The sequence below is a fragment of the Leptosomus discolor genome, chromosome 1 (assembly GCF_034619465.1).
Source record: "Leptosomus discolor isolate bLepDis1 chromosome 1, bLepDis1.hap2, whole genome shotgun sequence".
Classification (NCBI taxonomy): domain Eukaryota; kingdom Metazoa; phylum Chordata; class Aves; order Leptosomiformes; family Leptosomidae; genus Leptosomus; species Leptosomus discolor.
The window spans coordinates 129,353,755-129,486,002 of NC_141391.1; the positions used below are offsets into that span (position 1 = coordinate 129,353,755).

The window sequence follows — 132,248 nt, forward strand, 5'->3', positions numbered from 1 at the left end:
GCTGGAATATTCCACCCAAACCTCATAAAGTTGCACCCAAGAGGAACCTGGTGTCGAGCACTAAAAAAGCCCTTCAAGAAAAAAGGCCAAATTAATCTTCTTTTGTGGTGAGAAATTACTTCTGTTAAAAGAACTGAAGAGGGGAAAACTGTTTAAAAGTGTAGAAAATTAAATGACGCAAAATGTTACAAATGTTTTTGCAAGAAAAAAAGAACCTCCACTAAAACTGTCAGAAATTGATCTGAGGGAGAATGAAGGATGGTCTTAAATTCCTTCCATTTGTAAATAGTGAAGGATATTGATAATCCAAAATTAAAAGACACATGAGTTATGAGGAATGCTGTGTTAAACTGATAGGAGCACTTCTATGGCTGCACTTTTATAAAAGTCCCTCTGTGTGTTTTCCTCCACAAGTGTTCTTGTCTGGCAAATTTTACAGTTGTCAAACTTTCTTTAATCAGGTTTCTTTCCTCTGGACTAAATGTTATGCTTGTTCCAAAAAATACAACCCTCTGGGGGATCTCGTGCAAACGGAGAAGAGTCTTGAGCCTGGGTTCTCCCTCAGTGATCTATCTTTAATCTTTTATTAAGCAAAACATTGTATTTTTTTTTTCCCTACCTCAAAAATTCAGCTTGGCCTAGATAAGATCTTCAGCTGTTGATTTTAGTCTCGCTTACAGGATATGACAAGAACTGAACTTAAACTACCCAGAATCTCAGCACCTCATTACTGGGCCCCACACCACATGCAAATGTGGTACACGCTTTTTTTTTTCCCCAAGTATACCTGTGACTCAAGGTTGTCAAAGTGTAAAATGATATTTTTGAAATCTTTGAAGAAGACCATAGATCATTAGTTGTGGAAATAATGCCACCCAATAAATAATTGTCTGTGAACTTAGTAGTAGGTGTTTCAGTGGAATGCTACATCCCGAGTTTGGAGAAGGACACACAGTATATGGCATGTGGAGTAACACTATTATGTTGAGGCGATGAACGGACTTTTTTTTTTTCCTGTCTGGGAAGAGGCAATGGTTTCAGATGGAAAACCTGATACCTCATCAGTTTCCTTAGCACAGCATGAACGGTTTCCCTCAGAAATCAAACCCATACCAGCAGGTTATTAGTGCTACTAAAAAATTACCAATGAAGCGATCCTGGATGTAGTTTATCTCAATACAGCATCACAGAACTAACAGAATTTCTGAGCAAGCAGAATCAGAATGTGGGTCCTTTGGGTTTGTTAGTGTTGCTGTTTGCTGAGTAGGAGTAGATTTTAAAGCCCTTCAGCTCAGTTTCCTGTTCACACAGACATCAGTGATCTGAAGTAAAATTGTTCCATAACAGATAGATGTGCGGAAGCACTGTTTTATTCAACGCAGGTACGAAGTCCACATCAGACACTCTTCCTTGCAGCAAGCGTGAAAGCAGCCTTTCTTTTCGTCTCTTCAATCTCACAGTTTAAACACAGGCCTTTTACCCAATAAATCTTTTGGTTGAAAGCTGTTTGCCTGATGCAATGTGGCCTCAAGAGGCAAACAACAGCAGTGGCCCTTTCCTGCATGCAGATTGGTGCAGGGAACCTGTGGAAGGGAGCTTTTGCTCCCCAGGCAGTGTTTCGCACACAGAATCCAACTGGCACTTGTGTGGGCACAAGAGGAAGCTCCACCTCAAGTGTTTTGACTTCGGTGACTCGCGATCCCCGTGGCACTACTATTACCTGTAAGAGCGTTAACATAGCTGTGTAAATCCAGAGTTCTGTGCTCCTGTTTTTACTGTGTCTTATTCAGCTACACCGTTGTCCTGGTTTGGCTGGGGCAGAATCACAGCCCAGCCACCAGGCGGGCCGTCGGCAGGCTCAGGTCAGCCAGGGCAGCTGACCCGAGTTAGCTGCAGGTGTAGCCCCTACCATAGTGTCATGGTCATTATAAAGGGGGAGGGTTTGCAGCTCCTGTGGGGTTTCTTCAGCTCCTCTGGCTTCTCTCTGCTCCTGAGGGCTGCGTGTTTGTTTGGCTGAGTATGATCTTCTGTTCCTTTGTTTGTATTAGTGCTGTTTTGTTAAATCTGTTCTCCCTTCCACCCATGGGTCCACTCTCCTTTTCCTGATTCCCCTCCCTGACTGGTGAGGGGTCATCAGGTGATAGAGTGACTGTTACAGTTTAGCCCTGGGTATGGGCTGAATGTAGAGAACCCTATTTTAAACCTTGGAGCCCAGTCCCCGCACACACTAGGTGAACAGTTGGCAGCACAATATGACTTCCACGGGAATATGCCCTGGCGGTGGTGGCTTACTGTCACAGTTGGACAAGTTGGCAAAGTAAAGCTCAGTTTAATGTGGGCTGGATGCTGCTAAAAGTGTGGTGTCAGTAGCAAGGAGTTTGGAGTGGGCTTCACAAGTCGTCCTGGCAGCTGGTGGATGTTCAAGCAATTGGTCTGTGCATACACAAAAGGGAAATGATGTCTTTGCTTTGCTAAGGTAAGGCTTTGATTCTCTAATTATCCCAGGGTAAATTTACAGACTGCTCAGGGTCACACCTGTTTATGTCCCACAGATTGTGGGGCAATAGCCCTGGAGTAAAAGGATAAAGGGGATATTTGATAAAACAGAAAAGGAAGGAGTGAAATCCCTTTCTAGTCTTACTGATTTGAAACAGGAGGGAGAGTGAGTGACTAAGAAAAAGATTTTAGGTCTTCTAAGGGACAGCGGAAAACAGACAAGAAGCATGGCAGAAGTGAGAACCAGATGAAAAGTGCATTAACCTGAAATACCAGAAAGGAAATGAGAGCTAGAAGAAAACAGGAACAGGGGTAAAGATGAGCAAAATCAAGTGTCCCGTTACCTTTTGCTGGCATACTGTCTGGTGGGGAAAGTGGTGGTACGGTGACTCAGTAGGAGTGCTTCATCACAGTCACTGTAACGGTTCAACATTTAATCAGAGAGGAAGGGTCTTTTTGAATGTGGGCCTCTGTACTTTCCTGCGTTTCTCATGGCTGTAATCCAGTGTTTCACATGATAAAGCCACACACAAGGATCAGTTATAACACTGGGGTGGGGTCACAAAGTGTAACAAGGGTGGTCTCATCTTTCACATTCTGCCTGAATTGCTCCTTGTTCCTTTACTAGTTTCCTTAGCTCAGCCTGGGTTACAGTTTCCTTGCAAATAGGAGAAGAGCAAGGACACAAACGTTCACACATCTCTGATTAATTCAGAGATTCTGTGATGAATTCAGAATTATCAGTGATAAAAATACAACACACCGTGGACTGGCCACAAGGACCCTGGCAGATAAATGCAAGGTATTTCTGAAATAGCGTTATCAAGAATAGATAGGAATAACTTGTCACTCTCCGATTGTCCTGGGCTCATACTGTTTCCATGTGAGAATAAGGGAAAAAATGAGGCACTCAAGTCTCCATACCATTTCATTGAATTCTCTCCATACCATTTCATTGAATTCTCTAAGCATAACCATTAACAAGTAGCATGCTAGGAAGGAGGGTGTATACACTTTAAAACATCCAGAGTTGTTGTCGGGTCATTAGCCTAACTTTTGCAAACAACACAAAGTTACTTCTTTGGGTCAAAACACACAACAGCTGTAAGCCTCCTGCATGTATCCAGACTTATCCTGGTGGTCAGATTTGCAGCTGAGAAGGCATTTCCCCTGTGGAATTAGCACAGACCTCTATCTCCTACCTTGCTGTGCCATGTTGCAGAGCTCCATCTGCCAAGATCTCCTGGACATAAAGAAAGAGCGGCTTTCTCTTGGACCAGGGGGCCTTAGGGAGACCTGGACTGAGATTAAGAACAATTTATTTTTTCAAAGATTTCACATTTTAGCTTGTTTTTGTTTGGGGTTTTTTTTGTGTGTGGTTTTTTTCCCAGCTGATCCAGAACAATAGAACATGTTGGCAGATTTCCTAGTACAAAGTGTGTATTACAGAGGTGCGAACACAGGCCTACGGCCACAGTCTGCTGGTACAGCTGGAATGTCACTGGTCATTTCTGTGGCTGGAGGGAGAAGGATGAGCAAAGCTGAGGTGTGAGGGCGGTGAGGCAGGCACGTGCGGTCTGTTCAGAGGGTGGCAGCTGTGGTCCAGTTTATAGATATGAAAATTGTCTGAAGATGCTGCTGAGGCTGAAGGAAGGAAAGCAAATGCATGAGGCACAGACCCTGATCTGCTGGCAGGAAAATGGGAAGGAGAATTTTGTATCGGAAACAGCCCAACCACACTGATAGACAAAGAAACTTTGCCAGAGCCCCTTCCAGATCATCGTTTTGAAAGAAGAACGGCAGAGAATGTTGGTCAGGCCAGCTCTATCCCATTTTTCATAGACTTGCCCAGCCTGAGTTACTAGGTTCCCAGGGTAAAACTTTTAAATAGTGCATCCCCACCCGGAATTGTCTGTTGCTTACACGCAAGATTATTTCTTTCCTCTAGTATTTCCTCTCGCTCCCTGGGGGAGCTTTCTTGTGATTGTGAAAGCTAATCATCCAAAGAGATTCCTTCTCACCAGTACAGCTCCCCAGCTTTGGGCTGGCACCTACGAGCTGGCTCAGAAGCCACTTGCTGTAAAGCTCCTCAAGCCTTGGGTCGGTTTCGCGTCCACCACTCGCCGACCTTTGATTATCTGCTGCCGCTTGGTGGCTACTGCAGAGGCTGCCGGCGTCCCTGCTCCGCCGCTCGCTCTTCACCGGGTCTTTCGGTGCCCGGGGGCTGCCCCGAGTACCTGCGCGTACCTCCTCACGCATTCAGGCGGCCGAGACAACGCGCCGGTGATGCGCGGGGTTAAAAAAAACGGCGAAAAGGGCAAACTGGTGGCAGCGCCGAGGCCGTCGCCGTCAGCAACGCAACCGGGCGGCCCTGCTGCCACCACCAAGATGGCGGCGCGGCGCGGCCGCCCCGCCCCCGCGGCGCCCTTCCCTCCCTGGGCCGGCCGCGGCCGGCGGCCGCCGCGGTGGCTGCTGCTGCTGCCGCCGCCGCCGCCGCCGCCTGTCGCCCTGTGATGAGAGCATCAGCCCTCACTGCCACGTCTCCCGGGCAGCTGCGGCGGCGGCGGCGGCGCGGGCAGCCGGCGGTGTGCAGGGCCGTGCCGAGGCCGGGCCCGCCCGCCTCCTCTTCCCTTCATTCCCCTTCCCCGCAGGGCGGTCGCGGCTGCCCGTCCCTGCTCCTGCTCCTGTCCCGCCGCGGAGCGCCGGGCGCCGGCGGGTAGCGGCGAGGTGGGTCTGCCCGGCGGGAGGAGGGGCGGTCCACGGGGCACCCGCCGCCGCAGCCTCGTCCCCCGCCGGCGGTCCGGGGGGGCTGCGGGGGTCGGGGCTCGCTGCCGAGCCGCTGCCGCCGGAAGGGGACCCCGCTGCCGGCTGATGTCCGAGCCGCGCCGCCGCCCGCTCTTGGATGTGTGAGTACCGGACCCGCCGCTCCCTCGGGGCAGCTCCGCTCCGGCAAAGCCCGAGCGACCGAAGCGGGCGACGGGCTTCGTCGGGCCGAGCGGGACCCTGTCCCGGCGGTGCGGGACAGGGCGGCCGAGCCGCCTCCCGCCGGAGCCCCCGGGGGTGCGGTGCCGCCTCCCGGCTGCCTGAAACTTCGTGCGTGTGCGTGTGGTGGGGAGGTTCCGCGGGCTTTGTGCCGTCCTGCCGGTGCGTTAGGGCGCTTGGCGCCGGGCTCCTCGCGTTGGCCATTTCCTGATGGGTCGGGGTTAAAGCGAGGGGCCCGAGCGCGTCGCTGAGGCGGGTGCTCTGGGGGGGGGGGGGGGGGGATGGTGTGGAGGATTTAACGCAAGGAAGTTGCTCCGGGGTCAAGGATAGGTTTGCTTTGGGCTTTTAAACCGCTGCCGCTACATAATCGGTCTTACAGAAGAGGCAGGAGAGGGCACCGTCCGGTGGAAGGTGAAGAACTGAGACAATCCTCTGGAAGCCTAGGCAAATCTAACCAGCCATAAGGTACCGTTTTCAGAATGGACGTGGGTGCCTATCTCTGTGGCTGTTCTTTTTTGTACAGCTAAGAAAACAGTGTGTCAATCATCCTCTGTTATGTAGGACAGCAGTTAGGCCGATGATTTTCATTATTACATGAGGTAGCTCCGTCACTGCTCCAGCATCATTTTAATTTGTGGATGTGTAGCACAAACAGAGGCAGCTTTGCTGGCAATTTATGATCACTCTCGTGCATGCTTTTTCACTGTGAAAAATGGACCCCTCGTATCACTGGCGTCTGTTAACGACTGTAAGTGTGGGAATGAGATGTCTATAACAAAGCAGTGAGTTGTAAAGTTTTGGGAGATGAGGCATCCATTCTGTAACCGACTCGGGTCTGTTACTTGCTGTAATCGGAAGAGGTTTTCTGGGAGTGGGATACAGTAGTACGGGGATGGGACTGGAATAGCTGAGATCCATTTTCACAGGGTGCTGAGAGCAGAGCAGGACTCCACAGCCCTTTAACCTGCAGTCTGCTCCTTTGCTCACCTCCTGGCACTCCTGTTGTCAGAGTGGCTTTGTTTCTGATCCTTGTTTTCTTCTTCCAGCCGCTCCTCTGGAATGTCGGCACCTTCAGCTGAGGCGCTTGGTATTGGTTATATATTGGTATACAACGAGTGATGCTCTACTGGCAAAACCAGGGCCCACTGGAGCCAAAGTGGTAGCCAGGCAATGCTGACCTCTCTAGGAGTTGTGCTGAAACTTCAGGCGCTCCTTGTCCCTTGTCAGGCTGAAAGTTCTTCAGGTGTAGATGCAACTACTCCTTGTTTGTGTTCTTGAGCATCCTTGACTGAGGTTTTGCAGTGCAAACCAGCACGTAGGGTGGGAATGCTGTCCAGGTCTGATTTATTTGGAACAAGAGAGGAGCTCGAGTAATATTGCTGACACAGGTCACTGTGTCCAGCGTGATGTGTACTGCTAAGCTCAAGACCATGGAACATCTGTGTGCCTCCTGTACAGCTTGTTCCTGACTGTCTCTTTGCAGACCTAGTGACTTGCAGGCACTTGAGACCTGATTTTCAGAAGGTCTGGGTGTCCCCACTCCTACTGATAGTGGTGTCTATATTGCCTCAACTTGAGCATTCAAAATCGTTGATAATTTAGAAAAGGCAGGTGTCTTATTTTTATTTTTTACTTTGCTTTTTTTTTTTTTTTACAGTCTTTCTGACTGTAGAATGGGGATAAAACATTTTGCTTCCTACTTTTGTGGAGTATGTTTCTATTCTGCCTGTAAGAAGATAAATTCTTTTAAAAACTTCTTGTGATGTACAGGTTAGCGCTTTGCTGAATTACACCTTTTACAGAGACATTAATGACATCCTGCGGTAGCTAAGGAAATACACCTATTCTTGTTTAAGTGGCCTGCCTATATTATTAGCAATATTTGTGCTGATGTAACGTTGCCAATATAGTTACACTGTTACGTGTTACTTGAAAGCAGACAGGCCTAACCACTTTTTTGTCTATGTTTTCTAAAGACACTGCTTTTGGTCTGAAATTCTAGAGAGATAATTGAGTTAGGTATGTAGTATTTGAGGCAAAAAAACCCACACTTTTCTGCTTTTTTTGGAATTGAGCAGCACTGAACACAAATCCTTCTCAGAAAGTGTCTATATTGCAAATTGACTTGGGCAACTCAAGTCTGGATATCATATAACTAACTTTTTTTTTTTTCTTCTGCAGGCATCAAATCTGGATGTTTGAGAATGCAGCAAGAACATGTATGGTAGAAATGTTTGTTAAGGTGGCTTCCAATTTCCATGAGCATTCAGTTCAGAAGCCAGTCGGTCCACTCAGTACAACTCTGTGGAGTTACAGCTCCTAAAGATGGATATGGTGCAAAGCAATAAGATAGTACTGATTCTGAGGCTGTCCTAGTTCTCGGTCTCAGTGCTTTCGCTTTGCTTCAGTATCTTGAAATCCTGGAAAAAAGTTTTCTTCTGGCAGTTGTAAGCATGTGGTTCAGTTTTAGTTTATGGATGTGAAACCCTTGAGTTGGAGGGGTTGGATTCGTGCTCTGGATTTGAAGAAGAGATATTTTGTCAGTACAAAGATGTATGTGCTTTTTAGCACTGGTGAAAATCAGAGATTTGGCCTACATTTGGTTTTAAAAATATTACTGATTCCGACCATTTTTTTTTGTTGTTTGTCCATTGTGAAATTTAATGTCCTGGCGTGTTTATGGGAGAAATACAGAGCAGGATTGAATTTGACGTGCTTAAATGCTTGGGATCTTTAGACTTCACTAGTACTTGATCTGTAATACTTAATTGTGCAGTACAATATTCTGTTATACATATTTTCCTCTCTGAGGCCCGATTTTTGTTGTTCTTGCACTGCAATTGCATTGGGGAACTGATACAGTTTGACAATACTACAGTACAAAATTATGACAGTCGGCCTTCCTCTTCTTTTGGTGATCCCTTCCCCCTGCCATCTCCTTAATTGGCTCCCTGGCTGCAGAGTTTGGCCTGTCACAGTAACAGCTGGTGCCATTGTTTCTAACCATACTCCAGTCAGATAAGTGGTGCAGCTTTTAGCAGGTGGATTTTTAAAATCAGACATAAATCTCTAGTAGCTGTGTGACTTGGGCAAATAGTTCATGAGCTATCACAAACTTGCCTGAAAGATTTCCTGCCATTCTTCATGGGGTGTAGTCATTGGAGAGTCATTTCCAACCTTTTTTTGACTTTTTTGGGCTGAACGTGTTGCAAGCAGAAAATGAGACTTCTAGTGCGTATTGTGCAAACTGGTCAGAAAAGCTGTGCTAGCTAACATGGTGCAGTGGAATCCTTGTATGCTGGGGCATTTGAAGTGGTTGGTTTAGAGCAAAATTATCAGTAGACGTCTGTGGCCCAGAAATACTTACAAGGGAGTCTGTATGCAGATTCAGACAGCTAAATTATCAGTGGTATAATTAATTATACCAAGACTTAATGTATTCTATTGCATTTTCATATCTGCTACATGACGTGCTCTGTAAATGGTTGTACAAGGTTCTGAGCGCTGCCAACTAGAGTAACGCAAGTTGAAGAGCTTTACTATTTTGGGGGGAATTTGTACAGCTGTTATTTAAGAGGCAAGCAGAGGGGAGTACTGTACTCCCTCTATGTAATCTCATATGTATTTTATGTTTTAATGCAAATTTATGATTTATGCAAATTACGATTTATTTAGCATTCCCTGCAATAATTTTGCTTTTCCATGGTGACAGGGCCATGCAAATCCTTTTTGCACCGATACTTTCTGATACGAATCCCAATGCGATGACTTGGGGTAAGGCTCAAGGAAGTGTTTCTTCCTTGTGTTTTACTCCATGCCTTCAAACTCGTTGCCAGAGATGACAGATGCCTGCCTTATTTTTAGCTATGCGAGGACAAAATAGAAAAATCCTAGTGACTCCCCATGATTTGTCATCATGGCTGATCTCCATTAAATTAAACATAGGATTGGCAGAGGAGCGAAAACAGCAGGAAAGCTGCTTGTGTTTGTTTTTAAAAAAGCTTGTCTAAAGCACTAAAATAATACTGTAAAAAATACTCGCTACTATGTGCAGAGACCCCTGGGAGGAGAAATACTTGCTGAACAGTTTATCCTGTTTAGAATAAGGAAATTAACGTCTAAATCAGTAAAACAACTTCCCTGGAAGTCAGTTGAAGAGAAGAGATGAAAAGCAAAGAGTTCTTGGCTTGCAGTCCTGTACTCAGTCATTAGACCATGTGCATGTATTCAGGGTTTGGAGGAGAATGCATATTTTGGTGGCTTGCTTGGCTGAAAATTATAAGATGGACTGTTAAGGCAAGAGTATATTTCCTCCCCCATACCGCCCGCCCCCCCCCCCCCCCCGGCCATAGTGATCTGTTTTGGTGTACATTTGCCTTGGAAAAGAAAATTTCAGTGGCTACAGCCAAAACTTTTCTCCTTTCCCAGTCACTGTGCACTGCACAGTGTAATAGCAGGCGATGGGTGGCTGTGTTTTAGCAGTGCTGTGCCTGTGCTCAGTGTTTAGCGAAGAGCGCTGGTGCAAGATGTACTTAGCAGTGCGTGTTGATAAATTGTCTTAATGGCCAGCCTTGATAGCTTTGCCTGTGTTGCGTCTGCTAATACATTGTCCTTGTGATTTAGCATGGCTTCCCAACCAGTGTCCCTTTCTAAAGTGAACTTTTGTTTCTATCTGTAACAGGCAGGTGGAGTTGGAGCTTAAAACTTTTGTGTTGTTACATCTCCAAATCCTGTTTTGGATCTGAAGCTGAAACTCTCCCAAGCTTTCAGACGACAGCACAGGTTGTCTTTGAGAACCGTATGTCTAGCTCAGTAAATCCCACCAGCTCTTTAGTTTGAGCCTCTTGGTCTGGATGAGGCTGGACTTGCTGTCCCCTTCCCCACACAGTTGAGAACCAGGGAACTGTAGGACCAGACCATGACTCAGCTGGTCAGGCCTGCGTTTCCCTCTGCTGCTGGAAAAGCTCAACTTTGCAATTCTGTCTTGCTCTAGCACAAGAACAAGCCAATGCTTTCTTTATTCCCAGATCCAGTATTTGGGTGTGAGTGGTGCTGTGTACATCAGAAGCCAAAGAAAGTCTTAAAATGCCTTTCTAACTGTGTGATGCTGTTGTCTTGGTGAGGAATGTGTTATTGGCCGCTTGTAGCTGCTGAGCCCTGAGGATCTTGTGTTGTGGCGTGGCGTTTTTTTTTCCCCACTTTTTTTGGAACATAATTTCACTTGTCTTCATTCATAAATTATAGTCATTCATTAAAGGCTTACTAAGCTGTTTGCTTTGACCTCCTGCAGCAGTTAGTTGCACAAGGTAATTATAGGGTTATGAGGTATTTTATTACTCCAGGAATCGCAGCTTTGTTCTTGTACTTGCCAGAGGTTCGTTAAGAGTGCTTGGCGTGTGTGTCTTCTTTTCCTCCAGTTTGCAAAGACTTGAACTCATCTGTATTCCAAAGAGGACCGTATTGCCTGCATACCTCTGGAAATCTCTTCCTCGCACCCCCTAAAGTAAGGTCTTTGAGGGGATTTTTAAGGAATGTGTAGGATCTGCATTGGAAATCCCCCTCTGTTTTTAAAAATTGCCTTTTCAATCTCTTGGATAATTTTCTTGGTCCCATCCTTAAAGAGCACAACTGCAAAATGAGCTGAGCTGAGCTTACTGCACTTTAACCTGGAGAGGCTTTTCCTGGAAAACTTTTCTTTCCTGCTCCCATTTTTGTCTGTGAGTATTTGAAGTACTGTGGCAGCTACAAACAGAAGCACTGCCTTCACTTTTTCTTTAGCTAGAACTTTTATTTTTCTCAGTTATCTGTCTTCTTAGCTCTAGCCTTCCTCGCTGAAGATGCCCGAGTCATACAGTATATATGCCATTTGTGAATTCTTGCCTTTTACTTGCTACTTTCATCCTTTGTTTTTGGCGTGTGTGTAGGGACTGGTGGATGGAGCCTCTTCAGCCAGAATTGTGCTATATCTCATAGGACAGAAAAGCCTATGCTGACTTGGTCTTGCTGGGTTGGTTTTGTTATTACAGAGGAGGTTCTTGGTTCTTAGTCACTGAGCAAAATTAGTCTTGCTGGTGCATCACCTGATGGTGGTGATTAACCCCCTGCTTCTTGTCCTTTTCACTCGACCCTGGGCTGCACTTCAAGGGGGTTTCTGTCTCTCTCTGTGCCGAATCTCCTTCTTAATCTGCTGCTCTGTATGGCATGAGGACGTGGAAAATGTGCTGACTTGGGAGACCTCCCTCCTAACCAGTTTTGCCTCCCAGCCCAGGGCTGGGGCTGAGCTCTGGGCCAGGTGGCGGGTGTGTGCCTTTGGAGCCAGCCTGAGTTGAAAGGTTGTGTTGACTTAGCGCTGGGGGAGCTCTGTGCAAGCCAAATATTTAGCTTTCCATCTGATAACCTGTGGGTTGTTTTCTCCCTTGCAACAACCAAATGCTTTTTTATTCCCAAACCAAGTTAGGGCTTCCACAGAAGTTTTGCAGCTTCTTGGCTTTTGGTGTGGCAGATGTGAGGGCGGTGACAAGGTGGTCTTGTGGCCGAGGCGTGGGTGCAGCCATTGCTGTTCCTAGGCTCTATTCTCAGTTCTTTTTTTTTTTTTTTTGACATTGTGTTGGGTGAATCAGTTACCAGCTTTGTGTCTCAGTTTTTCCATCTGTCAAAATGTTTTTAAATAAATAAATAAAAGGCTCACCCTGAAAAAATAAGCCATTGTAACTAGGACTCACAGCATTTCAAAAGAAAACTTGACTATAAGGTGAATTCGCTGATAATTTGCAAAGACGTTATGATTGCTGGACAAATGCAAGTTTGGGATTAGGTTGACCAGCTACAGCAACTTGAAGTGAGGGTGTTAGTAACCAAGAGACCTTTCTACATTGCTTGTTTCAATTTCAGAGGCTGATGGGGGCAGGAGGGAGGAAGAGGAGAAAGAGCTGTTTGACAGCTGAAAGTCACAACTGTTGCGGTATATATTTAAACCCAAAGGTTAGAGAATCCTACCCTATTTTCCTCGTCCCATCCTTCCAGAAATGATTTCACCAGGGGCTACTAACTGTCCTTTGCAGCCTTGCAAACAAAGTTTTGTAAATAAGCCACTATCTGGGACACAGTGAGTTGTTGTCACCTGTGGGGTGACAACAGCATCTGTACAGGTGCTGGCTGTGCTGTTCAGTGGCAGCCCTGGGGACAGAGCCTTTCACTCAGGCCAGGGTGAACTGTCCTGGTCTTAAATGGTCCCTTGCCTTTGTGGTCTGGGAGCTTGTGCCTCGGAGCTTATCCAGACAGTCCAGTTCCAGGATCTGTGTTCCTTTCTGTAAGGAAATTGTCCTAGAAACCAGTGCTCCTGACAGCAGGGGGACAGGTGGCTGCTGCAGCGTGGGGAGGAATTGCCAGATACCTGGATGCAGGAGTGCTCTGGAGGTGGGCGGCGCAGCTTGCCACGGCCCTGAATGGCTGCTTCTAGCACTGCCACTTCCACACTCCCTGGCTTGTGCTTTCACTTCTCCCTTCCCAGTTCCTTTATCCTTTTGTCCAGCACTTGGTGCTCACTGTGGTTCAGGGTACTAACCACTAGCACCCAGAAGGGCTGGAAATGTCAATGGTGTTTTGTCAGTGCTGGTAGTTCCCCGTGCTTCGTGTCAGTGCTCTGCAGCTGTGTCACCAGGGGTGTGTTTCCATGCCTGCGTGGCCATAAAGCACAGGCACCCTGAATGGAAAGTCCTGCTAGCAACCCAGACAACACTGGGAGCTTCCGTGTTGCTGAGGAGGCGGCAGGCAGAGCTTCCTTGCTAATGGCCACAGAGACAACGTCTTGCTTCACCCCAAGACATCGCATGCTGGCTCGGCAGGAAGCAGGCTGCTTCAATCAAGATGGAGAGTTGCAATGAGAGGCCTGTGGTCTTCTCAGGCCGTGTTGCTGCAAGTGAGGATAACCACATTTCCCTGTCTGCTCTTGAGAGTATCTGGTTGTAGGACTTGTGGAGCCAAAGAGAGCCTCTTGAATGTTTTCCAAGCTCTGAGAGTTCTCACGCCTCGGTGCAGTGAGCTTCCCAAGAGGACTGGAGGCTCGGAGTTTTCTCCAATTAAAAACCGTTTACGCCATCAAAATAACTGGCTGAGCACTGTAGCGTTTCCAGCAAAGAGATGGGGAACCAGGCAGACTTTTCATTCTGATGAGTCACTGACTTTCTCCTGATTTGCCTCTTGTAAGAGCTGTTTGGGCAGCTGCTGATGCAGGAACATGACTCTGAATGATGGTCCCTGGGGAGCAGGACGTGGCTGCCTGCTTCTTCTCCTCTGCACTGGAAGATAGTTCATCTGCCTAGCTCTTCATCAGTAAAGCCTTGCTCACAGCTCTGTTTCTTGCCTGCCTTGATCCTGCCTCATCAGGATAGCTGGGGAGCTGATGGGGAGAAGGGGTGTTGGTGCAGAGAAACAAAATGCCCAAGTGCTTACGGTAGTCCTAAAAGCATGAATTGGGAATCAGAGGGTCTGATACCTTACGTTCCTGGATCTTCTTATAACTGGGTCACAGCTGCAGGTCTTGTCTCTGTCCCGCAGAAAGAGTGTGTCCGTACCCATAACCGTTCCCTGTGCGCAGACAGGACCACTGTCCGCTCTTCTGTAGCTGGACCCCGGATCCTTCTTGTGTGTGTTTTATGATTCCCACATCTGCCTGAGAGAGGAGATCCTGGAAGCTAGGCGGTTTCTGTGCTGGGGGTGTTGACAACGAAGGGACTACAAGTATGTGACTTATTTTTGAGGGTAATTGTAGGTGAACCGGGAAGAACAGTGTGAAATCACATTAATGGACTTAAAGAATCTTGTCAGGAAAAGCTTTTACCTTCCATTACTCGCTTTTTGTGTCTGTGACTCTATATAAAATAAGATCACTGATGGGGTGGGGACTCTGCAAACAGAGAAGGGAGCCTGGTAGACTCCCAGCTAGCTCTGCGGGCTCTTTATTAATACTTAATATGACTTGGATGCGCACAGGAATTTTATCTGTTGAAGTAAAGGGTCGTGGACGCTTTTTTTTTTTTTTCTTGTTGGCATATTTTTCACAGCAGAAGCATGCCTTTGTTTATTAATTCAAAACTATAAAAAGGCTTTTTCCCATGTCTCTCCTCTCAAAAAGGAGGGCTGTTGATTGGTTCAAGGCCAAAAAAAGCAGACTTAGAGTCAAACTGATCTGTAATCTCACTGCTTTGTTTAACTTTATCTGGGGAGCTTCAGTTTTGTGTGGCTAGTTTTACAAAGCAAGAGCAAACAAAAAAAGGAATGGTTCTTAGGCAGTTTTTGCTCTAACAGACACCTACCTAATTTGATCAGATGCCAGTGAAGTAAAGTTATTTAAAGCTTGGCTTGAGAAACTGCCCAGTCTATATGTTCGTGGATCACTGTGAAAGGGCTTATTCAGGTGCATTTAAAATATGGTGCACTGACGTTAAGGAGGGCTCCTCTCCACAGACATTTTTTTCGCTGGTAGCAATCTGGATTTTACTGGTTTGCAAAACCAGAGGGTAGAAATGTGATTACTCGGTGTCCAAGTGTCTATATTGGTGAGCATGTGAAGCATACTAATGGGATAATATTAACGAGAGCTGTTAAATTATTTACATGAATTACGGAATGTGGCATAAAATACCTTCCACTGTTAATACCACTAATTAGACCACCAACATATTGCATCCATTACCATAAATATCCTGTAGGTTGGATCAGACCAATTGTTTTAGCTTCCACAGTCCCTGTAATAGTTTAATTTGGCTTAAAATGGCTTTCAAAGTTGCTCCTTTTAGAGGTTTTTGTTTTGTTTTGTTTTGTTTTTCCCCCTCCACCTTTGCTGCTTATGTAAAGTGTCTGGATGCCCTAAGTGAATTTTGCATTGTCTGTTGCTGCCCCTGCTCATCTTGTGCATGCAGGAGAATTTTCTTCTGTTTATATTTAATTCCTGAAATACAAATATTCCCAAATAAAACTCCAAAACATCCTAGAGAAAGTTCTCTGAAAGCTTTAGAGTCTTGACTAGAAAGGTGAGGAAGTCTTCAATTCTCTGTTGTGTTGTCATTGGAATTATAATGAGGGTTTTGAAGTCTGCCAAAACACGTTATTTTCCTCCAAACCCAAATTGTCCAATGTTTGCTCTCTCCTTTCATGCAATTTCACAACTCCTTCTTTTATTTCCCCCCTCCCCTCCAGGATCTCTGGTTTACTTTTTTTAAATTTATTTTGTAAGTGACCTTCATGTGGGTATGTGGAAAGCATTCATGTTTTGAAACATGTTGATTTTTGCTGAAATTTTGAGAATTGTTTATTGGGGTAGAGATGAGGGATGGAAAATTTTAATACAAAGGATGATTCTTTGAGGAATTTTCTAGAATAATTCTCCTGCACACTGTGTTCACGGTGACAGTGGTGTGACTCATTGAGCAAACTTCCTGGCATTTCTGCCAGCTGTGATTTCTCAGGATTTTAAAGGAGGTGATAACTGAATTATAAATAGATGATAGGTTCTATCTGTACATTTTGCATCTAGATCCAGAGTTACCCAGAAGGCAGGGGTGCTTTTTTGGACCCTGGGTTGGTTCTGGCTATGACATTTTGCTGAAAGGGCAGCTGATTAGTCTCCAGACATGCAGACACACCAGAGTCCTTGTAGCAAGATGCTCACTCAATGTCTTGACTCTGTACAGCATGTGTGCTTGGAATGACTTCCAGATTCACGCTCCAGTTCAGCCCCTCACTCTCTTATGTCTGCTAGCCATCAGTGACTTACCTGACTGCTGAAATCCTTGCTGTGTCGTGTGGGAGACCGATGAAATAAAAGCAAAACCATATGGGAAGTGCTGAAGTCTGCTAGAGAATCCAGCTTTGTTACTGATATTCCAAGTTGCCCAGCCTCTCTCGTACTAGTTCATTTTAAGGAACTGATTGATTTAAATATGTCATTTAAAATAAATATCTACAGGCTTACTTTTTTAATATTTTTTTTTTGGAGACCTGGGATATGTGATTGCCTGTATGTGCATTTGAAGCACATACTTGCATGTGTGTTTTGCTGCACTACTCTGGTAACCAGAATCACTTTTAAATGGACTTCCAACCATCATGTCAGCTGGACTTTCTTAGCACAGAAGGGAGCTGAACCATGCAATTAACTTCATGGAGACCAGTCTGTCTGTTCAAAGTTCTGGTGGAGGGGGTCCAAATTACCCAACAGCATCAGAGCCTCTCAAGTGATGTGTTAGGTGGTTGAAAAGACCTGCAAAGCTCTAGTAGCTCCTTGCACCAAAACAGGGAGAGGGCTTTTCCCAGGCTTGCCTTTGAAACAAGGCATGCAGTTGTGCATCTCCAGCCCTGGAGATGCTCGGTGGTGCTTTCCAGCCAACAGGAAGTGCTAGCAGTCGCGATGGCTAATTTAAGCAGCCGCTTTTTAAAGACGCGGTGTCAGTGGCGCCCGTTCTGTGTATGCAAGCAGACACTGATCTGGTGCCTTTGAAACTTCACAGGGTTTTAGGGTGGTGATGGATGTCCCACAGGGCTCTGGGCTTATGAGAGTGGCTTCCTTTTGCATGAACTCGCTTGACTGGGTTGCGAACCAGCTGACCAGCAGTTTGCAGCTTAAGTGATGTTTCTGCCTCCTTTGCAGACCTGGGAAGGCTTCAGGATCGTTGTCTGGGTCTCAGGGCACAGCCTGCCGGAGGCACTGGAAGTGGATTGGTTCCTGGTCATGCCCGGTGGAAGGAGGGGACCCAGCCGGCAGCAGCTAAGCCGTTCAGCTTTGCCTTCTCTCCAGACGCTGGTTGGCGGGAGCTGCGGAAACGGTACTGGTTTGAGAAACAGGTGAGGACAAAGGTAGGGCTTGTTGACACACCTGTGGCTAGGATAGCACTAAAAGCTAGGAGCCTTGGTCCACTCTAAACTCTGGGTGGGAGTGTGGCTTTGTGGTTAAAGCGAGGAACTGGGTGATGGGAACCTCGAGCCCTCTGCTGTGACGTTAGGAGATGGCCCATCCAAGAGGGAACATGTCCTGTGTGGCAAACCTCTTCCAGCTTCTCTTCCCAGTTCTGCTGTGGCACGTGATTCCATCTATGGCACCACCCCCCCTCTTGACTTCATGCATTAAAATCAGCCCCATGGGGGGTTGTGGAAGTGGTCTCAGCCACCTTTCACCGCTCACCGTGGTCACCACGGCTGCAGGTGAAAATTGCACAGTGCTCAGTTTGTCTTTCCCTGCAGCAGCTCCCAGAGCAGTGAGTCCTAGCAGATGATGAGTCCTTGTGTCTCTTGCTCACTTGCCTGCAATGCCACAGGGAGTTAGTGTGACATGTCAGAGCTCAGCTGTGAGTCCCACTCCTATGTGATAGAAAGGCAGGGCAGGAGGATGCCTATATTCTGTTTTAGCCCTGCTGGCTGCCGATGAAACTAATCCTCACAGTTGGCAAAGCTCATCTCCATTTTCTGGGGAAGTTAGGGTCTGAAAAAGGAACACACGGTGACATTTAGATCTCCACATTTGGCATAAAGACTAGAAGGGCCCAATGTTACTTCCTTCCATACAGAAGTTAGCAGACTAGAGAAGCTACTTGCTGCATGTCGCAGCCCTGATCTACTTGGTATAGGTTCATCCTTACAGAGTAGAGAGATCCAAGCCATTTAGCTTTGGCCTTTAAAGACTTTTCTGGCTAGGACAGATGGATGGATGGCACAGTCTTACATTCTTGAGGAGCAAGTGACTGTGGAGACCATGGAGTCAGTGCCCCAGGGTCCTGGGGGAGTATCACTTACCCTGGTTTCGGTCAGACACAGCATAGTTTATGTCTGAACTTCCTCCATCAGTGCAGTCTGCCAGAGCTTTTAGTTGTCCTAGGCTCCTCTTAAGGCTAGGAAAGAAGGAAGTGTGAGAACACTTGAGAAGGTCAGTCTCTAGGAAGTGGCTGAAGTCCTCCATTCAATTTTTAGTTGCTCCTCTTTTTAAGAGAGGAACTGTGAGCAGAAAGACAATGGGCACTTTGCAATACTGGAGAAGGAGGCCGAGTGCTACTGTAATGTCCTAATGATGGGTCGAAAGAGCCAACATTAAGCACTCGGTCTGGCCCAGAGTCCTCAATTTATTTTCCTTGGAGTTGCTTCCTCACTCTGTACTTCTGTTCCTCCGTGTACAAGTTTACTGAAATATTGCTGGGTATGTCACAGTACCCCTGGCAGATCAGTCTGTTGTCTAGGGGAAAAAGCTGGATAAGGGTTTTGTCTGAACGAAGAAGATTATGAAGCTCACCACCAGTCTTGTGCCAGAAATATGAATGCTAAGACTGCTGCCATCCCTCCTCTAGCAACGCCCAGTCCCAAATTCACAGCTGCAAGCACTCCCTGTCCTGGACAATGGTAGAGATTATGTAGAATGTTTACCAAGTGAGTGATATCTGCCTGCTTCAGGAATGGTAGTGCCATCAGCCTCTCTGCGCCTCCGATCACAGCGCTGATTACTCCAGAGCCTGTACGTCACTGCCGGATCCCTGAACTGCCATTGGATGGGAGCCTTCTCTTTGAATTCCTGTTCTTCATCTATCTACTGGTAGCCCTCTTCATTCAGTACATCAACATCTACAAGACTGTCTGGTGGTACCCATACAATCACCCTGCTTCCTGCACCTCACTGGTAAGTTCCCCAGCAAATGCCATCATTCATGTTCTGTCATTACACAGCTTCTTTTCATGCTTCTTCAGTCCAGGAATCGCCAAGCATTTGACATAAGGGGCTGAAGGGGAGTTCACATGCACCCCCATCAGCCAGGCCATGTCATTCCCCATTTTTTTGCAGGGGAGAAAATACATCCCAGGTGAGAGAGAAAGAGACAGAGGTGTCAGCAGGGCCCCTTTGGTGCAAGTTTCTTGCAGATACTTGCGTGGCCTAGCTAGCCCCTAGGGTTTGAAATGGAGTTGAGACTCCAGGAGCCTGCTGTGGTTGCCCCTTCCCAGTAGAAACAATGGATCCTGAGAGAAGGATCTCACAGCAAGTCAGCAGCAGAGGAGTTGGGGAGGGGGTCAGATCCTCAGCTTTATGTAAACGTTCCAGTCTCCTCGATTTCAGTACTCTTCCTGGCCCAATGAGCTGCGCAACGTGGCAGTGACCTGTATCTGAGTCAGCAAACCTCATCTGAGTGAAACTAGCCTCTGAAGTGGTCCTTCAGTTTATATCGTGTCCTTGCTGCTTGGAAGCACGAGGTGGTTCCTTAGTTAACTATACCAACAGGTGGTGCTGGTATTCGGTTATCTAGCTGTTAGTTTCAAGTTCAGGTATGCTATGCTGGACACAGCTTGCTGTGAAGAAAAAGCATTCTGTTTTAGGCTTCCTACCTGAAAGGATTTAGTATGTCATATGTTTGTTCCCATCAGAAGTCAAGCATTCTCTTTTACCCAAAATGTCCTTGAGGTCCCAGACAGCAGTATTCAGAGTCTGCTAACTGTTCTAGCCAAAACACATTTGATGGCTTCACTGAAAAATCATAGTGAGTTCAAGAGGTGTATCTAATTTGATACAGCCAGAGCCAACATTAATTCCTAGTACAGGTATGTGGCCCATGAAGATGACATTTCTGAGATCAGCTTAATTGTCAGGGAGCACTAGTCACTAGGCCGTTTCTGAGACCAAGAGCTGATGTGCTCGCTCTGGACACTCAGCTCCCCTTGCTCTGGTTGTTTAGTAGCTTTTCCAAGGAGAACTTGCAGCCATTCTCCACATTAGGATCCTGGTCCTACATCTTCCTTTGACCCTGGAAATACTTGCCTGAAGGGTGGGTTGTGAGTTTGTCCTGTTTTGGTTTTCTGTTGGGTTTTTTTGTTTGTTTGTTTGTTTTGGGTTTCTTTTTTTTTTTTTTTTTTTTTTTTTTTTTTTGTCAGTGGAAATCTCTCTAGGGGAAGGAACCTCCATGTGGGGAAGACTTTCTGGAGACAGTCCTGTGTTAATCCCTTCTCCCTCATCCCTAATAGAGAGACTTGAGGAATGCTTACACGAGGTTCTAATGCACTGTCAGCACACAGCTTTCCAGTCCCACTCCAGCTGGGTGGTTTCAGAGTCTCTTCCCCTGGTGAAGACCTTTTCTTTTTCCTCCTTCAGAATTTTCACCTCATTGACTACCACCTGGCGGCATTCATCACAGTGATGCTGGCGCGGAGGCTGGTGTGGGCCCTCATCTCTGAGGTAACATTCCCACTGTTCCTTCTCCTGCCTGTAGTGCTGATTGCAGAGCATGACCATCCATGGCCTGAGAAAGTTCTGCAGGTTGGATAGCTGGAGGGTTTCTTGCCCCAGAACAAGTCTTGCCCCAGAACGACTAAGATTTTGGGGTTGCCTTCCTGCCTTGGAGTTTTCTCCTTGAGCCCATTCATGTCCTGCAGTATTGGGTAGCTCTGTTGCCTCTGCAACTAGAAGGAGACAAAATTGTCCCATTTGCTTAGGTATCTTTGCAGGTGCAATACTGTACCTCACTATCTCGTGCCAGAGAAGTGGCTGAGAGAATTGCAAGTCAGGTAGCAGAAAGGCAAATAGGGACATTAGCTGAGACTGGAAGAATGAACAGGAGCTTAGAGGAGAAAGGTCAGGAGGAGGATGTCACAGTACACTAAAGTGAAATAGGAATAGCTGGTAGAACTGCTTTTCCAGTCCTGGTTACTCAATAACTCTGAGACTCTGATCATGTCACCTCAGATTTTGAGACCCTCTCTGTGTGAGAACAGAACCAGGCCAAATACATGTTTGAGGAAGGTCATTTGGAGGAAAATGGAAGTTCTGTCCACTGAAATGGTTAATACAACTCCAGGCTAAGCAATAAGTTTAAAAATAAAATAATAAAGAAAATAAAGGAACAGTTATGTCCTGTTGAATAGGTCAGTGGAGAAGATGGGATCTCTGAAGTTCTCTTTTCACCGCCAATTCCTGCCATTTTCATTTATGTTCACATCCTCTGTAAAACTTCCCATAGACTGAAATTTCTGCATTGAAACCTTCCATGCAAGTTCTTGCACATCCCATCTGTTGGCTCTAACCCCTAAGAATCTGTTCATAGTTCAGTTGCCTTCTCCCCTCTGGAGACTGGAACAAGCTTTCTTGCTGTCCTTTTGAAGGTCGTGCCTCCTCACTAGACTGCGGCCTGTACATCCAGTAGAGATGAGTGGTGGAAATCTAGTTTTGGGATTGCCAGGGTGCACCATCTTCTCTTCCATCAGCTGACAACTGTGGCATTCCAGTTCTTTAGGAAAATGAATGCTGAGACCTGATCCTTTTAAAGGAAAGGGCAAGAGGAAATGTGTTTCAGGCTATCCTGGACTGTCAACAGAGCAATGAGGGACTTGAGCAAAAAATATTTTCTACTTTGCAGCTCTGAATTTTTTTTCACAGGCCCTGTTTTAGTCATGCCCTGTGACTTGTGGTTATTTGGATCTTTTGGATTCTATCAATCATGAATAAAATCAAAGGTGTTCACCTTTGTAAGAGCGTCAGTCTCCTCCTTCTGGGAGGAAGAGGGCAGCCATCCCTCTTACAGTGCCTCCTGGCACCCTTCTCCCTGCTCCTCTTCCACAGGCACCCCCCCATGCTCATGCTCTAGCGCTAGTATTCCTGGGCTGCTGAATGTCTCTTCTCCATTTGCAGGCCTCTCAGGTGGGTGCGACATCAGTGATTCACTACATGGTGCGCCTGGTGCTGCTCACCCTCTGTGGATGGGTGCTCTGCTGGACTTTGGTCAACCTCTTCCGCAGCCATTCTGTTCTCAACCTTCTCTTCCTGGGCTACCCGTGAGTGACACCGCCTTGTACCTTCAGGGCCGGGGGAGCGTAGCTGCTTGGGGGTGGCATGAACCACCATGGGAAGCAGAGCTATTGGCTGTAATCTGTCTCCCCATCTTATGATTAAAGGGGAAATAGGAGTGGTCAGGGGGTGATGCAAGAGGTGGCGCTGAGCCAGTGAAGCAAATTGCTGCAGTATGCTGTTTGCGCGAGGGGCCTTTACTGTGACTGAAGACTGAGCCATCTGGGCCGTTGGTTCCACAAATGTGATTTAAAGAAGCTTCTCTGCACAGTTGTTGAAGCTGCAGCCTCTAGCCTTTTATGGGGGAGAAGAGTTGGCCACTAGCTTCTGGAGAGAGGGTTCCTATGTGGTGTCCCTCTCGTAAGGGCCAAAATCTGTTGAGAAGGTACCCCCTGCTTCATGTTGGGATGGCCATCATTTTAGCCCCCCCCCTTTTTTTTTTACTTTCTTTCCCTGCAGGTTTGGTGTCTACGTTCCTCTGTGCTGCTTCCACCAGGACAGCAGAGCACAGCCCCTAACTGCAGACTGTGGGTACTTGGTACAGGACCAGATGGTGGATGATGGGACTTCAGCTGTCAGCAGCCTGGTCAAACCCAAAGATTTCCTCTCGCTTCTGTGGGAATCCCTGAGAGAACAGTTTAATAATCCTACATCTATCCCCACCCACAGCTGCCCCCTCTCCCCAGATCTCATCCGCAATGAGGTGGAGTGCCTAAAAGCAGACTTCAACCGCAGGATCAAGGAAGTTCTCTTCAACTCTCTCTTCAGTGCCTACTACGTGGCGTTCCTGCCACTATGTTTCGTGAAGGTAGCTCTTGTCTGGCTCTCTCTGTGCCCCTGCCCGCCGTCTCCTTCTGAATGTTGTGTGAATTACTGCCAGGCCAGATTCCTGGTTAATTCCCCTTTTCTCTGTCTCCCCTTTGGCAGCCCGGATAGCGGAGCATGGCTGCATCCGGAGTGCACTAGTACTGCTCCTGGTTGGCGGATAGGTATTGCCATAAATGTGATGCACCTCTAGTCCCATCACCCCACTTACTAACTCCCCTTCTCCCACCCCCTGTCCTAGGCAGATGGATAGCTGTGTTCTTCCTAGAAAAGGGAACCTGTTGTTACCTGTCTCAGATCCAACATACTGGCTTTTGAGTGCTTGGATCAGAGGCTTTGGTAGTCAGCCTGTTAGAAAACAGAGCCAACTAGGATGCTTGGCAAGCTAAATCCAAGAACCTCTTGTCAAAGTGGGGGCTGTATTTTTTAATCTGTCATTTTTCTAACTTGAATGAGCTCCAGTTGGTGTAGTGAAATGGGCAGGGCTCCACAATCCATGTAGCAGTTTTGGTGCAATTGGTGCTCCTGGGGCAGGTCTGTGGCAAGCAAACCCTCTTGTTGTCTGCTGCTGAGGGAGGAGATGCACCAGCTGCAGCATCATCCCCCCTGCCCTTTCTCCTTCAGGTCAGGAGAAGGGAGTCTTGAGTGTTTCCTAAGCTGTAACCCTCTGAAATCACCGGTCCAAAAGCGCATGCCCGTCATGTGTGGTGTGGGTCTGCTGGATGCACACACAGTATGTCCCTTGTCATTCCTTCCTCCATTTTGTGACAGTGGTGCCAAGTTCTTGCCTGGTCTCTTTGCAGAGCACCCAGTACTACGACATGCGCTGGTCCTGTGAGCACCTCATCATGGTGTGGATCAATGCCTTTGTCATGCTCACCACTCAGCTGCTGCCTCCCAAGTACTGTGACCTGCTCCACAGATCAGCTGCCCACCTCGGCAAGTGGCAGAAACTAGAACATGGTTCCTACAGCAATGCTCCACAGCATATGTGAGTATGGGGATGAGGAGGAGTTGGCACGGCCAGCGAGAGGCTGAGAAGACGTTCTAGTAGATAAGCAAGTACCAGCAGCGCTTATCTACTGAGGATATTTCTCCATTCCCCATGCAACTCTGCTGGGTCTTTCTGTTCCCTAGAAGCAACATCTGCTCGAGAGAGCTGTCTGAGCTCCTCTGGTCACTGCTGGTTCCTTCCCAGAGACAAATGCTGAGATTCTTCTTGGCCGCTGGAGAAGTAGCTAGTGCAGGGGCAGGGGGTGGGCCCCCTCCTATGCAGTGGGGTAGGTTCTTGCAGTGGGAGCCACTTGTTCACGTTACTCAATCTGAGTCCCTCTGGTGGGCTTGTGACCACCTCTCTGTGCTTTTCCAGTGGGAGCTAGGACATGTCCTTCTGGCAGAGGCTTTGGTATTTTTCTAGATGCAGTCCATTCCTGTGAACCCATGTTCAGGGAGTTGCGAGCACAGATGCTAACGCTCTGGCATTCTTTCCCCACAGCTGGTCAGAAAACACAATATGGCCCCAAGGAGTTCTGGTGCGACGTAGCCGATGCCTGTATAAAGCAGTTGGGCCTTACAATGTAGCAGTGCCTTCAGATGTGTCCCATGCCCGCTTTTATGCAAGTATCTCTTCTCTTGCTTGACATGTTACCATTGTGGGAGGGAAGAGAGGCTCAAACCTAGCTGCGGCCCAGCAGATTGTGCGGAACAGAGTTCAGGGCTGTGCAACAGCCTGTTGCTACTAAACAAAATACCCATTTGCAGCAGAGGGGCTCTCCTGTTGCAGGATTAGGCTGATGTCTGGGCAAGATGGAAGCCACAGCTGCCTTGTCAGTGCTTTTTTGTCATGGCGACCCAGCTCTCCCACCAGGCAGTGGCATATTCTTAAGAGGGTTCTGGTTAACATCTTCCAGGGAAACGGGAGGGTGCGTCAGCGGGCCAGTAGGTTATTTCACCCATCCTCCCCTTCTCAAGCAAAATGACCCTTCGACATGCCTTATTTCTTACGCCGCTTTCCCTCAGTAGCAGCTAGCGGTGGTTGCAACACAAACATTCCTTCTGCCCAGCACAGTGGTGCCTGACAGCATTATGCACGTACCCCTCCTCGCTTTAACACTGCAACAAATTATGTAAACCTGTCCTTTTTAACTGTTTCCCTGCAGTTCCTTTTTCACCGTCCATTACGGCTGCTCAACTTGCTGATTCTCATCGAAGGCAGTGTAGTCTGCTACCAGCTCTACTCGCTGCTGCGCTCAGAGAAGTGGAACCATACCCTCTCCATGGCCCTCATCCTTTTCTGCAATTACTATGTCTTATTTAAGCTCCTCCGGGACCGGATAGTATTAGGCAGAGCATATTCCTACCCACTTAACAACTATGGACTCAAGGCACACTAGACCGGCCAAACGTGTACCCCTTCTCTTTCCCTTCCTACAGGGCAGGGAGGGAACCTCAGAAAAAAAAAGTATTTTCGTACAGTTCTATTTTTTTCTTGCGGCGTTTATAAATATTTAAAATATTTTATATTTTGTATACTATTGTTTTTGTGGGGTGGGAAGGGAACCAGTGGCAATTAAATGTCGCTTTATAAACAAGGTGTTATTTTATATATATTAAAAAAATCAGTGTGTATATACCGTATATCTATACCTATACATATATCTATGTGAAGCAACAGGATTGTGTGTGTGGTCACTGTGTCTGCTTTGCTCACACAACTGCCTTGCTATTGCATACGGTGGGGGTAGAATCATAGAACGGTTTCGGTTGGAAGAGACCTTCAAGATCATCAAGTCCATCCTGTGTCCTAGCTCTACCAACACCCCTAAACCATGTCCCTAAGTGCAACGTCTACCTGTTTCTTAAACACCTCCAGGGATGGTGACTTCACCACCTCCCTGGGCAGGCTGTTCCAATGCCTGACACCCCTTTCAGTAAAGAAATTCTTCCTAAGATCCAGCCTGAACCTCCCCTGGTGCAGCTTAAGGCCATTTCCCCTTGATCTATCGCTTGTTACTAGGGAGAACAGACCGACCCCCGCGTCGCTACAACTTTCAGGTAGTTGTAGAGACCAATAAAGTCTCCCCTCAGCCTTCTCTTCTCAAGGCTAAACAGCCCCAGATCCCTCAGCCATTCCTCATATGAGACGTGCTCCAAATCCTTTACCGCCTCTGTACCCTCTCCAGCGCCCCAGTGCCCTTCTTGTAGAGAGGAGCCCAAAACTGCACACAGCACTCAAGGTGTGGCCTCACCAGTGCTGAGTACAGGGGCACAATCCCTTCCCTACTCCTGCTGGCGACACCATTTCTGATACGGGCCAGGATGCCGTTGGCCTTGGCCACCTGGGCACGCTGCTGGCTCATGTTCAGCCGGCTGTCGACCAACACCCCCAGGTCCCTCTCTGCCTGGCAGCTCTCCAGCCACTCCTCCCCAAGCCTGTAGCGCTGCTGGGGGTTGTTGTGGCTGAAGTGCAGGACCTGGCACTTGGCTCTAGTGAAACCCATGGAATTGGCCTTGGCCCAGTGATCCAGCCTGTTAATTAGGAACTGGTCTGTTGTGGAACTTGGGTAAACCAACAGCCGGGGGAAGAAAGGAAACACAGGGGCCTTTCGCCAGGATGAGTAAAGTTTATCTTGGTAACCTCAGTACGAGGGCAGTCTTGTGCTGGAAATGTGCACCGATGTGATACCAGTTTAGGAAAAGGGAGGAAGCAGGGTGCAGAAAGACAGACTAAGTGACTGTCAGTCAGTAAAAGCTGTCAGTTCTTGCTGTTAGCAGGATGCAAATACTATTTTTAAAAAGTAAAACAGACTCTTTACCTCCTGTCTGTCCTCCAAGTAACTTGAGCTCCCTCACTCCACCCAGAGTATGAACTAAATACAGAAATTATAATTTCAGGGTAGTGTATCATTTATGAAGATTTTTGAAATAATAAATAGCTTTAGCAGGATGGTAACTGATTATTTTAAACATCCCTCTCTAAGCCCTTGAGTAATAGCATAAAATTGGAGAACATTCAACCATTTCCTTCAAGCAGTAACATTCCTGGCAGAAATTTATTCTTGTCAAACACTTATCAACTCCCTTATTGCTATACAATACATTTCAGCAGTGGTTCACTAAGGTGTGTTGGTAGTGTTTAATAACTTATCATTAATAATAGAGGAAATACTTTGCTCTCAAACTGTTCTTCATAAATCTGAACTATACTAGAATCTAGTGGAAAAAACAGTTCTGGCAGCATCACATAGAGGAATTTAAGATAAAAGACAGTATCAACCATGTAATTAATGTAACTGTGGATGCTGGTGACAGTGGCAGGAGCTGATGCTTTGACTCAAGTTGAGGAGACAGCAATGCACTGTTCTTCCATTCAGATGCCATCTGACAACTTCAGCCATTAGTAAAGTGCAAGCTCTGTTTAAAAAGTGGCTATGTATGGGGAAAAAAACCCCAAACTGTACAGAGTCTGGGAGAAACCGCAACTACTTTTTGTTCCTTCTTTCCTTCCAAGCTAAGTAAGAATACAGCAGTCTTCTCTGCTCCTGTCTATAGGACAACTTCTCCAGCAGCCTGATGAGAAGCCCAGGATACCTGATGAGGTAGGCAACAGGAGATGCCCCTGAGCATTAACCCCAAGCTACTCCAAAACAATCAGAAATGCTTAGCGCTGGTTACTCCTAGGCATTTTCTTATCTTGTGTGGCCCTAGTGCTGCTGGCAGGACGCAGGTACTTGGGAGTTCAGTTTGGGGCCTTTCAATGAACCGCAGTACTGGGGCTTAGAGCCCATTCTTGTAGCAGTATAGTCTTCTCTAGTTTTTCCTCCTGTAATGTCATGCTTTGTGTAGTATAGCCTCTTCTTTAATCCATGTCTTAGTTCTACTTTGATTCCTGCAGGAAGCGCATTTGGGATAAGAGGGAGTTGGCTTCTTATCTAGAGCGGGCTCTTTGCTGCACGTGGCTTTGTGCAACACCTTTCTTGTACCCAGCTTCAACTCTTAGAATCATAGAATGGTTGGGGTTGGGAGGGACATCTAAAGGTCATCTAGTCCAACCCCCCTGCAATGAGCCAGGGACATCTTTAGCTGGATCTGGTTGCTCAGGGACCCATCAACCTGACCTTGAATGCTTCCAGGGATGGGGCTTCTACCACCTCTCTGGGCAGCCTGGGCCAGTGTTTCACCACCCTCATTGTAAAAAAAAAAAAAATTCTTCCTTATGTGTAGTCTAAGTCTACTCTCTTTTAGTTTACAGCCATTATGCCTTGTCCTATCACAACAGGCCTTATTAAGAAGTCTGTCTCCATCTTTCTTAAAACCCCCCTTTAAGTATTGAAAGGCCACAATAAGGTCTCCCTGAGCTCTTGCGGTAGCTCCGTAGTTGTTTCCTACTTTCAGTACCACACAAATTTCACCTGTTTGTCCTAGCTGGCTCAACCCCCCTCAAGCAGTACTTCACAGCATTAGCAGGTCATTTCTTCCATTTGGACACCTAAATGATAGCAGGCTTATCCTTAAGCAACCAGTAGGAGAAAAGAGGCTCTCCAAGGCTTAGCTTGGGAAATAGAGACATGCAACAGAAAGCCAGAACCCTGAACCAGGGCTTTGGGTGACAGAATTGATGAGGGTTTGTGCTTTGCTTTTTTCCTCCCCTTGCGTTCAACCTTACAGATAGCTGAAGGTAGGTAGGACTGCTCGTGCAGTAAGCACACCCCTACTTTGTGCAACAGTTAGACTGACCTTATGCTGTTTGTCACTGTGCTTCTGTCCCTTATGCTGCACTTGCGCAGCTATAGGCTTTCTATTTTGCTCTGAGGGAATAAGTAAGGGGCCACAACACACACTACCTAATTGCAGGTGTGTCAAGATCTTCCTTGTTCCAAAGCAGCTAGGCATTATTTCTTAGGGGAAGCTGCCTCTCTCCCTCCAAGCAGTACCTTTGTTATACCCTGGAGCAGGAGTTCTGTGAGAAGGTTTAAGGTCTAGGGATTGTACCTTTCCATGCACAGCAGTATGAACTGCCCACATGCAGTCCTGTAGATGCAACCATCTTCCATCTTTACACAGGACCCCTACGTGAAAAGAAGTCGCAGAAGATAGTTGCAGCTTCCCTGTTGGCAAAAGCACAGCGGGGAACGAGCTAGCACAGTTGGTCTCCCTTGTATAAACCAGACCATCCAATAGCAAACAGGGAGCAGAAGTGATGTCTGCTCAGCATCAGTGCCTGCTTAGGTCAGTGCTCTTCCCCATTCCTCAAATGGGTCTGCTACCAAGGCTTACTCAGACAAACATTGAACACAAGTCCACTCTAATACTTTGTCAGCTCAGGTTAGGAAAAAAAAAAAAAAAAGACTTGGTCCCCATCTTGGTCACTCCGTCATGCAAGGATGTCATAATAAATGGATGGTTTTTTGGTCTGGTAACGAAACTGCTCTAACTTCAGGCCAATCCTCAGAAGAACAGCTTCATCCCACCATTTTGCCATGACCTGGGAGATGGGAGAGAGAGAAAGAAAAGGGGAAGAAAAGAAAAGTAGCATCATCACGTACAGACACTCTTGAAGGCCCGGCAAAACATAGCTAATTGCCCCCCCCCCAACAGCACAAAAGCATACATGCTTTTCCCTTTTACCCCAATAAGTAAGCATGGCGTCAGTGCAATTAGGACAAAGGCAGCTTTATGACTTAATTAAAAGACGTGGACCTTTCATTTACATGAGACCCATTTCAAGACAGAGAAAAGCAAGGAAGGACTTAAAGACGTTTCAGAACTGAGAAATAAGGAAAAGAGAGGAAAGAGTATTGACAAATAGCGGGTGCTGATACAAGCAGACAGGGAGACAGAGAAATCTATCTCCTAGATACCTGAAGAGTCCCTCTGCCATTCCGGATTGAGTTACTCTGAGGCAAGTCTCTTCACCCACAAGTTTAAACTTTATTACCAGTACCTGCCAGCTCCTCAAGTGTGCTATGTGGAATAGCAGAAACCCTGTTATAGCAGTTCAGGACAAAGCCAGCTGGGGATTTTGTGACCCAGCATTCCCAAAGAGCCAATACTCACCTGGAAGCCGATAGGAAGCCCAGCAGTAGAGTATCCAATGGGGACCACAAGGCCTGGAATCCCAGTGAAGTTACCAAGCTGCATGAACCTGGAGGAAAAGCTGTCATCAGCACTCCTGCCTTAAGACAGCAGCAAAGTCATCCTTTTTTGGGAGAGGCAGCTAGGATTGGTCTCTCCTGCTCTACAGCCTGAGCTCCTTCAGTTAGTGCAGCTAGTCTCCAGCTGTTTCCAAACTTTTTCTTCCACAGTACAAGTAGCACTCTTCTTACCTCATGGACCGGACTGTGAAGGACAAATCGCTGCTCCCAGTCAAGAGGTCAGATTCATAGATTCTTGGGGCAGTGCAAGCAACAGCTGTGGAGGAATCACAGAATGACTAAGACTGAAAGGGACCTCAGGAGGTTATCTTGTCTAACCCTCTGTCTCAAGGACAGTCAGCTAGAGCAGGTTGCTCCAGACCACGTCCTAATAAATGGCTTTTGAATATCCCCAAGGATGGAGAGTCCACAGCCTCTCTGGACAACCTGATCCAGTGCTTAAAGAGGAAAGGAAGTGCCACGCAGTGGGCAATCTTCAAGGAACAGCTCAGTTCATTAAAGCCACATATTTGATACACATTGGTGATGCAAACTCACACCCCTGGAACACCATCAAGTCACTGGGACTTATGAATTAAGCAGTTGGTTTCTATTTAGAGCAAGAACATCTTCATACATAAGTAGATGTTCAGTCCCTCCTGTGTAAATGTGCTGGCTCTGCAGCTCCCTTTTCAAGTACCAAGAAGGAGTTTCTCACTGCCATTGACAGAGGCAGTAAGTCTAGAAACACACAGCAGATCTAGAAATACCAGCACTCTTTCTAACCAGGCTGCATTTTCTTCTAAAGGCTTGAGGCACAGCAAACTCTTTGCAAAAAAGTCGTGCTCTTCAAATTGGGGAGGCAAAGTTAATGGAGTGACTGTTCTTCAAATGCATCACACAGCTGCCAGGGACCAGCTCTTTGGCCAAGGCTGCCAATACCTGGTGTGAGGATGCAGCTCACAGTGGTGAAGATCTCTCGCAAAAATCTCATGCTCCGAGTTCTCTGTCGATTTGCCTGCAAGCAGAGAGACTACTGTCTGACCGGGCCCTCTTGGTTCATGAGGCTCATGTCTGATGATGACAGACTCCACCCATCAGGACCCATGCCTTTGCAAAAGGCGACGCCATTGCTGCAGTTTGGAATCAAGATGCAGGACACCAGTCGAGGTGGCATGTCCTCTGTGGTGCCCCACCATTCAGCATGCTTTCACAGCAGAGGGCAGTACAGCTGGGCGGTACCTTTCCACGTGTACAGGGAGGTTAAGAGAACCCTCTACCCCACCTTTACAATTTCACTACTTGCCTCCCTTCACCACAGTACATTCCTTACCGTAATATAATCCAGAGCTGTGAACTGGGAAGCCAAGGCGAGGTTAGCCCGAGTGTCCAAATTCTGAAAGAGAAAACATCGATCACAGTTCTGCTTTCAAGAAACTGAATTTGACAGCCCAGGAGTTCTCTTCCAGGTCTGCTCCCCTGCCATCAGCAGTCATCCAACAGGTGGTTTGTCACAGAAAGAGCAGGAGAGCCTCAGGTTTGTCACTAACGTGACACTTGTTCTGTATCAGCCCTGACAACTACGGCCGCTGATCCAAGCTGCTGCTACTTACCATTTCCTGGAAATGTTTATTGAAGTCAGGTTGCAGGAAGTCCCTCATCTCGCTGAGAATGCAGATTGCATGTGCTACTCGCACTTCCTCCATCTCTGGAAGAGACACTTCAACCACGCTGGCTCCTAAACTCTGCAGGTGCTTCACAGCTGCGTACAGAACAGGTAAAGCACAGACAGCATCCCTGAGTTCACCGAACTTCGTGGAGGGGCTGCAAATCCCCAGCCCCTTGAGAAGTTAGAGACCCCATAGGCCATTACAAGGCAAGCGCCTTCAGTGCATCATGTGGCACGCAGACTGCTGCAGCTGCTTCCCATAGCTAAAAGGCTTCAGCCTAACTAGATCTCAATATTCCAACAGGGCAGGGGTACAGGCTTGCTGACAGGTTCCTAACTTAACTGCTGCATTTTGGGCAAGTTAATCCCCTCCCTCTAGCCCCACAGTTAATCCAAAGAGTAAAGGTGGACTAACAATGCTTCTCTGAGCACTTGACATGACGGGTATTCTATCAGCATGAAGTGATTATTTAGCATCATGAGATTCCCATTCAAAGCCTCTTCTGAACCGTAATGGTAGAGGAACCCGGGGGATATTCAAGAGACCAGATCAGCAGTACAGGTTCACCAAATCATGATGCACTTTAACAAGGCCGAACACCAAGACTTCGGGAACAGTGGATCTTTTGCAGTCTAAAGAGAATCCCCTTCTTTCTTTGACCCCAACTTCTTCATAAATACCCAAGCTTGCCTATTTTGCTGGCTTATGGTGCATCTCTCCTAAGAGCACTCTACACACGTAGAAGGGTGAGTGTCTATGGAAATAAGGAGGCAGAAGAAAATCCAGGCAAACAAAGCCTGAATAGCGTGACCTCTCTCAGCTCCAATGTGTAGGAGGCCAACTACTACACCAAGCATTGTAGAGTCTTTCTCCCCCACCCCCAAGTACTCACCAGGGTAAATTTTGCTTAGTCTAAGATCTGACAAAGCCACCCTAAAGGCACCATTTGGCTGATTTCAAGGAAATACCAGAGGACCGGATACATCACAAAGACCTAGCCCTGTCTTTCCTACCGAACTTTATATTGTGAAACAAGTCCCTCCCTTAAAAGTCTTTTACCATTAAATCCTGCAGTGTAAGTATTATTGAGCACAGATCTGTCTTTATACAGACAGAGGCTTAGCACACTGGACCGCATTCTTCCATTGTAATCTGACCAGCCTACTACTGTGGAGCTTTTTAACCCTCAGCAGTCAGGAGGGCTTCCCTAATACAAAGCTACTGCTGTTTGTCCAGCCAGAACTCTTTAAGCATCTGCCTTTAAGGGCTTCGGGGGAGATCTTTCTAATGTATACATAAGGGGAGCACCAAGTGATACCATGACATCAGGCAGAATGAGAGACTTAAAGACTTTTCCTCTTTACCTTTCTCACAGACGGACAGGACTTCATCATCACACGCCTAGAGAATAAGAGGAAAGAACTAAGTAGACTTTAGTAGCAGCCCTCCTCCCCTTGGTGAGCACGCTCACCAGGACTTTGATCCCCATGGAGCTTTCCTTGCTCCTGTCCTTAATGGTAGTGAAACACAGCCCTCCAAAGACTGCGTTAGGGCACGTGCTCCAAGAGAACAGCCTGCAAGTCACACTATAGGGAAAAGGAGAGGTCATCTTTTCCAGAGCAGAGAATATTCCTCCTCTGCTCTGCACTGGGGCAGAGTCAGAAAGAGCCCTTTTTTTCCTTCAGGGAAGAAATCCTGACTACGTTTATGGGGTTGCACTACAATCGCCAAGCAGTACTAGCTTGCAAGCCCACATTCAACACTGGAATGATGAAACACCACTCAGCAGCTACAGCACTGTCACCAAATGGATACACTAATTTTCCTCATTTGATTTTAAACTAACTGCCTTTTGCAGTCAGCTCAGAAGCATTGCTTCCAATAGAAACAGCAGCATGAGGAAGCACACTGCCATCAACTGTACAGTCATTACCTTTCCTCATGCCTCCAACAGACTTTTACTCAAAAGGCTGCTGATGTTTTCACCGAGGCTATATTCTCTTCCAATTATAGGACTAAATATGAGAAGCTCTAATGATGACATGCAAGAGAACACCGAATGCACTGAATTCCTTTAAAATCTCATTTTGCAAAGCAGCAGATAGAACAGGCACCTTAAAATATGTCCAGTCCACTCCCAGTTTTAAGCCTTTCAGGTCAGGAGCACACATACCAGATAGGGTTGCTTTGGGCTGTTTTAGTCCTGCAGGGAACAAACAAGAGTTCCTCCTTTTATCCTCTAGCAAGGCAGAGCACCTGGACTTAGGCGGGGAGGGGGCTCACCTACCATATGGGTAGAGCAGATCTGGCTCAGCAAGGATACTGTAAACAATGGCTGCATCTGCCACTGAGGTACAAATAGGGCCTGTAAAAAAGAGATCAGTTATAAAAATTTGACAAGAGTTAAGTAATACCTTCTTCCCAAGGTATTTTGTAGGCACAGATTGCCTCCCCTGTAAGAACACCACACAGCAAGGTCCCTGAAGTGGAGCACAAGTCCTTTTACCTACGCTGACTGTGGAGTAGGAGAGTGGCAAGCTGCCATGACAACTGATGCGCCCAAATGTACCTAGAGGAAAAGAAACCAGCAGTTAGCTAGATATCATCAGTTTCTGGTAAGATCTGACCTAGATGGCTCTAGTGCACCAGTCAGTAAGCAACATACCCCTGACAGTCACTTATGTCAGACGTTTCAGAGCCCTGTCACTCATCTTTCAGTACTCTGTTCTGCTGACCACGATTCTCTCATCAGTGATACAGACACGTTCAACAAATAGTGAAACTGTCTTCCCCCTTATTTAGTTAAAGGGAAATATGTGCAGGGACATTTTGAAATACACACATTTAAATATACAAAAGCAGCATCTATGTTATGGAGGATGGAGAGGCAGGAACAGGATTATCAACAGCAGGAGATACCACCCCCTGCAAGATCTCACCCACTTTACCAGTGAGACTTCACGCCTAACACCAGTTGTCTTCTGCAAGTTCTTGTATCACCTTTCTGCTCAGTTAACATTTTTGTCATCATCATCATTATCTTCCTCAGATGAATCAAGATTAATCAAGTTGATCACATGTGAAGGATGGAAAAACAGAGTAATGGCTAAGTGGCTGGTCTTGGATGAAGCAGCTGAGATCCTTCAGAATGATAAAGCACTCCCAAAAGTCAGCATCTCCTCCATGCCATAGTCACTGCCCCGTGCATTTCTTATGTCTTCTGCACATTCTCCTTGATTACATTAACTGTTACTACAAAAACTGCATTGCTACTTCTTGTAACAGAGGTAAGGGGGAATGGCTACGCCCTGGTTTCATACAAGCCTATTACCAGGTTTAACTTAGGAGATACAAATCTGAGCAGCATCAGCCTCCCCATATAATTGGGGTGACAGCAAACCATTGTGGGTGGAGATGCTTTTCACCAGCTCACTACAGACACCCAACTATGTTGGGAACACCTCCCAGGAAGAAAGATGACTGAAGAGGGATGAGTGGGTAGAAAGAAAAGTAGCACCCATGTTTTAGCATTTGATTCAAGTAAGTCAGCTTTTTCTGAACATCTGTTCAATAGCCAATACTGAGAAAATACTTCCACTCTGCCAGTCCAACCCACATGACTCTCAGGGTGTTATACTCCAAAGTTTCTCCGGTCAAGTTGTGCTTGGCAGGAATTAACGGACTGTGTCTGACTTGTTTGTGGCATTCTACCTGATACAGCAAACAAGATACACACTCCCTCCACGATTAAAGGGCTCTACCTTTCAGACCCACCACACCACAGAACGATGCAGGAATCCTTACAGAGCCACCTCCGTCTGTGCCAATAGCCACCGGGCAGAGACCTACAAAAAACCCACACGTTGGCCTGCGATCAGAGAGACGTTGTGTTGCTCTGTCCATTCTACCAGCAGCTGTGGCCAAAACAGCACACAGAGCTCTCTGTTCAGCTAGGAGTTCCCTCCAGCTTCTAACCCCCGGTCATAAAAACTACATGCTTGAGGTACTTTGGCTCAGGACTTGCCTCCCACCACCCCTGGACTCCATTTAGGACCACCTACCTGCTGCTACAGCTGCTGCTGACCCACTGGAGCTCCCACCTGTGAAGTGGTTAGGCTTGTAGGGATTCCTAGCGATCTTGTGGTACCTGAAGGAGACAAACAGAATCATAGAATCACTAGGTTGGAATAGACCTCTAAGATCATGAAGTCCAACCGTTGACCTAATACCACCACGCCCACTAAACCATGTCTACAAGCACTACACCAACACGCTTTTCGAACACCTCCAGGGATGGTGACTCCACCACTTCCCTGGGCAGCCTGTTCCAATGTTTGACTACTCTTTCAGTAAAGAAATTTTTCCTAATGTCCAACCTAAATCTCCCCTGGCACAACTTGAGGCCATTTCCTCTTGTCCTATCGCTTGTTACTTGGGTGAAGAGACCGACACCCACCTCACTACAACCTCCTTTCAGGTAGCTGTAGTGTTGAAATAGTGTTGAATCTTTTGCTGGGAAGGACCACGTGCACTACAGAAACACAGCTCAGGGATTCTGATCTCTCAGAAGAGAGATGCTCCATTTAATCCCAGATAGCGCCATGTCCCTAGAAAACAAGATGCAAAAAAGACTTCTGCCCCAGAGTCCAACCTCTTGTTACCATAAGCAGCCTATCCAAAAGAGACAGACTCAAAGCAAGAGAAAGGATGATGCTCCAGCGCTTCTGTCTGTGACAGCACTGTGCCATTACTGCATGCCACAGTGCATTATACAATTCCAAAAGGCAGAGCAGTTGGTGGCCAGCAATTCTTACAGAGAAACAAGTCAGCATCCCCAGCTCTGCCCTTTATCCCCGAGCAGCAGCTCCCAAAGCCTCCAGTCTGACCACAGTCCCCAGACACCAGAGACCTGCCAGGTGGCAGGGTATCCAGCTGACCTGGATGCCAGGAAATGCCCTGGCACATTGTTGCAGCTGAGGGGGAGCCCCAGTTCCATCCAGCTGCACATGCGCAAAGCGTGGCTCTACACGTGCCTTATCAAGGCTGCGAGGACAACCGCTCTGGAATAGCGGTTCTCAGCTTGGCTATAGCCGAGAATTCACAACGGTAAAGCAAACTCCAGTGACCCTGTTTTAGCTAGGAAATAAAACCACCACGTTCTCCTGAGATGACTGTACCTTTTCTCACTGTTCTAGGTCTTTAGTCATTACTGTTACTGAGCACTAGATTACTATTTATTTGCTTTCTGTCACTGCTTTTGCCTACCATTCATCCTGTAAACATTCACACCTCCAGGCCTGTAAGGCCTGGCAAACCAAGTTCCTTGCTCAGCAGACACCTCTCCTTCCTTGAATCTTCTCCTTCCTTTGGTTTCAGGAGCCTTCAGGCTTCCACAGCTACTCTGACCCTCAAATCTACAATGCAGGGTTTTAATACCCCCAGGGTTCTTCCTGCTTCCATCGGTTTTATTCTCACATGCTTGCCTTATTTTTGTATCCTTTCCTGTCAGTTCTGGACAGACTTTTAGGTTTTTCTAGACCAGGGGGAAGAGATGGGAAAGGCATTTTTACCTGTTAGGGTTGCATCCAGTTGTTCCAGTCCCTAGTTCGTGCATGTTTGAGACTCCAATAATGATAGCCCCAGCCTCTCGCAGCTTCTTGGCCACAGTAGCATCTTCTTTTTCAGGCTCTGTCCCAAGATACACTGTTCCCACTCGGTGATGGTAAGGCACCTTGGCAAGAAGGCACCTTATTATTCACCCTAAAACACTGGCAAGGTAGACAGGCACATGTACGCTTCTACTCCACAGCAGATCCCAGATAATAGGACCCACAGAGGTAAGCGAGAGCTAGGAAGCTTCACTCTTCAACTTGTTCCGTGTCGGTTTCTGTTAGGAGGGACACTTAACCCTTCAATATTTTGTCCTTCTCCCATGCAGACTTGTCCTTTTAATAACATGATACAGAAGAGCAGAAACATGTAAATTGCTATGCCCAGAGGCTGCAGAACAGTCACCTTGACCCCACAGCACACAGGAGCTCTATTTTCCATTTTTCTATAGACAGAGCTGCAGCATTTCAGATCTGCAGTGCTTTGAAGCAAGGCACCAAGATGAGATGCGTGCCAAAATACCAGATGGACTCATTCTCAGGATATGCTAAGTACTCTTCACTTCAAGGCAGCAATACTTAAACAGGACTCCCACCCCATGGGTAGGTCTCTGCAGAGCCTATGACAGCTTGATGGCACTGCCAAGAGTATTTCATGGTAACTGTCATTAGGCCACAGGCAAAACTCCTTGTGAGTGGGGATTTTCAAAGTAACTTGCATATATTTCTGACACATGTCCTTTAAGGTAAGGACAGAGGGATGCTCTGCCAGTGGAGCAGAGGCTGTGCCTGAGAAATACAGTTACATCCACTGCTACAGATGCTTTTGTACAGTCTCAATTCATCTTAAGAGAGACTGTTTCCCACTGCCACCCTCTACTCCCCAGGGATTAAAGAGATCAGTACAAGATATGGAACACATCTGCTGTACCCAAGATCTGTCTTCACCTGGCAAAACTTGTTAATCCTACTCGTTACAAACCCGCAATACTACCCCTAATTACAAACATATTCTCAGGCTTCTGCCAAGGAGTTGGCCTTAAAACCCTGTTGCAGTGAGTTGTCCAGCTTGGCAACCTGCAGCATGAACTGACAGCTAGACAAGGAAACTCACCACTTTGAACTCTTCTTTCAGACACACTGGGATGCCATCCAGATAAGACAGGGTACATTTATTCCTGTAACGAGCAGTGGAGGCCTCAGCCATCTGCACAGAGAAAAAAAAAAAGTGTATGTTATATATATTTAGATGAGCTGAAGGTCAGCCATACCAAAAATGGTACTCTCGGGCTAGTACTAAGCCAAACTATAAAATTCTCTTTCTTCTTCCACCATATGCTGATGGGAAGCTACCACTTGGAAACACCTATGCTAACAGATGCCACATAAGCATAGAAGTCCCATTTTAAACATAGTTGTCCAGCAGGAAACAGATTGCTTTAATCCTACCTCTCTTTGCAGGAAGGAAAGAAAACTTGTTTGTAGTCCTCTACAGAAGGAAGGAGGAAAACTGTACATATTTTCCTGTGCAATATATCAGTATAAGAGCCTCTGCCTGTTCTAATGGATGCTACTGCTCTTGGGGTGGCAGAGGCCCCTTTCATACCAGAGGCAGACATTACCAGCATTATTTGCTCCTGGTCCCATTGCACTACCGCTCTGAGTGGGGGCGTGGATTTGTCGCAGTCCTCCAGCATGGCAATGATGTTCTTTGCTACCTGAGATGGCGTCAGCTTCCCACTCCTACAGGACAGGAGAAGTTGGGACCTTGTTACAAGACTCCTGCACCACACCCACCCACAGGGTTTGTCTCTCATGTAGCAAGATGGCAGCTGTCACAGCTGCAAGCAAGAACCAGATAAGAATCTGTGTGCAGTGATGACTTCAACACAGTTGACACCATCAGGACAGGAGACTCCCTTCCTTAAGGGGAGAATTTGCCTACACAACATGCCCCTAACCCTTACAGTAGGGGCAGGAGCTAGGAGAGTTACCCAGATATTCCTGAACCACAAGATAAACAAGGAAGGACAGCCAAGAGCTTTATGGGGAGTTCTCAAGCTCCTGAAAGCCTGAGGCTACAAAACTCCCAGTATCACGAACAAAGACCAAGAGGCCAGCCGCCTTCATACAGGCCTCCCATAACAGAGAAGCGGCTCCCAGCAGCACTACCATAACCCACCTTTAACAGACAGGCCTTCCCTCCCTCCTGGCAAAAGGCTACGTTACACCACCGACACACCTGTCTTTGGCTGACACAAAAGCCTCAGTCAAGATGTACCTATAACGTCAGACTGCAGTGGCAGCCTTTTGCTCCAAGGCGACAGCCTGCTGGCAGAGGTGGCCCTTGAGGAACAAGTGCCAGGCACGCAAGAGGATTTATCTGAGCGCTCCACACCTGGCACGTGTCCCAGAGGAAACCAGGAGTTACCGAGCAGCTGACAGCTTGCAGCACCTCAGTCAGGAATGTGCTTCCAGCTCTTTCCGAGCTGGACATGTTTACTGGGTTAAAGAAGGCAAACTGCTCACAGGAGCACAAGCAGCTGGGGAACCAAAGGATTCTTCAGAGACCCACAGCATGTGCAACTCGTATCATCCAGATGAACCTTTCTCTCCCCCTCACTCACATGTCTGGGCAAATAAGGTATGTCAAAATCTCTCCCAGAGAAGACTGACAATAAGCCAAAGAAAACAGCACTTAAATATCCTTGCAGGGCTTGTAAAAGTTGTGCCAGCTCTCCCAGTTGGCTTTACTTCATTATTCTATTACACGAAAAGGACTGCAAAGGGCGATGCTAAATAGTGGTACCTCAAGGACAATCCTAACAAAGAGATGCCTGAGAGCTTGTGGAAAAGTAATAGCCAATAGCAGGGGAATGCACGAGACAGGCTGTTTCCAGACCATAATTTCACCTACCGGTAGCAGTCCAGATAGTCTTTGATCCCTTTGAAGCTAAACCCATTGCTAGCAGAATCAGACCTGCAAAGAAAGGATTAAGAGGGCCACTGTGAACCACCAAAGCCACCTCTGCTTAGACCTGTAGGCTTCAGCATCACAGTCCAATGAGGTCTGGGCATCACTCACTCACAGTAAACCTGCTGGTCACCGTTTGGACCGCTAGCCTGGCTCACACTCAGTCAGGCTCCTTGCACACATGCCAGACACCAGGTACACTAAGGGTGCCCCAGAAATAAGGGGTCATTCTTGCTGACATGTTCTAGTTGCTTCATATTTCTACTCCAACACAGCAGTCACTAAACTGTTCAAAATTTACTCTAGGTTTACATTTGCTACTCACGACTGCAACATTACAGAATAGCTAGTATATACTGGTAAACCTGCTCCCAGGATCTCTGTCATAAGCTCGATCCAGAGATGGCCAGCAGCACAGTGTGTGGTGCAGGAGGGGGAAAAGGCACTATACAGCACACACAAGGGTACATCAGCAGACTGCTTAAAAACTAAGTCGATGGCTCTAGCACGTAAGAAGTAGACCATTTCTCATCACATCAGGATGAATGTAAGATCAGCTGAAGAGCTAGCTACAATTACTACTCCTGTGATGTCTCCATATCATCACCCAAACCAGAAGCCACATCCTGAATAGCACAGCGTACAGCACCATAATGTGCTACAAAGGGAAGAGGTAAAGCTCCAGCAACATGCCCTGTGACACTCAATATATCACTGGCGGAGCTGGGGATGCAATAACCAGAAGGCTGCACTCACTCCGATCAATGCCTGCAGGAAATACACCCCTCCCTCTAAAGTGAAGGAGCTGAAAGTTTTTCCTTGCTCTAGCTTAAGAACTCAAGCAGGCAGCAAGCTTAGTCATGCTAAAAGCTGAGATACATACAGAGAACCCACTCTCTGAGATACCAGTGAAGTGCAGCTCAGACATTTTCAGTGACTACTGGACAGGCCCACAACTAAGAACCAAAACCAGATGGGATGAGCATTCATAGCAGCCCAGCTGCTACCACCTCAGTAGCAGACCTCAGGGAGATACATGAGCCTGTGTAATGTTTCGCCTGGAATCTAGTGGGATTTAATCAAGTACAGGTTGCAATCAAGAAGCTGAACAGGCTTTTATCCAAGCAACCTAACTAACAAAGCCTAATTTCTTGTGGATCGTTTTCTTTATAACATGTGGTCCTTCTTTCCCCCAAGCAACCCCTTTGTTCTCTTTGAGATTCCTTGCAGGCAAGGAGCAGCGCACCTGCAAACTCACTTAAAGGGATGCATGCGCTAGCTAGCCAACCACGAAGCGTATCTGCTCTAATAGTGCAACCAGAGCCCTGACAAGGGCAGAATTTGGTCTCTCCCCAATAAGCAGACTCCCTGAAGCTTGTAGCAACTTCACATCACTTGTTACTGCCAGTGATTTATAAGTTACAAAAGGAAAGATGACTGACAGCACTATTTGTTTTGTAAAGTAGCTGGGTGTGGAAAAAGATTTTCATCCAGATTACTGTCAACAACAGCTTCCCACTAATATAATAGTGCCAACAAGTATGTTCTTCCACTCCACTCTAACGCATCACATACTGACCTTGCATCTATCAGCTGCTCGATAATATCCGAAGTGCTTTTAGCCTCAGACTTGTCTTCTGTAACCTCCGCAGCAACCTCCGGGATAAACGTGGGATCTTCGTGAATGTCAAGCGAACGCATGAGCGAGAAGTTATTCAGCCTGGAGGAGAGAGAGTCACTGCTAGCGTTTGCAAGCTCTACCATGACTGATCTTTCAGACTGTTCAGAGGGAACCTTACCCCAGAACATCTTGTCTTAGCAGTCTGTTCTCAAAGCTGAGAGTTGCAACAGTTATGAGAGAATCTGTCACACCTTTCCTAAAGGCAGCATCAAATCTATTCTGCTTGCTTAACAAAGCCTCCTGACATAAGGCCGGCCAGCCTCTGTAAACCCAAGCTGGGAAAGAAATGCTGGAAGTTTTTGATTCACTTTAATTAGACATATCACCCATAGACCAATAAAGACTGGAACGGAGAGGAAAAGAAAAAGAGAAAATAGTGTAAGCCATACATTCAAGTACTAATCCTGCTAAAACAAGCACCTCTTCAGACTTTTCCATTATCTGCTTCGATACAGTTCATTTGCAACCAAATACAAGAGGGATTGCAGCACAAGTCCAGGGCTTGGAACATATAAAGCAAGGAAATCAAGACCCTGTGGTAGACGTCAAGGAATGATCTCCTACGAAACATCAGTGACTTTTGTATGGGTTTGATTCACTCAAGAATGCCCACACTCCAAGTAAAAATGCAGGGGTACCAGTTGTGTGTAACACATCTCTCAGTGTCCTGGGATCTGCACAAACGACCCATCAAATGTCAGGCAAACTATGCAAGCCAAGCGCAAGCCTGAGGTTCCTGACAGCGCTTACCCGTGTGGCTCTTAGTGCAATGTACATTTGAAAGCACAGTTTCCAGTGTGAGAGAAGGAGAAAAGGCCAACCTAAAATAGCGAGTATCTCTAAAAAGAACATATTAAAACCTCTGAACTTCGTATCCGGCCTCATTTCCCCCCTACGACTATTCTTTTACCACTACTGATTATAAACATAGCAGATGTGCACATCCACAAGCTTTGAAAGAAAGACTGCTCTTTAGCAAAAAACCAGAAAGGCAAAGAGGCAAGCTGGTGAATTCGGTTTCTATACACCTGCCCGAGTGTGGAAAAAAGGTTAATTTCTTCTGACAGAGACACACTCAAACCAGAGTAGTTAAAAAAAAAAAAATCTAGCAAACCAAATCTGTGAAATAATCTTGCTCCCTCTCCAATCAAGTTATGCAGCTTCCCTCTTAGAAAAGCTCATTTCAGATAATGGTGTGCAATGCAAAAAAAAAAACAAACAAACAAACTTGGACAGCGAGAAAACTCCCCACGCTTACCTTATTAAGAATGGCAGTATGCAGATCTGCCCAAAAGCCTAGAAGAAAGTAAGCAGAAACAGTGGTTTGCAAGTAACTTTGACCTGAACACCTTCCTCACTAGACAAGGAATGCTGAATGGGCTCACAATTGCTGCAGTCTCAGAGCACCCTAGAGAGCATACAATGCCATGTGGTAAAAAACCAGCACAAATACTTGTATTTCAGGCCACAAAATTGGTCCAAAATGCTTTCCTCTCATATAATTATAGAAAAGGTACTCTTCTGGCTCTCCTGCCTTTGTCTTTCCCTGACTAGGCCCAGAAAGCTTGCAGTTGCAAGCTGCAACACTGTTAAGTGGCACCTACATAGCTCCCATCTGTTACTTTCTTCATGTTCTGCAGATTATGCAAACATTGGATAAGGTAGAAGTTTATCATGATTTTCTTTATCTCACTTTTAGGATCTTTCCTGTCGCTCAAGCAGCTCCTGCAGTAAACCGAGTCAACATGGAAAAGCAGGAGAAATTGAGACTCCACGGTAGCAGACAGCTGAAAACACTCTTTGAATGCGTTGGTTTCCAGCGTAGCAACACCAGTGGTCCCAAAGAGACCAGCCTTGTTCTAGCCTGTCTTAATAGCTCAACAATGGACTTCAAAAACTTGTTAAGCAATGTACAAATACAGCGCAAGTATGAAGCAAGGCTCACACTCCTAGATCCATGAAGTGATATGTTGCCTCACACATTATGTAAGAATTACAGTCTTTTTTTGAAAACTAATTGCTCCTAACCTACATCTAATCTAAATCTGCACAATCCTGTAGGAGACTGAGAATTCCGTGTGCCCCCCTCCAAGGGGGATGTCAGGAAAGGGAATGAGCCCAGGGCCACGCACCAGAAGGGGCCACAAAGCAAAGGATAAAAAGGTATTCTGGTGGTTATATCCTGGAAGAAAGCCACGCGCAAGGTATTCTCATGAATAATCACACCTTCCACTCCAGGTCCAACCAGCCACCAAGCTCTGCAACAGGTCACGCTGCTGAAACAAGACTTTCGTGCCTAACCTTGACACTAGCTCAAAAGCAAAGGCCAAGCAGCAGCAACAAAATCCACCTGCTTTCGGCAGACGATGCCGTATGGTGCTGGCTGCCGAGGTGATGCAGGCTCTTCTCCCCCCAGCACCCTGCCATACAGCAGTCGTGCCTCCTCCAAAACGACCTCGGGGGGAATCAACCCGCAGGCTCACAGGCACACCAAAGCCCACCCGAGGAAGAGCACTGGGGCCGGGCAGCTGCCTCCAGCGCCTTCCTGAAAACCCCGCTCACAGGGCAGAAGGACCCGAACCCCTTCATGTCTGAGGTGGCGGCTGTATTCTGCGTTTGACCTCAGCTTCGGGCTCTCCCACCCGAACACACTCATGACACCCTCACCCAGAGGCCAGCTCGCTCTCTCCCCCCCGCCCCGCCACGGCATCCCACCTGGGGGAGAGGGGTGAACCCGAAACCATGCACAGTGCCACAACTTTCCTACAATTTCCCTACAAACGCGGGTTTTACCTTCCCACCGGAACCCACTCCTTCCAAAACCCCCGGCAGTCTTGACCTCGTCTGCTTTCCCCCCAGCGACCTCGGGTTTTACTGCCTTGTTTACCCGGCTCCCGCCGCCCCGCCAAGTGCCGGGCCCGGCCGGCCAACCTGCCCCTCGCCCCCACTCACCGTGTTGGCCACATGGACGAAGAGGCGCAGCCCGGAGCCGCACAGCCGCGGGGCCCACTGCGGAGAAGAGGCGAGAGGTGAGCGCCGGGCCCCCGCTCCCCACCGCCGCCGCCCCCCGCCCGCTCCCTCCCCAGCGCTCACGGGGTCCTGCGGAGGGCTGCGGCCCCGCGCCTCCGCCCGGCCCGGCTCCCGGCGGCGCAGCGCGGCCCCGGCGCTGCCCGTGTGCCGCCGCACACAGCACAGGTAGGCGGCGGCCGGCAGCAGCGAGAGGAGCAGCAGCAGAAGCAGCGGCGCCATGACCGTCCTTCCACCGAGCCCGGCGGCGGCTGCGAGCCCTCCCGCTGCTGGGGCGGTGCTCGGGCCTCGCCCCGCCTGCGGGCCGGCCCAGCCCGCCCACCGAGGGCGCCTGCGCCCCGCCGGGAGCTGGGAGGCAGGCGGCGGGAGCAGAGCGGTGACTGTCGGTGCCTAATAGGACAGGCCGAGGGGGTCTCCCGCGCCGCCCGCCATGTCCCGCTTCTTCCAGGCGCTTCGCCGCGCCGCCAGCGCCCGGGCGGGGGGTCCGGGCGTGGAGGAGGCGGACGTTTACCGGTGGGGGCTGACAGGTCAGCGGGCCGCCGCCGGTAGCCGGCCAGGCCCCGGGCTGCCCGGGGGGAAGGGGCGGTGAGGGAGCGGTAACGCGGGTCAGGGCGTCTGTTTGTGTGAGAGGGTGGCGGGAGGCGGCCCTGCGGCTGCCTGGTGCTGTGCAGCTGTAATCGCCCGGGCTCTGTGTTAGCAACCCCCAGGTCTGAAATAAATAAAGGTGTAAATAAAGGAGACTCCCGGGCCTGTAAAAGCGGGCTGCAGCCGCCGCGGAGAGCGGTATGGCTGCAGCGCGAACCTTGCCCCGGCTGCCTCAGCCCCACGCTCCTCCTCGGCTTTGCGGGCGGGTGGAAGGGACAGACAGACAGACAGACAGGGGCTTGGCTCCCCGAGCCCGGCTTTTCCTGCTCCCGCGGCTCAGCACAGCCTCGGGCAGCTCTGTGCTTGGGGAGCAGGTGAACGGGGCAGCGTTCCTCGGCCTCGGAGTGGGTCCGTGTTGAGCGGGAACGCTTTAAAGTGCTTCCCGCTGCCTGGAGCGTAGATGCAGCAGGGGAGCGCCTGGGCTGTCCAGCCTGCTTGTGTGTTTTCCTTAGCTGCGGGGAGCCCATATTTCAATCCCTGTGCTAGTCAGGGTTTCTGTTTCCTGCGGGCTGGTGAGTTACTTCACATGCTCAGCCTGCATGTTTCCACAGGGAGGAGAGAGCAGCAATGGCGCTGTGTTAACACGCAGCGCTTTCGTCCAGCTACAAGGAAGGGTCTTGGGAACTCCAGCTTGGCTTGTTTCTGGGTTGTTTTTTTTTTGATAAATTGTGCCCCATAATAAGGATTGCAATGGTGGGAGTAGCTGCAGTGACCTACGCTTGAGGTCTGTCTTAGCTTAAGTGTAGGAAAGCTGGAAAACGTGTTGTTGAGAAATTATTATTATACAGTAGTAGAGCGTTACAGACGTTTTTGGTAGCCTAAAGTGTATCCCTGGATGTAGTACTTAGATATTTTAAAAGGTGGATGGAGCTGAAAATCAAGCCATCTTTTAGGAATGCAAAGTAGCGGCTTAATTTTCAGATTAGGTTCCTTGTACAGGCCTTTGTAATGACTTGGGGCATTTTCATGTGTACAAGTTCCTGAATATGGTTTAATGTAATGCATTTGCTATAACACTGGTGTCTCTGCTCTTCAGCAGGATAAACCAGCTTCTGCTGAAAACTGGTGTGCTTTTCCTGTAAGGCAGCTATTTGGGAAGGCCTGTTCTGGGCAGGACCTGTTTCTGGTGGCTTCAAGGTGTAACTGTGTATAGAGTGTATTGAATGCCTGTGTAAATGTAAGATTGCTTTTATTCCCAGGCATTAAGCTTCGTCCCTATCAAATAGAAGGTGTAAACTGGCTGGTGCAATGCTACGAAGTCCAGCATGGCTGTATCCTGGGTGATGAGATGGGTCTTGGGAAGACTTGTCAGGTATGTCGTTGTCATCTTCTGGAAAATGATCTTTGCCTAATTTTTTTTATTATCCTCATGTTTCTGCAGAATGAAAAATGACCATAATGATTGATCAGTTAAGCAGTCCTGTCCTGAAGTCCACACTCAAAAGAGAGAGTTTGTTGGGTTTTATTGTTTCTTTCATTCCTTAATCACTTAAAACAAGTGTTAAGTCCTGAGTAACACTTTGAAAAAGGTTTCAGGGTTTTGTAAAACAATGAGTGGTGATTTTATACAGACACCTTAATGCGTAATTCACAGTGTGCAGAGTTGAATCATAGAATCATTAAGGTTGGAAAAGACCTCTAAGATCATTAAGTCCAACCGTCAACCCAACACCACCATGCCCACTAAACCATGTCCTGAAGTGCCACACCAACACGTTTTTTTGAACAGCTCCAGGGATGGTGACTCCACCACTTCCCTGGGCAGGCTGTTCCAGTATTTGATAACCCTTTTGGTGAAGGAATTTTTCCTAATATCCAATCTAAATCTCCCCTGGCACAACTTGAGGTTGTTTCCACTCATCCTATCACTAGTTACTTGGGAAAAGAGACTGACCTCCACCTCACTACAACCTCCTTCCAGGTAATTGTAGAGTGACAAGGTCTCCCCTCAGCCTCCTCTTCTCCTGTTCTCCAGGCCCTTCACCAGCTTCGTTGCCCTTCTCTGGACACCTCAATGCCCTTCTTGTAGTGAGGGGCCCAAAACTGCACACAGCACTCGAGGTGCGGCCTCACCAGTGCTGAGTACAGGGGCACAATCACCTCCCTACTCCTGCTGGCCGCACTATTGCTGATACAGGCCAGGATGCTGTTATCGAAGGCACAATACACAGCCAGTACAAATGATATCGGTTTGATGCACCTGCAGTAAGACAATTTTTGAGTTTGTCAACACATGGATTAAGATTTACAGGTGTAAATTTTTGAGAACTTTTTTTTTTGTGAGTTTTTCAGTGGGTTTCAGTTTTGTTGGAAAATGACTGTGCTTTGGTTCAGCTGGTGGTATTCAATGGGTCTTAAATAACAAACTGGTAGTTTCAGAAAGTGGTCTATGATAGATCTTGTTTTTTGTGAGTGTGGGAGAAAGGTCTTTGGAAAGGGGCTCCAGGTATCAAGGTCACATTTCGGGATCTAAGATTTTTTGTCATTGATGGTGGATCTCATGTCATATTCTATTAGCTCTGCTTTGTGCTAGAGAACCTGTGGGAACTAGCTACAAAGCTCAACAAGGAGACAGTTTATGTAGGTTCAGGATGTTGGGTTGAACCCTTTCCTTGTTATCAAAAAAATTATTTTCCTTGCCTTCTAGACTATTTCTCTACTTCTCTATTTGACCAAAAAAATAACAAACAAAGAGAAATTTCTGATACTTTGTCCTCTGTCCGTTCTGAGCAACTGGAAGGAGGAACTGGAGAGGTAAGTTTCAACAATTGTCTAGCTCATCATATTCTTGCACAGCAAGTTACGAAGATTTTCTTCAGATGTGCTTAGTCCGAAAGTTTTGTTTCTTTCAAAAGGAAAAAAAAAGTAAAAAGGGAAGCTACTAAACCAACAAATCAATGCAAACTGTGTGGTTAATGCATAGGCTTTACAATGCTGTGCTATACATGGAAATTCATCCAACTTACAGTATTGGCTGACTTTCAGACCAAATGCTCCTACTAGCTTCTTGCTTGTTATTGATTTGTAACCCTCCATGCTCAGCATCTCTTAGGCAAAATCTGCTGAAGACAGCCAGGATTCTGTGTGATGAAAGGTAAGACCCAAGTTAAATAGTATCTGTCTTGGCATGCTCACATATGCATGCAAAATACATTACATCTGTGAATGCAGCCCATCTTCGCTGGGGTGCAATGACTGTGCCGATGGCACATTTGCTAGGCCCCGACTATGTACGGTTTTAAGCTGGAGCCCAAAGATTCCTTTTAAGAGGGAAGGCAGAAAGTTGAAGATTAGAACAGAAGTTGATCTATGGGGCTGTCGGGTGATACTGTCTCTCAACATCTGAAATCATCCAGGTTACATTCTGAAGTGAGCTGGCCTGATTTGGATAGGCTTGCAGTTGGAATAGTTGGGGGAAAACGCATCCCTTCGTAGATCGACCATGAACAGCTATCCAGGAGGAACATTTGGCAAATATCAGGGGTGCAGTTAAATGAGGAAGAATTTTATCGTCCAAACTCATCCTCCATGGAACTGGTTTTACCTGCTTTTTGACTAGGAGAATAGATTTTCGAGGACCTGACTTGGACCTGTATGCTGCAGACATTGTTTGCCTTTATTTTAGCATGATTTAGGCCAGTTCTTTGGACCCCCTGGGAAACTGTTCATTCACCTGCTGCTCATGAGCTTTTTTCAGTTCAGAATAGCAGATGGGCCGTGAGGCTGGTTTTCAGTCATCTGCCTTGGATCTGGAGACCTAGGAGAATGCCGTTTATTTGGGGCTTGTCCAAACCAGAACCAGCAGCTGAGGTGCCAGCCTGAGATGCAAGTTAATCAGGAAGGGGTTAGATTGAAAAGCTGAGATCCAGCCACGTCTCACAGGAGGGTGGGGTGTTTGGGTAGGAGGTTCTCATTATCTGTGCAATAGCTATGTTTTGTAATGGGGTCCAGGCTCACAAACACGACAGACTTAGCTCGGCTCGCTGTTTTTGTTCTGTCTTTCTCTTGACAACAGGTTTGCTCCAGGTCTTTCCTTTGTGACATACATAGGCAACAAGGAGGAGCGACCCAAACTGCAGCAGAATCTGAAAGAGCGAGCTCACTTCCATGCGCTCTTGACAACATATGAGGTACGTGATGTCTCTGTCACTGGAAAGGAGGGCTCAAGTTTCTCCTCACTTTTTCCATTCTTCTGTACCAGCCAGCTCATGCCTTGTCCACTGTACTCATCTCTGGCCTTCCTCAGTGATTTTCTACTCTGTAACCCATTTCACCAACTCATCTAAGTTGCTGCAGATTTTGTATCCCTAAGCTAATCTACTTTAATTCCACCTTTACTGTGTAGCTGTATCGTACCTTGAGTAAAGACAACAAGCACATGTCCATCCTTAGATGGTATCTGCATTGTCTTTGTATGGTGCCTTACAGACCTTCAACATTTAATAGAAGCATACATGTGTGTGATGTTTATTAAGATTCTATTAATCAGGCAATGCAGGAACACTTAGAAAGGGTTTGCCTTTTTTGTGCCCTCTTCAACATGCCATCCTTGGACAAAGCTTTCATTCCTGGGCTGTAAAATCGCAGAATCACAAATGGTGAGGTTCCTGTTGCAATTGATAGGACTTTCGGCTGAATCTGATCAGAGCTTTCATGAGAAGGTCCTGTCCTGCTGCAGGTGGAACCAACCAGAAAGAGTTACTTCCTTGGTCACTGCTTTGGACTTTGTATGATCTGGTGCTTTGTTATCTGGAGTGGGAAAAAGCCCTCAGGTGTCAGTTCATGTCAGCACTTTGGTTTTTATTTTAACAGTCTCTTAACAAACACATCAACTTGAAATTAGATGGAAAGCATCTCTCACAGCTCCTTTCCACCACCACCACCCCTCCTTAGATCTCCCTTTTGCTTTCCCTCTCTTCAAGTATTTTACGGTCTTTTCCCGTTGGGAGCTGTGTGACCTGTGCTGACCACTGTGAACCTGAATCTTTTTCCATGTTGCACGAGCAGGAGCGAGTAGCAGTGATAACCCTTTTCCTGAGTGTGATAAATGGAGGTACTCATACTGAAGCAAGTCCAAGAAAGCAACCGACTGTATAGAGATACTCACTTAGCTAGGATTTTTCTTGGTTTCATGATTAAATTCTGTGCTTTTTAAGGATTTCTCTTGAGTGACCTGATTTATCTTCCTCTGAATCTGAAGTTGGGCAAGCAATGCCTATAGTTCAGGATACTATCAGGTCATTGTAATAGCTTGGATTAATCCACTGAAACATATGTTTGGTTAGAGTGGAAAAGATTGTGAAGTTGAAGGCATGTGGTGTTTCTTACTGAGTGAGAAAGATATGAAAAACTTTACAGAGGTGCAGAGCATTTATGACTGTATAAATTTCCATTAGTTCTCTGAGGTTCTACTGCTGGTGTTTTGCCAGACAGGAGTTAAAATGTAGGATCACAGCAGCTTGTGGTTACAATAACTCTCATGTTACTTTCCTCAGGTAGCAAGTGGCTTCATTCCATTCTCCTCCATTCCATCATAGTTTGCAAGTAGACAAAAAGATGTTCTGTTTCTTAACTGATATATTAACTTACATTATAAATTCATTTATTTTTGTTGCAGATTTGTCTGAAAGATGCAGCATTTCTCAAATTGTGAGTCTGATTTTAATTTTTTCAAATTTAATTCTGCATGTCTGTCACCAATTTCTTAAGTATATGTTTGTGTGTGTGTGTGAGATCCCATGCTTGTTTCACAGAAGCCAAGCAACTTCTTTGCTTGTGATTAGAACTTTGCCTTTACCAGCTTTCAGTGAAGAATCTTTAATGTCAGCTAAGATGTACATGAACTTCTCCCAAGGACAGTTTTCAAGCCAGTTACCTCAAAATAATATGATACATAGTGGCTTATAGCAGTACACTAAATATCAGTCCAGAAGATTGATAATCAGAACGGACATCTTTGACGTCTTCAGGTTATAAATGTATTAGATGCAAAATTTGCTGAAATTGCTATGGTGATCACGTGCTAATATCATATCCTGAACTTCATTGCCTCCTGCCACCAGTTAGAACTGTGCAGGGTTTATGGAGCATTATGCTTTCTAGGAAGACTGATTATACAGCTGAAGTTCAGCCTGTAGGAAGTATTGTCATGGCTGTGCAGGATTTTACAGAAGCCTACACTTGAAATGGGGAGGAGTTTTCATATTTTTTAGTAATAGCTCCAATACCCTGCAATAGTGGTAAGTGCTGTGACAACTGCTGGGAGGAGCCAGATAATCATGGATGGCTCAGAATCTTTGTAGGAGCAGAAACCCAGTGGCCCCCACTGACACAATTTTGGATCTCCCAGAACTAGTCAGGCCCACTGTGGGTGCCCTGTTGTCTTTCTGCAAAGCAGCTGCCCTTGGCCGCTGGTTGTGCTGGATGAACACAGGTTGTGGTAGAAGCCAGGCCTTATGAAAGGTAGCCGTGGCCATACTGTCCTTACAGTTTCATATCATGTCCTGCACTGCTGCGTATGATTCTGCTTATTTTGCAGCTTAACGCTGGGATGTAGTACCCAGGGAGAACAAGTAACTAGCCCTAGTATGACAGAAATGTCAGCTCCAGGGCGATTTCCTACTTCTAAGGCTAGCACATAACCTCAAAGCCATGTCATTCAAGGGGTTTTTTGCCCTCTAGTATTCCTTCTTAAAAAAGTGGCTGCTAATCATTTGTACCTTGTCCTGTGTAGGAGCACTTAGAGCACTTCTTAAAAGTGGGTTGGAGTTATCAGCTGTCTCGCCTTACCATCACTCCTTACAAGCAGTGTAACAACACAAATGAGTTGAGCAAGAGCCCTGTTCCAATGTAATGTGGAGAGGTTCAGTTGCTGAGCCTGTAGAATAAGGATAACGACATTTCACTGTCCTGGCAGTGGAGAACCTCTCTTAAATAGCAAAGAGGGAAATCAAGGGACTCAGAGCTGTGGGGAGAATGTGGGTCCCTGTGACTCCAGCCCTTGTATTCCACCGGAGAGAGAAGTGTGTAGGTAAGAAAAGCTGTAGGGTCATGCGTTCCCTCGCCTGCCTGCCCATCAGCCAGACTTGACTGTGTGGACATCACTCTGTGATGTGGGAGTTGAAACCCTAGTGGTACGCAGGCACAGACACTGAGGGCTGAAAAGATCTGGAGTTTGTATTAAGCCTGGTGGATCTACTTGGTCACCAGTGATTCTGCAGCCTACTTGATGAGACACTGCCTACATCTATATTAAGCCCAGAACAAGCTGAAGCTCCTGTCTTGGGTGATTTGCAAAAGGCTTGTAGTCACTCCGCGATTGCTACCTGGTAATAGTTGTTCAGTTTTTGTATAGGTGCAAGGGCCTAGTTTCACATGCGTCTTGTTCCAAATTGTAGAGCTCCTTGGACGTTTGACTAACTTGTGCTTATGTCATTTTGCCCATAAAAATGGGGGTGGAGATAGAAGCCACAGATTCAAATGAATTTACTTAGTTTTGATTTCAGAAAAACTCATCCAGGCTATAGTTGAGAAACTGCACTGGCTCTTGAAGACCAGTACTTGTGAATTCCCCCCACTCTGCTTGTGATGTTTGCTTGTGGTTCGTGGGGCAGGACCATCTCAAGGTCACCCAAGCAGAGCCACCACTTATTTCAGTCTTTTTGTACTGACGGGAATGAATTGTCTGCCCCTAACTGAACATGCTCTTTTTTCAGCTTTAACTGGGCTGCCTTGGTTGTAGATGAAGCTCACCGACTGAAAAATCAAAGTTCTCTGCTTTACAAGACACTTTCTGAGGTAAAATAACTCATCCATCTTTTACTGTCTAAAGCCTTTTTTCTCTTCAGTATAGCATACAGATTCTCTGCTCCTCTGAGTGTTTATTAATCTCTGGGCCACAACCAGTTGCCATCAGAGTTGGTGAGCAGATTCCTGCATTTAGTGGCAGACAGATAAAGGCCTATCTTGTTGGCTTTGCATGGAGGCGAGCAGTATTTGGAGCTCACCTCTCATTCCAGCTCATGTTTGGGCTTGACACGTTGGAGGAATTTGAGACACTGAAAAATGTAAAGCAGCCAGACATAGTGCTGAACCACAGCTGTGCTACTGAAGTGGTAGGAGTCTGCCTGACCTAAGACAATATAAAGTGACAAGAGGCTATCTCCAGCTCTGGGAGGATGAAGGAACCCTTGCCTAGTTCGTGGGACCTCAAGTCACGAACTGTTGACTTCCATTGTCCCATTTAATGGAGCCCCCCTTTTTTATTGAAATTAGTAGAATTGTTCCAGGTTCCAAAGTACAACGAATGCCTGAATGAAGTCTACACTTCTTGTCATGGCAGTGAAACATGGGCATTAGGTCTGGGTTGCCATCAGCAACAATGAACTACATTACCTTGAAAAAAAAGTTTTCAAAAAATCTTCTGAACATATTGCCCATGATGTCTGTATTTCAGGAGCTTTGATGGTAGTCACAGAGAAATAGGTGTTATTTACCTTAGCTCTCCTCCTAATGTATTTTCTATTACCTAACTTGAGAGAAGACTTGTATTTTTTCAAAGGTAATCATATTCCCCAAGTCTCTTTATAAGGATTACTGTAAGCAGCTTCAACCAGGTAATGTTGCTGTGCGGGTCAGTTAGCCAGCAAATAGAAATAGTCTTTTGCAGTTTCATTTCACTGTCCTATTCTGACAGCATTTTCCAGTCGTCTCTCATTACCTAACACTGAGTATGCAGTACTGGACCCTAGAGTGCATGGATCTGAGAATTTTCATGGTGTTGGTTTTGCACTTTGTTCTTATTTTGCTTACACTCTCTTCTTGGCATTCACGCCAGCCTAGTCAGTTTGATGGAGCTGTTTGATGGAGCAGTGAAGCTGGTGAAGGATCTAGAGAACAATTTTATGAGTAGCAGGTGAGGGAACTGGGGCTGTTTAGTCTGGAGGAGGCTGAGGGGAGACCCTACCGCTCTCTACAGCAACCTGAAAGGAGGTTGTAGCAGGGTGGGGGTCAATCTCTTCTCCCGAATAACAAGTGATAGGATGAGAGGAAATGGCCTCAAGTTGCGCCAGGGGAGGTTTATATTAGACATTAGGAAAAATTCCTTCACCAAAAGGATTGTCGAGCACTGGAACAGGCTGCCCAGGGAAGTAAGTGGTGGAGTCACCATCCCTGGAAGTATTTAAAAGACCTGTAGATGTGGTGCTCAGTGACATGGTTTAGTGGTGGACTTGGCAGTGCTAGGTTAATGGTTGGACTCGATGATCTTGAAGGTCATTTCCAACCTAAACAATTCTATGATTCTACGACTGTCACACCATACCTTATGTTGGATGGTTTTGGCAGACATTTGCAGCATTCTGCGGACATTTCTGTGCCACCTGTCATCTTTAAGTTAAGCTTAGGAGTGGGTGGAGTTGTTATTAAGTAGCTGTACATTACAGATACTTTCTCCTAATAATTTTGTTTTGTTGCTGGTTCTTTCAGTTCTCAGTAGGTTTCATCCTGCTACTCACAGGCACTCCAATCCAGAACAGCCTCCAGGAACTGTACTCCTTACTCAGCCTTATTGAGCCTGACATCTTCCCTAGGGAAGAAGTGAAAGAGTTTGTTGATTATTACCAAGGAATTGAAAAGGAGAGTGAGCCAGGTCAGTAATAAGCAATGTTGTACTTGGATCAGAAGCAGTGACTAAGAAGCAGATGTGTTGTGTCCCCTTTATTTCCTTTTTTTTTTTTTTAATGCTGACTAGCTTTAAAACAAAGCCACTAAAAGTAATGACCCTTGTATTTAATGCAGTAATCTCCTCTTTTTTTTTTTTTTTTTTTTTTTTCCTCTCCTGCCTCTACATAGCCAAAGAATTGCACAATCTTCTGCAGCCATTTTTGCTTCGAAGAGTCAAGTCTGAGGTGGCTGCAGAGCTGCCAAAGAAGGTGGAAGTGGTTCTGTACCATGGAATGTCAGCTCTGCAAAGGAAGTACTACAAGGCCATTTTGACAAAAGATTTAGGTAACTGAGGGGTTTGAACCCTGTCAGCTAATTTTAAAACCAAAATTGATTCTTTTTGTAAATCTGTGCTCTGTTGTAGAGAAGGAGAAGATACTTTGACCTGCAGAATATACCTAGAATGAACGTGCCAAATTCAGTGCTTTGGGTTGCTTGATTTGTGGTTTTAGCTTGTGATAAAATAAGAGGCATATGAATCAAGAGCTGTGCTTTTGCAGAGCTGGGGAGGGTCAGCTTCAGGACTCTACTTTGGGCCAGCCTGTAATTAAAAGCATTTATCACCAGGTAAGCCTGCTCCTGTCCCATGGTTTTGTGTTCAGACAAAAGGGTGGTACGAGACATCTTGGATCTGTGGATCGCTACAAATTTTCCAATAGTAGTACAGATGCCATACAGGAAATTTGAATGTACTGGATGTAGATACAAGTTTCTTAGGAAACCACGGGGCCGTATAGACAATGCAGCAACAGACTCTTACCGTAATAGCTCGCTCCTTGTTACTTCACATGTGAACTAACTGTAACAAAGCATCTTGAGTTATGAGGGAGCAAGTATTTGCTTCTCTCTGAATTCCTCCTCTTCCATCTATGCATACCACATCATATGGCTTGCCAGTGCTTATGTGTTGTAGGGAAAGTAAAACTGGGGGGATGGAAACGCTTTGTTCTTTGAGGGGTAGTGCCTGGTGCATCAAGGAGCCAATGGCACTTTGCATGCATGTCACCAGGCAGGCTGAACCTCCTTCTTCTAAAGTCAGCATGTGTGCACTTATCTTCTTTTGCTCCTCACAAAAATACAACTTTTCTTGACTTCCTGATTGCCCAGTAGATCTTGACCCTGCTGTATTACTTTTTTTGTTGGAAAATACAAATGAACTGCACCAAATTTCTTTCACTATTTTTGACAATTTCTAGGTCTATAATTCACTCTTAGGAAAATGATGGTGACCCTTTCCAGGGAGTCCAGAAAATTTCAAAAAGTTGTCCAAAAAATGTGAGGGAAATTCTCTTTGGTCCATGAAAACAGATGTGTTAGTCTTGAGATAGAAATTGAAATGCAGATGTGATATGCAGAGAAAGAGACTCCAGTGCTGAAGCACTTCAGAGCAGTGCTCTACGCCCAGACATTCCCAGTCACACTCATTGATGGAGCATGGGCTTTCCTGATCTCGGATACTTTTCTGTGCTTTTTGTTCCAGATGCATTTGAAAGTGAAACAGGAAGAAAGGTTACACTTCAGAATGTCTTAATTCAGCTTCGGAAGTGTGTTGCGCACCCGTACCTCTTCAATGGTAAGAAAGAACTCCTCTCTCTTGAAATAAAAATGGGTTTCTTGATTTACACAATGGTTTTCTATTATTGCTTGGCAGCGTAATACTTAGAAGCAGCAAGTATTAGACAGTGTTGTACTTGAATCAGAACCAGCTGTGAGTTTGTGACCAGTTCCAACATATGACAGCTCATCAGTAATTAGAATAAAGTAGGGGGCTGTGTGAAGTCTGAGTTTCTTACTGCAGCTTTCTGCTTGTTTTCTCATCAGTGCCTCTACTCTTACCTAAACAATGAAATCACAATGCTTTGTGAACTACGAAGGGTGTTCTTTAGAGATGGAGAAGGACCATCACTTTTTGAGCAAGCATTGTGGGAGTCTGCTTGGCAATAAGTTAACAGTGCAGACACACTGAGGTTGACCACTGAGTTGTTACTTGCATAGTATTAGGTCTGCTTCTGAAACTCCTTTCTGTTCCAGGTGTTGAGCCAGAACCCTTTGAGATTGGAGACCATATTGTGGAAGCCAGTGGCAAGCTGTGTTTGTTGGACAAACTCCTTTCGTTCTTGTATGCTGGGTATGTCATGTTGGGGTGAGAAAGATAGGGTGGGATTCACACAGGGAGAAGAGGTAAAGTAGGAAGTCAAACTACCTTATTTAGCCGTAGATTGAGCAGGTTACTCATCACAACGCAAGCACTGCCCTATTTATTGCACGTTATTGACTACCTGAAAGAAGTCATTTCAGTATAAGAAGCTGCATGAGAGATGGTAGAGTAACCTCAAAGATTTTTGTAGCTTCCCTTTAAACACTTCTCAAAACACTTAGTTAGCTCTCTCACCTGTTCTCATATCTGCCATATTTGGCAACCTGGGAGAGTAACCATCTGACATGGTATTCAGCGTATCTGGTTAGACTATGGGTTTCCTGAGAGTAGTTTCCAGTGCATCAGTTGAGTTCCTTTGTGCTACTGTGCGTGTGTTAGCCTGTTAGGAGGCAGAATGCATAGCAAATGTGAAAAAGAAATTCGATTTGACCAAAAGCCAAGAATAAGCTGAAACTTCTGAATGGCATTCAGAACTCCTGGTGCTGGGCTGTGGTGACTTCAGAATCTACAACCCAAGGACCTTGACTATTTACCTCCAGCTCTCAGATAGGAGGCAAATAAAACTGGTTTACGTTCTTGTGCAGTTGGTGAAAGGGTGCCTCCTGCATGACACAAATTCTACCTTCTTTCTTAATTGGGCTGCGATTTCCCTTTGACTACATCCAAAGGACAGGGCTGCAACAGACCTTGGGGAAGTTCTGATGTGATTGTGGAGGACTTTGTCCTGCTGTATAACACCTTGTGAGTGGATACCCTTGAATGTCTTTGCCACAGGACCAGCCCTGTGCAAATTCTGGACTTGAAAACGCCTATGTTCTCCCTACAGTGAAGTCTGATTTAAACAGAGCACTGAGGCCTAGAGCTGGCAGGGAGGAGAGTTGAGTTCTCACTTATACACCATTGTAGGCGTTTTGATCTGGAGAGAAGGAAATGCTCTACTGTCACAGAGATGCTGATATTACATTTTCCCAGCGTTGAAGATGCTTTGTAGTGTGTGATTTGAGAGCAGTCTGGTGTGGCAGGTCATGTGGCGAGGAAGACCTCATGATGCTAGCTTGAAGCTGAGGATCCTTTTAGACAGGCTCCTTTGGATCCTCACCAGGCTGCGTCCAGCCAGCAGCAGAGCTGTGCCAGACCCTTGTTACGCCTCTGTGACTCCAGACTCTAGACATGGCAACTGATGATGGCATTTGAGGCTGACTGGTTGCATCTGGATGTGAGGCTGAAAATGTGGTGAGGGAATGGGACATGACTCTGAGGCTTAGTGTACAGAGGTGATGAGGCCTTGCTATGTAACAGTGACTGGTTAAGCTACTGTAACCCCTCTACCACTCTGTGAAATGCTGTCACAGTATGTTGAGCTCATGGTGTCTCACATTCTTTTTCCAGTGGCCACCGCGTCTTGCTCTTTTCTCAGATGACTCAACTGCTTGATATCCTGCAAGACTACATGGACTATAGAGGTATGTTCTACACGCTTTGGCAGCAGAGGGCGTAACCTAATGATCTCTGCCATATATTGTTCCTCTGATTTTGAGGAACATTTTCCTCAAACATTTTCCATCCTCAGATCTGCCTGGGATGGAAAAGGGACTGTGATGAGGATTTATTGCTCCTTAGTAGATAGAAACCATATTTTTGCAGTAGTGCTGTGAGTTGGAGGGTCTTGAGTTCAGCTCTTTGCTGTGTTACCACCTGCCTGAAATGAGCTGGCACTTAAATGTTGTTCTTCAAAGTAGTTTCTGCTTTGGTTCCTTGATGAAATGGAGCTAACAGATGGCATGGTAGCAATGTTTCATTATATACCTGTGTTCAATTATGTTCCTGAGTCCTGAAGTAATTGCACTGAAGGCAGTAGGCTTGCTCTAGGTTCAGTTTGTCCAGCATAAAATGCAAATTGGGCCACATTCATACCAGGAAATTAATTTTTGATTAAAACAGTTGTTGGCAGTGGGGCCCCAACATATCTGCGAGGGCAGGTTGGATCAGACTATTTTTGGCAAGGTTACCAAACTGTTCTTGGGACATTTTCTTTTGTTTCTATCCACGTGGCTCCATGCCTACTTAGGATTTCCCATGAAAGAGGCTTTTGTTTGGTGTTTATGGTTTTGGACAACTAATAATGCAGGATAAAGCCAAATGTACAGCCATATCCCGTACTGCTTGCTCACAGGAAAGCACACACTGAAGGCCATGGGAGTTTTTGTAAGGAGGATCCAATGGTTGTTGGCCTGTTTTGTGGGGCCAACAGCCAGCACAGCATAGTCTGAAATGGGACTGTATGCTAACGTTCTTTTATTTTGGCTCTGAATTTTCCTGTTGTGTTTCCAAGCAGCAAATTAAATGCTGAGAGTCTCTCCTTCAGACTCAGCAAAATTACCTACTTCAGTTTATGTGAGGTTTAACCGGGAAAGAATGAAGGACTTGAAGGCAATAAAATGAGAATCAAAGCAGGAGGATTTGGAATAAAAAGATTCAGGACAGCAGTGAGACAATAGAGAATGAGGTAGGAGGGTGAAAGCATAGACAGAATTTCAGAAACATATGTGTTGCTTGTTTGAAAAGGCTACAGCTACGAGCGGCTGGATGGTTCTGTTCGGGGTGAAGAGAGACACCTTGCCATTAAGAACTTTGGTCAACAGCCCATCTTTATCTTCCTGCTGAGCACCAGAGCAGGTAAGTAAGGAAAGGAGAGACAAACAACCTATCCTGCTTCTGTGCTCTTCTTTTGCTCTCTCTGGCAAGATTTCAGGGAGTTCTATTCATGTGGGGGATTTTTGAGGGAGACAAGACACATCCTGAATTTGGGTCTTTCAGCTAGGACATCTGGTTTGTGTGCTTTCCTTTTGGCAGCTGATGCCAAGATACTTTTTATATTGCAGCCACTTGAGTTACCTTTTTTATTCCAAGTCCCATAATGCCTGTCCCTGTGCCAGGTTGAGCTTAAGGAATCTCACTAGCGTCTTATTTCTGCAAGCACCAGACTTCAGGCGGGAGCAAGACTTCCTTTAAGTAAGCTAGTGGAATTGCTTCTTGAGTTTGCTGAACGTGGACGTGCTCTCTAGCTGGCAGACAGACTCAAAGGAGAGCCTTTACCGTCCTGAGACTGCAAAGAACGCCATGGGACTGCCATCTGTGCTTCTTCCCCTCTTATCTCCTCAGGCAGATCTGTGTCTTCTACACAGTTTCAAACCTCCCTGTCCCTCTATTCAACCAAGTGGAGAGGCAGGCTTGTTTCCGGAGGAGGGATCCACACTGCTTGATCTCAAGCATCAAACTTGAGGGTTTTCCTTTGGGCCAGACTTACCTGGATGAGCCTGGCTTCAGTGATATTGCAGTGCATTGAGGAGAGTATGTAGAGAAACTGAAGAGAAGCGCCTAATGCTAGATGGTAGGAATAAGTGTGTGTCTCACCACAGTGCCTGAACTCTCCCCCTGCCCATGTCAGCCAGACTAAGAGTTGTTTTTTACTGCATGTTGCAATGTCTGGCCAAAGCATCTTGTATTCAGCTGGGAATGGGTCTGCTAACGTATTTCCATCACTGTTATGGACAGAGATTTTTCAAGTGCATGAGTGTCTTCACTTGAAGGGATGTTCTGATTACTGTGAAGAGGTGCTTGGCATGACCTGGAAGAATTGTAAGGCAGCAGGCTCCCCCCTCTTTAACTACAGTATGTAGTCACAATATTGGGTATTAAAAAACCAACCAAACAAAAAGTACCCTGTATTTTTTTCTTTTCATTCCATGAGAGCCCAAGCTCTAACTTCAAAAACTTTAAGTCATGAATATCTAGGCTCTGGTTATTATATAGTTGGGCCTGGTGTTTTCCGCTGTTTCAGCAGTGTACTTACCTGTTGCTTCTGTGCTGCAGCCAAGCCATGACTTGGGTGGTCCCTTGTAGCCTCAGTGAAGCCAGTCCTTGCTGGATTAATCTGCCTGCCAGTGAAAGAATATGTTTGTTCATCGGTCTTGACAACCAGTCCCCCTTGCATTGGTTCACTTGCACCCTATCTTTTTTGACTACGTTGCACAGTACAGCTTGGTTTTGGGCTGTTGCAGAAAGCTGGAAATGGAAGGCTTACCCATCTTTTTAGATCCTTATGAGACTTAGATTTGGCGTTGAGAGGTGGATTGAATTAGATACAGTTGATCAGATGTGACAGAACCTTGCGTAGCGTAAATTCTCCAGCTTCTCTTATTTTCTGCTGGTGATATATTTTGTGACATTCTTCTTTGTTTGTAGGTGGAGTTGGCCTGAACCTGACAGCAGCAGATACAGTTATTTTTACCGATAGTGATTTTAACCCACAAAATGACTTGCAAGCAATAGCACGAGCTCACCGGATTGGGCAGCACAAGTGAGAAATGTTGCTACTTGGGGTTTGGTTGCTGACTCTCTTGGTCTCTCAGTATTGCTTTCCCTATCCATAGGCAATGGAGGGTTAAAGGACAATAGACTGAAGATCAAAGGAGAGCAGAGAGGATTTTATGTCTTCATTTTTCTGTTGCAGCCTCATGCACTGAGGACTGTTATCCTTGTCATGTCTAGGGTGGCAGCCTTGTAGATTTGGAGGAGGAGAGGGAATCTGGGGGTTTGCTTGCACTTTTTGCAGCGAGGATGTCTCCTGTGTCAAGAAGCAATTGTATCAGCATTACATTTCTGATGATTATTTTTGTTGGTTTTGTTCTTGCCTTTTTTTCCCCTATCAAAGGAGTGGGTGAGGGGATGGTGCTCCATGCAAGGAAACAGCTTTAGTGCACCTCAAAAATGGAAAATAATAAGAATTTTCTTAAACTTTTCAAGGCCTGTAAAAATTATCCGCTTGATTGGGCGAGATACAATTGAAGAAATAATCTACCGAAGAGCTGCTTCTAAGCTCCGGCTGACAAATGCCGTTGTAGAAGGGGGTCAGTTTGCTCTGGGAGCACCCAAGCCTCAGGGAGCAGCAGAATTACAGGTAAAATAGACCTATATCATCAATTTGACTTCACTAACATCTTTAGAAATGTCCCAGAGTGTTTCCACATTTATGTCTGATATGAACAACTTGTTTTGGGGGAGATGTGCATTGACGTGACAGCTTTTGCATGTCAGAAACCAAAATGACATCCCAGGTCCAGACAAGATCTGGCATTTGAAGGCAGTTTTTACAATTTTGAGGCATGTCCATTGTTGAAAAAGGGTGTGTTTTCTTGGAGAAGAGGGGAAGGCAGAACCTCCCTATGTTTTACTTGTTTATTTTTAATTATAACAGGTCTAAAGTGGAAGCTGACTCATTGTTTCTAGAACTTATCTGTCTCTGGTGCTTTTCTCTCACTAACAGAGCTGATGATAAGTACTTAGTCAGCTCCTGGTTGCTAGTCTGAAACTCCATCAACCTTCTGTTGACCTCTTGGCAAATATAGTCGCTCAGGAGTAAGGGCATGATTTATAATTCTGACCTGAAAGCTGAGGTTTGTGCTGAGAACTTGGAGTGAAAACCTCAAGCAAAGTGACATTTAGGGAAAGATAGTCCCTGGGTGCAACTAAACCTGGGAGAGGTTTGGAATTAGTGTATGCTTTCCACCACCGCCTCCCTCCCCGCCCCATCAGCCTGTATCTCGGCAATTATAGTTTCCATGGGAGAAGTGGAACTGAGCCCGTAGGAAATTCCATGCTGATATTTTTCTCCCCATGGATTTTTGTGGTATTTAAGCTTTTGTTTTAAAGGAGTTGGGGCAAAAACAAGCCTGGTCTTTCTGACTATGAAGCAAGCAGCTTGAACGCAGTCAGTACAATGCTGATTTGTCATTTAGCCCTGGAAAAAAATGACCCATTCAAGTCTGGATGAGTTATGTTTGAGGGAGATATGTTGCAGGGGCCTGTCCCATCAGGTGTTGGGAGAACTAAGCGTGTTAAAGCATAAGTATTTTGACAGGTAACATTGAGGCTTAGATTTCTCCACTTGTACACTCTTTGCATTTAAGCCTGAGAAGCTCGAGACACTGAGATTAGCACCGAGTTAGGAAATACTAGTACTGAACTTCCCCTTCTCTTTATTAAAGCTGAGTGAAATCCTGAAATTTGGCTTGGATAAATTGCTCTCCTCTGAGGGGAGTACAATACAGGATGTGGAGCTAGAAAACATCCTTGGAGAGACAAAAGGAGGGAAGTGGGTAATGGACGTTGTGCTGCCACACGGAGAAGAGAGTGAAGAGGAGGACACAGAGAGTAAGTTAAGAATCTAAATACCTATGAAATGCTTGACACTTGGGTGCTGGTAGAGAAGGATTTTCAGGCAGGGGTGGCATTTTTCAGGCAATGAGAAGAAAAGTGGACTTGTAATTAAGTGACTTGGATTTTGTTTTTGGCCTAGCCACAGACTGACTTTCTGAGCCTTTATTGGTCTTTTTTTTCTTTTTGTGTCCTTATTTGCCTATTTGTAAGATAATGGTAACAATGCTTGCCCAGTTTTTGTTGCTGGGGGGTTGAATTCCTTCATGTGCTTCAAATATTATGAGACCTTGGATGAAATTAACGAAAAAAGGCCAAATGTTCAAATTGCAGCTGCTGTTTTTTCCCCGCAGAGAGACACTAAGATAGATCTACAGTTTTAGAGTTATAACAGTAACTTAAGGGAAGGCTATATAGCAGGTCTTCTGTATTTGTCCCCAAACAAAAGAGTGTTGGTCATGAAAATCACAAGTTGAAATGACCTTTAAAAATTCCAGAATGTCAGATAAGAAATGCAGAGTCATGGAGTCTAAATAACTAGAACAAACCTACTCTGTCTTCAGTACTCTGCCTTCCAGTCCAGATATCACACAATTGTGGTTAGTTTTTCATAGCCCCATACTACATGAGAATAAAGTCTAAGGCTTCTAGTGTCATGGTGAGAAAGACTGAATTTCTGTTTTGAGTACATAGTAGCACTTAAATATAGACCTGTGACTGAAGCAGAAATACGGCCCTGCAGGTTAGGTATTGTCCGTCCTGCAGCAGTTGCCAGCAACAAGTAATTATTTGCTGAGACTTAGCAAAGAGTGTTATTTTCTGTTGGTAATTTAAAGAGGAGCGGCGGTAGCACACTATGTCATAGTTACTGGGAAAATAGCTCACCTGATGAGCAGTAGCTCTGGGTTGCCAGAGTTCTGTGCTTTTATATTGTTTGGGAGCTCAAAAGAAAAAGTTTACTGTCCATTTAAAAGAGTTGCTGGTAACTAGATAGCACAGCTAAATGAATTTGCTACTGGCAGAGATGGAATGACCAAAGAGAACAGTGATGGAGCCACAACTTAGTATAGTTAATTGACTGAAATAGGAAAAAAGGTTCCTTGCCAGTATAAATGACTTAAATGAAAAGCTTTTGCCTAAGGAAGCAAATCTTGATTCTGTCATTTCTACATGATGCTGACACTGGTCATACAAAAAAATTATGAGAGTGAATATCTTTCTCTGCTGAGAGTAGAACAGTGTTACAGAGAAGCCAAATTTTGTCTGATGTCACTACACTTCAAGGTGTTAGTGGCTTTCAGTTCCTTTTTACGCTTTTTAATTATTTTTTAAAGATCACATGTACGTGTACGAAGGCAAAGATTACTCAAAAGAACCCAGCAGAGAAGACAAAAAAGCATTTGATCAGCTTTTGGATCTTCAGAAAGCCTTGACTGAAGAGACCAGTAAGGAAGGGAGAGCTCTCCGGAACAAAGCAAACGTAAGGCAAAAGACATGGCAGGGCACATGATGCTCTTTCATTTGCTTGTGGAAATCGAGGCTGTCAATTTTCTCTCTTTACTTACGCCTTGCAGAAGGTATGTTAAAAGATTTGGATGTCAATGTAGTAAAGTTGGCTCTTGAGTCTGAGGGCTTGACACTTAAGCAATTCTAATAACAGATCAGAGATATGATGTGCAGGGCCCTAATATAAACTTCGGTCACAAAACTGCATATTATGTGTCAGTGGGGATCTGATGATTAAGACCTGCGGACAAGTGGACAAATGGGAACGAAGTGTAGGTTAAGGTGGTCACCAGACATAGCTTTAAGATGAGCAGTTTGTTTCCGTGATACTTCTTTCTTTCTCCAGGCCCTTCTCACAGGCCTCCGGGAACAGTCAACCAGGAGGAAGCATTTGTTGAGTGAAGAGGAGCTGGAGGCTAGGAGGAAGAAGCGCCAGGAGGCAGCAGCAAAGAGGGCAAGGCTCATGGAGGAAAAGAAGAAGGCAAAAGCAGAGGCAGAACACAAGAAAAAGTATGGTTTGTACTACATCTACTGCTTGTAAGCTGATGTCTGTTACACTGTACTTTAGAAATGTGTCTGACTAATGAAAACAAGTTGTGCTCTCTATCCACTCTGGCAGGTGGGGCTGGGGATGAGGGAAGGAGATGACAAAATGGCTGTAGGCCACCCTCATGACAGGGTTAGCTTCATACATCAGGATGTTTCTGTGTGTGTGCTCAAACTGCGTAACGTAGGGACGTGAAGGTGGAAATATGGCTTGAGCCCCTAGAAAGGGTTCTCTTCCTCTCAATACGCTGCCTGATTTCACATCTAATTTGATTCATAGAGAGTGGCCTGAATAAGAACCCCGTATCTGAATGTACAGTGGCCTTTTGGGAGAAGCTTTCTGAAACGTCACAGTTGGCCTTTATGTATTGGTCTGACATCTGTGACTCTCTGGCATGTGTCCTGTCTCTCCCCTCCTTGTTTCCTGGGTGTTCTTCCTTTTCACCACTCGAAGTAGCTCCTTGCCCTTTATCATATGCTCACTTTTTCCACACCTGCAGTTGCCTTATCACACTGGCACGTGGCTCTTAATATCACAGATAACAATGGTGGTAAACTTTGTTCCGGTCTGAAACAGGGGAGGGGAGCAAAGGGAATGCATGTCTGGGTCTCCGGTGTTTCACTGCAATGATTTAAAACAAGGTCTGTGCCCCCCCCCCCCCCCCCCCCCCCTTTGATTTACATTGAACATCATCTTCTCTTGTTTTGTTTCAGGATGGCCTGGTGGGAGGCAAATCATTACACGTCTACCTGCCTTCCTTCAGAGGAAAGTGACTCTGAGGAAGAGTTTGAGGAGGATGAGGCTGGGCTGAATGTGAGTTTAGATTATGAAGATGCAGACTTGAACTGTATCAAGTATGTCATGGGAGATGTCACCCACCCCAAAGCAGAAGAGGAGGATGCCATCATTGTCCACTGCCTAGGTGAGACTTACAACAACAGGAATGTTGTTGGGTGAGGTGGACAAGGGGGCTGAACTGTCCTGGCTAGCTCAGTAGTTTCTAATTTCCTTCCGGGCTGAAATAATTTGGATTTGAGTCTGACTTACTGTTGAGTAGTGCAGAGGCAGTACAGCCTCTACTCCACCATATATAACCCACACAAGTCCTAGCAAGGTGTATATGGGTCTCTTCATGCCCTCTCTGGATTTATGGGTGAGCCTCTTGAAAGGTGCCTATGTGGCTTGAAATTGTGTCGGTGTCCAAGTGGGCACAGTTCCTCCTGAGAGCAGGGCCTTTTGTTCATCCCATGGAAGCTGTAGGGATTGAACTGAGGTACTGAAAATCGTCTCCCTTACACAGTCAGCAGAGAGAGACAGGCACTTCCAGACACTGAGGTCAGGGTTTTTCTCTCTTGATGCTCACCTCAACACTGACAGTACAGAGGCTCCAAGCTAGTTTCCTCATTTAAGGACCCCTGTTAAGACACTAAAGCTGAAGGAGAGAAATTCAGGTCACAGAGTTCCTTCTGAATCAGTGTTGAAGCTGTTCTCTGACCAGGGCTATAGCAGAATATTATAATCTGCTTTGGCTTATGTTAAACTCGGCACAGAAACTCATGTTAAAAGTGGAAATGCCAAGTAAAAGTAAGAGCCTGCAAATAACAAACGTCTAGCTAGGGGAAGCCCAGCGCACTAATCTGGGGACATACTAGGTGCATGCTCTATGCACCTATATGCAGATATGTGAGGATACCAACAGGTTTATATGCTTGCTGCCATGCTTAGTGCTTGACTGAGCATCCTCGGTGGGCAGGAAGAAGGAATTCTTCCTGCAGAGTTTTTCAGGGAACCGTGACAAGATTGTTTTTCTCAAGAGCTAAGTTTTGTCCTCTAGGGTGGTCCCTTGAGTACTGGTTGACTTCAGTTCATGTGTGGTTCCCATATCTGGTTTTGATAATGATTCGTTGCATTTGCACAGAGTAGGTCCCTTTCCTCCAGGGGTGGTCTTCAACCTCACTTTCTAAAAGGGGTCTAACTTGTCGTTTCATTCTAGATGACTCTGGCCGCTGGGGAAGGGGTGGTTTATTTACAGCTCTGGAGGCTCGTTCTGATCAGCCAAGGAAAATATATGAGATGGCAGGAAAGATGAAAGGTAAGAGAATAAAACATGACCTTAGGCCAAGATACTTGAAAGAGCTTAAATCCCACTGATGTTGCAGGAGTGAAGTGCCTGAGTCCCTTGATACTCGTGTTTTTTCCTCTTTCTCTGGATATGTGCATCCCTAGCTCTGAAGGTAGTAATACAGTGGGTGCTTTGACTTGACTTGTTTGGAGTATGAGAACTCTGCACAGGGGTCAGTCATTCCGATCCATGCTGCAAGTCATAAAAAAAAAAGAAAAAACCAGAACTTGTTCATTATTCACAGAATGTTTTTCACTGTATTAGACAGAGCACTGCATCTTCTGTCAAAGTGCTTTTAAGAAGGATGAAAGCCACCTCAGGCAGTACTCAGTTGAGCCTTTGGTTCCCTCCAAGCCCTAATCTTCTGAGCATGTATTAGCAGTTTTGAGCTACCTGCAGCTGGTGAGGAATGCACATCTTGCTGTAACGTGGACCTTTTGGTTTTTTCATTCCTGATTTGCTGGGAGATACTTTCTTCTTGTTCCAGTGTCTCTCTTTCCATTTGTGGTCTTTAACTGGAATGTGTATGTGTCTGCGTGTCTCAGGGTGGGGGGTTAATGTCTGTCTTGCTTCCCCGAGTAAAGGGTCTGACTCTGCTGAAACCGTCATAAGGAGATAAAGAAAGCCAAGGACAATAATGCGGAGTGTGATAGTGAAATCACTGCTGCATTGACTGCCCATCAGGACTGATTTTTTTGTTGTTGTTCTGTTCTTGTTTTCTGGACAGACCTGGAGTTAGGAAGAACCCTGTTATTCCCCATTGATGATAAAAAATCCAGGAAAAAAGGGCAAGACTTGGTGAGAATAAGCAGCTCCTTTTTGTGTTGCTCTGTCCACATGTTTTGAAGCTGTGTGAAATGAATGTTATGTCTTTTTCCCAATAATAATGGCACTGAATACTGAACATGGCTGAGTTGCAGTTATTAGAAGAAAGGAGATCTTTTTCTTGTTTATTAAAGCTAATAGTAACGCAGTTTTCCAGCAGCTATCACTGTGTGTCTTAGCACTGTATATAGACTCCATTTCGGTTTTTTGTGCATTTTCTCCTTAGTTGGCCTTGATTGTAGCTCAGCACCGGGATCGGTCCAACAACTTGTCTGGCATTAAGCTTTGTGCTTTGGAAAAGGGCCTGAAGAAGATTTATTTAGCAGCCAAGAAAAGGAGTGGTAAGTGTCTGTGCAGTAGAACAGTAAAAGACTTATATGTGTGATTGCGTCTAAAGATGATGACCAATTTCCATCTCTCCTGTGCTGGTTTTTTTGAAGTGAAGTAAGAGTGAGATCTCCATGGCAGATATGTTGTGTTCCAAAATATTTCTTCTGTGCTTGTTGGGTATCTTGAAGTCCTTATCTAGATTGTTTTCTGATTGTGTATCTTGTCCTAAAGAGTGTGCATTCTCCGTTCCTTTCTTCACAGCAACAGTGCATCTTCCACGTATTGGGTATGCAACAAAAGGTTTCAACTGGTATGGTACAGAGCGGCTCATCCGAAAATATTTGGCAACACGGGGTATCCCCACTCTTATGTATCCTTTTGGAGTATGTCTTACTTTGTTCACAATCTAATATTGAAACGACCCCCTAAATATCTTGGTGGATGCAAAGCAAGGCAGCAAGGCAAGGCACAGATGCCACAGTCCGGCTGAAAACTTGGTTTCTCTGACTTTGCTGTCATCCAGGTACTCATTCCACACTGAGGACTTACCATTTTAGGTGATAATGACAGATTAGTGTGATTCAGTATGCCTGTCAGAATTTATTAGAATGGGGTGCTAGTCTTCAGTTGACAGCCATCAACTCACCTCTATATGCCACATCTGTCGGGGAGGTGACTGGGATTTCAGAGTAACGGAAGTGAGTCAGAAAGTAGGAAAAGTGAGAATGTGAAAAAACCATTCCAGTGTTCCAAGCAAGTGATAACCTGCTTCCTTGGCTGAACATGGTGGAGTTGGTGTGTGTTAGGACAGGCTCTTACAACAAAACAGCTCGTGGCTTTCACCTGCCAGGAAAGGAAACAGGTTTAGAAGGAGGCTGTGTTTTGTCACTTCTGTAGGAAGACATGCATTGGCTAGACTGCCACTGTCAGCAATTCTGTGAAACTGAAAGCCTGAAACAAAGACAATAGTATTTAGAGCATTATGCCTCCTTCCTTGGTGAATATCTTTGTGGACACGTTGTCTGGCATTCCTTGACACTTGACAGCATTTCCTTGACGCTTCTTAATAGATACTACTTCCCTAGGAATAAAGGCTCTTCCTTTGCTTCACAACCATATTCATCTTCAACAACAGTCTCAAAGCCATGAAGATGCAGTAATTTTATTGAGAAACATGCACAAAAAGCCAAGGATCTCTTCAGTATCACACAGACGATCTGTATGCATCCACTTTAGAAACATGGCTTACACAGCTGTTATTTGCCGCTGCATCTGTCTGCCTTTATTGGACAGAATGTTTACATGTTGTCAGTAGCGCTGGAGAGGAATGAGACTGCTTCAAAGAGTCTTTGGATAGAGATGTTAGCTCAATCCCAGATCTGTTTTGGAGATGGAAAATTAAACTTTCACTGATGGTCGGCTGTTATCCGTTATATTAAGTTATTGCTAGGGCTTGGAATTATGGTATTTTTTGGCCACATTTTTTCCTCCCTTCAAAATTCATCCTTTCTCTCACTATACCTCTTTTCAGTCAGCTTTTTAGTGGTTACCTGGGACTCTTGTGTACATGCCCACATAGACATCTCAGCAGAAAGGAAGCCACATTAACAACACTGCATGACAACCACATAGTATAAGCTGTTTATACTGTTCCAGTTCTCCAGAAGTCCATTTGACTTGCATTTGTTCAAATATCAAATTTAGCCACGTAATCACATGCTTACAATCGAGCAAAATCCTTAGCAGTATTCTTGGCAAAGGTGTGCAAGGCTGCCAAAATTTGAGACTGGCTTTATAAATGACACCTTTCCTTCTCCTACAACTGCTTTTTCATTACATAGTTCTTTGTTGCAGCTGTTGGGCAAAACCAGTTCTTTACTGCTGTCCAAAAAGCTGTGCGAAAGGTTCCGTGTCCCTTTGATTCACTGTAAGGAAACCTTAACACACAGTTTTTGATGTTGGCTTTACTGTTAGAGAACTTCCCTGTTTTTTGCATCGTTGGCACTGTTGGCTTTAGTGCTTTTTTTTTTTTTTTTTTTTTTTTAGTACAACCAGGCAGTAGTAGCTCTCCTAATAAGTGTTTTGACCAGAGAGACTGTGAGGTGCCAAACTTAATTACATTTGAAGTTCAGCTTGCGATAGAGAAGCACCCCACAAGCAGTGGAAAGTATGTCTTTAAATACCTGGTTGCCGACACCTCTCTGGTTGGCTGCATTTGCATTGCCCCTGTAGCACCATCTGGTTACTTAGTAATTTCAGGCCTGATTCTGACATGGCTCATGAGGCTGACTGGCTTGCTCCGCACTGGAAGAAGCCTTGGATACTCTGTCATTCTCTCTGAGCTCTACCAGAAAACCCCAAGTGATTTGTTACCTCCTTTGACCCTGCTGAAGCTGAGGTAAGCTACTGCTGCGTAGCACCTCTGTGGGTAAGACCTTTCTTGCAGCTGCTCACAGGAACGGCTCCTATATATTTGGCAAAGGGCTTGCAGGATAAGAGTCTGACTGAAAACTTTCTGGGGTGAAAGGTGGTGAGTAGATGTAAATTACCTTGTTTTCCCCCAGTCATGCGAACTGGCACTCTTCCAGCAGGCCGGCTGGTGGCACTGTTAATCAGCTGCAGCAGCACATGTTGCTCTTCGGCCTCTTTTCAGAGAGCAGGGCAGTGATCCCCAGCTTGGAAAAACGCTCCCTCTTTGGCAGAATTAAAACACCGGTTATGCTTTTCTTTTTGCCAGCTTGACTGAACACATAATTTCAGTCTGCGCGCTCCAGGCTCTTTTCCTCCACCTATTCTTCTGTATAATTACTGCCCTTCTTTAAAAGGTTTTATTCCCAAGTGTTTCAGTGTCTGCAGTCTTATTCTTCAGCTTCACGCACACCTATGGCCAAATCCCAGCTCACCTACAGGTTCTCTGGCCACCATGCAGTTACACATGGACAGGATTTGTCTTGTGGCTGAGAACAGGTTGAAGTACTGCATCTGCCACCACTATGGCCAGGTATTCCCATTTGAGGCCTCATGCTCACCTTTTTTCTACAAGAAGATGGGGCTCTGCCTCTGTCCTGCTCCCCCCTACCCTGCTATAACTCTGACTAGAGTTATAAAGGAGAGGAGGGCATGACTACCTGCCTGTTGATGTCCCTTACCCTCTGAGATAAGGTCCACAGGGGGCTGTAAGGTTCCTGGCACGCACAGAGGAAAGGTCATGGTATGCAATAGATTCTATCCCTCTGACTTAGAGGCAAGTCAGACAAAAGATGTTCTCTTTTTCCCCTCTAGTCCTCTTGGTCTGTACAAATGAAATCTACCTTATTTTTTTTCCTTTTAAATGTACTTAGGAAATGCTTCTGGAGTGTGGGGGCTTGGTTGTTTGTGGGTTGGTGGGTTTTTTTTTTAAAACAATATTCTGTAATATTCTTTAGATCTGCTGAACCCCCAAAAAAGTACTACCTCTATCTGCTTTGAAATGGAAGTGAGATTTCAACTGAATCCTGAATTGGGTTTTGCAGTTAATCTCAGCCAAGTGAAGTTTTTCTAGTGTTTGCTACCCACTGCCATGTCTCTTTATTTGGGCAAAAGTCATCTATTTTGGATAATTAATTCCATAAAGGGCTCAGTAGCTTTTATGCCAGTTGCTATGCAAAATAAATATGTCATGCTGTTTCTTCAGCTGTGCAGTACTATGCATTTTCCCTTTCTAAATAGCAACCACCCCAAAAGGGAAGGAAGGTGTTTCTTTGTAGTTGTGTCCCTCTGGCCTCTCTCTTCCTCTAAACATGAATTCCTGCAGTGTAAAAGCTGAAATGTGGCTCCTCGTGAATATCTTTTATTGCACATTCACTTAAACTTTCGATGTATGCTGCTAGATTGAGGTCAGCGGCACAGAGGAAGGTCATGGACAGCTCAGGCTGGCTATACAGGTGGTTCCATTAGATAGGACCTGTGAAGTGGCATCCAGTCTCAGTGAAAAATGTTCCTCTCCACCCCGTGCTGGAGGCTCCAGCTGATGCGATGTAAGAGTGGGCAGTTAATTCAGAATGACGTTTATACTTGTGCTGGCTCAGCTCGTGCTTACGTTTCTTACTTGACAAAGCACTGCCTCTGGTTCCCAAAGCATTGGGCAGACAAATTCTGTCTTTGGTGAGGAATCTGCGTGGCCTGTAACTTAAGAATGATCTTTTCACTCTACTCAGGAAACAGTAAAAGAAAATGGAGAAACCAATCCACATGTGTGGATATGTGATTTTGTCACTGAATTTTGTTACAGACAAAAATTATCTGGATATGACACTGTGTGTTGGGGAAGGTGGAGTCTGGATTTTGGGGAAAGAAAGAGAAAGACTAGTTTCCAAGGTGATGAAGAAAATCTGCAGCAAATTCAACCTCTATCTTAACAAAAATATTGCATAAACATGTCTCCAAACAAGGCAGAATCTGGCCCACAAAAATGATCAGTAGAAAAACATATGGATAAGTAGATGGATTTATTTAAAAATAATTGAATCTAATGTTCCTGGAGGAAAAAAGAAAGCCAACTTTTGAGGAAAGAGATGACAGAGTAACCTACATGTCAAGTTGTGTGAAAACTCCCACCACTTTATGTTAGATGATCCTAGAAGAGAGAACATAGACCTTTATTTAACTAATTTGACTGGATAGCAATTTGGTTGTGCGCTTGATCAGCAAATCAAAATGTAAGACAGTGTGATTCAAAACCGTAAGGGATTTGTTGTAAGAAGGGATAATGTCCATATTCCAGAAAGTGCCCCTTCTAATAGATCCAAGATAACTTGTGTTCACATAACTGACCAAAAGTCCATCTCTCCTGTTTTTTTTGTCCAACTCATGCTTTTCAGAGTGAAAAATACAAGCCTGAGGAATGCAGTATCAGGATTAGTAGAATTACATGTGAATATATACTCTGAAAAGCAGATCTCTGTATCATTTTTAATATCCTACATGAATAAGTCTGTGTATTTTCCATGCTGGACTCTACCATCCACCCATCTTGGCCCTGGTCAAATGGTATTGCATTTGTGGGAAGACACCTAGAACCTTCTGAAAATGTGATGAAGACAAAAATTGTCTGTATCCTTATGTTTCAACCAAGAAGAGAGTGTTCCTGCTTGCACTTTCTAGCATTTTCCTGAGTATTTCTTCAAAATTAAGGATAGAAACAATCCCCTCAAGGAGCTACTTGAAATAAGAATGTTAATCATGTTTCCGTTGAAAAAACAAGCCAAAGGAGAGTTAAGGGAAGCCCGAAGTTGCTTCTTGTAAGATCTGAAAAACTCTCAGGTTTTGCTGGCTTGAGCAGAAAATAACTATTTTCTTGACTTATTTATTGAAGTAAGTGCAGGATATCTACCAGCCTTCCTCTGCTACTGCCAGTGAACTTGAAGTTGTAGCATTGGCATTCACATCATAAGGAAGAGAGACAAATTAGGAGCAAATCAAAGGTATTTATGGTTTCCTGCAGAAAGGGGTGAAGAATCTGAAATCATATCACTTTTCTGTGTGCCACGTCATGAAATAGGCCAAGTTTGGTCCTGGCTTCATATGGGTGTCCTGCCTCTTCAGCTGTTTGTGTGTGCATCTAAGAGCATGCAATAAAGCAGTGCTGGGGCATGTACTTGACCACTTACAGAGCCTTCCTAAAACATCTCCTGGCGAATATGCTAGCAGGAACGGGAAAAGATCAAAACAGAAGGGAACTGAACAGTGAAGGTGTCTTGCATTGCGTGGAGACAGAGCACACTCTGGACTGGAAACCATCTTTCTTTGAGATGGACATACTGGAGTGAGTCTAGCATAGGTCCACTAAAATGATTCAGGGATTGGAACATCTGGCATACCAGGAGAGGCTAGGAGAGCTGGGAGTTTTTAGCCTGGAGAAGTTTCAGAGTGGAATCAATGTGTGTAAGTGTGTATCAACATGCATAAATTCCTGATGGAATGGAGTTAAAAAATGGGGCCATACTCTGCTCGGTGGTATCCAGTGAAAGGAAAAGAGTGAACAGGTACAAACTGAACTACATGAAATTCCATTTAAACATGAGGAAAAAATCGTTTTTGCTGTGCAGCTGTTAAACACTGGAACAGGTTGCCTGGGGAGGTTGTTGGAGGTGCTCAAAACCCAACTTGGCGCAGCCCTGAGCAACCTGCTCTAGTTGACCCTGTTCTGAGGGGGGAGACTGGACCTCCAGAAGTCCATGCCAACTTAAACCGTGCTCCTGTAAATCTATGAGATCCGTTCTGGGTGCTTTAAAAAAAAAAAAAAGCAACGAACCAAACAACAACTCTAACCTTACCTGTTCAGTAGTGTACAGGAGTGTAGCACATCACAAATTTCTGAACTATGACCCTACCACACAAGTAGCTTGACTCATGTGAAAAGTTTCCTCATGTCTCAGTTGTTTAGACAGACGATGAGAGACAAGCACGTACAGCATCTCAGCGTCAGTCCCCTGAGCCGATCTTCAGTGTATTTATTCCTCCTTTGCCAGTAATCTGTGTAACAGCTTGACCCAGTTGGGTGCGAGTGGGCCTCACTGCTGGGTCTAAGAGGTATCTACACCAGCTAGGTCTGGACAGAGCGTAGGTGCTGGTCCCCTCTGAGGTTTGTACATCCCCAGCTTAGATCTCTTAGCAATCCCCTTTCCGTGGGGTACTGCAGCAAGTCTTGCTACTCTAGACCATGAAACTAGTACTTAGAAATCCTCTAGATCTTCTTGAGCAGCTGCTGGGGCAGCATAGTAGGAGAAAAAATACAGACTTAGCAGAGTTTCTTGGTTGCTTTCAAAGAAGTCCAGTGAAAGCCCTTTGAAAAAAAAGCCCCTTGTTGAAGTTTTCCCCTGAGTTTCCGTAGGCTTTCACGCAGGGCAGCATCTCCCCTTGTCCTCTTCCCCACGTAGCACGGGTAAAACCTAGTACCTTGCACTGCGTCTTTCCCCTGCGCCAGATGCACAACCTGCATAAACTCCAGCCTGTTGCCTTCTGCCACGTTCCCCGCACCTCTGCGCGGGAAGGAGGCAAGCCTCCTTGCAGCAGTCGAGCCGTGGGGAGCCATTAGCAGCCAGCAAGGCTGAGAGGCAGGCTTTCAGCAGGGTGTCAGGCGCTTTCCAGGGCAGGGCCACTGCCTGGAATGCAGTGGAGTACTCGGGCCTTGGGCAAGTTTAGACACATGTTGATGCATAATACAAGATGGAGCCTATCGCTTGATATCAGCTTCTTCCAGTCAGTCACGGGGTTGGGTAAGCGTGTCCGCCATGCAAAACAGGAGGTAATGTAACTACCAAATCAGAGCGATTCATGGAAACGTTTCTTCTAATTCCTGGTTGACTGTTCCATTGTAAAGTCATTCCATGTTGTATGGATATTGAGTAGGGGGCAAGCACTGCGAATAAAACCGTGGTGTTATTTTGGAAAAAGGGAGTGAGGGGAAATTGAAGGGGAAAAATAAGAGATACGATCTGCAGCAACCACAGTAATGCAACACAGAAACTATCTGATAGGAATAACTTCAGTATCTTCTGCATTTGTTCCCTTTGTAGACTGGATTGTTCTTGAGTAGCTCAAAGTGCAGGACTTGAATCTAGGAGGTCTAGATTTTCTTCATGCATTCCCAGCGGCTGGTTCATTGTACGGCCTGAAAACTATTTTTAAAGGGTAAGACAACCCAGAGGTGAAATGGAAAAGGAGCAACATTTGAATACAGAAAAGGTGACTTGCACAGCATGCAGAACTCTGACTGTTTCCTCCCCAGCTGCCCAGAGCAAGCGGGGTAAGGAATTTGGTGCCCAAGGCAGGCTTCGGGCAGCCTGTTAGAGCCTTCAGGCAAAACAGGCCCTTGTTCCTGGAGTGCAGGAGGCCCTTGCTCTTTGCAGACCTCTTGTGACCAAGGGCAGAGCGCTCTGCAGCTGCAGGCTATGGATGGAGGAACAGACCAAGCAGTCCCGAAGGCTAGGCGTTACAGTGCCTAGCAATACATTTAGCCTTGGAGAAAACCCAAGAACGTGGTTGTCCGGGATGGGAGAGCTCCAAGGGACTGGTGTTTCTGCTGGAGGAGAGGCGGCGTGAGGACAGGTGAGGGGGAAGGCTGGGTGGAGGAGAGCTGTGGAGCCTGAAGGGCTCAGCCCTGGAGGGGCTGTGGGGCTCTCAGGAGGTGGGCACCCGGGAGCAGGGAGGGGGGCGATGGGGAGGTCCAGCCGCAGGTCCCCATCAGGTACGGCTGCAGCAACGGCCGGCTGGGAGATGCCAGGCCCGGGTCTGGTGGGCGGGCAGCGCCGGGCTGCCAGCGGTGGCGGGCTGGGGTCCTGCGGGCAGGGGGGGCGAGGGCAGCCTCCTCTCGGGGAGGGGAGCCTGGCCGGGGGGAGGGGGGGGCGGTGGCTCCAACGGCGCGGGGGCGGTGCGGCTGCCGGCGGGGGAGGGACGGCGGGGCCGGGCGGGGCCGGGCACAGGAAGCGGAAAGCGGCGGCAGCAGCGACGGCGGCCGCCGCCGGGGGAAGGCGGCGGGTCGGTGCCGGGAGCGGCATGGGGCGGCCGCGGGAGGGAGGTGAGTCCATCCATCGGTCGGTCGGTCTGCTTGTCTGTCCTGTGTGCGCGGGGTTGGGTGCGATGCGGGGGGCGGCGGTGCTGCCCTCCACCACACCCTCCGGCCGCCGGGACCCCGCCGCGGCTCTGCCGCGGGGTGCCCGGACAGGGGCGGCGGGAGCAGCGCTGGGGCAGCTCCCGCGCCTGACGGCAGGGCTCCGTCGCCGGCTGGGGGGCGCTGAGAGCTCGGCTGGGCTCCGGTGGTGCTGGCTGCCGGGGCAGCCCGCTGCGTCCCCGCTGCCCCTGCCCGGCGCTTTCCGGGACGGCTGGGCGCCGGTTCCCGTGGCTGAACAGAGGAGGAAGGCGGGTGGAGGCAGCCGCCGGGCCTCCTTCTCGCTGGCCGGGGCTCTGCCGGGCAGCCTCGGCGCTGCCCTCGCCCGCGGTGGGGCTGCTGGGGCGGCGGGTCCCGGCCACGATGCCGTGGGCGGGAGAGATCTCGGCTTCCCGGGGTAAAACCCTTAAGTGCCGGTGAGGGCCGCGGGTGTAGCCCCTCACGGTGGGCAGCACTTTCTTTGCCAAGCCTTGCCTTTGGAGGACCTCCCTGCGCTGTTAAAGTGCCAGCAGGAGCGAGTCCGCGCTGGTGTGAGGGCTCTGCTGACGCCTCGCATGCCCGGGCTGTGCTTTATGCCTGGGCTCATCCCACCGGGCAGCGAGGGGGTACAGAAGGGAAGGGGGAAGGGAAGGCACGATCACGCTTCTCTGCTTAGGAGCTGGTTTGGTTGCTGAAGCGATGCCCGAAGTCGCGGGCTGGCAGGACCGAACGGTTGTTTCCGTTCAGCAAGTTACGGCCCGGGGAGGCTCCCGCGGCCGGCGGCGGATCTGCTGCCCCGCCAGCCGCCGGGAGGAGAGGAGAGGGAGAGGTGGGGAGAGGAGAGGAGCCCGCTGCCTCCTCCTGCGCCTTGGCAGCGCTGGCCGGGGAGGCATACCCGAGCGCTTCTGAGCGCGCCCAACAGAGGGCAAAGCTATTGCGTTAGCCGCTGCCTTGCGGTGATGGCACGCTTCGGAGAGCCGCTGTGAAACAGTGGTGTTTTCTTAGTTAAAAGATTGTCGCTGTTGTAAGCTAACTCTCTTATGCCAAGGGCTGAACTCTTTGACTGCGGGGTCTACGGAAGCATAACTGACTTGATGGCAGGGTTTTGGTCTGGGAACTTAGCAATTCTGTGACTGTTTGAAGCTGTGGGGTATTTTGGCCCTGGGTTTGTCAATGACAATTGCCCACAAGGTCTTTGCAGCTATAAGGAGTTAAAAAATTAAGTCACGCTAGCTGGAAGAGTAAATTAAGGTGTTGTAGAGTATATTCTGCAGTATCCTTGCCTGTGAGCCCATCACCAGCGCATCCTGACTTTGTGGAGAGGCGTTGTGGAGAAGAGAGCTTGAGCAGTGCTTTTCCATCTTTGAAGAGCTTCATTTTGACCGTGCTTGGCTCTTTTCCTCTGCTGGGGTTTGGCTGTATAGTTGGTTGCAACTGTGGGACCATTGTTGGCTCTGTGATCATTTTGCATGTTAATTTTGAAAAATAAATGTGAACGGAATCTTACGGACAGCCTTCTTTAAGAATGTTCCCTATGAGCTGAAATTTTGGAAGGATCCCAGCCTATGTTGAAACTACCCAGTCAAGTATCTAAGTGCGGATGGTTATTGGCCAGCAGCTGCCTGTGGCCTTTTGGGTTTGGCTAGTAGTGGCAGTGTTGTTGTTGGCCCTTATCTTATGGATATGTGCACCTAGGGAGGTCTTGCTGTCACTGGAAGACCAGGATACCGTAATAGGAAAATGCTACCAAGATGACTGCAGTCATATTGTTGTGGTAGCCTGCCTTCCTTTCGCCACTGCCTCTGACAGCCGAAGTGAAGAATGGTATCAGAAATGTGGCTTTGCTGCTATAGGGTGTGTTGTGCTGCACAGGGACCTGAGAGGCAGACTGGAGTGGAGAACAGTAGTGTCCAGTTCTGCTAGTGGGGAACTGTGTCATGCTTCTCTGTATCTGGTACCATCACTGGGCAATTTGGTGGAAGGGGAAAATGAACACTTGTGAAAACTATCTTGACTTCTTTTAATTTCTTATTAGCCTTTACTTCAGAATTATCTGATTTGGGTCAAATTGAAAAACAGTGGTTATTTCCTCAAGGGTCAACACCCTTGCAAGGGCAGAATGGCATTGGCTTTGTACAGGGTTGAGCAGGAGGAGGGAGACAGGGAGGCTCCATACTGTGGCATCCCATGGTGTTGTGTGCTGGGGATTTGATCAGGGTCTGTAGACTTCTTTTTCATTTTAAATTCAAATAGAGAATGCAGGAAGATGTGCAATATGCTGAAGGAGGTGGTGCACTTTCAGTAGAGGAACATTTTGCAGTCTATAACCTTTAATGCCATCTCGGTATCTAAGTGCTATGGCTAAAAGTAAACTTTGAAAATAAGGTACAGGTACTGCCTGCTTGGATAGGCAGAGTCTGAAGAGTCTTGCAAGAGTCTTTCTCCTGTTTGTTTCAGTAAGGCTGTAGGGCTTTAAATGTCAATATGGAAAACTGTTCTGTCCACAGTCCCAGGTGCTTTAGTCTTGTAAGGGTGAGGCACAATACCTTCTAGCGTGTTGCAGGACTCTGGCACTAAGAGGTGCACTCGAAGGTCTAGCAACACAGGAGAGATGTACGAGCGAGGAAGCGCAAGCTTTCACCAGTCTGCCAGGATGGCAGCTGAGGTATAATTTGCATGATAGACTTGAATGCTGGTTGTGCTTCAGAAACTTGGACAGCGCAGATGTGGGGAGTGGGCAAAGGACATCCTCCAGGGATGTACTTCACCGGTGGGTCCCATGCAGAGAACTTGCCAACTTCCAGCTGTGTAGCAGGGAGGCAAGAGACTAGGGCTTACTGCTTAGAAACAACACTTGCTTGGGTGGTGGCTTTGGCCGGGCATTTCTGTTGTCAGTTGAAACAGCCTCACTATGTTTTCAGATCTGTGTTGTTGCATGTTCTGATTAAAAATACAGGTGAATTGCTTCAATAAACTAAGTGACTTTTCTTTTTGAAATATCCATGTCATGGAGTAATGGTTTTCAGCCTAGGGGCTGGAAATTCCCAGAGGTCTATGAAATCTTTCTAAGAAGCCTCTGAGAAGCTAAAGAAAAGGGAACCTGTTGCTAGAGGGCTTGAATTTGCTGACTACTAAACATTTTTTTAGGATGAGGGGCTTGCAAATCAAGAGTTGCTGCCATAGAATAAAAGCCCTGGTTTATATATATACATATATAGAAGGCCAAAATTAATCTTATTTAATGACATGCAAAAATAAATAGGAACATTTTGGAAAAACCTTGTTTTCCCAAGCTCGTTGGGCCGTTAAAACTGAAAGCCTTAGCTCTGCGAGTAGATTACCATGGGTGAACTTCTGTGCTTACAGATCAAGTTGCTGGATTGGGGCCTGCTCAGGAAATTCAAAAGCAAAAGGTTCCTGTGGCATTGCTCATAGGTCTTACTATATATGCAGTTGAACTTAGCAAGTTATGTAACTTCTTGTTTTCCTGAAGTGAATAATAGGAATAAGCTACACCCATACCGTGTAGCTGACTTAATGCCAGAGTTGGAAGTCTTCCTCACTGCTTAGCCATCTTTTAATTATTTTTACTCTTGAATCGTAACGCTATCCCATAGCTTAGCACTTGGGGTTCTGCATGTTTAATTTGTAAAGCTCTTCGTTTCACTAAACGAAGAAAAAAGACTTCTCAGTGCGATAGCTCATGGGCATCCATTACCCTACAGACAGCTGGTGCTGTTTAACGAGTGAGGCTGACAGCGTATGGAGCCGAACGTGCGCACATCCTTGCGGACACTTGTGGCTGCTTGTGCTCCAGATGGCACTTCCAAATATATGTAACTTCATGAACTGACTGGTAAATCAACTCTAATTGATTGCAAGTTTTAAACGGAGTAAGATTGAAACTGTACAGACAAGGATTTCAAAGCTGAGCTGCTTTGGAGATATTTGCCTCAACTTCACAGGGGGAAATCCATCGGGAAAGCATGGGATGTAAAAGAGCGATCTTGTTTGCGTTTGCCCTCTTTGATTTAAAGATGTAACTTGCTCTTTTAAATTTCCCTTGGGCTGAGAGCCAAACTGTGCTCCCTTGAAGACGATCACAAAGCAAACTTCATTGGAAATGGGATTGGGCTCCCAGCATGGAAAATAGTGATTCAAAAGAACTCTCTTTTTTTTTTTTTTTTTTTTTTTTCCTGGAGATTTATGAGCATATGAAAAGAGGGAGTTACAATGAGTTGTGTAGCTGCGTAGAAACTCTTAATTACAGTGATCTCTGTGGTATTCAGGGGTAATTGCATTTCTCCACTGTCATGCAGGCTGCAGCCATCCTTCTTGTGAGAATAGGATCCCAAAATTTCCTTTGGAACGTCCTTAGTGTTGTTTTCAATCTAGTACTTGGCATTCTTCTGTCATCGGTGAGTAAGGGAAGGGCAAAGTGAGAGTGCCAGCCCCACTGGGAGCAAGTGCTGGATGTACAGTTACACAATTATTGTGGTTGAAGCAGAGGAGGCATTCCCATCTCCCCCCGAGCTGTTAGTTTGCGCTGCTATTCACTCTGGTGTTGGTTTTGCTGTTTGGGGCTGTGCTGTGAACTAGGTCACGGAGAGGACCCAAGACAAAAGTTTGGCAAGGGAGGGAAAGGGGATTTTTTGTTTTGTTTTCCAGCAGTGCTGTTTGCTTGCTGAGAAATGTGGTGACACAATCGAGAGTGGTGAACCATGGTGTCAAGGTGGAAGCTACTTACACCAGCTTTCTTGTCAACGCTGAAATACAGTGCAACTGTACCCTCGGGCTGAAGGAGTTTTCTTTCACACAGCGCCAGAAGCTCTGCAGACAGACCATGCCTTCAGTGGAGTCCTGTGAGATGTAATGATCTTTTGTGAAGCTGTTTCAGTTGGCTAAATTGAGCTCTCAATTCACACTTGTTTGTGGAGGAGTGAGGCCCCAACTGATGGGGCTGCTTCTTTATGCAGCACAGTCATCCTTGCCCAGAGGGATAGGATAAGAATCATCATTAATAGTGATTTAGTAGTGGAGGTGTTTAAAGACTGTGCTTAGTTTGGATATGGTTGTGCTATGAAGGATACACGTACAGCTTGTCTTCTCTAGCTTTGCTCTGGCTGTAGTGGTGGGCGCTATTGGGGTGACTAATCCAGGGTTGACTTCTGTCTATGCCATTGAAAGAGCTCCAACCTGGGGATGTAGTTTAGCATGTTATTTGTCTTTTGGTCCCCTCCCTACCTCTTCCCTAGTAGTTCCAGAAGCTTTTTTGGGTTAAGGCTGGTCTCCTTCCTGCTGTAAAATAGACCCCGAGGTAGGTTACCTTCTAGGCTATGAGGAATGTGTGTTTGGACTGTGCTCCTCCCTCTTTGGTTTCTTCATCTCATCCTGCTCAGACTGGGAGTGGTGTCTAGCTAGCAGCCCAGGCTATCCTTTGTTGGCCAAATCTAGGAAGCCTTTTTGATGATCAGCCTCGGTTGGGCACCAGACAAAGCCAGTGGTCTTCTTTTTCCAGCTGAAGTTGGGCAGATGTATTTTATTCCCAGCAGTCCTGCAACTGCCTTGGCAGGAAGATCTGTTTAGCCACTGGTGTGTCCTGCAGTTGGGGCAAGGACGTGGTGCAGAATCCCCAAATTCATCATGCTGCTTTTGACAACAAACCAGGAGACTTAATGTTTTTTGGGGGCCGCCTTGTTGACTTTTCACAGAGCTGTGTCAAAACTGTTGCTCTTGTTTACACAGAAAACGAAAGTTGGCATGATCCAGCCTGCCCTGAGGTTCCTGTGCTGGTCTTCCCATGAGTCTGCTTGCTCTGCCAGGTGCCCAGCATTGCCTTGCTTCACCCGTTGTCAAATGGGCACTGCTCGTTCATGGTTCCTGTCTAGGCAGCCTGTGCATTTCCACAGCAGCCTCTACCTGCTGAAATGTTCTCTGACTTCTCCACAGAAGTGTGACCCTGTGCTGCTGGGGGTGACAGGGGTCAGAAGAGTAGCTCTGTTCCCAGTCCCTGCCTCAGCTTTGATTTTTATGTCTGGGAGTTGGGAGAAAATTACTCTGTGTGGTTAGAGGAAAAGGCTGGGAGTTGATACTTTCCTAGAAGCCTAGGAAAAATGCATAATCCTTACTGATGTGTGCCAGCAGCTCTCCTTGCTTTTCCTGTTCCTGTAATGTCATGGTATATATTTGTGAAGATAGTGGTTGTTGGTGGTTTAAGCTTATAATACTTGTTAGCACCTTTTGTACAACTGAGGGTGTTTTTGGTTTGTGATGCCTAGTGATTGCAAGGTCCTGTGTAGCCGTCTCTGGTATCATAGTACTATTTGAAGGTAGGAGGGTGGCAGCCTCATCCCCGTTTATCAGAAAAGGACAGACGTGGAGGAAGGTTTTTTCCATGGTTGCCTAGCAGGACAGTAGCAGAACAGAGGTAAAAATCAGCTTTAATGAGTCCCAGCCTATTGCTGGAGCCATAAGCTACAGGCTGTATGCAAGTCTAGGGAGTTAACGAGCGTTAACATCCTGTGTCCCAGGCTGGGGATTTTTACTTCTGTTACAGTAATGATGCCATTTTCCAAACTGTGCTGGGCCTTGGCTTTATGTTTCGCTGTGTTTAACTCCATTCTCATTCCTCCCCTCCCAAAACCTGGCCTTACATTCACATCCTTATTTGCCCTTCCTAGATTCTCTGCTGCCTTTAAGGAGCTTTCTCAAGGCACCACACGCACTTAGAGCTTGGGAATTCCTATACACAAAAGCCCTCCCGCCTTCTCCTCTCCAAGAGCCCTGGCAAGCCCAAGTGTTGTGCAAATACCTGCAGCTCCCAATGCAGCAAGAAGGCTTCTTTTCTTTGTTGCAGTTTTTACTGCCAGCCAAGGAGCCCTGTGGGGAAGGGGCTTCGTTCTTTGGCACAGTTTACATGTGGTAGAGCTCTCTGCTTGGTTACAAGCTTTTCTGGAGGTGTGAGTAGAGGGATCTTATGGCTGGAAAGAATAGTTGGCCAAGTATAAAGTCTGATTTCTGTTGTTGTCCCTCTTGTGTTTGGGGAGGGAGAGGGCTGAAAGGCGTGTTTAACTATTTTATTGCTAACAGCTTTGAAAACTGCTGTGAGCAGAAAATAACAGAGGGATCTAATTTAATTTTAAAGCAGTCTTTTGCCCGCTCTGAAAGTATGGCATGGATGTAGTCCTGTGTTGGCTGGAGGCACCAGTCGTCTGGGCAGGAGGCCTGTGGAAGTGCTTCTCTGTGCCAGATGCTGGACTGTGCCAAGGTATCTCTGTCTATGGCTGCAACCCTTCCCTCTGCACTTCTTCGATATTTGCATGCATTTCCCCAAACCAGTGACTAACTTGCCTCCTTTCCGTTTCTCTTCCCACCCAATGCAGGATGTGGCTTTGGAAAGCGGGATGGTGTCCACCCCTTCTTGCCCACAGGGTTCAGGTGTTTTGACATGTCACTGTTGGGAATTGTTCTGATGTCGCCCTGCCCCTGTTCCAAAAACCATGACTGACTCTCGTCCTTTACAGATGAGACTTAAGCTTCTGTTCCAAATGGAAGTACATTGTAAGAAGTGTTGGCCCATATAAGCTAGATGTGATCTCTAATCAACTCTCCTCAGTGTTATTAGTATGTGTATATATAGAGACAATTTTTAGTAAAATTCAATTCTTCAAGGCCCAAATTAGCTTCTGGAGGCAAAGGTTGCGAAGAAAGGGAGGTGCTTGTAGTGCCATTGATCGTATAGTAACTAATGCTTGTAAAACAGGCACACCTTGCAGTTGTGAAAACAAAGCAGGTTCAGACATGGTGGTCTGATCCTCTCTTGCGTTTCTCTTAGGAAAGTCACCCTCACCTCCCACCCCTTCCCCCTATATCTAGTCTATAATGCTGCTGTTCTGAATCTGGGGGTATTTGGGCTGTGGGTTACGGAGGTGTGGAAGTCAAGCTCGGTACTTTTTCTGGGGGTGAATTTATCTATCTAGGCTGCTGAGCCTTCTCACTTGTCTTTTCCAGGTGACTTAAGCTCTTTCTTCGGGATTTTTAGATGAATGGGCAAGACTTTGCAAAACGGAGATACGTTATCAGTTTAAATCTCTGCAAATGCATGTATTTCACTAGACCAGAAAGAGAGATGCCAGCCAGGACAAGCTTGCGAATTGGGTACTATGTGATGAGTGGTGACATGTGGCCAGGGTGAGGGAATTGCTGCAATAGGAATGATGTCGTGCTTTGCTTAGAGTGCACTGCCATACCTGTTTATCTTTCCTTAGGTCAATCGTGAGGAGCTGAGCACCCTCCCTCCCCTCCCCTCTGATCGGATTCCTTATATGTGAAGCTCACTTGCTTTCTGAGGACCAGACCTCACTGATGACTGGGAAGGAAAGAGTACCCAGGAAAGCACTTTTACCACGGACTCCACCTCAGGAGCACCAGGAACTCATCTTCTAAGTAAAATCTGTGCCCCTTCCGTGCAAATCTGATGTCTGCTGCAATGGATACAGAATCGACGTATTCGGGATACTCCCACTACTCAGGTCACTCCAAAAAAGCCCACAGACAAGGGTAAGGAAATGTTTATTTTTAATTAATTACTGCTCTAAGCTAGGACATGTCCCATGGAAAAAAATTGTAAGCCAGGATGAAATCAGTGGGGCCACAGCTTTGGAGGAGATACATGTGGAGAGTCCTTATGAGGAACCCAGTGGGGAGACTGGAAGCCGTAGTGCTGCTAATTTAATGATAATTCAGCCTGTTCAATGCATGCTGGGGTCGTGTGGCCAGAAAGATTGGGATAACATCAGCAGAAAGATCGTTTAACTCTGCTCTTAAAGTGTGAGGAATGAGTAGAATCTCTGAGAAGACATGTCAGACTTCCTAAACTGATAATTGCCAGTTGTTTTCTCTTCTGATGCCACTTCTTTATTGTGTTATAAGGTTTCCTATCTCTCCCCACCGTCCTCCTGGCTGCTCTGGTGCTGGTGTGTTGGGTTTTTTTTTAGTAGAATTTGAGTGGTACTTAAGTCCACAACAAGTCCTTTATCAGCATTGACTGGATTAGAAGTCAGGCTTTTCTGAACTTGAGTAGCAAGTCCTCTCTGTTGTGGTAGTTCAGCAGCCTCAAAAACCGTCTTGCTCTGAAACTGCTGATTACTTGGAAACATCCTTTTTTTCCTGCATCATCATTAGTTTTACATGCAAAACATGTGCCACTTACAGTCTCTGAAGCTTAGAACTGAGCTGGTCCAAAATAACTTTGCATTTCAGAGGCAATTATCCTGTGTGGTTGGAAAAAGAATTCTTCCATGAAATGAAGTTTATTTGCTCGCAGTCCAATTATTGAGTAAAACATCTCGTTTGCCTTTTCTCCCTTCTTTAACACCCCCATCCCCAATATGGATTGCCCTTTGAAGCTTAGAATGCTATGTGGGAAGATGCCTTCAAAGTTCCCAAAACATCATAAAAATCCCGGAGCCTCTTATTGGAACAGAAAAATGTCTCATCCCATGAAACATTTGGGCTTTGGTAATTCCAGGAGACATGCAATGGAGAGAGCAGAGATGGGACTATGGGTGTTCCTGAGCCTTAAGCCAGTCCCTGAGCACAGTGGGTGTCTCTGGCGCAAAGGCTGATTTCCTGTCCAGGTAGGAAGGGGGAGGAAAATATTGGTGAGCAGATTGGTAAGCCTTAACTCATCTTGAGACATTTTCAGATGAGAAGCTGTGAAGTCTGCAAGAGTACTCAGAAGTAAGCACTAGCTTACCCTTGATGGTACCCTTGATGTTTGCTCTCTTTGTAAGAGGTTAACTGGGTGTTATTAACCAGTGGAAATAAACTTTGCCGATTGTCCTACAATGTTAAGGTCCTCGTTGACAAGACTCTACATTGCAGGGACTAAAGCTGTTTTGATTAATTTCTTGTGTTAACTGTACATGTCCCTGTGAGACACTTTATTGCAGGTGGAGAGCTGTGTAGATCAGTTAATCCCAAATGGAGGTGCCAGTTGTTTGGAGAATGCAAGCTTACCTCTCAAGCACAGCACTGGCAAAAGCTGTTTTGAGAGCAGATGAGCTGGTGGGAGTGTACCCCTGTCCCCTTTGCTCCCCTCTCCAGTCACTGAGAGGGTAAACTGTCCCAGCCACAATGTTGTAGGCTGCTCTAGGCAAGGTCCCTTTCGACCTCTTCCAAAGCTGCTTTTGTCACAGATTGAGTCAATATTGATCAAGAGATGGGCAAACATGACTACAACCTAATGCTTAGGGCACCTGCTGCAGGTTGAGGTGTAGCAGATGCCAGGCCCCGCTCCAGAAACTGTGGTAACGTTGTCTCCTCTTGCTCTGTTTGGAAAAGGAGTCGGGACAGGCACAAATCGCCACGAAGCAAAGATGGCAGTCGGTCCGAGAAGTCCGTCACTATCCAGACACCTCCTGCAGAGCCGCTGCTTGGGAACGATGCCTCTCGGGCAGAGGAGGGCCAGGTAAGGAGGGAGTGAAAGCAAATGTGGAGTGTGGTTTCTGGAACATACCATACGACTTACCAGCACAGGAGTAAGAAAAAAATGTTGCTTATGTGCTGTTTGTAAAGAATCATGACTTAGAGTACCCTTTATTCATGCATAAAGCCAAGGTCTCAGTCAGTTTTGTGTCTTTCTGAGAGCATTATTTTTGACACCATTGGTGCTGATATGACTACTGGGGCACTAATTTGCCTCTGTCTCCAGAGCATCATCTGCCAGGCTCTATAGAAGCATCCGTTTCCGTCATTTCACTGTGTTGTTCGGGTCAACCCTTTCACCTGTATGTGCACTTTTGTTTTTAAGCAGGATTTGCTCTAGGTAATCATATAAAGCACATTAGGATCAGGATCCTGGTAGGGAAAGGAGGCAGGAAACATGGAATTAATGTGAAATAGCTGGAAAGGAGAGTGAACTCAGTGAAAGCTAGTACATTAACACTGGGTTGAATAAAGAATGGAACAATGCTGGGTTTAGATTGCATCTAGGATGGATCCAGTACTCTCTCTGCTCTAGCAATTGATGTGAAGGTGCGTATTCATTTTCAAAGAATGGCTGATGCTGCAAGACATAGAATGCAGGACATTCCAGTGCCTCCTGGGCTGGATTTGGGGTGTGTTAATCCTTGGCTGTGAGGCTCCACCTCTGCCCTTAAAAAAAAAAAAAAAAAAAAAGCTCAGTTTCCACCCAAACTGTGTATGGTAGTATTTGTGAAAGTGTTCGTGTAGCTATAGGTGGGCTCACTTCATGTACTGCTATTTCATATTTTGTAATCAGATGCTTATTTTCATGAGTCCCAGCTAGTACTTCAAATAGATCTAAGGTGCTGGTGAATTCTTAAGCCCTTGTTTTCATGCAGACCTCCTCAATGTGAATTAAAGCCAAAGCAAAATAAGGTGATGCATGAGCAAGGCTTTTCTTCTCAAGAGCAGGATGCCCTGGTTGGATCCAACACCTTTGTACCACTAGAGATTTAGACTCTCATTTCTATATAGTTGAACATTTTTTTGCTTGTACTACTTGAAGTGGGAAGAGCTGTTACAAAGGGTAGATTGAGGCTAGGGTTGCTTATTGTCTTCTGGACTGTAGCCTTAAGCTGCTGTGGTGTTTCTGTCCCTTTTCTCTTCTGCACAGTTTCTCAGCTTATCAAATGGAGGAAACTATGCAGAGCTATTTAATGTATAAACATAAAATAGTTGAAATGCTTAGATTGCTTTACTGGAGACACTGGCAAAGAGGGAGATATGATAGGATTATGCTGCCTTTCAGAACATGCTACAATGCAGATACCTCTTCTGGGGCCTCTATTTTGGTGAGAAGTGACTCAAAACCCCCTCATATGAATTCAGGATGCTGACTCTTTGTGGTTGGTCCGTCTCAAAACCCCACTGCTCTAGGCATGGGAGATATTAATTTCTTGGAGTGTATTAGAAGTTAAATCCCTGGAGTTGTTCAAAGTAGTTGTGCTGCCTCTACTCCTTTCCCAAAGATTCTTCCAGGACTCTTCTAACTCTTTAAAAGAATCTTTGAAGGTGATGCCTGTTTCTTTAAAAGAAAATGCTTTGATCAGCATGTGTAGCTGCAGAAGTCTGTGGAAGGTGTAAATCCTATTAATGACACAGGCTGCAGGAAGATACACTTAGGAGGGTAAGAGGAAGAGCAAAACATATGCTTCTGAATGAGCTTTACAGTGACAAAGGTGTCAGGTGCCAAGCAACAAAGCGCGTGCATTGCCACTCTTTGGTGTGTATTTGTGGGAAGCCTCAGGAGTCTTCATGTGCATGAGTCACTCCAGCAGCGGCTGTGAGTCAAATCCATACATGTCAGTGTAACTCTTTGGCCGTGCCAGCACCAGGAAGGAGCAATTGGAGGCATTGTGGGATGGGAGAACTAGCATGCAGAAGTCCTCTTGGTATTAGCTAGGGAAGAAATGAGACTTTCAGAAAACGTAGTGTGGTCTGAAGCTTGACTATACGGTAACTGTACTTCGGGTAAGCTTCTTTGTGGCTGAGTGGCTTCTGACAGTGTCCTGGACTATAATACCAGAACTACTTGGTAGTCTAGTGTCCTCTAAACTTAAAGCCCCATACCTGAAAATATTTTCTGTGACTACCTGTGATTTGTTGGCCTAACTAAATATTTATTAGGGTGTCAGCTATTGAGGACACCAGTACTGTTGAAGAGAATAAAAGAAAACAAAGCAGAGGAACTTGCTGAAAGTGCGGTTGCTTCTGTTACAGATGGAAGCATAATGTGTGAACGTGTTTTGATTGTGTAACAACAACAACTGGCTTGAAACACTGAAATGAAAATTTCCCTTCCAGGTGCTTCTGTGGTGCGCTTGCACCGCAGGATTTGTGGGCTGGAAGAGTGCTAGTCTTTGCCCTGCACATGGGAACTGATGATTACTGCAGTTTCCAAGAGTTATGTGATATTACTCGTTAAGTATGCTGGAAGAGGAACCTCTGGGGTACAGTGAGTGGCATAGGAAGCTGAACTACCTGCTCTACAGTTACAGGTTTTTAACACCTAATGTTTATAGTCCCTAGTTTGGATAAGTTGCTGTTGTTTCCAAACTTTTGCTAATTTTCAGGGTTGATTATTCAATATATTGAAGGTGTTGCTTTTGCTGTATTTTTTTTTTTTGGGGACTTGTAGCAGTCTTTTTCCAGGCAAGGAAAATAGAAGACCTGGAAGGAATAACCTGATTATTTCAATATTAATTTTGTTTATCTCTTCCTACCTCAGGATGACAACTGGGGTGAGACCACAACAGCAATCACAGGCACGTCTGAGCACAGTATTTCCCAGGAGGACATTGCCCGGATCAGTAAGGATCTGGAGGACAGCGTTGGGTTGGACTGCAAACGTTACCTGGGCTTAACAGTGGCAACTGTTCTTGGACTTCTTGTCTTCCTTACCCCCATCGCCTTCATTCTGTTACCCCAGATCCTGTGGCGGGATAGTCTGGAGCCATGTGGTACTGTCTGTGAGGGACTGTTCATCTCTGTGGCATTTAAACTCCTCATTCTTCTGATTGGGACCTGGGCTCTGTTTTTCCGCCAGCCCAAGGCAGATATACCAAGGGTGTTTGTGTTTCGGGCCCTTCTGTTGGTCCTTATATTCCTGTTTGTGTTTTCCTACTGGCTCTTTTACGGCGTTCGCATCTTGGACTCGAAGGACACCAACTACCAAGGAATAGTGCAGTATGCGGTGTCTCTGGTGGATGCTCTGCTCTTCATTCACTACCTGGCTATTGTGCTGCTGGAGCTGCGGCAGCTGCAGCCCGTGTTCGCTGTCAAGGTAGTTCGGTCAACAGATGGAGAGTCACGATACTACAGTTTGGGGCACTTGAGGTACGTACAAACCCTGGAAGTCCAGCGGCGTAGATTAGTGTGGCTATACTGTAGCACGAAGCATCAACTGCTTTTGTACGTGTGTTATCGCTGGTTTCTGAATCTTCCCCCTGAGGAGTCCTAGAGTCTGTCCAAAGTTACCAAACTGAACCTCCCTTCCCCTCTGCGAGTGTGGGAGAGGTGGTCCCTGCTTCAGAGGAGTCCTGTGCATTTCTGTAAATGAAAAGAGCACAACTTTTGGCTGGTCATTGGGCTAAGCCTGATGAGATCTTTAAGGTCCTTCTCTGGGCTTCTTGCCCTGTCTCCTTACTGGAGGAAAGGGAGAGAGGCCTCCCTGTGTAGCCAGGGCTGGCTTGTGCTCTTTGGCTGCTGGGGCCAGGCACCACTTTGAGAGCAGCCCTTTGGGCCATGCAGAGCATCACTTCTTGGAGCCTCCTGACAGCAGGCCAGTTCATGTGGCAGGGGCCGAAGGAAGAAGCGACCCTGTGCGAGAAAGCATTCAGCAGCCTAACGTGCTGTTGAAAATATCCGTTTGTCCTCGTTGCCCTGCACAGCCACGAGTCATGTGGGAAACCTGAATAAGCATGCCTCGGGTTGGATTGAGCACTGTCATTTGGGTCTTGTGTGTGCCTTTTGCAGCCAGTTGAAATGCTTGTGTTCAGGTGTTTGTGCTCTGCAGCCTGTGACTGTGACAGGCTGGGGCTACCTTGAAGGGCTTAGCCAGATAGCTGCACCGCGAGATCTGAAGGCTGCTTCCAGTGGCCAGGGACTCTTTCCTTGTTTCTGAGATCGGCAGTTTTCTGCAGTTTTGTGTTGGCTTAGAGGAAATAGGATTTAGCCCTGCGGAAGCAGTTGCCTTGATGCAGCCAAAATCTCCCAGCAGTTCAGGCATTTAGGAATAATATTTTTAATGAGTACTAAGGCACATGTAAGTGCCTTTTTTTGGCAGTGCTATGCTGCTTCTGGTTTGGTTTGGTAGCATGATGCTCTTTTTTGTCATAGGTGTGGATCAGTTTGCTGGGTCAGATGTATCTGGGAGTGTTTGGGAGCTGTGCAATATCTGTCGGTACGACACGTGCATGCCTGCTTCCACTTTCCTTCTGGGGTTAATGCTTCTCTCAGCAAAGGTACAAGAAAGGACAGTGTCTCAATCTACTTAGTTCCTGCGTCCGTTGAAGCTCTCTAGAAATCTCTTAGTTCCTGTGAAGCTAGCAGCTGAGCTCTGAAGATGATTCCCCAGACTATATGTGTACTTAAACATCTGTTCTGCTTATCCTGTCCAGACCCCTATAGCATGCGTATCTATTGCAGATGGAGAGATTAGTGTCTGCTGGTTTAAGTGGATGTACGAACAGTCTCCTGCAGCCATTAGTTTAGCAATGGAATTGCTTTGAAGCAGATTTAGTGGTTGAAGCTCAAGTCTGGGAGTTGACTCCTGGATGTTGTTTCTGGCTTAACAGAAGAACCTTAAAGGCCTTCTGGGTGAACTAGGTTTGGACTCTGCTGTATTTTCTCTCTCTGTAAAATGTGAAGGAGAGCCCCTTTTCTGTAATGGAAGTGCTTCCATGAGCTTAATGGAAGGTCACTTTCAGGGTTTAAAAAAATGAACTAATCTCTGTTGGCTTTCCTGTGAAACTAAATTTTTTTTTTTAAACTTAAAAATTCCTCTGTCGTGACAGATCCAGCATAGCCTTTAAGACTAGGGAGATGGAGAGATGGCTACCAAAGAGTTCCCCTGTGCGACAGCTTTGTGTCTTGAGGTGTGCCGGGGCAGTTCTCTCAAAAGTGAATTGCACACGGAAAGTTCAGTACATGTATGTCTATACATATATAGGCACACACAGTGTGCAGGTTTGGTTTGAGAGAGTTTACTGGTTGCTTGGTGGTAGATTGTGGGTTTGTGTTCAGAGCAATTAAGATCCTATGCCTGCCAAAGTCTGCATGCCTGGCTTTAACCATCAGATGCAAAGAATTTGCTCAAGAATCAAGGCCTAAATATTTAATGGCACATGTGTTAAAAACTGTGTTCTCCCAGTTCTCTCTTTGCAGTGAGGTTTTGAAATGTTTGGGTGCTGCAAGGGCAGCAAAGAGTTGTAAAATCTAGGGTGAAATCTGAGATGTATGAAAAATGAATAACTTCTCATTTGTTGGCAAGCTGATGGCAGTTTTGTTTGGCATATTGAATCCAAACGATGCAGCATGTAGATGCTTCAGTGTCTTGTGTTACAGGAGAGTCTTGTCAAGCGTGTTTCATACTGGTAAACTAGTGTTGCTTTTTCCTTAGTTTCTGACAGATGAGTATAATGTGTATTGGCATGTGTTTTGAAGCCTGTGTGTCTTTCCATTTTTATTAATGTAAAGGTAAAACTGTGTGTGTGTTTGATCAGTGGCCAAGTGCCTCCCAACTAAGGGAGAGTTCATTCTCTCTCCCTCTCTTACTGCAAGCGACAAGGAGAATTAGGTGTGCGTAAATGGTGAGAGCTGCTGGTCTTGATACAGAGTGTGGCCCCAATGTGACAAACACTAAGAAGTGAATGTAGTTGGTATCTCCTTCAACTTCTAAAGGCTTAGGATTGTGAGAAGTTTAAAACATAAGAAACTTGGGAACTTTTGAACATCACAGAAACCTTGAGGCATTACTTTGCAGAGAAGATCTTGACATGCTTGTTGGTGAAATGTTGGTCAGGGTCACAAGGGGCTGCCTTCTGCCTCGGGTTGGGCCTCTGGCTGAGGCATGGGGCTGGAATGAGAGGTCTGTTGATGGGAAAATGTGGAGACATGCACGAGCAGTTTGGATTATTCAGGTAGACTGGAGAAGCAGGCTTGTGGGTGTGCTGGAGAGGTGGTTGTAGCTATGATGGAGTATGCATATACTACTTGTTGCTGCCTCTGGGCTTTCCATTTGCCACCATGCATGTTTGCCTCACCCCAGCACTTTTAAAGGGGTCTTAGGTAGGTTGTGGGCTGCTGGAAGGAGGAAGCATGCTTTAACAAGCATAGCAATCTGACTGCCTCCTGAAATCTAAACCTTGCTGCCTCAGTCCAGCCTTTTGTCCTCTTCATGCTTTCAAATACTTTTAAAAGTTTTGCTCCCTGGCTGTCCATGGAGTCTGTCTTCCTCAGCAATCCAGTGCGCTCCAGACAAGCTGGTGGCAAGAAGGTTCTTGAGACATCTTGTCCTGTTCAGTGTTGTTTCTTGGAGTAGCTCTGGATTTTCCACAGGAAAATTATTGTTATCAACCTTTTTTTATCCAAGGTGGAAGACTTCAAATTCTAGGTCTTTTCTGATGAGGCAGAGGGAGTTGCTATGTAGATATGAGGAAAAGAGGGTTTCTGGAAGAGAAGGGAAGAAAACAATAGCTCAGCCGCCCTTCTGGAAAACTATGTTTTTGCCAGGCAGGGTACAGACAGGATTTTCCACCCTCCCTGGCTCCAGATGCACCAAAGAAGCTGAAAGTGCTGAATTGTGTATTCCATTCCACCCCTGAGGGCCCTAGGTCCAGGAGGGTAAGCATATTTGGGAGTAGTTCCCCAAATTCATATTATAATTGACCTATTAATAGGCTGGCTTGGTCCCACCCCCAGCACTTTGGCTGTAACTTTTCTTCTGGGGGACTTGACTGCCAAAATGAACGTTCCTTTTGGCATGGATTCAGGAGCTTGGGGGCAGGGGGAGGTAAAAATTAAATTGGAGTCCCAATGAATGTGGTGTCAAGTCTCAGCTCACTGACTGCTCTGCTGCTCCTGGTAGGCAGGGTAGCCACGCAGGTGGAATGATTTATGGTGGTATGTATAGGTAAAGAGCAGGGGATAGAGTAGATGTAAGAAGGGTCAAGGGAAAATGCAAGAGGTTGGGTGGGGGTGCTGGCAAGACTTGAAAACAAGAACAAAGGGAAATAAAGGTGGGGGAGAGTGACAGTAGAAAACTTTTCAGATGGAAGGCTGATAGTTTTGTGAGCTGAGGCTTGGGTTTGCATATGAGGCTTTGATTTGTCCCTATGGATAGGAACAGTGATGGCACCTGTCATCCACAGTTCAATACCTTCTGGATGGCTTAGAAACTATGTAGGAAGGATCTGGCTGGAGAAGACCCTCCTTTTCTGTAGTTAGGGTGCTAAACATATTCCCTTGCTTTCCAGTGAATACTCTTTTCCCACCCTAGAGCTTTGTTAGTCTAGACAGCTCAAGAAAATGTACGGCTTCAAACACATGTGGTAATTACTGATCTTACACATAGACTGAATGTTGGGCTCCAGTATAGTATTGGTTTTCTGAGGTTAGAAATGTCTTGAGAGTGGGTGTTTCTCTTTGCTTTTGCTCATCCTTGCAGTAGGGATATGAGGAGCAGGGCCATGATGGTATGTGGGGCTGTAGGAATTACGGAAAGCTTCAGTCTGCTTTTCTGTCCTTCCTGGTATGGGCTTGCCTTTATGAACCAGCTGGCTGGGAAGCTAGTGGGGAGGCCTCTGTACAGCTTTGGAATAAGGGTACAGCTTTTGCAGATAGCTGTGAGCTGCTTGACGTTCTCTGCCCATCTAATCAAGAGAAGCCTAGTACTTAGAAATAGCAGCTCTGTATGGAAAAGGTCTGATGGAGCATTCATTACCTGTACCCGTGTTACCCATCTGCATTTGGATGGGTATTTGCTGAACTGTGGTTTAAAAACCCAGGAAGGGAGCAGCTGCTTTCTCAAAACAGGTACCTGTCTCTGAAGAGCCTATATGTTCCCTGCAGGAGCTATCAACACCTTATTGAGAAATCTCATGGCTTGCACGTGCTCACAAACTAAAAGTAGATGCACATACGTTTTGTGGAACCCTGTCTCCCAGCTGAACTGGAGGCTCTAGGTTATGCTGTCATAAAATCTCCCTACCCCTCATAAGGAAAGCTTCCATGGCATGTAGACACCTTTGTCCCTAGAATGGTGAAATGTATGGGCTTAACCATGAGTTTAGGAAGCTGGATCTTTGGCCTGAGGGAAGAGCTGCTGAAATCTTGCTGTTTTCTGGTGAAGGAGCTTTAGAATGTTAATTGCATTGGTCTTTCCTAGTGTGACTGATCCCATACACTTGTGGGCTATTTCTGTTTCCAGTCAGGTGGTTGGAGCTGGGACCGCAAAACAAGCACTGGTGCACACTAGTGCAATGCTGTACCTGCTCAGCTAAAACCTGCTGGAGGCACTCTGGACTCGTGTGCTCTTCTGTCTGCCCTTTGTGCAGGTTGCTTGGTCTGCATTCCCAGGGACTAGCGGAATTGCACTGACCCTCCTTTCTCCTTGGGATTTCCTCAACCCTCCCTATCTTCCATAGTGATAAACACGGTGATGAAAGAGATTGAGCTGAGTTTTTTACCTTGTTCTGTAGCAAAGCTTCTTACTAACCACACTACTGCCTTGATTACAGGAGCTTCCTAAAACGGTGTGTTCCACAGACCAGCAAGTTTGCAGAGCAGTCTGTTGCCAAAGCCTCCAGCCTGTGTGAAATTAGCCTAGTTCCTGAATGTATTTTCTCTGTCCTGAAATCTGTACAAGGCACCTTGATGAGCATTTGTGTGAGCATCCCCCACCCTTGCCTAATCACCAAACCTGAATAGTCTCTCCTCCCAAGAAGTTCTAGGATAGTCAGCTAAATGGGTGCTAATTGCATGTGCAGGTGTGAAGCTGCTGAAGAAGCTGAGCTGTCTGCTCCAGAGCAGCTTCTTTAGCACTGAGAGGTGTCAGACTTGTGACCTCGGAGTCAATGTCTTTTCAGCAGCACTTCACATAACTGGGTGTTTACTACTGTCTTTTTGCAACTCATAATCTCTGCAGCTGGGCTGCTTTTCCATGCTCCCAATCCTGAGCTTGCAGAACTCTCTGTCCACAGTTGTGTGGCATGGACGGTGGAGCATTAGCACTTTCAAACACCCCATGCCATGGAGTAGCCGTGGAGTAAGGATGGAAGGTTTGACTTGGGGCTGAACTAACAATGACTTGATGGGAAAAGACTTCCAACCGCATTCTTAGTCATTCTTAGTCACAGGCCGTACCTTTCCCCCTCCTGCCTGTGTCTGCTGCCTTGCCTCCTGGAGGATGGTGCTGCAGAGAGCAGTTCACCTGATTGCTCTTGCCATGAGAGTACTCGTGGAATTGCAGAAGGGAATTTTCCAGTAGCCTCTGAAAAAAAGCCTCTGTGCTGTTCCCTGCTGAGTAGGGAGCAGTCTCCTTTGATGCTCCAGATGAGTTACGGGAACGGTGCCTTGTTCTGTTTTACAAGGGTCTGTTTGGTGGTGCGTGGGGTATGTAGTCAGCAAAGTTCAGCTAGGACTTCTTGTTTGGGTCAGAGCAACACCTCATTAAGAGGCTGTTTGTTTGTGAGAGTGGTGAACAGCAGACTCCAGGAGTGCCAGGTGCTTCTCATTAGAGGGGAGGGGAAAGTCTAGGATGGACTGTCAGTATCTGACTGCATGCACAACTCATCTGGGAGTTTCTGATGTGGTAAAGCTTGTCTCCAAAGCCTGGGAAGGCTCTGTTTTTCTGAAAGGAGCATGTTTTCCTAGCCTCTTGCTTTTCTGCATATGCTTTTCAGACAATTTTATACATGGCTTTACACGTAGAGCTGCTTTTCGTTTTGATAAAGATGACAGAGCTCAGGGAACTGAAGTGTCTGCGGTCATCTTTCTACCACTCTTTCCTCCCTTGTTTGATCTTGATCTTTGATCACCCCGGCACCCCTTGTGCACACACCACCTCTTCTCTCCTTTTCACTGGGAGGAGTGCAGAGTTGAGTGTGCTAGACCTCAGCCCAGGTACCAGCATATTCTGCTCCTGCAGATGCACCAGGCGGCAATGGCAAGTGGTGCAGGGTGATTGTTATACCCTGGAGCAGTCTCACATTTTTTGAATACTTAATACTTTAAAAGTTTACAAGCCTACTCGTAAGTGAAGGGCCTGCTGTCAATTATTAATCCCCCTGGCTAGTATGGTATTACTTGCTCCCTGACAGCGAGCTGCTAGACTTCATCCTTCTGAAAGAGATGGTGTGGAGGAAATGCCATTGGTTTCATCTGCAGGGATTTCCCTTCTTGTTGGTTTGTCTTTCAAAATCAACACTGCCGAGAAGGACAAGAACAGCATGCACTCCAGCCTACCCTATATTTAAAGGGTTTGTCATGTAATTTCTTTTCCCCTGCTGTCGGTGCCCTCCAAAGCGCCTGTGTGTACCACCCACAGAGACAGATGGTCTCCCTAAGCTGCTGAACAAATTTTGTGGCTGTGAAGGTACTTTTATCTTCAAATGCTGCGAAAAAAAAATCCACCCCCTCAACCCTTGACATGTGTTTCTTGTGGTGAATGAAGAAATACAAGTATTCTGCAAAGGAGTGAGCTGTGTGCCCTTTAGGGGAAAGGAGGCTCACTTTTTGTTAAAAGTGCAAGAAACTGTGAATGTACTGTCCAAGAAAACTGGAAGCTAATTCTTGACCCTACTGTGAAGGAGTAGGGAAGAGTTAACAGGGAGCTGGGTGGTAGTAAAAAAATACTGGGTTGGGTTTTTTTTTGCCACAAAACTGGCGGCAGTATTTTCACTTAGAACTTGATTTCCACTTCAGCACTCCCTCCCCTTAAATGAACCTCTGTGCTTAAGTTCCCCTTGTGCAGTTTAGGTCAAGTGGGGACCTCAGCTGACAGTTTTGGGAGAGTTATTCCCCAGTTGACAGTAAAAGAGGCTCCCAGCACAGTAGTAAGGACCTTAGCTGTGATTTGGGGGCTGCCAACTTGTGCTCCTGAAGTCCTGGCGGAGGGTCATCTGCATCCTTGTTGGGGCTGGATTTTTGATGCTGTGCTCAGAACTGCTAATCATGTTCCTGTGGCCCCAGCGTTGTTTCTAGGGTTGCTGGGTGCTGGCTATACAATGAGGTGGCTCTTGCCTTGTGCAAAGCTTGCTGGGGTGGAGCTGGGTGGATGCCCTGTGGTGCAGGGATGCTGTGCAGGGAGGGCTGGGCTGTAGTTTGAGCATAGATATTCCTCAGTGTGCAAGGGTCTGCTAGTGGGTAGCATCAGTGCTGCCTCTTCAGGCCTGTCTGTGTAGGTTTGCAGGGAAATAACACTCTAACGTGTTGTGAGAGAAATCCTAGAAGTTAAAGCTGCTGTATTGACTCAAATGGCAAACTTCATTCAAAGTCTGGCCACGTTAATCCTGTTCCCTGCTGAGGGTCAAGTAAGAGGTGGTCCCCTTTCCTGAGAGAGCACTCTGCCAGACTGCTGTTGGAACAAGAGCTGAATACTGATGTTTCATGGCGGCAGCATCTAAGTGTAAAGTCCTATTACAGCACTGAATTTTTGCTGCCAGTAGAAGCTTTGAACACTTTCTTTTGGTTGTTTCCTTGGAATTAAAGTTGCATTCCTTAGCTTTCACTTAAAAAATCCCAACCACACCCCTCCGCCACCCCCCAAAAAACCACAAACAAAAAAAAACCCCACCCTTAGTTACTTCATAACTATTAATGTAACTTGAAGGATTCCTTGTCTGAAGGCTCTGGCCTTACGTGATGCATGGTCAGGCTTTAAATTATCTTTTGAAAATGTAGACTCTTGTAAACGTCTTGCCATACCTGCCAGTTCCTGCCTTTTTTTTTTTTTTTTTTTTTTTTTCTTTTGAGGCTGAGGCTAATCAGAGGCATAGCATACGTGTATGTTGGGAAGAGGAAATGCATTGCTGTCGTGGATTATGCTGCTCCTAGGGACTGGAAGTGGTAAACCAGGGTACTGTATATTGCCAGCTGCTGCAAGATTCTTAGGTGCTTGAGCGGGGCACAAGCTGAAGCTTGGAGGCTCATGGGTGCCCTGTAGCTCAGGGCTCAGAGGAATCTGGTGTTTCATCCCTTACGTGTTTGCACTAAGTGCCTGTTTCACTCTTGCATGCAGGATAAGCTCTTGGTCTTGTTCCCAACTCCTGTGTTCAGAAGGTAAAGCACACCTTGGTGTAGTCCTGTCCCCCTGACTTGTTTGAAACTCATTGAATCCTAAATATAACCTCAAGTGTGTAGAGGCTTTTGAAAGAGGTTAAGCCTCCCTCATAAATCCTTAGTGCACTCCTCAATTACATAAATGTTTGATCATAGTTCCACATCACTTCTTAAACTAATGCTGCTGCAAAAAAAATACCCTATCAACAGTGTGATCCTTCCTTACCCCTCCCAAAGAAATCTTGTCTGGTTGCACAGGGATCTGAATGGTGGAACTTGGTAATTTATATTTACGGTGGAGATGGTTTCATTGAAAGCAATCCCGCTGCTGCCTGCATGAGGAGGTAGGTTGTGCACGTGCATTGCTGCAGCCTGCCTGCAGAGCATGAGCAGTCCTTGGTGGTGCATGGCTCTGTCTGCAAAAGTGTGCTTCTCTGCTGAGCTTGGGAAGAGGAGAGCCTCAAGTCCTTGCTTCTCCTCCCCTACCCAGCAGGCCTACAGGGTACTAGCTGTGGCCCAAGCAAGAGGGACAGATCTCATGCCCCAGGCCATGGCCCTTAAGGTGCAGAGACAGACACGGTGTACCATGTGGATGGCAGCTCATTGCTGTGGGCTTGGTGTAGAGTTGTATCACCAGCTGTGAGACTGGACTCTCTAAATTATCATCTTGAGCTATGCAGGTCTCTTTCCACAGGGCTCAGTGGCATCAATCGTCTGCTCAGCTGTGGAGATCTTGACTGTAAGATTGACTTCAGCAGTGTCCCTGATGCTCTCAGGTCACAGGCGTATGTTGAGTTGGGTGCAGACAAGTGGAGCCTGCTTGGGCTCTGGCAGCTGGGTGCAGCACCCGCAGGTGCCTGGGGAAGCCAGCTGGCCCCTGCTCTGTCAGCACCTGTGTCTGCCTGGTGTGCCTGTGCCTATGTCTGCCACGCTGTGCAGGTTCATGGGGACAGATTGGCAGCAGCTTCCTCCCATCATCTTTTCACGGAAGTTGTCCCCTTTGTGCTCTTCTCTCACTGTCCTCTGTCCCAACCTGTCAATTTGTTCAGTAGATAAAGGAAGCCTTTCACAGCTTTGGTTTTGCTTCCATGTGAGCAGATGGTAGTTTTTGTTTGGCTGTTTTTTTTTCTCCTAAGTAAACAAGTTAGTATTCTCACTAGCTCCCTTGAGGGTACCCTGCCACTTTGCAAAACCATGGTGTGGAGGCACACTGCTTGGCAGTGCACTTGGAAAACCCATTTCTGAGCTCTAGCATATGGACCCAGTAGCTGCTGCTCTCCAGATCCGATTGAACTACTACTGGCTCCTGAGGGTGCTGTGTTGAGCTTGTGGTGTGGATGTGTGCCCAAGTGTTCGCTAAGTTCACTGTAGGGTGTCTAGGACATGGTGGATAAGTGGCTGGGTACAGGCAGCTCCTTTGCTCTCATCCTTATTCTCTGCGTTGCAGGAGATCCTGGGGCAATAAGGTTCTGGTAGCAAGGACTCGCTCTGCTTGATGAGAAGGTAGCACCTTTGCCTGTTTGAATGTGTTTTATGTGATCAAAGGGAAGTGGATGTCTCTAGTTTGAGAGCTGTTGGGGCATCTGCATGTGGTTATCAGTGTCTGAGAAACTGGTTGAAATCCAGACCAAGCTGTTAGTGCCTGAAAGCTGCTGTTGTCCACTGGCTGATCCATGAGCTATACCATTTGGATTTAGTGGTTCTGCTAGGTATTGGCATGGTGAGTAAGTGCTTGAAAACACCCCCATGCACACACTGTTCCTCTTGGAGAGGTGGTCTTGGCATTAGGAGGATGCGAGTGGTTTGCTTTGGAGCCTGCTTTCCTGGCAACTGGCTTCCCCAGCTTTCTGGGGGAGAGGTTTGTCATGCCACGTGCTCAGGCTTTCACAAGCTGCTCTTTCAGATGCAGCCCCTGAAGCTGCTCTTATATGCTCATGTACCCGTCCCAATGGATGGGCTGAGGTAATCGGTGCAACGTACCTTTGCCACATGCTAACAAGCTTCCTTTTGATGTTCTGTGAAGGGGCTGGAAGACAGCCTTTATGGTTACCTAAGCTGACCCATTGCAATAAAGCATCCTAGAATTGCTTACAGTGAACTCAGGAAGAAACTTAGGCTCAGCAAAGGCTTAAGTCTTGTCTTTCTTGTGAAGAGAGTGCCCTGCCTCCCATAGGAAGCTTTTCTGTGCTTCAGGACCTCCATTGTTTCTAAACCTAATTTTAGGCTTTTGCAGCTTGTTTGATTTTCTGTCTGTTGAAATAGCACGTCAGAGGTAATAAGTGTCCCTATGATCTTTACCTTCCTTGGCACTGTATACCTTGAAATAAGTTCAGTGCCTTACTGAGGAAGAGAATTGTGGTGCTATCACAGTATCTAATACCAACACAGTGACTCTCTTTTCCTGGTAGATCATATTATTGGACTTTTTGGACTGCTCTTTGAGTGAGAAGCTTGTGCTCTCCTCTTCCACTTCCTTCTCGCTATGGGTTTATGTCCTAGCTAATTATACTAGCTGCCACCTTCAGCTGTTGGAAGTGGAAGCAAGGGCACTGCCACTGCTGGGAAAGCATTCGTTGAAATTTGAAGTTCTATCAATAAAGATGACTGGGAAAAACATTCGGCCCATGTGCTGGTACCCTAAAGACTAGTTAACTTCCTGAAGTATCAGGCTAGAAAGTTTCTCAGAAGGAGAGTTGCAGTGAGAGCATGCCTGTGGGTTTACTGGGATTTTATAGCTGCTTGCTAAAACTTAGCACTCTGTACTTCTGTAGCAGCATCTTCTTAGTACTGGCCTGGGAATAATTTTATAGGGTTCTTCAGGGAGGCTTAAATAAGTATCTTGTTTGGGTCTTATGACATAAAGGAGTGTTTTGTTGTGGTTTTTTTTCCCCCCAAAGTTTGGTCATACACTCCTGTAAAGTGCTTTATTTTAAAAGCTCCTGTTTCCATACTCACAGCTTCTCTTCCAAATAAAAATATTTGAACATAAGAGCAACATTATTAGTAAACTTGCAGGGGTCCTTTTCTTTTTTCATCCATACAGGAAGGTTTTGGCTAGGCTGCTGTTGAGGAAAACAAACAAAAAACCCCAACCTGAAAATGAATCCTACTCTCCCCGTGTCATTCAAAAAATCTGTACATTGAAATCCCTCCTGCATCAGCAGTGAATTACTGTATTTCTCAGCTGGTGTGTTGATTCTGTTTTTTGTCTCATGAAACATGAAACTCAGTGTAGAGTGTGTGTGTGTTGGAGAGCACCATGTCTTGGACCATGCAGGCCAGAAAAGGGGAGCTCTGCAGCTAGAAACTGGGCTGTTTCTCTCCTTAACCTTACAACATTCGTGTGACAGTTGTTCAGATGTCCAGTGTTAGGGATGCATGAGGACACACTTAAATTCCTGTTCTTTTATTTTTTTAAAAAAGGCTGGGAGGGGAGAGAACAGATGGGGGCTGGTTGCTTAAAAACTGTGGGGCAAACTCTGTGTGTGTGTTTGGGCTCTGTATAAATTCCACTGTTAATGAATGGATGTTCGCTTCCTTTGGGGCAGCAGCCGTGCTGCCATCACAGTGACAACCTGTTACTATGCTGAGGTTTCCTGCCCTTCCCCGGTAAAGGCTTGACTTTGCAAATTCTCTTCCCTGACTGACCAAATGCCAGAAGTTTGGTATCTAAAACAAACTTGCTGAGTCCCGGTCGCCCAGTGCGTGTTCCAGGGAGAGCGAGGATTGTGCTTGCTTGCCTTAGCAGAGTGGAGACTTCAGTTGTGGTTGTCTGACAAGAAAATGTGGTTTTCCTGTTCGTAGGGGCTGTGGTCTTGTTCACTTGACTCTACCAAACTACATGCTATTGTAGTTACGATGATCAAAAGGCATTTTTCTGCTCTGCTTGCTTGGCCACAGCTGCTGAAGGAGTTCCTTGTCTTGGCATCTCTGCTGAGATCTGATTCTGGCTCTGTTCACTGAAGAGGACAAAACTGTAGCGAAGGCATTGGTGCTACTGCCAGCGCTGCAAAGCACTTCTGCCCAACCTCGATCCTCTCTGGAGCCTTTCTCGAAGGCACTGCTTGAGAAAGAGAGCAAGTTCCAAATCCGTCATGCTCTGCCAGCTCACCGGAGATGGCCTCTGGCGTGGCAGTGCTGCCTGGGGAGCATCCGTCTGGGCAGCCTGCGCTGGCCTCACCCCCAGCTGTGGTAGGCAGAGCAGGGTAGCAAGTCTGTGTAGCGGACCGTAGAAATACCTTCTGTGACCATTTTTAGCAGAGATGTTGGTGTGGGAAGCATTTCAGTAGTCTATTTCAAGTTTTATTTCAAAGGCTTTGGTCCTGGTGACTTTGCTTTGGAAGAGAGTCAAGTGTGGGGAAGGACCAGGAGCTCAAGCCCCAGCTCTGTGCCTAGCAAAAGAGTACGTGAAGGAAAGCGATTTTCTGGGAGGGAGATGTGAGTGTAGGGTGCTTCTGGGAAGGGGCAGAAGTTTTCTGAGCCTGTTGTGTGTGAGCTGACAGCACGGCTAGAGAGTTAAGTGCTGTGGATGAGCAGCTCGGAGCTGTGGGAGACCTCAGCATCTCTCGCAGTAGATAAGCTTGATGCAGTTGTAGGCTGGAGACAGCCAGGAAGGCAAAGGCAGCTCTGCGTGGAAGATCGCTTTGTGCAATCCTTGCTCAGCTTCTCCTTGAGGTGCCAAAGCTTCCCAACTGGCTGTGGTGTGTATTTTGTGTGCCCGGAGACCTTGGCTTGTTTTGATGCTGTGTCTGTTTTGGAGAACGTTAAAAAAAACCCCGTTGATTGGAGGAGAGGAGCCTGTGTTGGGAACCATTTGATTAAATAACCCCAGGCTTCCTCTGCCCTCAGCCTTCAATTAGCACGGCAGTGATCAGGCCTCTCTGACTATCCCTGTGGATTTTAGGTGTATGGCTCTCCATAAACTCTGATGCTGCAGGATTTGGATCCGTGGCAAGGTAAGGAAGTGGGTGCTCTGGTAGCAAACAGCTCAGCTCTTTCTGGATGTGCATTTATATCTTTATCTGTTGCAAAAGCACGAGGCACTCCTTTGCCTTTGATGCTTAGCTGGGGATTGGTATAGTACCATGACAGGCTACATTTGTAGCTTAGCAGGAAAGCACAAAACTGCTAAAATCATGTGAATGACTGCTGCTGCTGGGTTTGACCCTAGTGTGTCCAATGAAAATTTTGGGTGGGTGTAGAGGTGTGGCTTCAATCTTTTTTTCTTTTATTCTCCTTTTCTTTTTCAATAACCCTTTCCCACCACTTCAGAAAACTCAAAACCCTTTTTCTAGAAAGCAGCAGGGCCCAAAAGCCAGTATTTTGATTACATAAACAGGCTTCTTTCCTTGTGCTTTGCTTCAGTATAGCACTGGCTTATTTTCCTGGAAATCCTCTAAAAAAAGCCAATTTCAGTATTGGTATAGCTATGTCACAGAAAGCAAATACAAAGCTAGAATGGTCTCTGAGCTACAGAGTATGGCAAGACCTCAAATATCAAAACTGTTCCTGACTTACCTTTTAAGAGGAAAAAGTGGTAGTTTCTGCTTTTGTGTCCCACAGTCCCCTCCTCCACTTCCCTGGATGCCCTGTAAAAGTTAATTCATTACTGTTTGTAAAGGACTCTGCATTTCTTTGCTGCCAAATGCCACTGAGGTACCCTGTGCTTCTGTTGGGTCTGCTTGTTTGCTTTTCCTCTTGGCAGTGTGCTGTGACATGGCCTTCTTCAGGGTAGTAATAATAAAAAAAAAAAAGCAACCCTCCAACTAGACAAAATGCAAAGCAACAAAAGCTAGAGCCTTGCTGATATTGCCTGCGAGGAAAACTGTTTTTCTAATAGGCCACTGGCCTGTGCCAAGAGTTTTTTTCTCATGTCATAGGTTTTGAGTCTGAACTGTTGCATGAAAATGCTTTTTGTGTCCTGATAGGCTTTTCTGTATTCTGGTAGTTTGTTACAATGCCTGACATATATTGGGCTGCCAGATCCTCTTCGTAGAACATGAGGAGGATCCTCACCCTGACCTTCTCCAAACAGGCAATTAAGTATTGAAACTTTCTGTTGGTTTTGTTCCTGCCCCTCCCCATTCTTTTAAAACCCTAAATGCAATGAAAGCCTAAGTTTGCTGAAGTGCGGGGTGAATGAATGCAGTGACCGACATGGTCCTGAACTCCTGAGACACCGATGCAAGGAAAAAGCCTCTGAACGCGGGCTCTGGGAAGGCTGCCAGTTTCCATTCCCATCAGCACTGGCGTGTGGGTGGAGAGGAGGCTTGCTGCAGCCGCTTCACCTTGCTCACAAGGCAGCATAGGGTCTGCCCTGCAGTGGGAGGTCCCCAAAACCATGAATTTCTGTTAGGAGACAGCGGGCTTTGCTTTGCTCCTACTCGCTCCTCAGGGCTGCTCTGGATGCTTGTTTGCTCTGCGGTTACCCTCCTCCTTGCATGTTGCGTTGCGCAGGTGCGTTGGGTCCCTCTCTGCTGTGTTTGGGATGGCTGTGCCTCTTCGGGGTGGGGGGTTCTTGCTGCTTTGCAGCACCCGTGTGGGGCAGGGCTGGCTATCCTGCGCTGTGCAGGGTGAGGCTTCCCCTTAATGTGGGTGAAGAGGTTGGGCAATACAGCCTAGAAGGCTCTGATTCAGTCTTCTCCTCACTCTTCCTAATTATTGTGACCCTTCTGATTTTCTTGTCTGAAGCATCTTCTCTTTAATTTTTCTTTTCTTTGAAAGAATTTGAAGAGTCGCAATATAGCTGTCTTCCTAACCTGCTGTGCTTAGGATGAACTACAATGGGAGACAGAAATAGGCTGGTAGAAATTTAGGAAACTAATGCTTGATTACAATTCTCTCCCTAGAGAGCAGACCCTCTGTGTGACTGGGGTGTCTCATATGTGGGACTGACCCTGTACTGGATTTGCACCAGCAAAAAATAGCTGGGCTTTAATTTTCAGGGCAGTGATGACTGCTTATTGCTGTGTAAAAGCTTTGTTGAGTTTGGATTTTGAGTGCATGTGCCAATGAATTGGTGGGGTAGGTTATTTAGTGAGGGGATGGAGAGGGTAGTGGGTGGGGAAAGCTGGCATCCTGATGATAACCCTCTCTGTAGGGTCCAGGGAAAATGTGAATGTATTAAAATAAATTATTCTCTCCTGTGGTGCATTGTGTTTTGTCATAATAGAGCTAGTTGATCAATGGAGTATCTCCCAAATATTTCCCACTGCTGGCATGGAAGTCCTAATGCTGTCCGAAATGAGTGCAGGGGATTAGCAGAGTACAACTCTGTTCATGTTTATCTTCTTGTTTTCAGTTCGTCCTAGTTTTCCAAACATTGCACTTTGAGGTGAAACTCTGTAATAGAATTTTACCTTCCTGAGAAGCAGACATGGAAAAACTCGGTCATCTTTGAATGCAGTCAGAAGGGGGAATATGTGCTGCTGCCGTATCACTACTTTTGGTTTTAGGCTGCAGTAAATTCACAGTAGAAATGAGAAGTTTGGCAGGGATAAACAAGCCTGTTTTCACGTGTTCTGTGTCAGCTCCTACGTGTGTGTGGCAGTGGGTCAGTTTGTACTATTTCATTAAAGGAAAATTATTTCCTTGATTAAATAGTGGCTTTTTGTTACATATCAGTAGCTGAGTGCTTAAATGGAGTTGCTTTTAACAAATCTGATATGAAGAAATGTGAAGCACTGGCACCTGAAAGGTAAAGCTTCTTTAAGATGCTCTAGCTGGATGCAAAAGACCCCACCAAACAGTCCTCAACATAGAATTTGCTTCAAAAGCTAAATTCACTGTCTTAAAGGTATACAGCTAATGAAATATATGGCGCTGTACCATAATACTGGCTGATGAAGGTACATGGTGAACAACTCTGGATTTGTTCTTCTTTCTCAGAATCTTGTGAATGGGCTGGCATCTACGCTTTTAATTCCCTGATCAGTGGGAGGGGGGCAGCTGGAGAATGAGGATGGTGGGGGGGCGTGTGTGTTTCAATTCCTGGGGTGTGATGCAGAAGTTTAATATTAGCACAAGGCACAGGCAAATTGAAATTGCTCCTCCAGGAGCACCCGTTGAAACAGTGGTAGTGCTGAGAATGGAATTTAGGTCTTAATTTGTTGATGTCTTATTTTCCCACGTTACCGTCTTTGTAATGTTTTCTTCCTATGTTGTAACATGTGTGAGAATACTTGGTTGCTTTCCTTAGGAGATGCTTTGTTGGTAAGTGTGAACTTTACAATTAACTGGCAACAAATGTGTTGGCAGTTCCCTTTTAATTTTTGTGGGTTCCAAATGAAATTAAGTGTGGGTTCTTGGCAAAATCCAGCTGGCTGAATCGGTGATCTTGGTGATTTGCTGGGAGTACTACTGCCAGCCGGATGCCACGCTGGGGCATGGAGCCAGAGCAACAAGGATAGCACTATGTCCTGGATCCTGCATGTGTGTTGGCATTTTTAAACACCGTAGCTCTAGCTTGTTTTGAAATACTATTTGTTGGTAGCAGTGCCTACAGACATCTCTCTCTGTTGTTGAAATGATTGCAAATGAAGATACCTTTGGGTTGAGCCTTTCCTGCTGCTAGTGTGTGTGTTGTTTTGCTCCCATGTGTCATCATTTTATGTAGAGGCATCCCTTCAAAGGGATGGAGGGAGTGTCACTGCTCCTTATTCTGTCCCTCGCCTGGGATTTAACAAGCCGTACTGAGGTAATGTGTTCTCTAACAGCCGACTCCTCAGGCAGTGATCTTATCTTGCTGTGAAAGCTGAAGAGATTGGGCTCTTGTCAGTGCTTGGATGGAGACCTGTGGAGCTGCGAGGTGCGGCTGGAAGTGACTCAAAGGGAAAAGCATCTATTCTGAGCTGGTCCCTCCATCTAGGCTAGCCAGCTGCAGCAAACCAGCATGGTGCTCTTGATCTTCAGCCTGGGCAAGGTCTCTGTCACAGCTATCGTATTGCTGAGGAGGGCTGAGGTCTTGTTCTACGTTTTCCCGTACTACCGGCAGCCTAGTGCTTCAATTTATGTGCTGCCCTTGTTTAGGGATTTCCTGTCATCCTCCTATTGAGGTGAGGGCACAGACATTTATCTTGCATTTCAAATGAAATTTCAGGTCCTGGAAAGAATAATTAATATTCTGCGTATTGCACAATTCTGCGGGCGTGACAATGCTATTCCAAATAATGTGGCTATTGCGTGTCTTTTTTTTTTTTTTTCCATTTTAAGGAAACAAAAAAACTTGTTGCATTTTGAGAGGGTTTTGGTTTGTGTGTGTTTATTTTTCTCTTCTGTTTTCCCTAGCATCCAGCGAGCTGCACTGGTGGTTCTGGAAAATTACTACAAAGATTTCACAGTCTACAACCCAGCCTTGTTAACAGCCGCCAAATCCCGTGCAGCCAAGCACATGGCTGGCCTGAAAGTCTACAATGTTGATGGTAGGTGAGGTAAAACGTAGTCTCTGAGACTGGGTGGGATAGGGAAGGGTTGGGTTGGCTTTATGCTTTGTTATGCACACATTCTCACCTTTTTGCTTTGCCAAATCCTTGTCTCTTGCTGGAGATCTTCCTAACAGTGCTGAGTTTGCTGGTTCCAGATGACTTTACAGATGTGTTTAGCCCACAATAAGGCTTTTGTGTTTGCCAGGTGGAATGGCCAAGTTTTGGGTCAGGCTTAATTATTACGTGGCTTGACAAGCACTTTTCAACACCACTGCTTGTTTTAGGCAGCCTCTGCTTTTTGTCACCCTTGGGTCATCTCCTTGGTTGTGATAGTACAATAAACACAACTTTTAACCTAAATGAGTTCCCCAGTCGTTTATTGTGCTGCTTCCACAGGCAGCCTTCAGGAAAGTGGAGGTTGATACCAACGTGGGAAGGAACAACTGTAAGCAGCAGTTGCTAGTGAAAGGAATGCTCGTCAGCCTGCAGCCTTAGCACTAAATTAGCTGTGCCTGGCTTATGTGTGGCCATGCTCCCAAGTCATCGTGATGCTAAGGAGTTCATGGAAATTCAGAGACAGTTAACTATCCCCCATGAGCTTTACCGTTCTGCAAACCTGTTTCAAACTTTTAGGCTTTAAAAGGGGCCTGTGGGAGGATGGAGGAGTGGATCCCTGTGGACACCGAAAGCAGTGAAAACTGGACATAATCATTTGACACTCTTAAACCCTATCAGTGAAAGCTGGACTTACTTGATAAGCAGGGTGTGCCCAGCCATCACAGCCTTTATAAAAGTGTGCATTCCTTTGGTGGAAGAGCTGAAGTTGTGTAGGGAAGCTTTTATGGTAGAGGACTGCTGAAGTCCTTTGACAAGTCCTGGTAAGGCACATCCTGCCTGTGAATTTGTTAGTGTTGAAAGGCTTTGAGAGCTGGAAGGGAGAAGGGACTGAAGGGACTTAGCTGGGCAATGTGGCTCTGCGTGCACAGTATGGAGACTGAAATGAAGAGTGTCTGTCACATGGAAAAACATGACACGATTGTTTTGCTTTCAACAAAGTCTCAGTGCCTTATGGGTGTGGTTTGGCTTTTTCATTTTTGGTGACTTCAGACCAAAGACCTTATTCTAAATGTTTCCCCCAAACTCAGCACTCCCGAGTCTGTAGAATTAATTGGAGGTTTAGATTCCCCATCCTGACAGAGGAACAGGGAAGGGGGAAGCAAGGGGGAGGGAGAGGGGCAGTTGCGCATCATGTCCCCTGCTGCCTGGAGTGAAGAAGCTCTCAGGTGGGAGAGAACAAGTTGAGTTGGAGAGGGGAAGCAGACAGACTTGCTCTGCACTTTGCTAGAGGTGAAATCTTTCATTCCAGCTGCTCACTCTCAACGAGGCTTGGTGTGTAGAAAGTGAAGGCTTTCCAATCCCACAGGTGTCTGCACACCATTCAAACCCAAGGATGGCAGGCTGGCTGCAGGACGTGCCATCCTGGTTACTAGCTGGCTTGTCTTCTGTGCTTCAGGAGGTGGCAGGGTCTCTGTTTCTGCAGCACCTGCTGGAATGTTGGGACTCCCAAGCTCAGAGGGAAAACTGCTAGTCTTGTGGTGTTAGTAGCTTAGGAGCTGCTAGCTCACAAAACTTTGTTGGAAGAGAAGGAACCAGAAGCAAGCTCCAAGTGAGGCTGGCAGGCCTTTCCAAGGGTCAAGCTCATGAGCCTGCCAGGGCCTGAAAGCTCGTGCCTTCCCTTCTGGGGCAGTACCAGTTCCCTAGGCTGTTCATTGTGCAGTGCCACTGCCTTTGCAGACGTGGAAATCTCAGGCTTAGAGGCACGTCCTTGAGAAGATTCCCATCCGTTTTATGAAGCAGAATGTAGTTCTGGCTGCAGCTTACCTTGGCACCCTGACAGTCTTTTACACCCTCCATGTGAAAAGACAGTAATGCTATTAAGGCAGCCTAATTTGTTGGCAGCTTTTGTATTTGATACTGGAGCAACCAGGAACAAAAACCATCTTGCTGTAATCTCTTTTATACAGAGTGGGGAGGCTCATCTTCAAAACCGGGGTTTTCATTGCTAGGCATAGTCAACGAGGCAAACTACAATTCTAACCCAAATTTGGGAGCTAGTGTCTCCCTTGAGTCATATCCTCCATTTCAGGGTTGTCAAACAAAGTCTGAAGTGTTTAGACTCTTAAGAAGCTGTCTGTGTGAATGCTTGTCCTTCCTGCCACTGAGCTTCAGGCTTCTGTCTTGGAATCTGGTTTGTGCTTTTTAGGAAAAAATTAAAAAGTTGCCCTTACATGAGCAGAACAATTTTAAGCATGTTGGTGTAATTGATTTGCCTTAACCACTGCCAGTTGAGAGTGTGGGCTTTCGGAGCTGTTAGTCAGAAAAGCAGTTCTTGGTGGTTTGGAGGCAGTCCTAGACTTCTCCTTTTTTCCCCTCTGGGTAGACCCATCTCTATCCTCTATCTAGATAGCAGGGTTAGTAGACTCTTCTGGGGCAACATTTTTTCCTCTCTCTGCCCAAACAGCCAGAGCTGTGACCTTCATGGGTGAGCTACAGAACCTACGGTTGTATTTTAAAGTCACTAGTTAAGGTCTTGTAGTAGAAAGCTCTGTCACTTGACTGGGTGTTACAGAGCAGATTGCAACTTCCCTGTTCCTGTAGCTGTGTAGGATCTGTTAACAGCAACAGAAGCTGTAAAGGCAGGTGCTGCTCAGAGTGCCATGAGAAGGCACACATATAGACCCCAGCCTACTCTATTGCAGGACTACTGCTCTGACAGCATCTGCCATTCTGGAAAACGCTGTGCTTTGTCTAAAGATGACCCTGCTGCCTCTGCATCCTGTTTTTCCTCCCTGCGTGTACTGTCTGGAGTTTGGCTTTTGTTCATTCATCTCCATGTCTCATGATGTTCTTGTGTTTGTCTTTCTCCTCTTTCCAACTCCTTCCTACTTGTGCCTCTCACACTGTCTTTTTGCTGAAATGTGGTGTGTTCCAGCTGCCCTTGCCTTCAAACTGAAAACATATATAATGGGTGGTAAGTTGCATCCTTGGCATGTGCACCTCACCTCTGCTTTTGTGTATGTTATGTGAGATCCTTCATCCCAACTAACTTCCCTTGTCCATGTGCCAAAGCCCCCTCTCTAAGCCCGTGCTGCTTAGCAGGGTTTCTGCCAGAGCTCCTGCAGACCAGGGAAGGGTTTATAGCTTCGGCTGGGAAGACCGGAGCCACAGAGCACTTGTGACAGATGCTGTGGGGTGCTGGTCTATCCCAGCCCTAGTCCTATGGCAGTAACGCCACCTTTCTCATCTCCTTTTTGCTCGTCCTCGCCTCCTGAAGGACCAGGTAACAACGCGTCGGGGCAGTCCCGTGCCATGATTGCAGCTGCAGCCCGTCGCAGGGACTCCAGTCACAACGAGCTCTACTACGAAGAGGCTGACCATGAGCGCCGAGTGAAAAAACGCCGTGCAAGGTAAAGCCATCCCTTCCCGGGTGCAGCTCTTCGGTGCAGCCAGGCTCAGTTACGTGGGGCTTGCCAAGAGGTGGGGCGGGGGGTGGGGTGTGGTGTGGTGTGGAGACAGGGACGGAACCCATGATTAAGGGCTGGGGGTTGGCTGTAAATCTGTCACAGCAAAAAAGTGTATAAAACCCAGATGCATAAGGGATGGTGGCAGCTTGCAACTGGAATTATCTGAAGAACATGCATAAAGCAGAGCTTATGTATATTATGCAGATAAGCTAATGCAATGTCATGGATTAGGGAACAGTCCAGTGCTTCACAAATCTGTAGTTACGTGCTGTAGGAAATCCCATTATTTTCCCCCATGCCCAGGCTTGTCGTCTCTGCTCAAGTAATCCAGGAACAGGATGATTGGAGCGCTTGGTATTGCCTGCTCATGGGTGAGGAGGATATTTGTGTTTGCAGACTATTAAAAGGAGCAGTTTGACTGCCCTTTTCAATGAATTGGGGAGGAAAGACATGACCAAAAGTGGTTACACTTTTATTTTGGAACATAGGTATGTCAGGCTTAGGGTGCAGAGTTGATGTTTTGTTGAGGTGACCCGAGATAGTGCCTCTATTTGCTCTGGAGCCGAATTACAGTTTGTAGTTGACATATGTAGCAGTTTGAGGCAAGTTACTTACGGACAGGCACCCCTCAACTGAAGTGTTTTTGGAAGGAGTGTGCCATAACTGGAAGGAGCTGGCTTGTTTTATGTTTTCTTTTGGCAGTTTATATTCTATTGGGAAAGTGCTGGCACAGTGTCCCCCCACTAGCCTGCTTCAGTCTGATCTGTACTCTATAGCTGCTGTCTTTTGGGCTCTCTTCCAGCCTTGGAGCAACAGGAACTTAAACTTTCCTTTCCATGCAGTGTAGCATCCTAACTCGGGCACATCTCTCTTGCTTGCTGAGTTTGGTTAGAGCAGCTGCTTAGTCAGAGGAAAACTATCAGTTACTAGAAGATCAGGCCAGATGTTTCAAAGGAGGAAGGTCAGAGCTGCAACAAAAAGACATGAGGAGATTAGAAACTGATTTCCACCCCCACCTCCCCCAAGTCAAATTAAATAAAATGGGTGGGGATCCAGGCTTCTCGTGCTGTTCCTCATATATAGTCTGAATGTGGTATGCTATAGCTCTGCTTGTCGTGAGGCAGCTTTCCCTGGCTTTAAGATGCTTTGGGTATTGAGGCCAGCGTGGACAGTAGTTGATGACTTGAGTGGAAATCTAGTGTGAAACAAGTCCTGTCTGGAGGGGCAAAAGAGTTTTGTTGGGTGGCTATTCCATTATCATTGCTTTTTCCTCACTAATTGCACTTAGTACTGGGCTAACTTCCAAGTGTTGTATGACATTGGTTTGCCTTTTTATGGTGTGGTCTTGCTGTTTGCTCACCTGTGCCAACACAGGAATGGTTTGCAGAGGATGTCTCCAGCCGCAGTGTTAGGAGTGAAGACGGGAGCCTGATCACTGTTCAGTAGAGGGGTGCAGAGCAATCATTCAGCAGCACAAGTTCTGTATGCAGTTGGTGTAAATCGGAGCAGATTGCAGCTTGTGAGCACAGAGGGTCTCAGAGCAGTCTGTGTCCTGGGTCATGCTAGTTTATAGCCAGCCTGTTCCTGACTGCTTGCCTGTCCTTATGCTTCACAGTGCAGTACTGTATGCAAGAACCGTTGTTTTCAAAGACGTGCGTTAAACTCAAGGGCAGCTGCGTCTTGTTTGAGTCATGTAGCTGATGTTTATGCTGTGCTGGCAGAACCAAGTATGACACTCAGGCTTTTAACGTCTTAATCCTGGTTTATGACCCTCAATTGCTGGATGGCTTGGGCAAGGAAAGAAAAGCTGCTGGCTACCCCTCAAACTGTCAGTAGAAAAGATTTTGTGTAAATTGTATGATGGCAGGCAGTGACTCAGTAGCAGAAATGGGAGTAGAAGCTTGTAAATCCTGACTCCCAGGCTCTGCCTTAACCACAGACCCATCCCACCTCTCTTGTTATGACTCTTGCTGTCCTGATTTTCCTTCTGCAGGCTTGTGGTTGCAGTAGAGGAGGCTTTCACTCACATCAAACGCCTCCAAGCAGAGGAACAGCAGAAAGCTCCAGGAGAGATGATGGACCCCCGAGAAGCAGCCCAGGCAATCTTCCCCTCCATGGCAAGAGCTTTGCAGAAGTACCTTCGCACCACCCGCCAGCAGCAGTACCACAGCATGGAGAGCATCTTGCAACACTTGTCCTTCTGCATCACCAATAACATGACACCAAAGGTAATGCATTCTCTAGTATTGGTGCAGGAAGAAGGGAGAAAGGGATGGCACATCTCTGTGTGTGCCCACAGAACAGAAAATTGTCAAGGGAGGTGAGTGGAGGTTTTCGTAGTTGCTGTCTGTGATACGATCGGTGCATTGTAGGTTGCATCAGGTCTTAAAGGGAAGCAATGTTTCCTTACAGCGTCTTCTGTCTCTTTTTATCTGAAAGTGCCTATAAGATAATTGTGCTCACATCCAGTTTGGCAAAGGGAGTACCAAAGAAGCGTTTGAGACAGTGGCCTTCGGTCACAGGGAATTCTCCCAGCTGGCTCGTGATAGCAGCACGATGCAGGTGGCAACCGGCAAAGGCTGTTTTGGGTTTTTTTGGTCCCCTCTGCAGTGCTGCATTTTGGACTGCTTCTAATTATCACCTAAATCCCTGTGTGTCTCAGTGTTTCTAATTTGTGGGCCACTTGGTCAAATGTCAGTTTGCTGCTTCATGCCCTGACTGTGACTGTTGACTTGCAGGCACAGGCAGGGACTGAATGATGAGGAAAACAGGTCACACAATCCCTTTCCCACTCTCTACCTTCCCCTCTAAGAACACCGCACAATCCTAGAGAAGGGTTAGAAATGTGAGAATTTGCTCCCAGGCATTTACCCAGGACTTACTATGCTAAGAGCAGAAATGCTGTCAAGAGATGGGGCTTAGCACTCTCTCACTGGGATCCACCTGGGATCTTGCCCAGATATGCAAGGGGGACTTCTGCTGCCATTAAGATTGCAAAGGAGACTGTAAAACACAAGCGATGTCAAACAGCGTTCCCTGTTCTGTTTTCAGTTATGTAGCCTCAGTCAGGCTGGAAATATGGAAACCTCTGCTTTCCACCTTAGCTTGGCCTGAAGAAGGGAGGGACAGCTATCTCATCTGCCTGTCTGGGACTGCAATTTTGGGATGAGTTATGGGGCTGATAGGAGAGAAATTATCTTTACTGAACTGCTGCCGGATGGCAGTGCTGACAGCAGAAGTCGGGGCTATAACTTCACAAGCTAGCTGGGATGGAGTAAAAGAGGATCTCGGTGGCTGTGTCTTCTGGGGTCTGAAAAGCTCAGAAGGAGCGGGGAGAGAATGCCTCCTGAAGTGTGGAAGCTGTGTGGCACATTTACAGTGTGGCAAGCCCATGCTCACGGAGCTGTATTTGGGGATGGGAAGGGAGCATCGACACAGAGCCAGTCGTGGGGCTGGCGCTAATGCGTGTTCCTTTCTCGGCAGGCATTCCTGGAGCGTTACCTCAACCCAGGCCCAACCCTCCAGTACGACAGGGATCGCTGGTTCTCCAAGCAGTGGACACTCATCAGCGAGGAAGCGGTCACAAGCGGGTTACAAGACGGCATTGTGTTTGTCCTCAAGTGCTTGGACTTCAGCCTTGTTGTTAATGTGAAGAAAATCCCCTTCATCAAACTCTCAGAAGAGTTCATAGACCCTAAATCTCATAAATTTGTCCTCCGCTTACAGTCTGAGACTTCAGTCTAAGGGATTTTGAGGGTGGGTTGTTGGGGGATTTTTTTTTTTTTCAATATTGTGCTTTTGGGTTTAATTTCCCCAATGCTGACTGAAACTGGCAGATGATGGACCAGTAATATTTGACCATCTGCACTTTATTTGGAAAGGGGAGGGGGGGAGTTGCGATATCTTATCTAGAAAGAAATATCTTAAGAGGCAACAGGGTGACTTGGCTCAGTTAGCTCAGCCTTGGAGACAGAACAGATTTTTTTTCTTCCACACCCCACCCCCCCCGCCCCGTTTCCAGGCGTACTGTAAATCTCACGCTCTCTCTTTCTCCGCACGATTGCAATGTCGGTATTTTTGTTGGAGCGCTGCCTTACGCTGTGTGCGCGCCTGCGCTTCTGCGTCTCTGCTTGTGCTACCTGTGGCTGTTTCTGAGAGTGTTGCTCATCTCTCAGGTACAGAAACTTGCTTGCACGGGTGTGAGGCAGTCCCTGTTCGCTCGGGGAGGAGAGAGGGTATCAAAGGGTGGGTGTGGGAGCAGGCTGCTTCTGTGAGGCACCTAATCTGGAAACTGAAGACTTTTATTCTTTTCCTCCTCTCCATGTGCCCTCTTCTTTCAGTGCTGGACCTGCATGAGCATAGTGGGATGGTTTTGCTCTGTGTCTCAAGTTGCTTGTCTTGAACTGGATCAGCCCATCTTGCAGCTCTTCAAATTTTAGGGGGTTTTTGTTTGTGGTTTGGTTTTTTGTTTGGGTTTTTTTTTTTTTTTTTTACCACCGCTTGGTAGTGAAACTGTTCTCTGTGACACAGCTCCCTGTTATCTCTCACCTGCTTCCCTCACTCCTGCTTGCCCGCATCTTTGTTGGGCACTCCCAAGGCTCCCCATTTCTGTCCCCTTCTGTATGGCTTTCCAAATGTGTTTCTCCAGCCATGGTGCCCTCGGGATCTGCCTTACTGCCACTTCCTTTTGCACCTGCAAGGGCTGTGTATTTGCACTGGGACCGGGGTAGGTAAGTAGCTGGCGGCTCCTCAGATAAATCACAGACCCTCCCTATGTCTGACAGCCTCTTTGAGGGGAAGGGGGGGTGCAGGCAGGAATGCGCCCCTCCCTCTCTAGCCAGCTTCAAGTGCTTCTGGAGGAAAGACGGGCAAAAGCCCTTCCCTCCTTAAGGAGAGGAGCCAGGGAAGGGGGCTGACTTCTGCCACGTGCACTTGCTTTGGAGAACTGCTGTGCTCTGGAAACACTGCATTGTGTCCTTCCCCACCGTACGCCTTCAGCTATATCTACAAAATACCAAACTATGCCTGAATGTTGAAAATCTGCCTGCCTTTCTTGGCCTTTCTGTACTGCAGGAGTTTCTGCTTAGTGCTGGTATCTGCTCCCGAGAGGTGCAGTTTTGTTTGTAAGGCTGCCTTTGCCCATCAGTGCAGCTTTCGTGTGCGATTTTAGTGTCACCTGAGTGTTATGGGGTTTTGGAAGGTTTGTTTTTAACAATGAGCCTAAAGCAGTGTCTGAAGTCTGATTGCCAGCACAGGGCATCGCGTGACTCTGGGGCCAGCTCCAAGGCTGGCAGTGACCTGCGTTCAGTCAGGCCCCTCAGAGACAACCCCACCCCCAGCGCTGTAGAGGTGGATTTATGTGTGTGAATGCAAATGCTTGATTCATTCTGCCCAGTCTTCTGCTGTGCAAATATCTCTTATCAGGCAGGATCTGACCTACCCTCCACATGGATGTCTTAACAAAGAGGACCCCAGTTCAGCAACATACATAAGCCAGTGCCTTTCATTGCCAGGGTGCATAGTCTTCTCAGGGGGGCTGTGAAAGCCCCTCCTGTCCTCTTTGGCCTTCCCTGCGCTCCCACCAGCAGCTCGTGGGGCCACCTCCGTGCTCCCATCAGCGTGAGGTGGCCCAGCTAAGAGCAGCGCTCTGCTAGTCCTGCGTGGCATGGCTAGTGTGGGATGGCCGGTGCCTGCCACAAGCTGGTGGGAGGGAGCAGCCACCTTAAGCAGGGGTGCTGGGGAGGGGGCAGGGGGGTCCAGCCTCTTCCAGCTTCAGCAGCACCGGAGCTGCATGTCCAACAGCACCTGACAGTAGTCGCTTTGGGAGCGCCCTGGTGAGCGAGGGTCCAGAGTGGTGTTTCCCCATCCTGCAGTATCCTGCACCTTTCTTACAAGTGCATGGTAGTAACCTGGATCCTGTCTTCTCCATGTAATGTACCAGATGTGGTTGTGAAGAACCTAGACGGCACGGTATGTGACAGGATCAGGCCCATGTCCCTTAGAGGATGCAAGTAAGTAGGTAGTTTTCTTTTACCTAAACTTAGCGTTTGGGTTTCTTTCAAGGTCAGGCTTTCTGGTAGTCTGTCTGGGGGATCCTTTATTGACTGTGGCCTTCTCAGTGTTTTAATTTGGAAAAAAATAGATTGGTTTATTCCTTTTTTTTTTTTTCCTATTTAAAAGGAAGGGAAGCATATCGTATCTCACACTTGGCTGTCCTGAAGTTGCATGTATCTGGCTTTTATGGTGTGCGTAACCAGCAAGGTGGGAGAGACGGGGAGTAGCTTGGGAGACTATGGAGCACTTAGGCTTGTGTGGAGGCTACTGCCTGTGGCTGAACTGGCTCATTTCTGTGAAACCAGAACAAGAACCACTTTGCTGGGGGCGTGGGTGTGCCATGTGTGTGAGAGCACCTTGTCACAGGCACCTCTGCAAAACTTTATTACTTTCCCAGGATTTCCTTCCCCTTTCCTTTTCCCTCCCCCACAAGGGGGTTGTCTGACAGTATCTGCTCAGGAAACTCATGTCTTAATTGCGTTAAATCGTTGAGCACATGGAGAACCAGACGGAAGCAGTGTGTGCTCGCTCTGGGTCTGCTTCCTCTTCTGTGTGTTGTGGTTCAGCGCTGCCTTTTCTGCCTGCCACTGAAAAGGACACTCTCAATGGGGGCCAAATCCTACATTAAACGCTCCTCCCTGTGTCAGCGGCATGAATGCTTTGCCTGATGAAATTTGAAGGAGACAACCTGGCCTCTAAATGGTCTCTTTAGAGAGATGCAACCTGCTTAGGGGTGAGGACAGTCTAAAAGGGGGATCGTGACTCCCAAGCATTCCCTGGTTTTGTTGTCTGGGTTTTTTTTTTTAATGACATTTTATTTTTCAGGTTCTCTCTTGGTTTTCCCTTTCTGTGCAAAATCAGGGGACCACTGTCATGTTGTGAGGCTAAACTCAACTTGTCATCAAGTGCTTTGAGATCCACAGATGGATCGGTGGCATCTATAGGAATTCAGACTCTCTATAAAAATACTGAGCGGTGACAGCAGACTGGTTTTGTTCAACTCTGTTTATAGCCAGCTGATGAGTAAGAATCGAGTCACGGGGAATGAAGCTCTGATCCAAATCCTGCAGTCCTTGCTTCTGCAGAGCTTGCCAAGAGTTGAGCATAAAAAAGGCTTGTAGGGTTTGCCAGCCAAGCGCAGTCTGTTTTCCTCCAAATGCCTCTCCTATCCTGCACCGTCTCCTTGCACGTATTCTCCCTGCTTTCTCCCAGCCTGGATGTTTGTACCTGGCTGGGAATTGTTTTTTCTAGAATTGAAGTGGTTTGAGACAGCCCTGTTTGTGGCAAAGTGGACAATGTCCCCCTCAGAGGAGGTCCTTCCACTGGACATCCTTCACTGAAGGCTGAACCATTCGATAGCATGCTGTGTTGTCTAGCCAGGAGTGGTGTTACCCCACTCCTCTCTTCCATGTTGGTGTTTTTCCTGTGACTCTCAAGTATGCTGCTTGGATACTTTAGAGACTTTTCTCTTTTGCTCTCAGATTTGTTACAACCTAAATCTAAAGCCATGCTGAGATCTTCCAAAACCAGATGCAGCTAAGACTTTCAACTGTTCTGGAGCAGATGGAAATGGCTGTGGGTTTCCATGAAGGCTGACTTTCTCTTTCATGGCTAAAGAGTGAAAGATTCAGATTTCTTGCAGCTTCTAGGAGTGTAGGGACAGCTATTAGACCCTTAATACTTTGCCAGTCCTGTAACTAGGCCTGGGCAAAGGTTGTTAGCCCATCGGTTAGCCTTTCATTGCTGCAGCCATCTGTGTGTAGGCTCTGTGGGGCTGCCCCAGGTCTGACTCCTTTCACGCTCACGGGAGCAGAGCAGGCAGCGCTCTCTGAAGTGTAAGCATTCTAGCACTCTCCTCCATAGTGTACCAGTCCCTGACTGAGCCACTATGGTCAGCTTGGGGAGGCAGGGGGTGCTGCTTGCAACCGCCAGTTTCCACCCTACAGAGGGGAGACGTTGCCACCCACGCACCCCTGTAGGCAGCAGGGTAGCTGGGGAGAGTTGCACAGTGCATGAAAAGGTGGCATGATGCAGCTTGCTCACAGAACGACATCAGCTCCTGCTTCTGGGGCTGTCCTGGGTGCCTCCAAGAGCAATCCCCCCTGAAGACGGATATTGGAGAGAAAGCAAGATCTGACTTCAGCTTCTGCCAGCTATTCCTCTGACTTCTGCTTCTAAATATTTTCCTGCCAGCAGTTTCAGTCAGTCCAGCTTCCATCTTCCCCTCCCTGTGCTTTTTTTTTACCCCTGAAGTTCCCTAGTGAGGCAGAACAAGTATCCACTGGGATGGGAGGTGCTGGGGTCACAGTTTGGAGCTTGGGGCAGCTCACGATAAGGTGCAAGTTTAGGGCACATGTGAACAAATCCCAGCTCTCACGGAGCCTCTTAACCTTTTCCTTTGGGTTGGGGGTCTGCACGCAAAGCTTTGGGAACCCGCTGTTGCCAAGCGTGCCAAAAGCTGCGGTGAAGCAGTTTCTGAAGCTGGTTCTGCCTCAGTGGCTTTTAACAGTCTTGAGATGTGCTGCTGAAGCAACTGGAAAGACCCATACCGTGCTGAATGTGGAAACCTATTCAAGCCAATTTCATCTTGCTTACCAAAACTTGTAAATCTGGCCTTATCTTAGGTAAAACAAAGGTCTTGCAGCCTTTTGCAAAAATGCTGTAGTCTGGTCCTGGACGCTGCTCTTCAGTTGCGCTGAGTTCTCCCTTGCCGTATGAGAGCTGTTCACGAGATGTGTGCGCAGATGTCTGTTTTCTCATTCAGCTTGTGTGTTTCTGTGTGCTTCTTCCCTTATAAATGTGTGATTGTACATGTCTAAAGCCAGGCTTTGTGGTTCAGTGTTTAAACTGTGTTAAGAAGGAAATGCTCTTGGGATTGAGCTGTTTGGTTTTGAAAAAAAAATTACCCTCCCCAAACCCCCCCAAATTTCTGTTCTCCTAAAAGAGATGGCTTTGGGCCATGAAGTCTCCTACAGGAATACGCATCCTCCTGCGTTCAGGCCGCTGCCTCTGATAGATGATGACCAAAATTTGCCGTTTCTGACAGCTGCTCTGTGACCAGTGTGGATCGCTTTGGGATACTCCTGGGCCGGGTCCCCACCGCACCAGTGGTACAACTGGTGTTATCTGCCCCTCTGCATCTCTCCAAGAGACTGCGGTTTTTATCCCCATAACTTACTGAAGCCCTGCGGGCAGCAGGCAGCCAGCCCTGCCCTGTTTGTGCTCTGCCCGGAGAGGGAATCCTTCCCTCTGGCTGCTTTCCGGGCACCTCTCACCAGCGCTAGCGATGCTTGGGGTATCTCCTGCATGCACGGGGGGATGCTGTGGCTCGCTACCTGCACAGACGTAGCTGTGAAGGAATCTTACACTGTTCTGTGCCTGTTTCTTTGATTCTGCATTATTGTGTCTTGGGGAAAGGGGTGGGAGCGAACGCCCTTCCCTCACCCTCTTTTGATCACTGTGTAATACTCTTTTTCTACACAAAGCTGTGTATAGTAAGATGGGTTTTGCCAAGGTTTTCTAATTAATAGACACTAACCAGCATTCCCCTCCCCCCCTTTGCACATGTGACTTTAACTGCAATGGTACATGGTCTTTCTGTTCTTTTCTAATTGTGAACTTAAGTGAGCAAATTCCTGGTGTCTGTGACATTAATGCACTGTGGGTCTAGCCTAGTAAATTGTTCTGTTCCAAGCTGGGTTCTCTTAAGTTATAGCTGGATGGGGTTTTGTTGTTTTTAAACTGAAACATAAAACCGTTTTACACTTTGCATATTTTGTACAGTAAAATTCTGGAAATAAACCGAAACCAGATTTGATTGTCCCACTCCTTCCTCCTATCTTTTCAGGTGAAAAAGAAAGCATTTTCTGGCCTTCAAGCATTCCTTAGCTGTGGCTGGGAGGGGCCCTGCAAACATGTGGTTTAACCTTTTTGAGGCTGTCTTTTTGTCACCCTCGTTCTAGACTTTTCTGATCTGCCCTGCCACAGTGAAATACAAAGTCATTTATCACTCATGAAGAAAGGCTGGTAGGTGACTGCTTTGAACACCTGAAATATCAAATGATGGGGGAGCAAATGCAGCTGGGGGGGCCACAACTGGAGTGGGAACAGGTTTTTCTGCCTCCTGTCTTCTCTTTGCACACAAATTATGAAGTGCAGGATTCATTGCTGAGTTCCTTATTTGGACTTGGTGGGGAGGAGGACTGGGGAGAGGCAGAAAAGCCAGTGCTCCTTGTTTGTGTGGATGTGAGCCTGTGCTCTGCTAAAACAATGTGCTGGGCTCACGCCTCAACAGTGCCTCTGGGTGCGGCTTTCCCCACCTCCAGTTTCCATCACCGGCGTGCCCAGAGCTCGGAAAGACCGACCGGCTGTGCCTGCGGAAACGTGGGAGCAGCCACCTTACCTAGACAGTCTTTGGTACCTGCTCTCCAGGAAAGCCCCCTTTCCTGGGGAGTACCTGGCCTCGCAGCTGTGCCCTGCTCCGCAGATCTCCTCTGTGACTTCGACTCCTGGAAAAATCCACAGGATGCTGCTGTGCAGTGACTATGAGTGCAGCAGTTGCAGAGATAAGCAGCACACATACAAACACTGGTGGAGAGAAACAGCCAAATGGGTAATTCTCTGCTTGTGGGGAGATGGATGTATTTAGGCTACAGAGCACTGAACTAAGGCCTGGGAGGAAGCAGGAAGGGTGGGATGGGGGTGTGCTCAGTCCTGCCTCCTGCCCTCCCGTGATCTCTCTGCTTTTGATCTGTCCCCTTCATCCTGCTGGTGCTTTGGTTGTGCCCAGCCCTGGGCTGTTTGCAGCGCAGCTCCTGGAGATAGGCAGGGAAAGGAAACAAACACTGCTACTGCCCTGCAGAGCCTGTGAGGGGTTCGCAGCCATTGCCGGTTCCCTCCTGCCCTTCAGAGGAAGACCTGACCTGCTGGAATGGAGCTGTGTAGGTAAAGGCTCAGTGGGAGCTGTCTGCAGGTGTGTCATGGGAAGGTGCAAGAAGCAGGAATTTGGCACAAGCAAGATAATGGGCTTGTCAGCCTCATCCTAGGCTCTTAGCCGTGAGAGTTGTGTCTTTGCATACGAGTTCAGCATGCTCTGTTTCATTTGTGGCTTAGTGCTGATACCAAATCAACACCCAATTGCTGCCATTTGTGGCACTTTCTCTCCTGCTGTGGGTTGTGGAAGCTGATGGAAGGAACAGGCTTTGCTAGAGGGACTAGTTCCCTTGGCCTTCACCCAGAGCTCAGCTATCTGAATCATAAGGGGCTGTGGTGCATAGCTCAGCAGAAATTAGAGCTGAGGGTGCCGCTCTGGTTTGGCCAAGTCTTCCACTGAAGCTGCAAGGGTCTTTGAGGTGTGATGGAGCCTCAGGTGCAACGTTGGGCTAAGTATTACCGACCCAAACCTCTGACAGAAAGGGGATGGAGGCAAACAATGCTTGGAGGGATCCGGCATGCTGAACAAGAGGTAAGCACCTTCCGCCTGAGGCACATACCGGACTAGGGCCACTTGAGAAGGAGATGCCTCTCCTGCAGTGCCATTCCAGACTGTATGGGCATAAGGCTGTGGCTACCCGGTGACAGCTCAGCAGCAACCACTGGGATAGAGCATTTGGGTGCTGAAGTGTGGCTTAATACATAAGAAGATCATTTGACCCCAGTAGGTGATGGGACTAGGCCTCACAGTTATGGATGGTCATAAAACACCAGCTTTGAGGAATTCAGTGGGGAGGTATGGGGCAAAGGGGCCACACAGAGTCAGCATAACAAATGGGTTAAGAAAGCAATTTGTCACCTTAGGCAATTGGCTCCAGAGCATGAAGCACTAGCAGCACCTCATTGTACAATATTGTAGGCTAAATTAATAATCCAGTGAAACATCTGACTGTGGAGGTGGTCAGGGCTTCAAACCCCAAAACAGCTTCTCCCTGGTCCTGCAGTCTCAGCCCCAGATCTGAACTCCTGGGAGGCACAGGAAGGGATTGAACTTGAGGGCTACCAGGGGCCCGGGGAACTTGGGGCAGGTGGGGTGGGTGTGGGGGGAAGGGGATCTCTCAGCAGGATGTGGTGTCTCAGAACAGCATGCAGGAAGGGAAAGTGTACTGGGAGTTGGCCAAGCAGAGTACTTTGATTTGTCTTTCAACACCACCCCTGAGTTTATGTTGGACCAGGAAGGTGATGGGTTTAGGTTACAGTCCTTTCCGGTACTGACAGATAATCTGCTGGGACAGGGGTGTCCATTCCCTTTTCATGTGTGCATCCATGCACTGCTGGTTCAGGAGGTGCTGAGAGAAGAGAGAGCACTGAACATAACATGTTTGCAGATAGGGCTGCAGGTAGGGATGGTGTAGTCGGTGATTGCATATGTGTAAATCACTATCTATGAACAAGATTACCAGAGTTGCTTTGAAATGCTGTTAACAAGTTTTACAGCCCTACTGTGAGCGTGTGTACTGGTTTATGCTGACATGTTGCTGGTGAAATGGAGAGTACTTCAAGCAGACAGAAAGCTCTTTTCTTGTTTTTCCCCCTCTCCCTTGCCCCTTCCATAATGAACTTGGAAAAGATTGGGGGTTGGTTTTTTTTTAACCCTGGCTACTGCTTATATAGTGGTCTGTGATCAGGTTGGGGCCCACTGCAAGACTGCCAGCCTATGCCAAAGCCCTGAGCTGATCTTCCTGTCCTCCAAAATCTTAGGGAGCTGAATGGGGTGAAGATGGCTACATCTGCACATGACTTGGGGCTTGCTCTGGTTCCAGCACAGTTAATGCAAATAACCTGGGGATGCCAAGAGCCCTCATGCAGCAGTACTGCTCCTTGCCGGCCTCCCAAAGCCTGTGGGTCCTGCCTGCGGGAGGAGAACAGTTGTTTGCTGGTGGGGCCACGGCCAAGACAAAGGGAACAAGCAGTCTTTGGGCTCTGTGTGGGCAGCGCTAAATACAATCTAGAAGAAGAAGGGAGATAACTCTTACCTTATGGATGTGCATTTAGGATAGCTCAGTGCATCCACCTTGCTTATGTATCAAAATACAGTGGAAGTAACAAAACCTAGAGAGAGACAGTAAGACAAGGAGGAGGCAGTGTGGAGACAGTGGAAGAGACCTTAGAGGACAGGGTGTGTTTTTTTCCCTCCAGCATGCTTAGAAACATGAAGATACCAAGATTTTAAAACCAGAGCACCATAAATTGCTTTAGGCATGAAGCTACTCTGTAAATTGAAACATTTAATGTGTCTTCCAAAGGCAAAAATCAGGCTTCCAAATGCTCAGACATCTACAATCTTGGTTGTCTTTTTTTTTTTTCCTTTCTACTTGAAAAGGTAGAATTAATGAAAACTGGAATGCATGGAAGGAAGAGTTCTTGATAAAGTGCATCTGATTCAGCCTCTCTGGAAGTTTTAAGAGACACTCAGAACTTTATAGAACTTGGACCTCTCTTCAGCACGAGTCAGATGCTGTGGGCATGCTTTAAAAACTGGAATGAGAAAGAGCTGATTATATCTGGGCCACAGATGTGAAACAGATCTGAAAATCTTTAAGCTTCTATTTTGCAAAAGCTCATTCTTGAGTACTCATAATACCAGATCCTACACTTGATTATAATTTCGCTTTGTAAGTGTTTGGGAGAAACTGGTTTAGTAATTCAGTAACTAGACTGTGGGAAGCTGTGCAAATTCCTTCAGCAATTTCATTTTGCAGGGACTAAAATGGTCTTCAAACATTTAGTTACTTTTGTCCTTCAATAGCCTCTTTCTTTGCCACTAGCAGGAGCAGGGCTTTGACATGTTGGATTGAATTTTAAAGCAAAAATCTAACACCACACAAATTTCAGGGCTACTCCCTGGTCGAACATAATTTTACTTTTACCTGCATTACTAAGGGAGGGACCTGATTCAAGCTGGGCTTCCTCCAAATCCAAAAGCAGAGGATGGGGACACCCACTGCTACTTCAGTAATTTGCCACCCACAAACAAAGGAGGGCTCAGGCAGGACAACTACTGATCTTCTTGGGCAGGTAATTGGCTTTCTGGCTGCTGTTGAAGTAAGGGGTATCCCCTCCAGCAAACTGTTTAACCCTTGAGGCTTTTCTTATATGTGAAGTCATGCCACTTGTCTTCTGCTCAGGGGCTGCGGCAGTGTGATTACTGGTGGCACTGGGGATTTATTGATCTCTTCCCACAGTGGCAGCAGTTGGGGCTTGTTTGCAGGGTGATGGTTCCTCATCTGAATTTTGGGTCAATGGGAAAAGGTGCCCAAACAAAAAAAATCCTGGTATTTCCTCAGTGCCCAGGCTGGTGAAACAGCTTCGCCTTGAATGTGTCCCACCTGTCCTCCCCTCAAAGGAAAGCCAGTCTCAGCCTTGTCCGGTCAACCTTCTCCATGTCCCTCCCCATGTTCTCAGCCACGGCCTATGGTGTGGGGGTCTGCCACAGCTGGTTCTTGGCAGTGGCATGAGGGGCTGCTGTCTCCCTGGGCTGAGGATGAGCTCAAGCAGTAAGGGCAGGGGAGAGCCTTGTCCTTAAGTGACCCCTGATACCGTATACCATGGGGGTGGTTTGAGGAGAAGAGGAAGACAGGCTAGATAGAAATGGAGAGAGGAAAAAAAAATTAGAGGAGCCAGTAAACACCAGAAGATTAATGAGTCGAGGGTCAAAAGAGTGTGAAAAAGCTGTGTTTTCTTCTTGTTTTCCATAGCATTAGGGACAATACCAGAAGCCCTTTGAGTGCTCTGCTGTTCTCCTTCATCACAGGGGCTTGGCAAGAGAAGGTGCGAGGGGGGAGCGAGGCACCGGAGGGATCTCTGCTACCATCCCAAAAGCTGCTTGTAATCTGACTCCAGAAATGGATCTTCAAGCTGCAAGGAAACTATGTAGCTTCCCCCCCTCCCCGTTTTAAATAGTTTAGCACCTTTTAAACCTGGCAGGGAGCATTCTGGGAGCTGGGCCAAGAGGGCTGGCTCTGCCCTGGACCCAGCCCCATGGTCCGTGTTATCATTAGATATCTTCTTCTGCCAAACAGGTGTGAAGGCCGTCCCAGGGCTGGCCCCAGGGGGTACTCGCTGTTGAAAGGCTGCTTTGCCCAGATACCGCTGGTACACGGGAGCAGGGAAAAGGAAGGGGATGCTGCAGTGCAGTGGGTTGACACACAGAGTCTTGGGGCTCAGGTAGGACACAGTCCTGCTGGCTCAGCCTCATTACTGAGGTTAATTATCCTTCCTGCTGCTTCCAGTTTCTAGCAGATGGTGCTGCACTGGATGGTGTAGGTGTACCTGGGGTATAAAAGTGGCCAGGAGGCAGTTTGCTTTGCCCTGGAGGGCCTTGGTGCTTGTTGCCTGTTTACCCGTTCCCCTTCTTTAGCCTCTCAAGTCCAGGCATCGGTGTGCAACTGGCTGTGTGCGGGGCTTCCCCAAAGCCAAAACTTTGCTGGGGCAGAGAGGAATGCAGATGCAATCCTGGCCTATTTCCACAGGACTGCAAGTCAGCGGCAGCTGGGAAGTGATATGTTCCTGTCTAATTATTTCCCTGGGAATAAAAGGCAATGTTTTTTGTTTGGTCTCAGTAATGAATCAATCATTTCTGAGGTATGATGTGCAGACAGACACGAAGAAGCAGCCGGTGTCCTCGGCTGTGCATGCATGTTGGTGTCTGGCTGAGCAGCTTCCTTCTGGGATGGGAAGCAGCTGAGATCTCTGTTTCACTATGGGGCCGTTCCTCTCCCAAGGGCGCAGCACAGGAGAGACTCATCATTCCTCAGAGACATCACGAAAACTGCTGACCTTGAAAATATGGAGTAATGTGTGATTTCCAGAGTGCCTCCCTTGTCCTCTCCTTCTGGTTTCCCAAATAGTTGATGTAAGCTCAAAGCAGGTTTGGGTTCACAGAGCCTCTCCATCAGTGTTTCTCCTTCATGCTTCTGTATGATAGCTGCAGTAGGTGGCTCTTGATGGGTTTCCCACTCCCTTGATTGCTGCCCATGAGCAGCATGGGGTCGCCTGTGGTACAGCTCTGTGTTCTTGCCACATTCCACTTGTGAGGGGGGTCCTCACTGTCGTTAGAGGCTGGTAAGACGAGGGTGTTAGATACTTTGAAGTGACTGACCAGCTTGAAGCACTTGCAGCTGGATGCGGGCAAAATACAATTCCTTGTCTTTCTGTGTATTAAGACCCATTTAATATGAATGTCTAATTAATTCTTTGGAGAAAAAGAACTATTTGCTAAGAGAGGAGCAGTCTTAACAGACTTGCCTGCAGAAACACTCAGTACTGCCCACATACACAAATTTTTTTTTTTTTTTAAATAAAGAAGTTTTTTTTTCTGATTTCTTATCCAAATGTACTGACCTTTCGCTTTTCAGTGTGTAATGGACAGGGTTAGGCTGACTTTGCTCCTCAGGGCCACCAGCGCCTTTCAAATGCCAGTTGTACCTACTTCTGACAGAGTGCCTATGCCTGGGGTCCTGCATGTGATGCCTCCCCATACCACTATCTTACCTGTCCCTACAAGGAAGACATTCAAGTTCAAGCTATGATCTCCTTCACAAGGGCTATTGCCTCATTCAGTGGTTTGGTCACTATGAACTCAAGGCAGATGAGGTGTAACAGGTGAATGGGAGAGGCTTTGCTGCCTACTCATCTTCACGTTGGAAATTCTTCCTCTGCTGCAACACTTTCTTAACTTTCAATCTGTTTCTCCCAAAAGCTGATGATAAAAAGTTCCCATTTGTGGGCAAAGAGAACAATCGAAACCTTACTGGGGGGATGAGGAAAGAGAGAAAGGGTAGCCTTATCAAGGACTGCTGGCCTGGTGAAGGAGTGGCAGCTGTAGGATTAGCCCTTTCTCTTGTAACTCAAGGGAGACTTTCCATAAGGCAGTAACACCAGCCCCAGTATGAGCTCAGCCTCAGTGGCATCTGTATAAGCCTAAGCACCGTTAAATTATTTTTTTTTTTACCCTAGAGCACTGAAATGTGTATGTGTCTGTGAAACACCTGCACACTTGAACACGTCCATAGTGCTGTTTGCAGGTTCTGCCTGCTCTGCCACTATAAGCTGTGGCTCTTGGAGCAACTAGAGAGGGGTGTATCAGAATAGGCAGGCATCCACAGCAGGAGGGCAGGTACAGAGAAAGTACCCAGGCAATGGGGATGTCCGGAGACAGTGCCAGTTAGGAAAGGCAGTAGAGCAACTCTTTGTTCATCCTTCATGTTTATAGACATTTGTGGCACTTTGCAGTGACTTATTGGAGCTGCAGGGCCTGTGCAGGCTGTTACCTTATGCAGCGTGAAACTGTGCATGTTTTAATCCTTGGAATAACCACAAGGTAAAGATAAAGAATTATTTTTCTCAGGTGAGTATCTGTCCCTTAATCAAAGACTGGGACACTACTAAATGGCTAGTTTTGCCTGTTCTTGCTCCTTACTGATGTGCATCAATGAGACCTTGAGTCCCACTTGCTCCCTCTCTCTCTGACCCCAGGGTCTTCTGCCAAACCTCTCGAGGAAACAGCTGAAAGGGAAGAGCAGAAAGAGGGTCCTGGACAGCCCTCTGGCCAGGAGAGAGGGATGTGTGAGTGAAAGAGCAGAGGGGACCTCTAGGCTGAAAGCACTCTGCATTTCAATGCTTTTGAAAGTCTCCACCAGGTCCTCTGGGATGGGGCTGAGTTGTTCATAACCCCGGTGCAACCAGGTGGATGGTCTCCCCAAACACACTTGGTTCAAGTCTTCCAGGCAGTACTTATGTATCGTAAAGAAGTAAGAAAGGGCAAATAGTTGACCTGGGGGCTCTGCTGTCCTGTCTATTCTTCTAATAAGATGAGCCTTAAAAGCAGGGGTTGAGTGTTTGATGTTCGATGAGGAGCTAACATAGCCTACATTCATATACCATATAAGCACGGTATTCATTCATATATATAAAGATATATAGATATCCAGCTGTGTGTTGTTCATGCTGGCACTTTCCACCACAGGGATATGGTACACATAGGAATACACCAGTATTTCAGCTTTTTTATACCAGTACTTTCAAATTTCTATTTCAGCTAATATAGAGAGAGAGTCAAAGAGACTGATCAACAGGCAGGAAAAAAAAATTTTCTATAAAATCTTGCTTTGCAGTTTATCTGATAAAGGAAATATATAGTGTATAAACCTCGTTTCTTATCAGGCTGATTCATATTTGTATAATGAGCTCTGATTCTCCTGTCCCTTGCACTGTTATTTCCCCTAACGTCACTTACCTCTGACATAAGCCACCATAAGAAAGGTCAGAACATTTTTCATCTGTAGCAAGAGAGGACGTGTGTACCCTACCTATGCTAACGAGTCTGAACAACTGGAGAATGTATTTATAAATGTATTTATAAAGATAAAACTACCTCCAAACTCTCCATTCATTGCACTATTGTCAAACCTAATAAGCTAAGACAATTGAAATCTGCCAGAATGGGAAAGCAGGGAGACCTAACACTGCCGCAGTGACCTGCACATGGAAGGTGCTGCACTTGCCAGGACTGGGTTGCTGACCCTTTTCTTTGTGAGTGACCCCCTTGAC

General features: G+C 46.7%; 4 protein-coding genes across 6 annotated transcripts; 3 read left to right on the forward strand and 1 right to left on the reverse strand.

Moving 5' to 3' along the window:
• Nucleotides 1–5,360: 5,360 nt before the first annotated feature.
• Nucleotides 5,361–25,681, forward strand: TMEM39A (transmembrane protein 39A). 2 transcript variants are annotated; one of them, XM_086464381.1, is made up of 9 exons: nucleotides 5,361–5,402; nucleotides 17,126–17,319; nucleotides 18,913–19,135; nucleotides 20,594–20,677; nucleotides 22,127–22,269; nucleotides 22,742–23,090; nucleotides 23,911–24,098; nucleotides 24,603–24,723; nucleotides 25,267–25,681. In XM_086464381.1, the coding sequence occupies exons 2-9, from the start codon at nucleotides 17,207–17,209 to the stop codon at nucleotides 25,498–25,500; spliced, it is 1,455 nt and encodes a 484-aa protein (XP_086320507.1). In that variant the 5' UTR covers nucleotides 5,361–5,402; nucleotides 17,126–17,206; the 3' UTR covers nucleotides 25,501–25,681. The 2 variants fall into 2 exon arrangements, with proteins under 2 accessions (XP_086320507.1, XP_086320513.1); XM_086464387.1 differs by having other exon boundaries at nucleotides 22,952–23,090.
• A 3,713-nt stretch (nucleotides 25,682–29,394) lies between these two features.
• On the reverse strand, nucleotides 29,395–45,423 carry LOC104342295 (uncharacterized). Its single transcript, XM_086464394.1, has 20 exons — nucleotides 45,268–45,423; nucleotides 45,127–45,183; nucleotides 43,433–43,470; nucleotides 42,073–42,213; nucleotides 40,437–40,499; nucleotides 39,142–39,262; nucleotides 38,634–38,726; nucleotides 37,481–37,641; nucleotides 35,972–36,057; nucleotides 35,672–35,755; nucleotides 34,417–34,479; nucleotides 34,198–34,275; nucleotides 34,025–34,113; nucleotides 33,275–33,311; nucleotides 31,854–32,002; nucleotides 31,574–31,636; nucleotides 31,183–31,258; nucleotides 30,433–30,517; nucleotides 30,164–30,251; nucleotides 29,395–29,591 (listed from the first exon to the last, which is right to left on the reverse strand). Exons 1-20 carry the CDS (start codon nucleotides 45,421–45,423, stop codon nucleotides 29,481–29,483), a joined length of 1,839 nt encoding a protein of 612 aa, XP_086320520.1. The 3' UTR covers nucleotides 29,395–29,480.
• Nucleotides 45,424–45,631: 208 nt separating this feature from the next.
• On the forward strand, nucleotides 45,632–70,699 carry CHD1L (chromodomain helicase DNA binding protein 1 like). The gene is made up of 23 exons (XM_086464403.1): nucleotides 45,632–45,728; nucleotides 47,046–47,158; nucleotides 48,494–48,600; nucleotides 49,862–49,976; nucleotides 51,464–51,495; nucleotides 53,562–53,643; nucleotides 55,333–55,495; nucleotides 55,699–55,854; nucleotides 57,050–57,142; nucleotides 57,601–57,697; nucleotides 59,117–59,190; nucleotides 60,293–60,403; nucleotides 61,973–62,087; nucleotides 62,534–62,687; nucleotides 63,775–63,940; nucleotides 65,278–65,423; nucleotides 65,796–65,959; nucleotides 66,710–66,918; nucleotides 67,990–68,088; nucleotides 68,846–68,916; nucleotides 69,170–69,284; nucleotides 69,535–69,643; nucleotides 70,344–70,699. The coding sequence occupies exons 1-23, from the start codon at nucleotides 45,632–45,634 to the stop codon at nucleotides 70,420–70,422; spliced, it is 2,667 nt and encodes an 888-aa protein (XP_086320529.1). The 3' UTR covers nucleotides 70,423–70,699.
• Nucleotides 70,700–86,375: 15,676 nt separating this feature from the next.
• On the forward strand, nucleotides 86,376–117,423 carry VANGL1 (VANGL planar cell polarity protein 1). 2 transcript variants are annotated; one of them, XM_086464418.1, is made up of 8 exons: nucleotides 86,388–86,458; nucleotides 88,247–88,370; nucleotides 91,155–91,762; nucleotides 109,991–110,117; nucleotides 112,824–112,839; nucleotides 113,462–113,594; nucleotides 115,645–115,879; nucleotides 117,135–117,423. In XM_086464418.1, exons 1-8 carry the CDS (start codon nucleotides 86,388–86,390, stop codon nucleotides 117,393–117,395), a joined length of 1,575 nt encoding a protein of 524 aa, XP_086320544.1. In that variant the 3' UTR covers nucleotides 117,396–117,423. The 2 variants fall into 2 exon arrangements, with proteins under 2 accessions (XP_086320539.1, XP_086320544.1); XM_086464413.1 differs by lacking the exon at nucleotides 112,824–112,839 and having other exon boundaries at nucleotides 86,376–86,458; nucleotides 88,244–88,370; nucleotides 109,991–110,124.
• Nucleotides 117,424–132,248: the final 14,825 nt, after the last annotated feature.

Excerpts from the sequence above, each read along its gene's own strand:
- TMEM39A (XM_086464381.1), top strand. The coding sequence starts at position 17,207 with ATGCCCGGTGGAAGGAGGGGACCCAGCCGGCAGCAGCTAAGCCGTTCA. Across the intron at positions 20,678-22,126 it reads TGTGGGCCCTCATCTCTGAG|GCCTCTCAGGTGGGTGCGAC; the intron begins GTAACATTCCCA and ends CTCCATTTGCAG. Across the intron at positions 24,724-25,266 it reads TGTCCCATGCCCGCTTTTAT|TTCCTTTTTCACCGTCCATT; the intron begins GCAAGTATCTCT and ends GTTTCCCTGCAG.
- LOC104342295 (XM_086464394.1), bottom strand. The coding sequence starts at position 45,423 with ATGGCGCCGCTGCTTCTGCTGCTGCTCCTCTCGCTGCTGCCGGCCGCC. Across the intron at positions 45,184-45,267 it reads GCAGCCCTCCGCAGGACCCC|TGGGCCCCGCGGCTGTGCGG; the intron begins GTGAGCGCTGGG and ends TCTTCTCCGCAG. Across the intron at positions 31,637-31,853 it reads ATAAACATTTCCAGGAAATG|AATTTGGACACTCGGGCTAA; the intron begins GTAAGTAGCAGC and ends TTTCTCTTTCAG.
- CHD1L (XM_086464403.1), top strand. The coding sequence starts at position 45,632 with ATGTCCCGCTTCTTCCAGGCGCTTCGCCGCGCCGCCAGCGCCCGGGCG. Across the intron at positions 51,496-53,561 it reads GATGCAGCATTTCTCAAATT|CTTTAACTGGGCTGCCTTGG; the intron begins GTGAGTCTGATT and ends CTCTTTTTTCAG. Across the intron at positions 57,698-59,116 it reads CTTTCGTTCTTGTATGCTGG|TGGCCACCGCGTCTTGCTCT; the intron begins GTATGTCATGTT and ends TTCTTTTTCCAG.
- VANGL1 (XM_086464413.1), top strand. The coding sequence starts at position 86,376 with ATGTCTGCTGCAATGGATACAGAATCGACGTATTCGGGATACTCCCAC. Across the intron at positions 88,371-91,154 it reads CTCGGGCAGAGGAGGGCCAG|GATGACAACTGGGGTGAGAC; the intron begins GTAAGGAGGGAG and ends TTCCTACCTCAG. Across the intron at positions 91,763-109,990 it reads TACAGTTTGGGGCACTTGAG|CATCCAGCGAGCTGCACTGG; the intron begins GTACGTACAAAC and ends TGTTTTCCCTAG.